Source organism: Somniosus microcephalus, chromosome 11, assembly GCF_052327205.1.
Source record: "Somniosus microcephalus isolate GS21.2 chromosome 11, FLI_Smic_1.0, whole genome shotgun sequence".
NCBI lineage: Eukaryota > Metazoa > Chordata > Chondrichthyes > Squaliformes > Somniosidae > Somniosus > Somniosus microcephalus.
This window is the reverse complement of record NC_140997.1, coordinates 36,342,598-36,486,776: the sequence shown is the minus strand read 5'-3', so window position 1 is coordinate 36,486,776 and position 144,179 is coordinate 36,342,598.

The following is a 144,179-nucleotide window of genomic DNA, read 5'->3' as shown; positions in this document are numbered from 1 at the left end:
CTCCGATGAATCAGAGGCGGTTGCCCACGGTCGACGCCCGTTTCTTCTGTTTGTTTTTTTTTCTTTCTTCCTTCTGGCCTCGACCTCTAACAACTTCGCTTCAGGGATGGATCCCCATGAGGTGCTGCAGAACTGTAGGTAAGTTCGGATCTGCTCGTCGCCAGTATTATGTCCATGTGTAATTGAGACACGGACTGCAGGAGTTGGTTACAACAGGTCTTTACTGAGTGGAGACAAACTGGAACTACTATGCAAAGTTACTACACAGGTTTATATACAGGGGTGGTCACTACTGGTACTGCAGTATACAGTGGCTGCAGAATATAGTTCCTTCTGCAAAGTACACTACAAAAGCCACATGCACGCTTGCCCTGTTTCTCTCTGGTGATGGGGAAGGAAATGTAGTCCCTTCTCCTACTGCAGAGAGCCTCTGTGACCTCCCGGATGCAGCGAAGGATGGCGAACTGCGAGATGTTCGCTATCTCTCCTGTTGCAGACTGGAAGGATCCACTGGCGAAGAAATTGAGGGCGATGGTGACCTTGACTGCCACTGAGAGAGCCATGGTCATCCTGATCTGAGGCTGGAGGTCTGGTTGCAGGAGGTGGCAGAGTTCTGTGATCCCCTCCTTGGTGAAGCAGAGCCTTCTAATACACTGCACTTCGCTTAATTGGAGGTAGCAGAAGTGCTCTCGGAATACCCTCGGAGGGTAAGGCCTCCTGTTAAGAGCCCTGATGGCCCTTCTCCTCCCTCTAGCCATATCTTGCAATCTTTCTCACTGTCTCTGGTCCCTCCGCCTTAAATCCTGGAGGGCCAGGTCGACTGCCAGCATAGCCCCCATTAATGTAAGCCAAGTGTGGCATTTCAAATTTTTAGTGATGACAACACTCCTGATACAAGAGAACCTTTAAATTACTGAATTCAACTGTTGCACAATGTCAAACTGACAAGAAAGCACTGAAACTCCACTAACCTGACAGCTGCGACTCATTACTCATGATCCCTTTAAATAACATCCCTGGAGCCGGCTTCCACCTGTTTGACGCTTCCTTTCCCTGTTGCTGTCTGGTTGAGGCGCTAAGGTAGGTGGCGAAAATCAATTTTGCAGATCGCATGCCCAGTGAGCATTGCACACTCACTGATGTCACAATCTGCCTCGCGTTGAAGTCCCCGGTGGTACCTTGTACTGTCGGCGCAACGGGGGGTCCAGATTTGCCATGTGTCACTGGATTTGCCTCGCCCTGGCGCTATTACATCAGCGCCCCATTTTTGCCAAAGCAGTGGGGTCCCCCAGGGGTTGGTATGTGTACCATTATGTTCCTTGTTTTATATAAATGACCTGGACTTCAGCATAGGGAGTAAATAGGGAAATTTGGCAACATAGTAAATAGTGAAGAGGATAGCAGCAGCCTTCAGAAGGGCACAGACAGACTGGTGACATGGGCAGACATGGGCAGAGTAATGTGAAGTGATGCACTTTGGGAGAAACAACATGGAGAGGTAATATAATCTAAATGCTACTATTTTGAGGAGGGTGCAAGAACAGATGGACCTGGGGGTTCATAGTCACAAATCCTTGAAGGTAGCAGAGCAAGTTGAAAAGGCAGTTAAGAAAGCGTATGGGCTACTTGACTTTGTAATTAGGGACATTGAATACAAAAACAAGGAAGTTGTGGCGGAACAACCAGAGGATTACGGACAATTGTATATAATTCCTTTTACAGCAATGTAGTACAGCTGGGGGCTGCACCTTTAATGTATCTGTTAACTGTACTAGGGCTTCTTTCCTGTACTCCACGTGATGACGTCATGCCATCTGTCACGTGATCTCTCAACGGCGGGACGAACGTGATGAGGCCATGACGTCAGAGCTCGGAACCTTCTAGCAGTAGAGCTCGGAACCTTCTAGCAGTTGAGCTCGGAACCTGCTAGCAGTTGAGCTCGGAACCTGCTAGCAGTTGAGCTCGGAACCTTCTAGCAGTTTCCAGAGAGGCTTTCAAGCAGACCAGACCTATTTGCATTGTATCCTACAGTTTCCTGTACAGCTTCGTTTGTTCATTAAATGTTATTGTTTTTGATTTTCTGAGTTGATCCCAATTCTTCGGCTAGGAACCCCAGTTCCTACATTGGTGACCCCGATTTCTTCGAACAATTTTCGTTGAAGTTACATCATGGACACAAACGCCGTCACCCTCAAACTGCCACAATTTTGGGAGCAACAACCGGCCGCGTGGTTTTTCCAGGCGGAAGCCCAATTTGCAACCCGGGGAGTAGCAGCGGATTTGACCCATTATTATTACGTGGTCTCTGCTCTCGACAGCGCCACGGCCTCGCGGGTCGTCAGCCTCCTCGAGAGTCCACCGAACGATGGCAAGTATGAAGCTTTAAAAGCACGTTTACTGCAGATTTTCGGTCTGTCCAAGTCGGAGCACGCTCGCAGACTTATCTCCATGCCCAGCCTTGGGGAGTCAAAACCCTCAGAGCTCATGAGCCAAATGCTCATGCTTTTGGGCTCGGAATCGCAATGTTTTCTGTTCCGTGAGCTGTTTCTCTGTCAACTACCAGAGCCAGTACAGACGGCCTTGGCCAATTCCGCGATCACGGATTGTGCTGAACTCGCCGCCTCACAACAATCTTGTGCAGCCACGAGGCGCCCATCCCCCACAAGAGCGAATCCAACTCCTCCTCCTGCAGGCTGGTGTGCATACCACGCTCGTTTCGGCGCGAAGGCCAGAAATTGCCGTCCGCCCTGCAGTTTCTCACCAAAAAAAAAAATCCTACCTCAAACCAGCAGTTTCTGAGAAGATCAATAAGGCCTAAGGGACGCGCCGGAGTTGCGATGGCCGTTGGGTCCGCAGGGAAACTCCTATACATTACAGACTCCCTGTCAGGGCGACGTTTTCTCTGTGATACTGGCTCCCAGTGCAGTATCCTACCAGCGTCGAAGCTAGATCTTCAATCTGGTGGTCAAGGTCCCCCCTCGAGGCAGCCAATGGTGCGGCCATTCGCACGTTCGGAAAGCGTAGGGTCCAGTTGAGTTTTGGCGGCCAACGTTTTGTTTGGGAGTTCATCATGGCGAAAGTCTCACAGGCCATCCTGGGGACAGATTTCTTCTGCGCAAACGGGTTTCTCGTCGACGTCCGACACTGCCGGCTAATCAGTGCCTCCACTTTTCACTCAGTCCCCTGCCACCAAAGCACCGCGATGTCTTGGTCAGTTGCCTGTGCAGTCCCATCTCCAAATGAGTTCTCTCGTCTTCTCAGTGAGTTCCCTGAGCTCACCAGGCCCACATTTTCTTCTTCAGTCGTGAGGCACGGTGTGGCGCACCACATTACCACGACAGGATCCCCCATTTATGTGAGTGCTCGAAGGCTGGAACCTGGTAAACTCGCGGCCGCCAAGGCGGAGTTCCATACAATGGAACGCCTGGGTATTATTCAACGTTCGAATAGTCCTTGGTCCTCGCCATTACACATTGCTCCTAAGCTGGGCGGCGGATGGCGACCATGCAGCGACTACAGACACCTGAATGAGGCTACCACACCGGATCGGTACCCAATTCCTCACATTCAGGATTTTTCGGCCCATCTGGCAGGGAATTCCATCTTTTCAAAAGTAGACCTCGTCCGAGGCTATCATCAAGTGCCCGTGCATCCTCAGGATGTCCCCAAAACTGCCGTCATCACACCTTTCGGGCTCTTGAGTTCCTTTGTATGCCATTTGGACTGAAGAATGCAGCACAAGCCTTCCAACGTCTCATGGATTCAGTGTTGCGCGATCTGCCGTTCATCTTCGTCTACCTAGACGACATCCTTATTGCCAGTAACAGCACGAAAGAACACATTACGCACTTGCATACCCTTTTTTCTCATCTCAGCCAACATGGCCTTATTATCAACCCGGCCAAGTGCCAGTTTGGGTTGCACAGCATTGATTTCCTGGGACACAGAATCCACTCAGAAGGCGCCCTCCCGCTGGCCACGAAGGTGGAAGCAGTCACCTCGTTCCCTCTTCCTCAGACCGTCAGGGCCCTCCAGGAATTTCTGGGAACGGTCAGTTTTTATCATCGGTTCGTCCCCAAGGCGGCATTGTTGATGCAACCTTTGTACGAGGCCCTCAGAGGTAAATCGAGCAAAGACCCGATCGATGGGACACCCCAGATGGACCAGGCTTTCCTCGACACTAAGAACGCTTTGGCTGCTGCGACCATGTTGGCACATCCCCTTCCGGGTGCAACCATTGCCCTTACCACCGACGCATCTGATTATGCCATCGGGGCAGTACAGGAGCAGTGGGTCAATGGCACATGGCAACCACTGGCTTTCTTCAGCCGCCAATTGCGGAAGAACGAACGCAAGTATAGTGCTTTTGATAGGGAGTTGTTGGCATTGTTTCTGGCCATCCGCCATTTTCGCTTCCTACTGGAAGGACACCCATTCAAGGCTTTTGTAGACCACAAGCCACTTACTTTTGCGATGGCCAAGACAGCGGAACCATGGTCGACACGGCAACAACGTCATCTTACGTACATATCTGAATTTACAACCGACATACAACATGTCTCGGGCAAAGACAACCTGGTGGCGGATTGTCTCTCCCGCACCCAGCTCCACGCAGTACACCTGGGAGTCGACTATGTTGGTTTGGCAAAAGAACAGAAGGCAGACCCTGAAGTGCAGGCATACCGGACCGCACCTTCCAGCTTACAAGTGGCTGATGTCAGTTTCCAGGCCGCAGGGACCACACTCCTGTGTGACATCTCGATGGGCGCCCCACGTCCAATCGTTCCAGTCGAATGGCGCAAGAGAATTTTTGACACTATCCACGGGTTGTCACACCCTGGCATGAGAGCGTCACAACGACTCATGGCAAAGAAATTAGTCTGGAAGGGCATGCATCTCGACGTCCGTGACTGGACCAATACCTGCGTGAGTTGCCAGAAGTCCAAGATACAACGCCATGTTAAGGCCCCAGTCGCCACTTTTCCGGTTCTGGAGCGTCGATTCGACCATGTGCACGTGGACCTGGTTGGTCCTCTCCCTTCTTCTCGCGGGTACACTCACCTCCTCACCGTGGTAGACCGCACCACCAGGTGGCCAGAGGCAATTCCTTTGGTTGCCACCACAGCGGCAGACGTCTCCAGAGCCTTCATCTCGTCGTGGGTAGCTCGGTTCGGGGTACTGGCTGACATCTCCTCCGACTGGGGGCCTCAATTTACCTCTGAGCTTTAGAACGCCGTAGCTCAAGGTTTGGGCACCAAGCTTCATCGTACCACCGCCTACCATCCACAGGCGAACGGTCTGTGTGAAAGATTCCACAGGTCCCTTAAAGCCGCACTGCGTGCTAGTCTCCGTGGGCCTAGTTGGGTGGACAGGCTCCCTTGGGTGCTGCTAGGTCTTCGCACGGCGCCTAAGGACGACCTGCATTCTTCTTCAGCAGAGCTGGTTTACGGCCAACCACTCAGAGTGCCTGGCGATTTTCTTCCTCCTCACATGGAACCCTGGTCCCCAGCTCAGCAGTTCGTCAGCCACCAGGAAGCGGCTAGGAATTTCATCCCAGTGCCTACGTCGCATCATGACCTGCAGCGCTCCCATGTCCCGGTGGATCTTAAGAGCGCAGAATACGTGTTCATTCGGCAGGATGCTCGCAAAAACCCGCTCAAACCGCCTTACACAGGTCCGTTCCGCGTCATCTCGTCAGGTGACAAGTCCTTCACAGTCGACGTCGGCGGTAAGCCTGACCACATCTCCATCGACCGGTTTAAACCGGTGCATCTGGATCTGAGTGAACCAGACGTCTCCGCTCAGCCGCCTCGTCGTGGTCGTCCGCCGTCGACTGCCGGTCCAGTACAGCCACAGTCATCCGCCGAGTCGCCAGTGCCCGCCTCACCGGGTCGACCACAGCCGGCCTCTTCTTCTCCTCCGCCTGTGGCGTCATCCCAACCACAGCCAACGGCCAGTTCATCTTCTAGCACTCCGTTCCAGCTGCCGTGGTATCGCAGTCGGTCGGACAGACTCGTCAGACCCCCTTCTCGCCTTACCTTCTCTGTTAAAAGCAATTCTGGGGGGGCGCATGTGGCGGAACCACCAGAGGATTACGGACAATTGTATATAATTCCTTTTACAGCAATGTAGTACAGCTGGGGGCTGCACCTTTAATGTATCTGTTAACTGTACTAGGGCTTCTTTCCTGTACTCTGCGTGATGACGTTATGCCGTCCGTCACGTGATCTCTCAACGGCGGGAAGAACGTGATGAGGTCATGACGTCAGAGCTCGGAACCTTCTAGCAGTAGAGCTCAGAACCTTCTAGCAGTTGAGCTCGGAACCTGCTAGCAGTTGAGCTCGGAACCTGCTAGCAGTTGAGCTCGGAACCTTCTAGCAGTTTCCAGAGAGGCTTTCAAGCAAACCAGACCTATTTGCATTGTATCCTACAGTTTCCTGTACAGCTTCGTTTGTTCATTAAATGTTATTGTTTTTGAATTTCTGAGTCGATCTCAATTCTTCGGCTAGGAACCCCAGTTCCTACAAAGTCATGCTAAACCTTTACAAATCACTGATTAGGCCTCAGCTGGAGTATTGTGTACAATTCTGGGGACCACACTGCCGAGATGCTCTTGGCCGACGTCCTCTGGGTTTTGGAGCCCGTGAGCGTCCCGCCAAGTACTACTCCACCTGCACCTGTGCAGTGGCAGACTCAGCCATGAGGCATCATGTGGGCTACTGACTGAAGAGGGGCAACACATGAGAAGTGGAAGCACATTGAATGGAGTTCCCACTTCCATGCCCCTTTCGCCATCATCCCTCTCATGGCCCATCCACAGTTCTACTACCACTCTGCTGGAGAGCACCACTCTGCTGGAGAGCACTTCGGTGCAGAACATATGGCGCAATAAGGCCGAAGCTAAGGTTTCTGCCATCCTACTTAAGGCAGCGGGCATGTGATTGCTGCATTTGATGTTCCACGGAGTTCGCCACTCTTTTCATGCAAGAAGACACCATTGCAATGCGCTGCGACATCAACACCCACAAGCTTGAGGCAGACTCTTCCATTCTTTCTGCAATCGTGGACAGTGTGTGTGGAAGGCACATTCTCTGCTGCTGCTCAATTGTCCTTTTCATCGTCAGCCCCTGGGAAACAGCATCTGTACAGCATCTGTGTCCAGCTGAGCAGAGCTTGGACAGGGCTGCGCCCTTTGACGTGAACTGTCCACCGCTGTCCCTGCCACCACCATCTACTCTTGCTCACTTGTGAAGGGTGAGTCACCAGGTATAACTGGTGCCACCGAAGTGCGAGTGTCTGAGCTGGTGCATGGTAAGCGTGGGTCCTCTGATGGTGCACCCTCAGAATGACTCAGCTCCTCTGAGGACTCATCATCCACCACGTCCACCGACTGTAGCTGCATGCGTGAAGGCCCTGTCGGAGATAAAAGACATGAATTAGTCCTGGCAAGGTGAGAATGTTACAATTTATCATTGTGAAGAGGATCATATTTCACAGAATCACAGAATCACAGAATCTACAGTGCAGATAGAGGCCATTTCGGCCCATCAAGCCTGCACCGACACATATCCCACCTTATCCCCGTAACCCCACGTATTTAATCCCCTAACACTAAGGGTCAATTCATCATAGTCAAATCAACCTAACCTGCACATCTTTGGACTGTGGGAGGAAACCGGAGCACCCGGAGGAAACCACGCAGACACAGGGAGAATGTGCAAACTCCACACAGACAGTCGCCCGAGGCCAGATTGAACCCGGGTCCCTGGTGCTGTGAGGCAACAGTGCTAACCACTATGCCAGGTAGCTGGGAGGTCCCCGTCTCCCCATCTCTAACAACCAGGGAAGTTGAAACTCCACTGATCTCCAGCACCTCCTCCTCTGCAGTTGTGAGCTGCGAGATCTGTAGAGGCCCGCCTCCAGTTCGTTCCCTCTCCCTCTTGTTCTGCACTCTCTTCTGCAATGGGGGAAAGAACAGATCTATGAGTGACTGTAATGGTGTGTGTTCAACTGATGGCTGGAGTGCTTTTGGTGAAGGGGATTATCAGGGAGAGGAATGAAATTGCATATGGATGAGGGTGAGTGGCCGTGGTGGATGTATAGATGGGGATTTGCAGAAGTGCGTAAAAAGAGAAGGATAGTTGCGCTTGCAAGGTAAGTGCATGTGAGGGGTGATGTGATGGAGTAGGCTTGATAAGGCAGAGTGAGGGGTTGGGGTGATGCGTACAGCAGGATGTTGGTGAATGTGCAACTGTACTCACCTTTCCTGACCTGGTAAGGTCATTAAAGCACTTCCTGCACTGAATCCCTGAGCATAGCACGAAGCTCCTGCTGCTGACCTCCTGGGCCGCCTCTAGCCACGCCTTTTCTGTATCAGCAGCAGTTTCCTTCCTCCCAGTGCTGAGGAAGTGTATCTCTTTGTGGCTCCTCACAGCCCCCAGCAGCACATCAAGTGAGGCTTCATTAAAGGGGGGCACAGCCTTTAAGCATCCTGATTCCATACTGAGAGATCCAACTCTGTTGCTTCCAGCTCCAAGCTCCTGCAAATTCCATCTTTGGATTGGCCCTTTAAATGCTGGAGTTCAGATCACGTCATGCGGGTCCTCATCACACCCGCCATAGAGCAATCGACAGCAAACTCGGAAGTAAAATGCTAATAAACTGGCTGAGTTAAAAAGCCACAGCCAGACGTGATGAGCTTACTTCTGAGTTTCCAGCACGATATCGGACTCCTCCACTCCCAATACGTCTCTCAGTTACTTGTCTGTCAGCTACATTTGCAGATTTCTATTTTTATGTTTTTAACTACAGAATAGAATAGAGTCATAGAGTTATACAGCACGGATAGAGGCCCTTCGGCCCATCGTGTCCGCGCCGGCCATCAAGCCCTGTCTAATCTAATCCCATATTCCAGCATTTGGTCCGTAGCCTTGTATGCTGTGGCATTTCAAGTGCTCATCCAAATGCTTCTTAAATGTTGTGAGGGTTCCTGCCTCCACAACCCTTTCAGGCAGTGAGTTCCAGACTCCAACCACCCTCTGGGTGAAAAAGTTCTTTCTCAAATCCCCTCTAAACCTCCCGCCCTTTACCTTGAATCTATGCCCCCTAGTTATTGACCCCTCTACTAAGGGAAAAAGCTCCTCAGCATCCATCCTATCTATGCCCCTCATAATTTTGTACACCTCAATCATGTCCCCCCTCCAAGGAAAACAAACCCAATCTGCCCAGTCTCTCTTCATAGCTGAAGCGCTCCAGCCCTGGTAACATCCTGGTGAACCTCCTCCGCACCCTCTCCAACGCGATCACATCCTTCCTGTAGTGTGGCGACCAGAACTGCACACAGTATTCCAGCTGTGGCCTAACCAGTGTTTTATACAGCTCCATCATAACCTCCTTGCTCTTATATTCAATGCCTCGGCTAATGAAGGCAAGTATCCCATATGCCTTTTTTACCACCTTATCCACCTGTTCCGCCGCCTTCAGGGATCTGTGTACTTGCACACCCAGATCCCTCTGACCCTCCGTCTTGCCTAGGGTCTTACCATTCATTGTGTATTCCCTTGCCTTGTTAGTCCCCCCAAAGTGCATCACCTCGCACTTTTCCAGGTTAAATTCCATTTGCCACTGTTCCGCCCATCTGACCAACCCATCTATATCGTCCTGCAGACTGAGGCTACCCTCCTCGCTATTTACCACCCTACCAATTTTTGTATCATCCGCGAACTTACTGATCATACCTTTTACATTCATATCCAAGTCATTAATGTAGACCACAAACAGCAAGGGACCCAGCACCGATCCCTGTGGTACCCCACTGGCCACAGGCTTCCAGTCACAAAAACAACCTTCGACCATCACCCTCTGCCTTCTGCCACTAAGCCAGTTTTGTATCCAATGTGCCAAGGCACCCTGGATTCCATGGGCTCTTACCTTCTTGACCAGTCTCCTGTGCGGGACTTTATCGAAGGCCTTACTGAAATCCATGTATACCACATCCACTGCGTTACCCTCATCCACACACCTAGTCACCCCCTCAAAAAATTCAATCAAATTAGTCAGACATGATCTTCCCTTGACAAAGCCATGTTGACTATCCCTGATTAATCCTTGCCTCTCCAAGTGGAGACAAATTTTGTCCCTCAGAATTTTTTCCAATAATTTTCCTACCACTGATGTTAGGCTCACTGGCCTGTAGTTCCCCGGTTTTTCCCTACTTCCCTTCTTGAATAATGGTACTACATTAGCGGTTCTCCAGTCCTCTGGCACATCCCCCGTGGCCAGAGAGGTCCTGAATATATGTGTTAGAGCCCCCGCAATCTCTTCCTTTGCCTCACACAGCAGCCTGGGATACATTTCATCCGGGCCTGGGGATTTATCCATTTTTAGGCCAGCTAAAACCGCCAATACCTCCTCCCTCTCGATGTTAATATGTTCGAGCATATCACAGTCCCCCCGCCCTATTTCTATGTCTACATCGTCCTTCTCCATAGTGAAAACAGATGCAAAAAATTCACTTAGAACCCCTCCTACATCTTCCGGCTCCACACACAGATTGCCACTTTTGTCCCTAATGGGCCCTATTATTTCCCTAGTTATCCTCTTACCCTTAATATACTTATAAAACATCTTAGGATTTTCCTTTATTTTGCTCGCCAGTGTTATTTCATGGCCCCTCCTTGATCTCCTAATTTCTTTTTTAAGTATCCCCCTGCACTTTTTGTACTCCTCTAGGGCTTCCTCCATCTTTAGCCTTTTGTATCTGCCAAAAGCCCTCCTTTTTTTCCTAATCCATTCTCGTATATCCCCTGACATCCAAGGTTCCCTGTGGTTTTTGGAACCACCCTTGACCTTTACGGGAACATGTTGCCATTGTATGATCTCAATCTCCCTTCTGAAAGCCTCCCATTGCTCCGATGCGGATTTTCCTACAAGTAGCTGATCCCAGTCCATTTTGGCCAGATCCTGCCTTATCCTATTAAAATCGGCCTTCCCCCAATTTAGAACCTTTATTTCCGGCCCATCCATGTCCTTTTCCATGACCACCTTAAATCTTACCATATTATGGTCACTGTCACCAAAGTGCTCACCTACTAGCACTTTTTCCACTTGGCCAGCCACATTCCCTAGAATTAGGTCCAGTACCGCCCCCTCTCTTGTAGGACTTTCTACATGCTGGCTCAAAAAGCTCTCCTGGATGCACTTTAAGAATTCTACACCCTCTGAGCCTTTCACACTCTGACTATCCCAGTTAATATTGGGAAAGTTGAAATCCCCCATTATTATTGCCCTATTATTTGCACATTTCTCTGAGATTTGCCTACATATCTGTTCCTCTATCTCCCCCTGACTGTTTGGAGGCCTATAGTACACTCCCAGCAAAGTGCTTGCCCCCTTTTTGTTTTTAAGCTCCACCCATATGGCCTCATTAGAGGAACCTGCTAATATATCATCCCTCCTTACTGCAGTAATTGACTCCTTAATTAATATTGCGACACCCCCTCCTCTTATACCTCCCCCTCTGTCTCGCCTGTAGATTCTGTACCCCGGAATATTGAGCTGCCAGTCTTGCCCCTCCCTCAACCATGTCTCCGTGATAGCAACAATATCATACTCCCATGTGTTTAACAACACCTTCAGTTCATCCACCTTATTTGCAAGACTCCTTGCATTAAAATAGATGCCATCCAGCCTTGCCCTTATATGTTTGCCCTGTCTACCAAGCTGACTTGTTTTTTTCTCTATAATTGGCAGCACATCACCCCCTATTTCAGCTCCCCTCTGTATCCCATCCCCCTGCCAAGTTAGTTTAAACCCCCCCCAACAGTGCTAGCAAACCTCCCCGCAAGGATATTTGTCCCGCTCTGGTTCAGGTGCAACCCGTCTGACTTGTACAAGTCCCACCTTTCCCAGAAGCAGGCCCAGTGATCCAGGAAAGTAAAACCCTCCCCCCTACACCAACTCCTTAGCCTCCTTAGTATAAATGATTCCTTTATTGTATCTCCATTTTAATCTCCAACAGGGTGGTGTGTCATGTAACAGGTTAACAGCTTGGTATGGGTAAAAGAGTGTCATGGGTTGACTAATATAATGAGCTACAGAGGAGAGAGAGTACAGCATGTGCCAGCATCATCTATGTGCAGGAAAATCAGCCTGAGCACGATAAGGCAGCTGTATTCCTGTAGAATTGGGTTTAGACAAAAAATTTGTGTTCGTCAGGTAATAGCCGCTGGAAATGGCTGCAGCGCTAACCAAGTGAAATTGTTCTGGGGGGGGGTGCGGCATGGAGATAGGTGGCACAGCGCTCACCTGCCGTGCAACGCCGCCCTGGTGGCATCACTGGAGGGATCCGGGATGAAGTTCCTGTCCAGGTCCGGCATTGCAGCTTCCCACAACCTCTGGGAGCGAAGCTGTGGAGCTCGCAGGGAATTGTGGGCAATGAAGAGGGCTGAGATTTAAAGGGGCCATGCACACAGAACCAACACAAAATAAAATGCAGTGTATCAATACATTTTTCAGCCCTTTCTGCCTTTTAAGAAATATTCAATATTTAAAAGAAGTTCCAAATGTGAATATTCAGCTGTTAAAGCTTAATTACCTTCTGTTACATAGTTATGTTGGGACTACATTGTACAAGTGTACTAACACTCAAATCAAGTGTAGCAGCACTACGATGCTGGGAAAGTAGTGTGCAGGCGCCGCACAGCACTTGGAAATATCACCCCGCACCATGCGGCAGGCAGCCATTACAAATTACAACACAAATAAAACAGTAGTTGTAATTACAAACTACCGAGTCCAGAGTCGTCTTTACAAAGCACTACGAGCGCTAGAAGACATAACATGGTGGCAGCGGTATAAGTGAGTAAAACTTACGCAAATAAAAACGATATCAGATTGAAGAAAGAAATTTAAAAGTAAACTCTGCAGCGTTGTAACCGCAAATCGTACGGGCAGCTAAAATGGCAGCGTCCAATGCACTGACCGCGAATATGCTCCCCATCATGAACTGGGAAGCCGACGATATCGTGAAAGCTTTCCGGAAATTTAAGCAAAAATGCAAGCTTACATTTAAAAGTTTCCTGAAAGGCTCCTCCGATGAGGAAAAAGTCAGCTACATTCTGCTGTGGGCGGGAGAAAAACGCTTAGATCTCTATAACAGCTGGAGTTTATCCGAAGAGGATAAAACAAACCCTACGGAGATTTATGAAAAGTTCAGTAACCATCTCGAGCCTAAATCAAACCACCGCATACACAGGTATAAATTCCAAAGCTTAAGACAGGAACCTGGTGAAACGGCTGACAATTTCCTGACGAGATAAAAAACGAAGCCAGCAAATGCAAGTTTACGGAACTAGAAGAAAGGCTGGTAGACCAATTAATATGGGGATCAGCACATACAGAAGTGCAAAAAGAACTAATAGGAAAAGAAAAGCTTGGAATATCAGAAGCCATAGATACAGCAAGGGCTCACGAAGCCACAAAACAACAGATGAAAACGCTAAATACTCATACGGCTGACGTGCGGACAACTCCTGAACCAGATCACAGAGTAGATGCAGTGCGTGAAAAGCACAGCACACAAAAACAAGTATATGACAGCGGGAAGAATACGTGTAGAAACTGCGGAAGACAACACGACTACACAGACAGAAGAAAATGCCCAGCGTATGGAACAAGCTGCAACACGTGTGGTAAAGCAAACCACTGGCAAAAGATGTGCAGAGCTAAAAGAGAGGGGCTATACACCAAAAGCAGAGGTGGGCAGCAGAACCAACAAAAGAAAAACAAAATCCATACCATGGGTGAGCAAGATGACGAAGACTGCGGGTACGACAAAGCTCTGAACATTGAAACCATAAAGGTTCTCTTACACGAAACGTCCAGAGCGGAAAGCACCCCAAAGAAAGAATGGCACACTATCATCCAGATTAAAAAGAGGATCAAAGGACAGCCCACAACTGTCAATCTAAAAGTAAAGTTGGACACAGGAGCTAAGAGCAACATCCTTCCACTGAGGCTATACCAGAGGATCTTCCCCGAAAACTTGGGCGAAGATAGATACCCGAAAAGAGGATGTTTAAAAGCAAACAACATCACGCTGACAGCATATGGGGGGAGCGAGATCAGACAACTCGGAACAACCTATATAAAAGGAACACACAAAAGCAGAAACATCAACTGCATGTTCTATGTGACCGACTCCGAGGGACCGGCGATCCTGGGATTAAACAGCTGCGAGAAGCTGGGGTTAATCTCGGTAAACCACGAACTAACGGAAACATCACTGAAAGTCGACAGCAACACCCCACTGGAGAATCGTCCACAAATCATGGACACGAAACATTTGATGGACATGTATCCAGAATGTTTTGATGACACTGTAGGATGCTTCGGGGAGTTCAAGTACCATATAACAATAGATCCAGAGGTAAAACCCATCATCCGCGCTCCAAGAAAAATACCCATTGAGCTAAACGAAAAATTATACACCAAACTAAAAGAAATGGAAGAGAAAGAAATAATCGCAAAGGTCACTGAACCCACAGACTGGGTAAACTCGATTGTGGTACGGGAAAAGCCGAACGGGCGGCTCAGAATCTGTCTGGACCCCAAAGACTTAAACCAGGCAATAAAGCGGGATCACTACGCCACACCAACATTAGAAGAAATCACACCAGCACTGGCAGGAGCCAAAGTTTTCTCCAAACTGAATGCCAGAAACGGCTACTGGAACGTAAAACTGGATGAAGAATCAACTAACCTGACGACTTTTAATACACCATTGGGGCGTTATAAATTCCTGCGGCTGCCATTCGGGTTGAAAGTCAGCCAAGACATCTTCCAACAAAAGATCGATGAAACATACAAAGGCTGTGAAGGAGCCATTGGAATCGTTGATGACATCCAAGTTTACGGATCAAATGAAAGAGACCACGACGTGCATTTGCACAAGGCCATGGAGCGCACCAGAACGGCTGGCATCAAACTGAACGCCGAGAAGTGCATCGTTAAAAGTACGAAATGCAATTTTTTTGGCATGATCTACACACCAGAGGGTGTCAAGCCTAATCCTGAAAAGGTCGAGGCGATAGCAGAGATGAAACCTCCAAACGACAAGAAGGAGCCGAGAAGCTACCTCGGCTTGGTCCAGTATATGAGCTCTTTCATCCCGAACATGTCAGACTACACAGCGAACCGAAGAGAATTACTAAAAGAAGACACCGAATACCAATGGTCAGAATCCCATGAGAGGAACTTCAAACACCTAAAGGAATTATTATGTAAAGAAACCAGCCTGTCTTATTACGATAGAAAAAAAACTGTCACCCTACAGGTAGATGCCTCTACCAGGGGGCTAGGGGCAGCCCTCGTGCATGAAGGAAAACCAATAGCTTTCACATCGAAGGCATTGACATCAGCAGAGACAAGATACGCAAACATCGAAAGAGAGCTATTGGCAGTAGTATACAGATGCAAAAAGTTCCACACCTACTTATACAGAAGAAAATTCGAGGTAGAGAGTGACCATCATCCACTCAAACAAATTTACAAGGAAAAACCTAAGCAAGGCCCCAGCAAGACTGCAAAGGTTACTGTTAAGACTCCAAAGTTACGACTTCGAATTAAAATACCGGCCAGGGAAAGAAATGGCACTGGCAGATGCATTGTCTCGATTGTCACCACACGAAAAACACAAGATGAAGGGCCTGACAGTAAAAATACACCACCTTGTAAATGTTACTCCCACAAAGCTTAGCCAAATTCAAGAGGAGACTGGTAAAGAAGAGGAGTTGCTACTACTCATGCAACAGGTAATACAGGGGTGGCCGGAGAAGATCCAGCAGGTCCAAAACCAAATCCAACAGTACTGGACAATCAGAGATGACATCTCGGTGGAGGACGGTGTTCTCCTTGCTGGCTCAAGAATCATAATACCAAAAACGATGCAAACGGAACTTCTCCGCTTAATACACCAAGGCCATATGGGGATGGAGGAATGTAAACTAAGAGCCAGATCAACTGTGTACTGGATAGGCATGCACAAAAGCATAGAACAAATGGTCTCCACATGCGAAAAACTTATTCGCAGAACAGGGCATCCCAGAGAAGGTCACCTGCGACAATGGGACACAATTCACCTCCAGCGAATTCAGAGCACTGGCTGGAAAATATGGATTTAAAATAATTACCTCATCCCCACATTGCCCAAGGGGACACGGATTTATTGAAAGACAGATCCAAACAGTCAAAAGAGCTCTCATTAAAAGCAAGGAGATGGGAGAAGACCAAGACCTCGCCCTTTTGGCAATCAGATCGACACCTTTGAGAGCAGACTCGAAATCACCAGCAGAACTACTAAACGGTAGAAAATACAAAACAACTCTACCAGCAAAGGTATATCCTCCCCAGGACCAAGAGGACGTTCGGCAGAAGCTGATGGAAACACAAGCTACGGGGAGCACACACCATAACAAGCATGCAAAACCACTGCCGGAGCTGTTAAATGGGAAATCAGTGCATATACAAGATCCATTGTTGAGAACATGGAGTCCAACCAAGGTTATTGGAAAAGCTGCTACTCCAAGATCTTACTTGGTAGAGACAGAACCTGGAAACCAATACAGGCGAAACAGGATCCATATCAGACCCTCACCTGAAGAGTGCGAGTCAGCAGAGAGTGCTGTGAGTTTGGGTAAGTGTGTGAGTTATTTCTCTTTAAATCATTCTTGATAAGATTACTTAAGCAGTTTAGTAAAGGGGAAAAGTTGAATATTTGGGATTCTGTTGGTTTAAGAAGAGTAAAACAAGGTTACACTGCAGTAGGAGTAAATTGGCACGGCAGGCAGTGGAAACCAGTTTTCTAACCAATCAGCAGGGGTGACTCATTTGGCTGTAAACAAACAAACAGTATAAAAAGACCAGGCTAGTGCGAGCAAGCACTGAGTGCAAGTCAGCAGAGAGTGCTGTGAGTTTGGGTAAGTGTGAGAGTTAGGGTAAGTGGGGTGTTAGGTGCTCTTTCCAAACTTTAACTCTGTGGGTTGTAGTTAATAAGGCCTTTCTGGTGCAGAGTGACTGTTGGTAAACCATTTAACTGGTGTAATTAGAGGGATTGATTTAAATTAAATCCAATTCATTAAAGGGGATACTAGCATTTATAATTGGGCAGAGGGTGTCCATAACTAACAATAAAAAAATTAATTAATTACATAGAATGCAGCAGGTGATGTGTTACTGTTGCGAGATGTGGGAGCCGGTGAACCCCATTGAGGCTCACGGTGATTACGTCTGTGACAAGTGTCTGCTGCTACAGGAACTCCAGCTCCGTGTTGATGAGCTGGAGTCTGAGCTTCAGACACTGCGACACATCAGGGAGGGGGAGAAGTACCTGGACTCTGTGTATCAGGAGGTGGTCACACCTATGAAGTTAATTAATTCAGATGTAGCCCATGGTCAGGGACAGGACGGTGTGACTACGAGTGAGGCAGGTACGGGGATCCAGGAGGTAGAGCTGGAGGAGCCGCAGCCCTTGCTCTTGTCCAGCAGGTTCGAGGTTCTTACTCCCTGTGGGGACGGGAGCAGGGACTGCAGGGAGGATGAGTAACCTGGCCACAGCACCGTGGAACGGGGGGCCATTCAAGAGGGGGGAGTAACTAGAAATGTTGTAGTGGTAGGGGATAGTATTATTAGGGGGATAGATAGAGTTCTCTGCAGCCGAGAGCGAGAGTCCCGAAGGCTGTGTTGCCTACCCGGTCCAGGGTTAAGGACATCTTCTTCTGGGCTGGAAAGAAACTTGCAGTGGGAGGGGGTGGATCCAGTTGTCGTGGTCCATGTTGGTACAAACGACGTAAATAGGACTAGGAAGCCGGTTCTGTTAAAGGAGTATGAGCAGCTAGGGGTCAAATTAAAAAACAGAACCTCAAGGGTAATAATCTCTGGATTATTACCTGAGCCACGAGCGAATTTGGCTAGGACAAATAAAATTTGAGAGTTAAATGCGTGGCTCAAAGACTGGTGTGGGAGAAATGGGTTTTGCTTCCTGGGACACTGGCACCAGAGCTGGGGCAGGAGGGAGCTGTTCCGTTGGGACAGGCTTCACTTGGCCAGTGCTCGGACTAGAGTCCTGGTGGATCATATAACTAGGGCTGTAGAGAGGGCTTTAAACTAACTAGTTGGGGGGAGGTTCCTAGATAGCAAATAATAAAAATGACAACAGAGAACGTCATAGACTTAGGTAGCAGTGGGGAAATTAAAAACCAGAGCGTGTCAGGAAGGGGCAGAAGGTATGGAGTAAAAGGTAAAGTAATAAAAAGGGCAAAAGCAGGAACTAAGTGTCACAAAACATATTTGAAAGTTCTCTATCTGAATGCACGTAGCATTCGTAACAAAATAGATGAGTTAATGGCACAAATAACTACATATGGGTATGATCTTGTGGCCATTACAGAAACATGGCTGCAGGGTGACAATGCCTGGGAATTAAACATACCAGGTTATTTAATGATCAGGAAGGACAGGCAGGAAGGAAGGGGAGGTGGGGTGGCTATGTTAATTAAGGAAGGAATCACTGTAATACAGAGAAATGATATTGGGTCAAAAGATCAGGATAATGAAACAGTTTGGGTGGAGGTAAGGAATAATAAGGGGAAAAAAACACTAGTGGGCGGAGTCTATAGGCCTCCGAACAGTTGCTACTATGTTGGACGGAGTATCAATCAGGAAATAGTTGAGGCTTGTAATAAGGGAACATCTATAATTATGGGGGATTTTAACTATCATATAAATTGGACAAATCAAATTGGGCAGGGCTGCCTTGAGGATGAGTTCATTGAGTATATTAGGGATGGGTTTCTTGAGCAGTATGTAACTGAACCGACCAGGGGGCAAGCAACCTTAGATCTGGTCCTGTGTAACGAGACAGGATTAATTAAAAATGTCCTAGTAAAGGATCCCCTTGGAATGAATGACCATAACATGGTTGAATTCCATGTTCAATTAGAGGGTGAGAAGGTTGGATCTCAAACAAGCGTGCTAAGCTTGAATAAAGGAGACTATGAAGGTATGAGAGCGGAATTGAGTAGAGTGGATTGGGAAAATAGATTAAAGGGTAAGACGATACATGATCAGTGGTGTACATTTAAGGAGTTATTTTACAACTTCCAAAAAATATATATTCCACTGAGAAGAAAAGGGTGTGAAAGAAAAGACAGACATCCGTGGCTAAGTAAAGAAATTAAGGATAGTATTCGACTAAAAACAAGGGCATATAAGGTAGCCAAATCTAGTGGGAGGATAGAGGATTGGGAAAACTTTAAAAGACAGCAAAAAATAACAAAAATATTGATTAAGAAAGGGAAGATAGATTATGAAAGTAAATTAGCAAAAAATATAAAAACAGATAGTAAGAGTTTTTATAGTTATATAAAAAGAAAAAGGGTGGCTAAAGTAAATGTTGGTCCCTTAGAGGATGAGACCGGGAAATTAATGGTGGGAAATATGGAGATGGCAAAAACACTGAATGAATATTTTGTATCAGTCTTTACAGTAGAAGACACTAAGAATATCCCAACACTGGACAAACAGGGGGCCATAGGGGGGGAGGAGCTAAACACGATCAAAATCACTAAGGAAGTGGTACTCGGTAAAATAATGGGACTCAAGGCGGATAAATCACCTGGACCTGATGGCTTATATCCTAGGGTCTTGATGGAAGTGGTGGTAGGGATTGTGGATGCATTGGTAATAATTTTCCAAAACTCCCTGAACTCAGCAAAGGTCCCGGCAGACTGGAAAACTGCTAATGTAACACCCTTATTTAAAAAGGGCAGTAGACAGAAGGCTGGAAACTATAGACCGGTTAGCCTAACATCTGTGGTAGGTAAAATTTTGGAGTCCATTATTAAGGAGGCAGTAACAGGACATTTGGATAATCATCATTTAATAGGACAAAGTCAGCATGGTTTTATGAAGGGGAAGTCATGTTTGACAAATTTGCTGGAGTTCTTTGAGGAAGTAACATATAGGGTGGATAAAGGGGAACCAGTGGATGTAGTGTATTTAGACTTCCAAAAGGCATTTGACAAGGTGCCACACAAAAGATTATTGCTTAAGATAAAAAAAATCACGGGATTGGGGGTAATATTCTGGCATGGATAGAGGATTGGCTATCTAACAGAAGGCAGAGAGTTGGGATAAATGGTTCATTCTCAGAATGGCAATCAGTAACTAGTGGTGTTCCGCAGGGGTCAGTGCTGGGTCCCCAACTCTTTACAATCTATATTAACGATTTGGAGGAGGGGACCGAGTAACATATCAACGTTTGCAGATGATACTAAGATGGGAGGGAAAGTAGTGAGTGAGGAGGACATAAAAAACCTGCAAGGGGACATAAACAGGCTAAGTAAGTGGGCAGAGATTTGGCAGATGGAATACAATACTGGAAAGTGTGAGGTTATGCACTTTGGCAGGAAAAATCGTAGAGCAAGTTATTATCTTAATGGCAAGAAACTGGAAAGTACTGAAGTACAAAGGGATCTGGGGGTCCTGGTGCACAAAACTCAAAAGGTTAGTATGCAGGTGCAGCAAGTGATTAAGAAGGCCAATGGAATGTTGGCTTTCATTGCTAGGGGGATAGAATATAAAAATAGGGATGTATTGCTTCAGTTGTACAAGGTATTGGTGAGACCGCACCTGGAATACTGCATACAGTTTTGGTGTCCATACTTAAGAAAAGACATACTTGCTCTCGAGTCAGTACAAAGAAGGTTCACTCGGTTAATCCCAGGGATGAGGGGATGGACATATGAGGAGAGGTTGAGTAGAGTGGGACTCTACTCATTGCAGTTCAGAAGAATGAGAGACGATCTTATTGAAACATGTAAGATTGTGAAGGGGTTGGATCGGGTGGATGCGGGGAAGATGTTCCCGATGATGGGTGAAACTAGAACTAGGGGGCATAGTCTTAGAATAAGGGGCTGCTCTTTCAAAACTGAGATGAGGAGGAACTACTTCACTCAGAGGGTGGTAGGTCCATGGAATATGCTGCCCCAAAAAGCTGTAGAAGCTACATCATTACATAAATTTAAAACAGAAATAGACAGTTTCCTAGAAGTAAAGGGAATTAAGGGTTACGGGGAGCGGGCAGGAATTTGGACATGAGTCTAGGTTCGGATCGGACATGGCCCTCTGGGTAGCGGAGCGGGCACAGGGGCCGTGTAGCCTGATCCTGCTCCTATTTCGTGTGTCTAATTCTGTTAGATTCAGGAGATGGTTCTGTGATAGTAGATTGGCGGTTAGGGTCAGATCAGCCATGATTTTATTAAATGGCGGAGCAGGCTCGAGGGGCCGATTGGCCTACTCCTGCTTCTATTTCTTATGTTCTTATGTTCTTATGTTCTTATGACAACAGTAACAGCAGTTAGGGTACCAGACACGGAAAACAATATAACGCCAGAAACAAACACCTCAAATGCAACAACTGCAAACATGCACTCTCCAGAGCCAAACACGACAGCACCGGCAACAAGAAAAGAACACACCAAAACACCGCAGAAAGGAATAGTTACAGCCAAGTACACAAGATGGAGGAGTAACATACAACCACCTGAGCGGTATCGCGAATAATTATAAAGACAATTATAATTCGCACAGAACAGTAAAACAACATGGACAAATATCTGTATATAAATTGAGCAAAGAAAGCTCACGTTCTGCATTTTGTTAGTGTTATTCAACTGGAAACATTGTAAAATAGAAAATTTTTGTAATTAGTTTTGTTGGGAAAGAGGGATGTTACATAGTTATGTTAGGACTACATTGTACAAGTGTACTAACACTCAAATCAAGTGTAGCAGCACTACGATGCTGGGAAAGTAGTGCGCAGGCGCCGCACAGCACTTGGAACTATCACCCCGCACCATGCGGCAGGCAGCCATTACAACACAAATAAAACAGTAGTTATAATTACAAACTACCGAGTCCAGAGTCATCTTTACAAAGCACTATGAGCGCTAGAAGACATAACACCTTCTGAATCTCAACATCTCGGAAAACTGCCTCAGCAATAACACTAATGGCTCAGCAAACCAGGGAAGGGGCACCGAGGTTCTCGCACGCAGCACTCCAGCTTTGTGCAGGGGGTCAGCACTGGAGGATCCAGTTGTCGTGGTCCATGTTGGTACCAATGACATAGATAGGACAAGGAAGGAGGTTCTGCTGAGGGAGTTTGAGCAGCTAGGGGCCAAATTAAAAAGCAGAACCACAAGCCACGAGCGAATTTGGCTAGGACAAATAAAATTAGAGAATTAAATGCGTGGCTCAAAGACTGGTGTGGGAGAAATGGGTTTTGCTTCCTGGGACACTGGCACCAGTACTGGGGCAGGAGGGAGCTGTTCCGTTGGGACGGGCTTCACTTGGCCAGTGCTGGGACTAGAGTCCTGGCGGATCATATAACTAGGGCTGTAGAGAGGGCTTTAAACTAACTAGTGGGGGGGAGGTTCCTAGAGAGCAAATAATAAAAATGACAACAGAGAAGGTAATAGACTTAGGTAGCAGTGGGAAAATTAAAAGCCAGAGCGTGTCAGGAAGGGGCAGAAGGTATGGAGTAAAAGGTAAAGTAATAAAAAGGGCAAAAGCAGGAACTAAGTGTCACAAAACATCTTTGAAAGTTCTCTAACTGAATGCACGTAGCATTCGTAACAAAATAGATGAGTTAATGGCACAAATAACTACATATGGGTATGATCTTGTGGCCATTACAGAAACATGGCTGCAGGGTGACAATGCCTGGGAATTAAACATACCAGGTTATTTAACGATCAGGAAGGACAGGCAGGAAGGAAGGGGAGGTGGGGTGGCTATGTTAATAAAGGAAGGAATCACTGTAATACAGAGAAATGATATTGGGTCAAAACATCAGGATAATGAAACAGTTTGGGTGGAGGTAAGGAATAATAAGGGGAAAAAACATTAGTGGGCATAGTCTATAGGCCTCTGAACAGTGGCAACTCTGTTGGACAGAGTATCAATCAGGAAATAGTTGAGGCTTGTAATAAGGGAACATCTATAATTATGGGGGATTTCAACTATCATATTAATTGGACAAATCAAATTGGGCAGAGCAGCCTTGAGGATGAGTTCATTGAGTGTATTAGGGATGGGTTTCTTGAGCAGTATGTAACTGAACCGACCAGGGAGCAAGCAACCTTAGATCTGGTCCTGTGTAACGAGACGGGATTAATTAAAAATGTCCTAGTAAAGGATCCCCTTGGAATGAGTGACCATAACATGGTTGAATTCCATATTCAATTAGAGGGTGAGAAGGTTGGATCTCAAACAAACGTGCTACGTTTGAATAAAGGAGACTATGAAGTTATGAGAGCGGAATTGAGTAGAGTAGATTGGGAAAATAGATTAAAGGGTAAGACGATACATGATCAGTGGTGTACATTCAAGGAGTTATTTTACAACTTCCAAAAAAAATATATTCCACTGAGAAGAAAAGGGTGTAAAAGAAAAGACAGCCATCCGTGGCTAAGTAAAGAAATTAAGGATAGTATTCGACTAAAAACAAGGGCATATAAGGTAGCCAAATCTAGTGGGAGGATAGAGGATTGGGAAAACTTTAAAAGACAGCAAAAAATAACAAAAAGATTGATTAAGAAAGGGAAGATAGATTATGAAAGTAAATTAGCAAAAAATATAAAAACAGATAGTAAGAGTTTTTATAGTTATATAAAAAGAAAAATGGTGGCTAAAGTAAATGTTGGTCCCTTAGAGGATGAGACCGGGAAATTAATGGTGGGAAATATGGAGATGGCAAAAACACTGAATGAATATTTTACATCAGTCTTTACAGTAGAAGACACTAAGAATATCCCAACACTGGACAAACAGGGGGCTAAAGGGGGGGAGGAGCTAAACACGATCAAAATCACTAAGGAAGTGGTACTCGGTAAAATAATGGGACTCAAGGCGGATAAATCACCTGGACCTGATGGCTTACATCCTAGGGTCTTGAGGGAAGTGGCGGTAGGGATTGTGGATGCATTGGTAATAATTTTCCAAGACTCCCTGGACTCGGCAAAGGTCCCAGCAGACTGGAAAACTGCTAATGTAACACCCTTATTTAAAAAGGGCAGTAGACAGAAGGCTGGAAACTATAGACCGGTTAGCCTAACATCTGTGGTAGGTAAAGTTTTGGAGTCCATTATTAAGGAGGCAGTAACAGGACATTTGGATAATCATCATTTAATAGGACAAAGTCAGCATGGTTTTATGAAGGGGAAGTCATGTTTGACAAATTTGCTGGAGTTCTTTGAGGAAGTAACGTTTTGGGTGGATAAAGGGGAACCAGTGGACGTAGTGTATTTAGACTTCCAAAAGGCATTTGACAAGGTGCCACACAAAAGATTATTGCTTAAGATAAAAAATCACGGGATTGGGGGTAATATTCTGGCATGGATAGAGGATTGGCTATCTAACAGAAGGCAGAGAGTTGGGATAAATGGTTCATTCTCAGACTGGCAATCAGTAACTAGTGGTGTTCCGCAGGGGTCAGTGCTGGGTCCCCAACTCTTTACAATCTATATTAACGATTTGGAGGAGGGGACCGAGTGTAACATATCAAAGTTTGCAGATGATACTAAGATGGGAGGGAAAGTAGTGAGTGAGGAGGACATAAAAAACCTGCAAGGGGACATCGACAGGCTAAGTAAGTGGGCAGAGATTTGGCAGATGGAATACAATACTGGAAAGTGTGAGGTTATGCACTTTGGCAGGAAAAATCATAGAGCAAGTTATTATCTTAATGGCAAGAAACTGGAAAATACTGAAGTACAAAGGGATCTGGGGGTCCTGGTGCACGAAACTCAAAAGGTTAGTATGCAGGTGCAGCAAGTGATTAAGAAGGCCAATGGAATGTTGGCTTTCATTGCTAGGGGGATAGAATATAAAAATAGGGAGGTATTGCTTCAGTTGTACAAGGTATTGGTGAGGCCGCACCTGGAATACTGCGTACAGTTTTGGTGTCCATACTTAAGAAAGGACATACTTGCTCTCGAGTCAGTACAAAGAAGGTTCACTCGGTTAATCCCGGGGATGAGGGGATGGACATATGAGGAGAGGTTGAGTAGATTGGGACTCTACTCATTGGAGGTCAGAAGAATGAGAGGCGATCTTATTGATACATATAAGATTGTGAAGGGGTTGGGTCGGGTGGATGCGGGGAAGATGTTCCCGATGATGGGTGAAACTAGAACTAGGGGGCATAGTCTTAGAATAAGGGGCTGCTCTTTCAAAACTGAGATGAGGAGGAACTACTTCACTCAGAGGGTGGTAGGTCCATGGAATATGCTGCCCCAAAAAGCTGTAGAAGCTACATCATTACATAAATTTAAAACAGAAATAGACAGTTTCCTAGAAGTAAAGGGAATTAAGGGTTACGGGGAGCGGGCAGGAATTTGGACATGAGTCTAGGTTCGGATCGGTCATGGCCCTGTGGGTAGCGGAGCGGGCCCAGGGGCCGTGTAGCCTGATCCTGCTCCTATTTCGTGTGTCTAATTCTGTTAGATTCAGGAGATGGTTCTGTGATAGTGGATTGGCGGTTAGGATCAGATCAGCCATGATCTTATTTAATGGCGGAGCAGGCTCGAGGGGCCGATTGGCCTACTCCTGCTCCTATTTCTTATGTTCTTATGTTAGCAGCTTTCTATCCAGACGGGCCAGGAGGCCCTCCAGAAAGAATGATGTGGGATTACATCACTGAGGCCATCACTGCCAGCTGTGTCAACCCCACCACCTGGCTCCAGTACCCAAAGAAGCTTCATGACCTCAGACCACTGGTCAAGGTCAGTGAATGTATCTTCAAAAGCCATCTCCTACCAACTGCACCACTTGCGTCACACACTGCTCAATGCATGGCCCCCAATCACTCACCTACTAACAATCTGCACCAATGACAAGGCACATCTCCCATTCCTAGCCTCACCTCACCCACTTGGAGGAGATGGTGCAGGCCATTCTTGGCAGGGGCATGGTTCAGCCCTGGACCAGCGACAGGTTTGGAAGGATACAAGATGCTGGTATCCTCGTACGTTATCCTCCTTCTGGCATGCCCCTCATGCTTTCCCGCCCTCCCGTCAGCACAACTCCAAACTTGTGCCTTCCTCATTTCACACACCCAAGAAATGCAGCCTGCCCAGCCAGTGGGACCACAGGCAGATGATTCCATCCCAGATATCCTGGCAACAAAGGGGCTGTCTGGGATGCATCCTTCTATCTGACTTCTCCTCTTCGGCTTCCTCCTCTTCTATGTCTTCCTCTTCTGCGTCTTCCTCTTCCCTCTGCAAGCGGACGCTGTAAATATGAAATGACAGCATATAATGCTGGAAATACTCAGTTGGTCAGGCAGCATGTCAACCTGAGACGTGAACTCTGTTTTTCTCCCATGGATGTTACGTGACCTGCTGAGTATTCGCAGCATGTTCTGTCTTCCCAAAGGCCTTTATTTACCATCCGAGCCCTTGCAAGCATTCAGCAGCAGTCCCTACACACTTAAAAAACTTTTCGCATCTATTGCAGCAAGCCACCACTTCAATAAAATCAAAAAAAGTCTAAACCCTTAAATTCAAACTTAACTGAATGATGTGTGTGTCCCTTTAAGAGTTGCAGACATCACCACTGTCAGCCTGCTTTCACACCCTCTAGGACCTAGCGCTAGGGTCGACGTTCGCGTTGGTGACGTCAAGTCGGTTACCGGCAGCACAAAGGGGAAGAGGAAAATGGCGGTTGCTGCAGGAACCACCACCAGCTGGCAAAAGAGCGGCGGCCGCTATTTTATCGCCATTTCATGGCACTACGGAGTGGCATAAGTACATGAATTTCTAACCCCTCAAGTTTAAAATAGTTAAGTGGAAGGAGGGTTACCATGGAACAGAAGTATAGGGGAAAAGTACTAAGTAAGATGTGCAGGTTAGGTTGATTGGCTATGATAAATTAACCCTTAGTGTTAGGGGGATTAAATACGTGGGGTTACAGGGATAGGGTGGGATATGTATTGGTGTAGGGGTTACGGGGATCGGGTGGGATATGTGTCGGTGCAGGCTCGATGGGCCGAAATGGCCTCTATCTGCACTGTGGGGTTTCTGTGATTCTGTGATAAGAGACAAGAGATGAGGTCACCAGACTAACGATTTTGCCAGACTAGCCAGGTAATATACCGCAGAGCTGAACTAATCTGGTTTGGGTCAGTTTTCAGACAAAGCAATAGCACATGGTATTAGGGTCACATTATACCTTATGACCATAAGTAGGTGTGTTATGATGAAGGTATAAATGTAGAACGTAATATAATTTCAGTGGAACACTTCTGATCAGGAACAGCTGGGATTGGTGATGCTTTTGGTCCCCGATAGGAATTCTGCGTGTAAGTGCTATAGATCATAGAATCATAGAGTGATACAGCACAGAAGGAGGCTATTCGGTCTATCGTGCCTGTACCGGCTCTTTGATAGAGCTATCCAATTGGTACCATAGCCCTGCAATTTTTTCCCTTTCAAGTATTTGCCCAATTGTTACTGTTGAATCTGCCTCCACCACCCTTTCAGGCAGTGCATTCCAGATCATAACAACTTGCTGCATAAAAAAAATGTCTCCTCATCTCTCCTCTGGTTCTTTTGCCAATTATCTTAATTCTGTGTCCACTGGTTACCGACCCTCCTGCCACTGGGAATAGTTTCTCCCTATTTACTCTATCAAGACCCCTCATAATTTTGAACATCTCTATTAAATCTCCCCTTAACCTTCTCTGCTCTAAGGAGAACAATCGCAGCTACTCTAGTCTCTCCACATAACTGAAGTCCCTCATTCCTTTATACGTTCAATAAATCTTGAAAGTTAACGGCCTAGAAATTCACTTGGGCGCGGGCAGCTCGCTCGCGCCCAAAAGTTAGCGCTGGGCAGGGAGGCATTAGCGCACGCCGTATATTCGTCTTCTGCGCCCCAATTCGGAAGCGGGCGCTACACCAGGGTGTGCCCGCCTCCGTTTGGGGCGCTGCAACTGAATATCGGCGCGCTAGTTGCCGCAGCGCCACCCGATGCGGTGCGGCAGGCTGCAGTACTGCAGGCTTCCTCCTTCTCTTAAGGGGGAGGTGCCTGCAACGGCCGGAGCCCCGATCGCGAGTGCCGGCAAAAGAGCCCGGCACAACGGAGAAGTGCCGGGCTCCACGGAAACCAGCCGGCAATGCCGCGGGGGGGGGTGGAGGAGGCCGGGGAAGGAGGTGCGGGCAGGCGGCCGCCGAAAAAGCGGCCGGCCGCACCTTCCGCTTTAAAGCACCCCACTATGGCAGCAGGACGGCCCCGTTTTCTGGTCGCTGTTTGCGCCCGCTTCGGAGGAGGCGGCCGCAAATAAATATGGGGATCGGCGCGGTTTCGGGGCGTTACGGGCCACCGCGCACACCGATGACGTCATCGGTCCCGGCGCAGCGCTAACGGCTACCGCCGCCAATACCGCTGCACTCAATTTCCGCGCTACCACCCCGCCGGCGCAAAAGACCTCTTTAGGCGCTAAGTGGGCGCAAGGCCCACTGAATTTCTAGGCCAACATGTCTCTAGAGTGTTTTTTCGGACTGGAGCGGGCGTAATACGGAATTAGTCCAACAACTACAACATATTTCTTAAGGCTAAAGGGATCAAGGGATATGGGGAGAAAGCAGGGACAGGGTACTGAATTTGGATGATCAGCCATGATCGCATTGAAAGGCGGAGCAGGCTCGAGGGGCCGAATGGCCTACTCCTGCTCCTATCTTCTATGTTTCTATGTTTCTATGTCCCCTTTAATAGCGAGATGTAGTCATTTCAGACCTGTTCCCTTGTTAGATGTTCCAGTTGCAGCCAAATATGCCTCAGGCCATGCTGGTTGGTGAGCTTTTCCTGCACAAGTAGCCTACTCTTGATTAGGGGGAAGAACTCTGACCAGGACATTGAGCCAGGCCAGCCCTCTGCATTGCAGGCTTAGGTGAACTTAACCCCCTGATACTCATCATCAGAAAATTGGGGCTGAAAGGGTGATTTCTGCAAGGACCTCTACCACAGGCGGGGACAGGAAACCGTTTATGCTGTTTCTCCAGATATTCTACAGATCTTCCACTAAACTTATGCCGAACAATCAGGAAAATCGCCATAGAAATTCAACCCGACAGAGCAAGGCTGGTGATTCACAAAGCATTCCAGGGCTTTCTCTCTTGTAAGCTGTGCCCTATCCTGCACTCCTGTGTGAATAAAAAATCCCAGCCCCTACTGCTCCCCAGGGAAACTACTTTTATAGTAATGAAAATAAACTGAATAGTTTTGTACAAAATCTCAGAAACAAGGCAAAGCATGAGCTCCAACGTTTTCTGCAGTAACTTTGAAATCATAGCAGGTACAGTTTCATCAAAGTGGAAGTGCTCAATCCGCACATCACCCCACCCCCGACACCTGAATTTCACAGCCCTCGTTCACCCCTAGTGGTAGTGATCTGTGAGTCAGAAATCTGCCCCTGCTTTGTCTGCAGTGGTATGAGAAATTAGCAATGATAAGAGGGCTGACGACCTGAAAAATTTTGCTCAAGTAAAGTCACTGTATATTTTTTTCCGAAGATGTCAAATTCTACATTTGACTTAATAAGGTTTACAATTATAAATTCAATATGTGTTTATTTAATGAAACTTAATGATTGTCTACTTACTATATTTGTAGTATTTCAGTGCATAGAATCAAACAAGACATTTAATAAAATAAAGAACAATGTTAGTCTCCTGTACAAACCAAATTCTACAACAGAACGTATAAATCTTCTGTTATATGTTTGCTGCAGTACTGAGGATGCAGAATTAAGTCAAGTGTGGAATATATATTGCCAACTTTACTGCTTGGCTGACCTGTATTAACATGCTCTACAGTTATTTTTATGAGCGATTGCTGTGGACGCAAGACAGCTGCTTGTTTACCTGTTTGAACAGAGCTATGACGCTTACATTGAATATTAATTCAAAATCCCTTTTCCAGTAATAGGATCAAGCCACGTGAAATGGGATTCTGTCCTTTTGGTCACAAACCATTAAACATTTAATTCAAAGATTTTAGAAATAATATATTCTGTGAAATATTAGAAAACCATTTTAATCTTATCACAATCAACAACTTCCATTCATATCATGTCTTTGACAAAGTAAAATGCCCCTGCCTGTGGCTGTCAAAGTGAACGTGACCCTTAATGTTTATGGAACAGGCTCCTTCCAGGCTGCAGCAGGTGACATCAGTAAAATCACCTAGTTTGCATTCCACTGCTGTATCAAGGAGGTCACCGAGGCTCTCTATGCCAGGAGGAACACTTACATTACTTTCCCAACACAGCACGAGAGAGCACTAGGCTTTGCCCACATGGAAAGCTTCCCCAAGATCCACGGTGACATAGATTGTACCTGCATTGCCTTACATGCTCCTCATTGCCAGCCTGGCATGTTTATCAATCAAAAGGGATGCCACTCCCTCAACATTCAGCTAGCTTGCGACCACAGGCAACACATCATGCAGGTCTTTGCTCGCTATCCCAGCAGCGGTCATGACTCTTTCATCCTGCGCTAGTCCTCTGTGCCGCCTTTAATCCAACCAGGCTGCCAAATTACAGGCAGGCTATTGGGCGACAAGGGCTATCTCCTTCAGACTTGGCTTATGACTCCTGTCAGGAACCTGAGCACAGCCACAGTGTTGGCCTATATTGAGAGCCATACTGCCACCAGAACCATCACTGAACAGACAATCAGCCTGTTCAAGTAATGCTTCCACTGCCTGGATCGTACTGGAGGAGCTTTGCAGTGCAGCCCTGAACGGGTATCCAGATTTGCGATTATCTCCGGCATGCTCTGTAACTTTGCCATCATGAGGATCCAGCCTTACCACCACCTGGGCAGCAAGAAGTGGAGAAGCTGCATGTCGAGGAAGAAGACCATGAGCGACATCGGCCACCAGTGCCGCTAGCTGCCAGAGAGCTGCTCTCAGAGAGCAGCTCAACATAGAGCACATCACCTACACCATTCCTCCCATGCCCAATCCACCAACAGTTCCATAATCCTTACCACTGACCTTACTGCCACCATCCAACTGCCTTCCTTAAGTCCAGCCTTATGGGTCTTGCCCTCACTTCACTGCAAATATAAACACTAATACTAAATAAATAAAAGGAAACTATTCAAGAAGTTAGTTAAGTTAAAGAAGCACAACGTGCCAAGATCTGCTCTCTGAGAGCTCTGGCAGCTCGGGGCTCTGGTGGATGATGTCACTCCTCGTCTTCCCCCTATTCATGCTGCTCCTCCTCCTGCTCCTGCTGCGCAGGATATATTAAGAATCCTGAGGGAAATGGGGAAGAAACAACAGAGGCCCTAAGAATTATATTAGGGCTTTACTGAGTAGATGTGTGCCTGTGGACTAGAGATTGGCCCATGTAAAACCCATTTTCAAAAAGGGACACGTAGCTAATTGCGAATAATTACAGCCCAGTTAGATTAACATCAGCGGTCGAGAAACTTTTGGAATCATTAATTCAAGCTGAATTTGCTAAGTAGCTTGAACAAGAAAAAATAATTAGAAGCAGGAAACACAGATTTCAGAAAGCAACATCGTATTTGACACACCTGATAGAGTTTTTGAGGAAGTAACAGATAAGGTGGATGGGGGAAATGCAGTGGATGTGGTGTAAATAGACTTTCAGAAAGCCTTTGACAATATTTTTTTCCGAAGATGTCAAAGTCTACATTTGACTTAATAAGGTTTACAATTATAAACTCAATACATGTTTTTTTAATGAAACTTAATGATCGTCTACTTACTGTATTTTCAGTATTTCAGTGCATAGAATCAAACAAGACATTTAATTAAATAAAGAACGTTAGTCTCCTGTACAAACCAAATTCTATAACAGAAAATATAAATCTTCTGTTATATGTTTGCTGCAGTACTGAGGATGCAGAATTAAGTCAAGTGTGGAATATATATTACCAACTTTACTGCTTGGCTGACCTGTATTAACATGCTCTACAGTTATTTTTATGAGCGATTGCTGTGGACTCAAGACAGCTGCTTGTTTACCTGTTTGAACAGGGCTATGACGCTTACTTTGAATATTAATTCAAAATCCCTTTTCCATGGTGTGGAGATGCCGGAGTTGGACTGGGGTGGACAAATGTAAGAAGTCACACAACACCAGGTTATAGTCCAACAGTTTTATTTGAAATCACAAGCTTTCGGAGCACTGCTTCTTCATCAGGTGAAGTGGAGAGATGCCTATAGACACAGATTATATAGTCAGAGAATAATGCCAGATGATTACAGGTAATCTTTCTAACTGCCATTTATCACACCTCGGCAGAGAGATAATCACAGCAATCAAAGGTGTGAATGGTGTCCAAACAGGTCAGTCAGGAAAACATTACATCAAAGAACAATGAGGTGGGGTCACAAGGGGTAAAATGTTGCAGATGCTGGGGTCTGTATGAAAAACAAAAAACAGACAAAAAACATTTTCTTTGCTGGAAATCACAGCAGGTCCGGCCGCATCTCATCGAAACCTATAAAATTCTGTCAGGCCTGGACAGACTAGATGCAGGAAGGATGTTTCTGATGGCTGGGGAATCCAGAACCAGGGGTCATAGTCTAAGGATAAGGGGTAAGCCATTTAGGACTGAAATGAGGAGGAATTTCTTCACCCAGAGAGTGGTGAACCTGTGGAATTCTCTGCCACAGAGGGCGGTGGAGGCCAGTTCATTAAATATATTCAAGAAAGAGTTGGATATATTTCTTAAGGCTAAAGGGATCAAGGGATATGGGGAGAAGGCAGGGACAGGGTACTGAATTTGGATGATCAGCCATGATCTCATTGAATGGCAGAGCAGACTCGAGGGGCCGAATGGCCGACTCCTGCTCCTATCTTCTATGTTTCTATGTTTCTAACAAGCCAACGATGACTCGAGTCTGGATGACCCTACGTCAGGTGGGGTTACATGTAGCGTGACATGAACCCAAGATCCCGGTTGAGGCCGTCCTCATGAGTGCGGAACTTGGCTATCAGTTTCTGCTCTACGATTTTGCGTTGTCATGTGTCTCGAAGGCTGCCTTGGAGAATGCTTACCCGAAGATCGGAGGCTGAATGTCCTTGACTGCTGAAGTGTTCCCCGACTGGGAGGGAACACTCCTGCCTGGCGATTGTTGCGCGGTGTCCGTTCATCCGTTGTCGCAGTGTCTGCATGGTCTCGCCGATGTACCATGCTCCGGGGCATCCTTTCCTGCAACGTATGAGGTAGACAACGTTGGCCGAGTCACATGAGTATGTACCATGTATCTGGTGGGTGGTGTCCTCACGTGTGATGATGGTATCTGTGTTAATGATCTGGCATGTCTTGCAGAGGTGGCAGGGTTGTGTGGTGTCGTGGTCGCTGTTCTCCTGAAAGCTGGGTAATTTGCTGCGAACGATGGTCTGTTTGAAGTTAGGCGGCTGTTTGAAGGCGAGTAGTGGAGGCGTGGGGATGGCCTTAGCGAGGTGTTCGTCGTCATCAATGACATGTTGAAGGCTGCAAAGAACATGGCGTAGTTTCTCCGCTCCAGGGAAGTACTGGTCGACGAAGGGTACTCTGTTGGTTGTGTCCCGTGTTTGTCTTCTGAGGAGGTCTATGCGATTTTTTGCTGTGGCCCGTCGGAACTGTCGATCGACGAGTCGAGCGTCATATCCAGTTCTTACGAGGGCGTCTTTCAGCGTCTGTAGGTGTCCATCGTGTTCCTCCTCGTCTGAGCAGATTTTATTTTTTAAAAATTTTGCCCTGCGAATACACAGGATCTGCTCAGAAATAGGATCAAGCCACGTGAAATGGGATTCTGTCCTTTTGGTCACAAATGATTAAATCAACAAAGATTTTAGAAATGCTATGAAATATTAGAAAACCATTTTAATCTTGTCACAATCAACAACTTCCATTCATATCGTGCCTTTGACAAAGTAAAATGCCCCAAGGTATTTCACAGAGGCATAAGGAAAAATGGATACTAAACCAAAGAAGGTGATGTTAGGAGACAAAACCAAAGCTTGATCAAAGAGATGGATTTTGAGGAGTGGGAGGTGGAAATGCAGAGGGGCTTAGAGAGGGAGTTCCAGGATGTGGTGCCTAGGCAGCTGGAAACACAGCCAGCAAAACTGGGGCAAAGGGAACAGGGGATGCACAAGAGGCTAGTGCAGGGAAACAGAGTTTGCAGGGTGGGATAGTAGGGGCAGATAGATCACGGGGGGAATTAAACACAAGTTGGGGGTACTGTCCATCAGTTCACAGATGACATGAAGATCCGTGCTGGTGTCAGAACAATTGAGAATAAAAAAAGATTACAACCTAACCTAGATGAAACTGTGGAATAATTCCACATTTGGCAGCTGACATTTAATGTAGATAAACATTGTGAAATGCTTGTGGGTATGGCTAATGCCAAGCATACATATACCATGCTGGGCTCTGAATTAGAAAGTCTAGAAATTTGGTGGTGCTGCAATTTTCGAGCACAATATACACACCTCAGCATCCAATATGGCGGGCTTATTATGAGCTGGAAGTGCGCCTCCCACCATATTGGAGCAGGCTGCTCTGCAGGCGTCCATGAACATGCCGGAATTATTAAAATCACTAATTAAAATATTTAAGTAACGGTCCTATGCTTGTTCTGGTACTGGGCTGCCCAAGTGCCTGATTCACCATGTGATAACTTGCCCGGCAACACATGGTGCTAACAGGTAGGAAGGATGCTTCACCAGCATTATTTAAAGGGCTCATCCACTACTTACAGGTTAGTTGCTGGTTTGTCATTTGAGACTGCTGGAAAACTTCTGGGCATTTTTCAGCCTGTTTTCTAAATGTGACAACTTAATTCTGACGGTTGAGAAAAAGATTTTGCTGGTGTTGCGTTATTTGTGGCTGCCTTTACAACAGTTGTACTGCAGTCAATAGTTGGTCTGGTCGGACTGCCTTTGGGGCTGCTGGATGAGGGGGAGCAGCAATGAAGACAAGAGAGAACAGGAGCAGCTGGGACAAGAGGGAGGATGAAGGCACTGCGCAGGAGACCATGTCCATAGTGGGTATTCAGCGAGCAGTTCTCATATCTCAGCTTCTCGGAGGAGCAATGCCTCAGGTGCCTTCGCTTCACAAAGGAGGCTGTCAACCTGTTACAGCCGGAACTTAAGCCTCGTATCAGGCCATAGACAGCACTGCCTGTGGCTTTCAAAGTGAACGTGACCCTTAATGTTTATGGAACAGGCTCCTTCCAACCTGCAGCAGGTGACATCAGTAAAATCACCTAGTTTGCATTCCACTGCTGCATCAAGGAGGTCACCGAGGTTCTCTATGCCAGGAGGAACACTTACATTACTTTCCCAACACAGCACGAGCGAGCACTAGGCTTTGCCCACATGGAAAGCTTCCCCAAGATCCACGGTGACATAGATTGTACCTGCATTGCCTTACATGCTCCTCATTGCCAGCCTGGCATGTTTATCAATCAAAAGGGATGCCACTCCCTCAACATTCAGGTAGCTTGCAATCACAGGCAACACATCATGCAGGTCTTTGCTCGCTATCCCAGCAGCGGTCATGACTCTTTCATCCTGCGCTAGTCCTCTGTACTGCCTTTAATCCAACCAGGCTGCCAAATTACAGGCAGGCTATTGGGCGACAAGGGCTATCTCCTTCAGACTTGGCTTATGACTCCTGTCAGGAACCCGGGCACAGCCACAGCATTGGCCTATATTGAGAGCCATACTGCCACCAGAACCATCACTGAACAGACAATCAGCCTGCTCAAGTAATGCTTCCACTGCCTGGATCGTACTGGAGGAGCTTTGCAGTGCAGCCCTGAACGGGTATCCAGATTTGCGATTATCTCCGGCATGCTCTGTAACTTTGCCATCATGAGGATCCAGCCTTACCACCACCTGGGCAGCAAGAAGTGCAGCAGGAGCAGGTGGAGAAGCTGCATGTCGAGGAAGAAGAGCATGAGTGACATCACCTACACCATTCCTCCCATGCCCAATCCACCAACAGTTCCATAATAAAAACAGAAAATGCTGGAATTACTCAGCAGGTCAGGCAGCAACTGTATAGATAGAAACAGAGGTAATGTTTCAGGTTGATTACCTTTTGTCAGAACTGGAAAAAGTTAGAGATGTAACAGGTTTTAAGCAAGTAGAGGGGCTGGGAAAGCAGGGAGTGTGTAGTGTATGTACCTTTAAGAGAGAACTACTTTTACAGCTCCTGTATACTGTAGTACCGGCAGTGACCACACCTGTATATAAGCCTTGAGCATGCCTCTGTACCCCAGTCTTGAGACTACCCTACTCCAGTAAATAGCTGTTGATTGTTAAGTTACAGCATCCGTGTGGTTATTGAAAAACATCCTACTCTCAGAATCACGGATCTAACAGTGGTGACGAGTGTCGATTCGAATCTACCTGCAACTCTGCATTTCCCTTCGAGGATTCGCTCCGGGAGGGCGGTGGAAGAAAGTTGAGGCCAGAAACACGGGCATTGAACACGAGCAACCGCCTAGTCGTCCGGCAGAGAGTGAACATCGCAGGGGAGGTTGTGGAGAGCCGGGGTTGGTTCCCCAGCCACGACGATCAGCAATAGACTGACGACAGGTACAGCGCAGACCCTTCCCGGACAGCGGCGGCTGGAGCCGACCAACGGCGGAGAGAAAGCCGAGCAGCATTGACGGGGTAAGACAGAGGGTGAAGTGCACAGGGCGCAGCCGGGGGTTGAAAACCGGGCGGTGTCGAGGAAAAACAAAACAGGGAGAGAGAGAGGGTAAAGCAACAGCCGGGTTCAGGACCGAGCGGTGGAAACGGGAAAGGCGCACAGAAAGAAAGAAAAAAAAAAAAACGCGCAGAGCACATCCAGGGCTCAAGGGCTGAACAGAAGCTGCAGCGGAGAAGAAGGGTGAGCGCAGGAAGGAAGGAAAGCACGGGAGACGCCATTTTGTGCCAGCAGAGAAGAAGGGGAAGCGCGGGAGATGCCATTTTTGACAGTTAAATCACACCAAGGGATGCCGAAGAGTGGCAGTATCTCTACGTTCGACAATGAAGTCGAAGATTGGGCGACATATGTGAAACGTATTGAGGTGTACTGCAGGGCGAATGAAGTGCCAGATGCTAGGAAAGCACTGGTTTTGTTAAATTCCATGGGTGCAAAAACTTATGGGTTACTGTGAAACCTAATAACCCCAGAGAAGCCTGTGAACAAGAATTTCGAAAGCATAGTAGAAATCCTACAGGACCACTTAAACCCCACACCGCTGCTGATAGCAGAACAATTTAAGTTCCATAAAAGGAACCAACACAAAGATGAAAGCAATGCTGAGTACTTAACGGAACTGCGCAAGCTATCGAAACACTGCCAGTTTGGAGTGGGACTAGCAGATACGTTAAGGGACAAGTTTGTGTGTGGGCTGCAAAGTGAAGGAACCCAGAAACGGCTTCTATCAGAAAAGGATCTTACGCTGGACAAGGCTTTCAGTATGGCAGTATCACACGAAGCAGCCGCAAGGAGCGCTGCAGAGATACAATGGAGACTGCAAGAATATGGCACCAATGAAATGTCCTATGGAACAGGGAAGTGCTATCGCTGCGGCAGAACAACACATGACTAGAAGGATTGTTGGTTCAAGGACCAAGTGTGCAGACAGTGTGGAAAAGCAGGACACATAGCAAGAGTCTGCAGGTCTGGGAAGAAAACCAACAGTAAGAAATCTCCACAGGAGAAGTACAAAAAGGTACACCAGGTGGTGGACAGTGGTTCAGATGAACAGAAAAGTGACACAGACTCCGGAAGCAAGGAGCTGGGTTGTCTGAAACTACATAAGGTAACCAAAATGGAGGATCACCAGACTATCTGGGTTACACTCAAGATAGACGGAGTCCAAGTGAAAATGGAATTGGACACAGGATCAGCCCTAACAGTCATAAACCAAAGGGACTACAAGCGGCTATTTTCACATATACCCTTGAAAGCTACAGAGATTGTCTTGAAGACATACACGGGGCAAAAAGTCTACCCCAAAGGAAAAATAAGGGTGAAAGTGATATACAAAGGCCAGGAAATACCTAAAATGGACTTATATGTATTGCCAGATGGAGGACCACCACTGCTAGGACGTGAATGGATCCGGAAGATACAATGAGATTGGCATTCCATACAGGCACTGAAGGTTGAGGCCAAAAAGGATGACGACGTCACACCTGGACGACTGTCAAAAATGCTAACTGACGCAAAAGAAGTGTTCCAGGAGGGACTCGGAACACTAAAAGGCATAACAGCAACGATTAAAATAGAGGAAAATGCAAGCCCAAAGAAGGTCCGCATCTGTGGGGATTTTAAAGTGACAGTGAACCCAGTCCTTCACACGGTACAATATCTGCTTCCACGAATTGAGGATATTTTCGCCTCGCTATCTGGAGGTAAACGCTTCACCAAAATTGATCTAGCCCAGGCGTACTTGCAAATGGAGGTAGAAGAAGCCTCAAAACAATACCTTACGATTAACACTCATAAAGGTCTTTATCAATACAACCAGCCGGTGTTCGGGGTAGCATCGGCTCCAGCTCTTTGGCAAAGGGCGATGGATCAAGTCCTGCAAGGGATTCCAGGGACCCAGTGTTATTTGGATGACATCCTGGTCACGGGCGAAAATGACAGTGATCACCTCGCCAACTTGGAGAAGGTGCTCACCAGATTAAAGGAATATGGGCTACGAGCTAATCGCCACAAGTGCGAGTTTTTCCAGAAGCAGATCTCGTATTGTGGCCACGTCATCGATGAAGAGGGGTTACATAAGTCCCCTGAAAAGATTGAGGCAGTAGTCAAGGCACCAGCACCGGAAAATGTGTCACAACTGAGGTCGTTCCTCGGGCTGGTAAACTACTACCATAAGTTCTTACCAAATTTGTCCACGGTATTACACCCACTGAACACCCTACTGCAAACAGGGGTACCATGGAAGTGGAATGATGAACGTAGATGAGCTTTCCAGAAGTGTAAAGAATTGATCACATCAAAAGAGGTGTTGGCCCATTTCAACCCAGCACTACCAATTCGTTTGGCATGTGATGCATCACCCTATGGTATTGGAGCGGTGCTGTCGCACAAATTCCCAGACGGGTTGGAGAGGCCAGTAGCCTTTGCGTCTCGGTCACCAACCTCAGCCGAGCGCAACTATGCCCAGATTGACAGGGAGGCCCTCAGCCTAGTATGGGGAGTAAAAAAATTCAACCACTATTTGCATGGGCAGAAGTTCACCTTGCTGACTGACCACCAACCACTTGTCTCCATCTTTAATCCTAAGAAGGGCGTTCCAGTAATGATGGCACAACGGTTACAAAGATGGTCCGTTTCTAGGGGCGAATCAATATGAAATAGAATATAAAGGCATGAAACAGCATGGAAACGCTGATGGGCTATCGCGCCTGCCACTGCCTACTGTGGAGGAAGCACCAGCAGTGGACCCTATCGAGATATTTTATTCGTCAATAATTGAACGATTGCCAGTAACGAACGCGGATATAGAGAAGGAGACCCGCAATGATCCGACGCTGTCTCGGGTATATGATTTGCCGGTGAGGGGATGGCCAACACATGGCGCCTCACTGTTGCCAGCATTCTCATCCAGAAGAGAACAGCTGTCAGTATGCCAGGGGACAGTGATGTGTGGATCCAGAGTGGTGATTTCACCCAAGTTAAGGGAGAGAGTGCTAAATTAGCTACATGAAGGTCATCTGGGTGGAGTGAAAATGAAAAGCCTTGCTAGGGCTTATGTGTGGTGGCCGGGAATTGATCAACAAATCGAAGACCTAACCAAGAGCTGCTCAGGATGCCGGAAGGTCCAAAATGCACCACCACATGCCCCTCGACACCCATGGGAGTGGCCCTCATCTCCATGGCAACGGGTGCATATTGATTTTGCTGGTCCATTCATGGACTCAATGTTCTTAATAGCAGTGGATGCTCATTCGAAGTGGCCTGAGGTGATAAAAATGTCCTCAACCACTACAGAGAAAACGATTGCAGTCCTACGGACCATATTTGCCAGAAACGGCTTGCCAGAGCAGATTTGCTCTGATAATGGACCACAGTTTGTGTCCGAAGAGTTTCGAAAATTTATGAGAAGGAATGGGGTAAGGCATTACACATCCGCCCGTATCATCCAGCCACAAATGGATTGGCTGAGAGGTTCGTACAAACCTTTAAGAAGGCGATAAAGGCCATGTGCGACGATGAAATTCCACTACAGCATAAGGTGGACAATTTCTTATTAGCCTACCGAAACGCGACACATGCAGTTACCAACCAGACCCCGGCCATGATGTTCTTTAACTGAAGGTTGCGATCTCGTCTGGACTTGCTTAGGCCAAATGTGCGAAGAAATGTTGAGGATAAACAATTCCAGCACATCAATGAGAAGCCGACAAGGAGCTTCAATGTAGGACAACCAGTCTTGGCCCGTGACTACCGAACAGAGAAATGGCAACCCGGAACGATAGGCACACAGCAGGGGTCATTAATGTACACAGTGGATGTCAGGGAGAACATTGTGAGACGCCACGTTGATCAGATCTTAGCGTCACAGGAACGAGTCAACCCCATGTCTTGCGTACCTGGGGATGAACCTGATATACCGGTAGCATCTACCTCCGAACCAGTAGCAGTGGAACCTGATGAACTAACCGATGAAAAGGGGCCAGAATCGCCTCCGCACCAAGAACAAGAACCTCAGGAAAGGAGCTATCCTGAAAGGATCAGGAAGCCGCCCCAAAGACTGAATCTATAAATGGACTATTGTTGTTTAATGTACATGTTAAAGTGTTAATTGTTATTTGAATATTATGGGTACTACTAATCTAAAAGGGGAGGAATTGTAGTGTATGTACCTTTAAGAGAGAACTACTTTTACAGCTCCTGTATACTGTAGTACCGGCAGTGACCACACCTGTATATAAGCCTTGAGCATGCCTCTGTACCCTAGTCTTGAGACTACCCTACTCCAGTAAACACCTGTTGATTGTTAAGTTCCAGCATCCGTGTGGTTATTGAAAAACATCCTACTCTCAGAATCACGGATCTAACAGAGTGGAGGAAAGAACAAAAGGGAAGGTCTGTGTTAGGGTGGAAGGCAGGCGAGATTAAGGGGGAGAAATTCAGTATCGCCCCATTTGGGGCGCAATTATCGGCTGGGCGCAAAAATTAGCGCCTGGTGCTCATTGTCGCCTCCGACTACAAACTTGGCTTCTATCGCTAAATCAAGCGCTACACACCTGTATTAAGGCGCAAAGGCCAAGGAGCGAGGCACTACCTCAGAGCGCTAGCGAGGCTCATGTGATGTCAGTCAGCAATGGAACACAGACACACTGGCGCCAGCCAGTTCTTAAAGTGGAGGGTTGATCTTGCTCTCCATTCACATCCTGCTCATTGCAGCCTTGAATCTCGGCCTGGAGAGACCTGTACATCAAATCTGCTGGAAAGAACAATGGAGAGGCCATGGGAAAGAGCTCAGAGTGCAGCCCCCACAGTCTCTTATAAATTGATACAAGGAAGGGCAAATCAAAATGAACCTGCAAAGTACTGCTCAGTACCCAAAGCTCCTTCACACAGCGTTGAATCTTTCCAGAAGTCTCTCTCTCTCAAAAATGTCACCAACAAAAAAAAGGCAGGAAGCGGTCGCCTTTAAATAGCGCTCCCCCAGTCCCTTCCCGACGGCAAAATGCTCCCCTCAACCTGTCGTTGCTAGCAGCAGGCGGTAAGGCAGGGGGCGCCACTCAATATCTGGTCCGGGGCGCTACCGGGGCGCTGCACACTCGACTGACATTACGATCTGCCGGCGCAGGAGATCGTGGCGGTAGTGTTTAGCGCTGCCGCAAAATGTCTAGTTAATTTCGTGAGCGGCGCAAACATCGCCGCGCCCGGGCGCTAGTTGCTATGTGCCCCATTAGCGCCCTCTTCAGGTGATAACGGGAGGCACAAACCAACTGAATTTTTCCCCCTAAATGACAAAAGAAATTATGGTGTAAGGCAAAAGGAGATGGTAAAGGGACAAGTAAAGAAACAAAAGATGGGTCTAGATGAGGTGTAAATGAAAATAGCAGAATCACTAGCAATAGCTGCCATTGAAAAAAATGGGGACAGAGGTTATGATCTGACATTGTTGAACTCAATGTTGAGTCCAGAAGGCTGTAAAATGCCTATTCGAAAGATGAGGTGCTGTTCCTCGAGCTTACGTTGAACTTCATTGGAACAGTGTAGGAGGTCAAGGATCAAGAGGTCAAAGTGGAAGTGGGGCGGTGAATTAAAATGAAAGGTGACCGGAAGCTTGGTGTCCTGAATGGAGGTGTTCCGCAAAGCGGTCATCCAATCTGCATTTGGTCTGCCCAATGTAGAGGAATTCCATAATCCTTACTGTTATGTTCATTAATAAATAGACATTCTTATTATGAACACATTTAGCTTTTTCTAGTTACTTTTATTGAGCACGTGGACCGGTACAGTATCTGTAGAGGCTTCCATCTTGACTGCTGCCTTGTGGGTAGCCTAGCCTCATGGGTAATGTCGTCTTAATATAATATATAGCTGGGTAGTGTAGTCTTATACATACAGCTATATACAGCTCTACTGCTCCACCTAGTGTCCACCACAGAATGACATGTTATTGATCACTACACTTACCACCGTCCTTACTACCACCATCCAACTGCCTTCCTTAAGTCCAGCCTTATGGGTCTTGCCCTCACTTCACTGCAAATATAAACACCAATACTAAATAAATAAAAGGAAACTATTCGAGAAGTTAGTTAAGTTAAAGAAGCACAAAGTGCCAAGATCTGCTCTCTGAGAGCTCTGGCAGCTCAGGGCTCTGGTGGACAATGTCGCTCCTAGTGTTCCTCCTTTTTATGCTACTCCTCCTCTTGGACCTGCTGCACAGGATATATCCAAAAATCCTGAGGTAAATGGGGAAGATATAACAGGTCCTAAGTATATTAGAGCTTTACTGAATGGATGTGTGCCGGTGGACTAGAAATTGGCCCATGTGATACCCATTTTCAAAAAGGGACACATAGCTAATTGCGTATAAATACCACCCAGTTATATTAACATCAGTGGTAGAGAAACATTTGGAATCATTAATTAAAGATGAACAAGAAAAAATAATTAGAAGCAGGAAACACAGATTTCAGAAAGCAACATCGTATTTGACAAACCTGATAGAGTTCTTTGAGGAAGTAACAGATAAGGTGGATGGCAGAAATGCAGTGGATGTGGTGTAAATGGACTTTCAGAAAGCCTTTGACGAGGTGCCACACAGGAGACTATTGGAGAAGATTATAGAATGAGGGGGAGGTTAGAAAGTTGGATTAAAAAGTAATTAGAAGGGCGAAACAGAAAGTAGGAGCTTAGGGCGGTTTCACAGAGTAGTTGGAATAAGGTAGCAGTGACCCTCATGGTTCTATTGTCGGAATAATTCTGTTCACTGTGTACATCATAGATTTGGATACAGGCCTCGAGAGATTGATGTCCAAATTTGCAGATGATGCTGAAATATGAGGCATAGTAAATAATTCTAAGGACAAAAGGAAACTGCAGGTATATATTGATTAAAATGGTTAAAGAAAGGGGAGGGCCAATTAAGAATAAAAAAGGAAATCTTCCCGTGGAAGCTGAATAAATCACCGTTACTAAATGAGTACTTTACCTCAATTTTCAAAGAAGAGTACAGTAGTGGGAATGAACGTGTACAAGAAGCAGAGGTGGAGCAATTAGACAGGATAACTCTGGATAATTAAACAGTACTGAAAAAAATTGGTGTAACTGAAAGTGGAAGCGGCACTGAGCCCAGATGGTACATATCCTAGCATGCTGAGAGAAGTCAGAGAACAAACAGCAGAGGGTCTAACCACAGTCTTTAAAGCCTCCTTTCCAGAAGATCAGAGGGTTGCCCCTTTAACACCGCTGTTCAGAGAAGAAGAAAGGGATAAAACAGGTAACTATAGACCAGTCAACCTAACATCGGTAATAGGTAAGTTCTAGAGGCCATAAAATGGGATAAAATTAATAGTCAACTAAAAATACATAGGTTACTTAAAGACAGTATACATGGATTTGTAAAAGGCAAGTTGTATCTGACAAATTTGATCGAGCTCTTTGAGGAAATAACAACCTGTATTTATAAATGAAATTCAATTGATGTTGCTTATGTGGATTTTCAAAATGTATTTGATAAGGTGCTACAGAGGAGGTTTACTGATAAAGTGAAGGCACATGGGGGGTTAAATTGGCTAGCCCCTGAAAATGGGCACGGGGATCACGATACGCTATTAAACCATGCTCGTTCAGTGTAATGCAGGCAGTAGGCCAACTCTGTGCTGCCTGCTCACTATAATGATTCCTGCATGCAGCCAGCACTCCTCATGCTGGTCATTGGCCGCACGCATCAGCAGGGGGCCCAATATTGTTCATTACTTGCACTACTTAAAGCTAATCTGCACTACTTAAAGCTAGCCTGCACCTCTTAAAGGGGAGGTGCATTGTGGCTGGAGCAGGTGCTGGAAGTCGTTCTGTAACTGAATCTGACCTTTGAAAGAGTGAAGATTGGCTGTCCATGGGAGAACGCGGGCACCCAGGTTTTCGGACGCTGCACTGGAGGTCTTGGTGGAGGAGGTGGAAAGGAGGAGAGATGTTATATAACCTCAGGGGGGCAGGAGACCCTCCAGACACACTATGAGAAGGCAGTGGGAACAGATAGCCACGGGGTCAATGCCAGGAGTTTAGCCCAAGGACCTGGATGCAGTGCCGCAAGAAGTTTAATGACCTCATACAAGTGGTCAAGGTCAGTGAATGCATCTTCAAAGGCCATATACTACCAACTGCACCACTAACCTCAGCCACTGCTCAATTCACCACACCAAGGCTTCTTCAGCAGCACCTCCCAAACCCACGAACTCTTCCACCTAGAAGGACAAGGGCAGCAGGCGCATGGGAACACCACCACCTCCAAGTTCCCCTCCAAGTCACACACCATCCTGACTTAGAAATATATCACTGATCCTTCCTCGTCGCTGGGTCAAAATCCTGGAACTCCCTACCTAACAGCACTGTGGGAGTACCTTCACCACATGGACTGCAGCGGTTCAAGAAAGCGGCTCACCACCACCTTCACAAGGGCAATTAGGGATGGGCAATAAATGCTGGCTTTGCCAGCAACACCCACATCCCATAAACCAATTAAAAAAAACATCACGCACCTACCAACTATCTCTATCAATCAGGACTCATACCTAACATTCATAAGCTTCACTTCACCCTCACACACTTTGTAGTGTCCGTGTGTAGATAAAGACACTGAAGACAGGAGTTGGTTCATAGGTATTTACTAAGCAAGTCTGGGGGGGGTTTCTAAAGGATATACACAATACACAGGCTTATATAGCCCAAGTGGCAATTACCGGCATTACGCACACCTGGGGCTCTTAAAGGCACATACACCATAATTGCTCTTAAAGGCACATACACCACAATTCCTCCCCTTCTAGCTAACTAGTACATCATATTTTAAGTAATTATTAATTACATGTTATATGCAAAATAATATACATTGCTGCATTAATTAATTAATTATAAGTTAGTCTCTCAGGAGGCTTCCTGACTCGGTCCGGATAACGCCTCGGGGGTGTAGTAGTTTCTGGTGGTGCAGTAGGTTCTTCTGGCAAGGCTGATTCGGCTTGAAGGCCAGTGTCGGGTTCATCGGGCTCCAGTATCACCGGATCGGAGGTAGATATGGGTATCTCTACTTCATCGTTAGATGTATAGAGTGGTGGTGTAGGTTGTCCCTTTTCGGATGACTTGATGATTTGGTCAGCATGGCGCCTTATTATGCTGTCTCCGATGTCCACGGTATACATCAGTGGTCCTAATCGTGTGCAGATAGTTCCAGGCTGCCATTTCTCGGTACGGTAGTCCCGGGCCAAAACCGGTTGGCCTATCTGGAAGACCCTAGTTGGCCTTTCATTCATGCCCTGAAACTGCCGGTTCTCCACGTCCCTTCGGATGTTGGGCTTGACCAAATCCAGCCGGCATCTTAGGTTTCTATTGTAGAACATCATGGCGGGAGTTTGGTTAGTAACCATATGCGTTGCATTCCTATCTGCAAATAAGAAGTTATCCACCTTGTGCTGAAGTTTTATGTCTTCATTACCCATGGCCTTGATGGCCTTCTTGAAGGTCTGGACAAACCTTTCAGCCAATCCATTGGTGGCGGGATGGTATGGGGCGGACGTGTAGTGCTTTACCCCATTGTTCTTTAAGAACTTTCTGAATTCTTCGGACACAAATTGCGGTCCATTATCAGAACATATCTGTTCCGGCAGCCCATTCCTGGCAAATATGGTCCTTAATACTGTGATGGTTTTTTCCGTGGTGGTGGAGGACATCTTTATTACCTCCGGCCATTTGGAGTGTGCATCAACTGCGATTAAGAACATTGAGTCCATAAATGGACCAGCAAAGTCGATGTGCACCCTTTGCCAGGGAGATGAGGGCCACTCCCATGGATGTAGAGGGGCCTGTGGTGGAGCATTTTGGACCTTCTGGCATCCTAGGCAGCTCTTGGTCATGTCTTCGATGTCTCCATCGATACCTGGCCACCATACAAACGCCCTAGCTAGGTTGATAGCAAAATACTGCAGATGTTGGAAATCCGAAATAACAACAGAAAATGCTGGAAAAACTCAGCAAGTCAGGCAACATCCGTGGAGAGTTCTTCATTTTCACTCCACCCAGATGCCCCTCGTGAAGCTCCTTTAGCACTTTATCCTGGAGTTTGGGTGGAATCACCACTCTGGATCCACACATCAAGGTTCCTCGGCACACTGACAGCTGTTCTCTTCTTTGCGAGAATGCTGGCAACAGTGGTTCGCCATGTGCTGGCCATCCCTTCACTGTTAAATCGTAGACCCGTGAGAGAGTAGGGTCATTTCTGGTCTCCCTTTCAATGGCAGAATTTGTCACCGGTAGACATTCCACTATGGTAGAGTGGAATATCTCTACTGGGTCTACTGTAGGTGCCTCTTCTATCGTTGGCAACGGTAGGCGCGATAAACCGTCAGCATTCCCATGCTGTTTTGACCCTTTGTATTCAATGTTGTATTGGTGTGCCCCTAGAAAAAGGGACCACCTCTGTAGTCTTTGTGCCGTCATAATGGGGACACCTTTTTTAGGGTTGAATATGGAGATGAGGGGTTGATGGTCAGTCAGCAAGGTAAATTTTTGTCCGTGTAGGTAATGGTTGAATTTCTTCACTCCCCATACCAGGCTGAGTGCTTCCCTGTCTATCTGGGCATAGCTACGCTCAGCTGAGTTCAATGAGCGTGACGCAAAAGCTATCGGCCGTTCCGAGCCATCAGGGAATCTATGGGACAATACCGCTCCTATGCCATAAGGGGATGCATCGCACGCCAGTCTGATTGGTAGTGATGGGTTGCAATGAGCCAAAACTTTCTCGGATGTGATTAAGTCTTTACATTTATGGAAGGCACGTTTACAGTCTTCGTTCCATTTCCAAATCACTCCTGTCTGTAGAAGATCATTAAGAGGGTGTAGAATAGTTGATAAGTTCGGTAAAAATTTATGATAGTAATTTATTAATCCCAGGAATGACCTTAATTATGAAACATTTTCAGGTGCTGGGGCTTTTATAACTGCTTCCATTTTTTCAGGTGACTTATGCAACCCTTCCTTATTAATTATGTGGCCACAATATGATATCTGATTTTGGAAAAATTCGCACTTGGGGCGATTTGCTCGTAGGCCCCGTTCTTTCAGCCTAGTGAGCACCTGCTCCAAATTGGCAAGGCGCTCGTTGTCGTTTTCTCCTGTTATAAGGATGTCGTCTAGGTAGCATTGAGTCCCCGGAATCCCTTGCAGGACTTGCTCCATAGCTCTTTGCCAGATAGCTGGAGCTGATGCTATTCCAAAAACCAGTCGATTGTACTGGTACAGGCCTTTGGGTGTGTTTATTGTGAGATACTTTTTAGAGGTCTCCTCAACCTCCATCTGTAGATATGCCTGTGCCAAGTCAATTTTTGTGAAACGTTTCCCTCCGGATAGTGAGGCGAAAATATCTTCTATCCTCGGAAGAGGATACTGTACCGTGTGAAGGACTGGGTTTACAGTCACCTTAAAGTCCCCACAGATGCAAATTTTTTTCTGTTCCTCAGAGTTATTTTTCAATGTTTTTTTCATGACTGGAACGATGGGTGTTGCCCATTCGCTCCAATCTATTTTGGATAATACGCCTGCCTTTTCCAAATTCTCCAGCTCTGCCTCGACTGCCGGACGTATTGCGTATGGCACCGGTCTTGCCTTAAAAAATTTTGGAATTGCTGTATCTTCCACTTTTATTGAGGCGGTGATGCCTTTCAAGGTTCCTAGTTTCTCTTGAAACACTTCTTTGGCGTTGGCCAAGATGTCTTTTAATCGTTCAGGTATGATGTCATCATTGTTTTTTTCCTTACTGGTCACCGTCAGTGCCTTAATGCAGTGCCAGTCTAAATGTATCTTCCTTATCCATTCACGTCCCAACAATGGTGGACCACCATCTTGTGGAATGTATAAGTACAACTTTTGTATTTCTTTGCCGTTGTATACCACAGGCACCCTTATTTTTCCTTTGGGGTAGACTTTCTGCCCCGTATATGTTTTTAAGATAATGGATGTGTCTTTTAGAGGTATATGCGAAAATAGCCTCTCGTAATCTCGTCGATTTATTACGGTTAGAGCTGATCCTGTATCTAGCTCCATTTTAACTGGGGACCCTGCTATTGTGAGGGTAACCCAAATGGTTTGGTAATCCTCTTTGGCAAGTACATTATGTAATTTGAGACAGCTTAGTCTCTTGTTTCCGGAGTCGCTATCGCTATTCTGGTCTTCGGAGCTATTGTCCGTCATCATTTGTACCTTCCTGTACTTTTCTTTATTGATTTTTTGTTTTCTGTCAGTGGATTTATTTTGTTCAGATTGGCATACCCGTGCAATGTGTCCAATCTTACCACATTGCCTGCATGCTTTGCCCTTGAACCAGCAGTCCCTCTGGTTATGGGTGGATCTGCCGCAGCGATAACATCTTCCGAACTCCTGTGTCATTTTATGGGTGCCGAAGTCCTGTGTCTCTTCTTGTATCTCTGCAGCTCCTTTTGCTGCTGCTTTGTATGATACGGCCATACTGAAAGCTTTGTCCAATGTTAAATCTTTTTCAGAAAGCAGTCTTTTTTGTGTTCCTTCACTTAAGAGACCGCAAACAAATTTGTCTCGAAGATAATCCGATAGTCCTGCTCCGAATTGGCAGTACTTTGATAGCTTTCTTAATTCGGTTAGGTAATCAGCGTTACTTTCATTCTTGTGTTGATTTCTCTTGAAGAACTTGAATCGTTCCGCTATCAGCAGCGGTGTTGGGTTTAAATGCTCCTGCAGGGTATCAACAATTTCTTTAAAAGTCTTGTCCTTTGGTTTGGCTGGAGTGATTAAATTTCGTAACAGCCCGTATGTCTTCGCGCCCATTAAGTTCAGAAGTACTGAAGCTTTTTTTTCATCTGCTATTCCATTTGCAGTGCAATAAACCTCTACTCTTTCCACGTATGTGGTCCAATCTTCTATTTTGCCATCAAAAGCCTCAATATTACCAGATTTAGGCATTTTAGAAAAGATATGGCGCTTCCCGCGCTTTTTTTTTTCTCTGTAGCAACGATATGGCGCTTCCCGCGCTTTCCCGCCGCTGCTACCGATAACAATGTGGTTTCCGTTTATTCACTGTTGGAGACTCGTTCCCGACGGAGGTCTAAACGCTGACCTGCTTGCCGCGCCGGCCGTCTCTCGAGTGCACCCTCCCAGTCCGTTATTGCTTGCCTCCGATTTCGCTGCCTGTCTCAGCTGTAGAGCCCGCCGCTGGAGCTCCAGCCTGACGCCCAGGAAGGATTAGCGCAGTACCTGTCACCAGCTTGGCCAGCTGGTGAAACCACAGTTTCTCTTACTTCCTTGAGTCTTCTGGACGCTGGAGGAATCGATGTCCTTGAGGTGCTGCCGAATTGCAGGTAAGTCCGTTTCCACTTCGTCGCCACTGTAGTGTCCATGTGTAGGTAAAGACACTGAAGACAGGAGTTGGTTCATAGGTATTTACTAAGCAAGTCTGGGGGGGGTTTCTAAAGGATATACACAATACACAGGCTTATATAGCCCAAGTGGCAATTACCGGCATTACGCAAACCAGGGGCTCTTAAAGGCACATACACCATAATTGCTCTTAAAGGCACATACACCACACACTTAGCACTGTGGCAAGCCTCACACTCACATCTCACACTGCCAGCTATTCAACTGTGACAGCCACCCAAACATATTGCACAAGACTCACTGACACACTTCCCTCTCTTTTGCAGGAGAAGGTGGCGCACAACCAGAGGCAGCAGGAACTAACTGGAGGGGCAGAAGCACGCCTGCATGTCCCAACCCCCATGGGGGAGACAGTGCTAGCCAATATGGGAAGGGCCATTGCTGAGGTCGTAGCCACCAGTGGGGCTGAATCCATTGAAGGTGACAGTATCCTCATACCTAATCCTCCTTCTCACATCCCACTTCCCCCTCATCCCACAATCTCTTCTGACTTACAAGCTGCCGATGGTGTAAGCATGCATTTCTTATATTCTCCTCTCCCCTCACCACAACTCTACCCTTCTCTCTTTTTCCTTTCAGATACCCAAGAACTGCAACCTGCCCAGGTAATGGAGGAAGAGCAAGAAGACAGTGATGAGGCAGATACACCGTCACTCAATTCCACACTCACAGCCACCAGCACAGATACAGCCAGAGGGTGAGGTCGCACACGAGTTCTGCTGCAGAGGACTCAGATGAGGACTTTGATGGGCCAGTCTAAAGGAAAAGGCTGATGGGTGTACACAATGAAATGCTTGGTGCATTGGGAAGCCTGCCAGAAAGCCTACATTCAATGTCATGGAACATGGAGGAGTCCAGCACCAACTTTGCACAGGGCTTTGCGCAGAGCTTGGAGTCCATCCTTTCCAGCAAGGAACTGGTGGCCAACCCAATCAAAACACTTCTGGGACCGACCATGATGAATCATCTGATGGCCGATGTCTCAGCTTCCATTCTTCTTCTTCTTAGGCAGTCCCTCGGAACTGAGGATGACTTGCTTCCACATTAAAAATGAGTTCGCAGGTGACTGATGAGTCCAATGCGGGACCTACAGTCTCTGTCACAGGTGGGGCAGACGGTGGTTGAAGGGGCGGGTGGGTGAGGTGCTTGGGTTGACGTGCGCTCCTTGCGCTGCCTGCGCTTGGCTTCCGCTTGCTCCCGGCGAAGAGACTCGAGGTGTTCGGCGCCTTCCCAGATGCTTCTCCTCCATTTTGTGCGGTCTTGGGCCAGGGATTCCCAGGTGTCGGTGGGGATGTTACACTTTTTCAAGGAGGCTTTGAGGTTGTCCTTGAAGCGTTTCCTCTGCCCACCTGGGCAAGCACAAGCAGCAACCACAGACGTCTGAGTACTGCAGTGGAAACTCAGACTGCTGTCATCATGTCTCTAAATACCAGGATACCAGTGTTGAAAGGGGCTTCCAGGGTGTCACAGCAGTCCAGCAATCTTTCCTCCAACAGATTACTAGGATTGCTGAGGCACCGCCCCAGGGAAGTGGCAGTGGTTCCGTGGAAAAAAAACCTGCTGTCCTCTCTCAGGATGACAGCATTTGTCCTCCCACCCCTGCCACTCCGCCAGTGCCCTTGCTATTGCCTGTCAGACAGCCAGCCCAGACTGCTGCCTCCATGCCAAGATGGTGCAGGCCACAACAGGGCTTTCTAGGCCCAGAGCTGCTTGAAGTCGTCCTCAAAGGCCATCTGCAGTCTCCTCCACTGAAAGTCAGCAGCCTTCAACCAGCCATGCTGCAGCCACTGGGGTAGCACTGCATAGGAGCACGAAGACAGGCAAAGGCACACGGAAGACAGGCACTAAAGGAATGAACAAGGATGATTAGTTTAATTTTGTATGCAATATGGCATCATTTCATTTATAAATTTGGATTGGAATGTGTATTTTGTGGTGGCTTTTAAGTTTGCATTATGCCCAAGAGGGAAGGTAAGGAGTGTGGGAATGTTGGTAAATGGGGAATTGGGGGTTGAGGTTACTGGTATCACAGTTAAATTAGTTCTTCATGTACACCCAGGACAGAAAGGGGCTGTCTAGATTGCAGCTTCCCTTCCTATTCCTCCTCTTTCAAGGTCGCCTCCTCCTATTCCTCTTCCTCGTGCTCCTGCTCCTCAGCTTCTCACCTGATAGGTGGTGGCAAGGACTGTTCCCTCATGATGGCCAGGCTGTGCAGCATGCAGCATACTACCACAAATCTTGAGACACACTCAACCGAGTACTGCAGGGCTCCTCCAGAGCAATCCAGAGCAGCGGAATCTTTGTTTCAACATGCCAATGGTCTGCTCTGTCAGGTTTCTTGAGGCAGTATGGCTCTCATTGTATGCATGCTGCGCACGTGTGCGTGGGTTGCGAACCTGAGTCATGAGCCATGTCGTTAGCAGATAGCCCTCGTCGCCCAGTAGCCAATCTTTGGTTTGCTGTGGTGGTTGAAATACAGCTGGCACAGAGGACTGCTGGAGAATGAGCACATCGCGACTGCTGGCAGAATGCTGCCCTTGACCTGGGTGATGCGCTGCCACACACCAGCTGCACATTCAGGGAGTGGAATCTGTAATGTATATACCTTTAAGGGGGGGAACTGCTTTTTACAGCTCATGTATACTATAGTACCGGCAGTGACCACACCTGTATATAGCACTGAGTAGTAATCTGTACAGTCAGTTCAACTGTGAGCCACGTTGAGTAAACACCTGTTGTACCGTTTCTGCTGCAGTCTGTATCTTATTATACCCAGACACAACATTGACGACGAGGCAAGTTCGAACCTACCTGCAACTCTGCATCACCTCCCGGGGATTCGTTCCTGGAGATCAGTGGATTGGAGGTCAAGGCCAGAGACTCGGGCGTCGACCACGGGCAACCGCCCAGTCATCCAGCAGAGACTCGAGAATTGCGGGGGAGGCTGTCGAGAGCCAGGCTTGGCTTTCCAGTCGAGGTGGTCCAGCGAAACGGGCTGGCAACAGGTAGTGCGCAGACCCTTCCTGGACAGCGGCGGGCTAGAGCCCGACCGAGCGGCACAGCAAAGGGCCGATCAGCGTCGACGGGGGAGAGAGAGAGAAAGGGCAGAGCGCACAGGGCGCAGCCGGTGTTCAGGGGCCGAGCAGCGTCGGAGAGAGGGAGAGAGAGACGCGCAGAAACACGCGAGGCGCCGCCATTGCCACGAGGACTGTCGAGTGCGGCGTTGGCAGCAGCAGGGGAGGAAGGAAAGCGCGGCAGACGCCATTTTAAGCCATTGGGAGACGTAATTTTAAACCACACCCAAAATGCCGAAGAGTGGCAGTATCATTGCATTTGACAATGAAGTCGAAGATTGGACTACATATGTCGAGCGAATAGAGATGTACTGCAAGGCAAATGAGGTGTCAGATGACAAGAAAGCGTCGGTATTGTTAAATTTAATGGGTGCAAAGACGTATGGGTTATTACGAAATCTAGTAACCCCAACGAAGCCAATGGAAAAGAGTTTTGAAGACATAGTAACGATACTACAGGAACATTTAAACCCCACACCGCTGCTGATAGCAGAAAGATTCAAGTTTCACAAACGGAACGAGCATAAGGATGAAAGCAATGCTGATTATTTAACAGAACTGTGCAAACTATCGAAACACTGCCAGTTTGGAGTGGGACTGGCAGATACCTTAAGGGACAAGTTTGTGTGTGGGCTTCAAAGTGAAGGAACCCAGAAACGGCTTTTATCTGAAAAGGACCTTACGCTGGAAAAGGCTTTCAGCATTGCGGTATCATATGAAGCAGCAGCACGGGGCGCTGCAGAGATACAACAGAGACCGCAAGAATATGGCACAAACGAAATGTCACATGGAACAGAGAAGTGCTATCGCTGCGGCAGAACAACACACGACCAGAATGATTGCTGGTTCAAAGACAAAGTGTGCAGACAGTGTGGAAAAGTAGGACACATAGCACGAGTCTGCAGGTCGGGAAAGAAAACCAGCAATAAGAAACCTATCAAAGGAAAGTACAAGAAGGTACATAAGAAGACGGAGAATAGTTCAGACGAACAAAAGAGTGATAACGACTCCGAAAGCAGGGAACTGAGTTGTCTGAAACTACATAATGTGATCACAACGGAGGATCACCAAACCATTTGGGTCACTCTCAAGATAGCAGGAGTCCAGGTAAAGATGGAATTGGATACAGGATCAGCTCTAACAGTCATAAACCGACGGGACTATGAGCGGCTATTCTCACACATACCCTTGAGAGACACAAAAATTATTTTGAAGACGTACACGGGGCAAAAAGTCTACCCCAAAGGAAAAGTAAGGGTGACCATTATATAGAACGGTAAGGAAACACCAAAACTAGACCTGTATGTATTGCAAGATGGAGGACCACCATTACTGGGACGTGAATGGATCGAGAAAATACAACTGGATTGGCATTCCATACAGGCACTGACTGTGGCTGACAAAAAGGATGACAACGTCACACCTGGGCGACTGTCAAAGATCCTAACTGACGCGAAAGAAGTGTTCCAGCAAGGACTCGGAACACTAAAAGGCATGACAGCGACGATTAAAATTGAAGAAAACGCAAGCCCAAAATTTTTTAAGGCCAGACCGGTACCTTATGCGATCCACCCAGCCGTCGAAGCAGAGCTGGAGAGTCTGGAACATTCAGGTGTACTGTCCAAGGTAGACTGGAGCGAGTGGGCTACACCCATCGTCCCTGTGATGAAAAAGTCGTTGAGCAGCACGCCTGGGGAACCAAGGAAGGTTCGCATCTGTGGGGACTTTAAGGTAACAGTGAACCCGATCCTTCACACCGTACAATATCCACTTCCGTGGATTGAAGATATTTTCGCCTCGCTATCTGGAGGGAAACGCTTCACTAAGATTGATCTGGCCCAGGCGTATCTGCAAATGGAGGTAGAAGAAGCATCAAAAAAATACCTCACAATCAACACCCATAAAGGTCTCTACCAATACAACCAGCTGGTATTCGGGGTAGCATCAGCTCCGGCTATTTGGCAGAGGGCAATGGAACAAGTCCTGCAAGGGATCCCAGGGACCCAGTGTTATTTGGACGACATCCTGGTCACGGGCGAAAATGACAGTGATCACCTTGCCAACCTGGAGCAGGTGCTCACTAGATTGCAGGAATATGGGCTCCGAGCTAACCGCCCCAAATGCGTGTTTTTTAGAAAACAGATCTCGTATTGTGGCCACGTTATCGATAAAGAGGGGTTACATAAGTCCCCAGAGAAGATTGAGGCAGTAGTCAAGGCTCCAGCACCAGAAAATGTGTCACAACTGAGGTCGTTCCTCGGGCTGGTAAACTACTACCATAAGTTCTTGCCAAATTTGTCTACAATACTACACCCACTGAACACCCTACTGCAAACTGGGGTGCCATGGAAGTGGAGTGACGAATGTAGACGAGCTTTCCAGAAGAGCAAAACACTAATCACATCGCAAGAGGTATTGGCCCATTACAACCCGGCATTACCAATTCGGTTGGCATGGGATGCGTCACCCTATGGCATTGGAGCGGTGCTGTCGCACAAATTCTCAGACGGCTCAGAGAGGCCAATAGCCTTTGCGTCACGATCACTAACCTCAGCCGAGCGTAACTACGCCCCGATTGACAGGGAGGCCCTCAGCCTAGTGTGGAGAGTGAAAAAGTTCAATCACTATCTGCACGGGCAGAAATTCACCTTGCTGACGGATCACCAGCCTCTTGTCTCCATTTTTAATCCGAAGAAGGGCGTTCCGGTGATGACTGCGCAACGACTACAAAGATGGTCAATTTTTCTAGGGGCGCACCACTATGAGATTGAATATAAGGGCACGAAACAGCATGGAAACGCTGATGGGCTATCATGCCTGCCACTGCCTACTGCGGAGGAAGCACCAGCAGTGGATCCTGTCGAAATATTCCATTCGACTATAGTTGAATACCTACCGGTAACTAACGCTTGTATCGAAAAGGAAACCTGAAATGACCCGACAGTGTCTCGGGTATATGATTTGACAGTGAAGGGATGGCCAGCACATGGCGACTCACTGTTGCCAGCATTCTCGACAAGGAGAGAACAGCTGTCAGTGTGCCGGGGGACCTTGATGTGTGGATCCTGAGTGGTAATTCCACCCAAGTTAAGGGATAGAGTGCTCAATGAGCTTCATGAGGGTCATCTGGGAGGGGTAAAAATGAAAAGCCTAGCCAGGGCTTATGTGTGGTGGCCGGGAATCGATAAACAAATCGAGGACCTGACCAAGAGCTGCTCAGGATGCCAGAAAGTCCAAAATGCACCACCACAGGCCCCTCTACACCCATGGGAGTGGCCCTCATCTCCATGGCAATGGGTGCATATTGATTTTGCTGGTCCATTCATGGACTCAATGTTTTTAATAGCCGTGGATGCGCACTTGAAATGGCCTGAGGTCATCAAAATGTCCTCCACCACCACGGAGAAAACTATTGCAGTCCTACGGACCATTTTTGCTAGGAATGGCTTGCCAGAACAGATTTGCTCTGACAATGGACCACAGTTTGTGTCCGAAGAGTTTTGGAGGTTCTTGAAAAAGAATGGGGTAAGGCATTACACATCCGCCCCGTATCGTCCAGCCACAAATGGATTGGCTGAGAGGTTCGTACAAACCTTTAAGGCGGCAATAAAGGCTATGTACAATGACAACATTCTGCTGCAGCACAAGGTGGACAATTTCCTGTTCGCCTACCGGAATGCGACACATGCAGTCACCAACCAGGCCCCAGCCATGATGTTCTTTAACCGAAGGTTAAGATCGCGCCTGGATTTGCTCAGACCAAACGTACGAAGAGATGTTGAGAGTAAGCAATTCCAGCACATCCATGAGAAGCCAACAAGGAGCTTCAATGTAGGGCAACCAGTCTTGGCCCGCGACTACCGAACAGAAAAATGGCAGCCAGGAACGATATGCACACGGCAGGGCCCACTAATGTACACAGTGGACGTTGGGGAGAGCATCATGAGACGCCATGCTGACCAGATCCTAGAGTCACAGGAACAAGTCAACCCCATGCCTCGCCCATACGCACCTGGTGATGAACCCGACGTACAGGTCGCATCTACCCCAGAAACAGTAGCATCGGAAGCTGATGAACCAACCGACGACAGGGGGCCAGAATCGCCTCTGCACCAAGAGCAAGACACTTGGGAAAGGCACTATCCAGAAAGGATCAGGAGGCCTCCCCAAAGACTGAATATATAAATAGACTATTTTCAGCTAATGGTGTTAAGTGTTCATTGTAATTAGTTGATATTTAATTGTTAAATGAGTGTTATGGTACTGTTAATCTAAAAGGGGAGGAATTGTAATGTATATACCTTTAAGGGGGGGAACTACTTTTTACAGCTCATGTATACTGTAGTACCGGCAGTGACCACACCTGTATATAGCACTGAGTAGTAATCTGTACAGTCAGTTCAACTGTGAGCCATGTTGAGTAAACACCTGTTGTACCGTTTCTGCTGCAGTCTGTATCTGATTATACCCAGACACAACAGAATCTCTTTCGGTTCAGGTACACGACAGAGTTCACATGAGGTGCAAGCAAAGCTATATGCATGCAGTCAGTGGCACCCTGCACCATGGGGAAGTCTGCAATCTTTGCAAACCCTCATGCTCGCTCTCTCTGCCTGCTTCTCTCTGGCAAGAGGGAATTAAATTAAATTATCTCCCTTTGGATAGACAGCCTCAGTGACCTCCCTTATGCAACAGTGCACTGCACACTGCGAGATGTTGCTTATATCACCAGCAGCAGCCTGGAAGGAGCCAGATGCATAAACGCTCATCATGGTCACCTTCACAGCCACAGTGTTGCCAGGCTCTGAGGCTGTGGCTGCAGCAGTTGGCAGATTCCAGTGACGCCCTCCTTAGTGAAGCGCAAACATCTCAAACATTGGTCGTCACTGAAGTTCAGATTTGTTCCCTGAACAACCTGAGCATCTATGACCGGAGGAATTTCTTCTCTCAGAGGGTCTTAAATCTGTGGAATTCTCTGCCCCAGAGAGCCATGGAGGCTGGGTCATTAAATACATTTAAGGTGGAGATAGACAGATTTTTGCAAGATAAGGGAGTGAAGGGTTATGGGGAGCGGGCGGAGAAGTGGCTTTGAGCCCAAGATCAGCCATGACCTTATTGAATGGTGGAGCAGGCTCGAGGGGCCAAGTGGCCTGTTCCTGCTCCTATTACTTATGTTCTTATGTTCTCCTGCTGCGAGCCCGTCTCCCCTCCCTCCTCCTCCCTCTTCCAGCAGCTAGTCCTGCTCTGCAGGGCCTCTGCTCATTCTCCCAGCCATGCTCGATTCCAAGAGGAAGGCCTACTGGTGCACCCATGTCTGGGAGCATCTGATTTGTGCAGAAGCTTTGGAGTCAACAAAAGGTACTTCGGCACCCGCCACACCACCCTCTGTAGACTTTTGAAACAACCATGGAAAGCATCAAAAACGTGTAGATTTGTATCAACAGCCAGAAGAAATAAACCAGCAACTAACCTGGAAGTAGTTGATGATCCCTTTAAATAGTGCTGTTGGGGGGTCCTTCATGCTGCTTAATGTTGTGTTCAGCTGTGCAAGGTTAAGAAAGGGTGTCGGCTAAAGCGTGGAACTCCAAACTGGCAGCACTGGCGTCAAATCAGCATTGCACATGATCGACATCACGATCTGCCTGCTCTGCATACTTCCGGTGGATGTTAAATGCGTGCATTAACTCCTTTACCAATATGGCGTCCGGCACGCTTCATGTCATGGGTGCCATTTTGGCATCCTGAGGGGCCTTGTAGCATCCAGAAAAGGGCACCACTGAGCCCAATTTTGCCCCATCGTAGTGACGCGAGCGTGGCAGCAAAGAGAGCAAAAAGTAGTGTTATTTTGAATTGGAGGGATGTAAATAGTGGTGTGCCCCATGGATTAGAGTTGGGACTATTGCTATTCTCAATATATATAAATGATCTGGACTTGGGTACATAGGGCATAATATCAAAATTTAAAGATGACACAAAAATAGAGAGCATAGTTAACTGTGAAGACTGTAAAATACTTCAGGATGACATAGACAAGTTAGTGAATTGGTTAGTCAGATGTCAGCCAACTCCACCCAAACATTTCAAACACTGCTCCTGATAAGAGGATGCTCCTCAGCTCTGGAAAGGGAAACTCTCATGGAGCAACACCCTGACTGCAGCAGTTGTAAATGGGCAGTTCTGCTCTTTAGCAATCTGCCCTCCTTTCTTCTTTGACATCAAAACCCTTTTCCAAGTCTTCAATACGGCTCTCCTTTAAAGATTAAGCAGTGGCCATTTGAATGCTTCTGGTTCACTATGTATCCCATCCACACATGGAGACTATCCCTGTGCCTAGGGCTATGCGTTCAGGGATCGTGTACAAATGACCATACTACATTGACCTCATTAAACCTCACAAGGTCAGCTTCATTGACAAAATGTGTGCAGTCTGCTTTCTGTGACCTGATCATGCTGGCACTGCATGAGACTGGATAAACGGCCTCATGCAGTGCCAGTTTTACACCTTAACTTCGACAGGGAATTCGTGGAACCCCTGGTGAAATGGTATGAATGACTTAAAATGGTTGTTCATACCATTTCTTTGGGGATGCTGCTGGTCTCTCACTGAAATCACAGCAGTAGATTGTGAGAATGCCTACAGTTTCAGGGCCCAGATTTTTAGGAATACACGATTCAATCATATTAGTTTCATCATCTGTGCCAATGCAAGCATTGTGTATGACAGTTCAACTAACAGTCATTATCCATAATGGCTATTGTTTCAAAGTATAGTAAACACTAGCCAATGGAAACCATGTTTGTTTGAAGGCTTGGGGTTTTTACTTGCTGGTATGATTCTTAACCAATCTTGTAACTGATCTATTATTTGATTAGCAGATGCAAGTGCTAAATCAAAACTAATATTAAGGATTTAATCTGCATGTTATAGAATCATAAAAGGATACAGCACAGAAGGAGGCCATTCAGCCCATTGTGCCTTTGAAAGAGCTATCCAATTAGTCCCATTCCCCTGCCCTTTCCACATAGCCATGCAAATATTTCTCTTTCAAGTATTTATCCAATTTCCTTTTGAAAGTTTATGGCCACGATTTTATGCACGCACAATTTTATTTGACAGTTGATTTTTCAGCATTGAGGTGCTGCAAACACTGACAATCACTGTACAAAGGTAAGCTCTTGCACCCAGGCTCTCCAGTGACTCCCTCCTTAGGCTCGAACAGATGGCAGCTGCAGGTGAGGTTACAGAAGCAATCTGACACTGGTGAGAGAGGTTCTCCAATTGAGGTGGGACTACACATACAATTCAAAACTTGTTACCTACAGAAAAGTGTAAATGCATTATAAATGAATTTCCCAACATTTCCTTACCTCTGAAACTCACCAGTTCACCACTGGATCCGTCACCCCACTTCAGCAGCTGTCTTCAATGCATAAACATTACAGCAGATTCACAACACACCACACTTACCTGGCGTGGTATCCAGACGTCGGGAAGCCCATAGTAGATGTCTCAAAATTGGAAAAAGCCCGTTAACTGCCTGTTAACAACCTGTTAACAAGCAGTTAAGAGGCTTTAATCTTTTTCCCGCCAATACGTGTCGAGTCCATTCGCAAATCGGGGACCCGACACTTAGGAAGATTGATTGGAGACGGGTTGACAGTGGGTTTCCAACCCACTGTCAATCTTTGCGATTTTGCCGGATGTCCCGTCTCCAAACCCGCCCTCTGAGTGCCAGCAAAATTCAGGCCATTATCTCAGGCCATTTCAGGGAGTGCATTCCAGACCATAACAACTCGCTGCGTAAAAAAATTCTCCTCACCTTGTGATGGAATAAGCCATATTCCAAGAGATACACCATCCTATGAACAGATTTCTGATATTATTAATACATAATGCAACCAATTGAGATAGCTAGAAATGCATGAAACACCCTGGTTGAAGTGTCTTTAATTTACATGTTGTAAATATGATGCCAACAGAACACTTTGAAGATATGACTTCAATAGATGACACCAAGCAATCACATTGTTTTTGTATTGAATTTGGAACACCACGGAGACACAACGTCTGCTAATAACCAGTTAAGCCAATATTAAGAATTGATTGGAAGTCCTTCGATAAGAATGACATCAAAGAGATAAATCTGTTGTAGCCATTTTTTGATAAGTTTTTGAAACACCTAAAGGTGGACACATAAGTATGCATGCAGCAGCTAAATTGACAGTAAGAATAGAAAAAAGCCAACACAAAGATGACTTGAGATAATTAGCTTACATCAGCAGAAAACTTCAAAGGATAAACCACTAAAAAAGGTATAATATAGAACTTTTTCAGACAGACAGTCAGAAGTTGCTGGAAACGGGCAAGCGATTCTCGGCTTCAGAACCACTCTGTAAGCCTACAACTCTGAGTCTCGGGTAATCAAGGTATTTGATTTTGGTGGATATACTGGATTAGAAGAATAAGAAATGTAAAAATGTACAAAGTTAAGATTTGAGATTAACAATCTTTGAGAATAAAGAAATGTAAGCTATTTGTTTTTGAACTGTTAATGTTGCGATTGACTCAAAAGCTGTTAACTGTATGTCGGCTCTTAAATAAATCTATATATTTTTAGAATTGTCTCAAGTAGTATTTCTGTATCAATCTCGCGAACTCAATTTCTGTACACTCTTCTGTAAGGAGTTGCAGAATTCTGGGGGGTATTCCGGACCCTCATAATATCCGGAAGGTTACAGTCTAGTTAAACTTATTAAAAGTGCTATCCGGAGGACGGTAACATCTTCAAGTCACTTCTTTTCTTTAGGGAGAGATAGTCTGAACCTTTAGACCCAATTAAACGTCTTATAGAATTCGACTATCTCTAACTTTAGTTGAAGGTGAATGTCTGGGGAATACGCCTGATCTGGGGTAGCCCGAAAAGGGCTAGGACTAGTAATTATCCCTTCAACCTCACCTCTGGTTCTTTTGTCAATCACCTTAAATCTGTATCCTCTGGTTACCGATCCTTCTGCTACTGGAAACACTTTCTCCTTATTTACTCTATCAAACTCCTTCATGATTTTGAACAACTCTATAAAATCCCCCTTTAAACTTCTCTGCTCTAAGTAGAACAACCCCAGCTTATCTAGTCTTGCCACCTAACTGAAGCCCCGCATTGCTGGTATCATTCTAGTAAATCTCCTTTGCACCCTCTCTAAGGCCTTGACATCCTTCCTAAAGTGTGATGCCCAGAATTGGACACAATGGCCGGAATTTTAATTTGGAGACGGATAGGGAGCAGGGGGCGGTGGGGGGTCCTGCAATGCGGTCGGGAAACCCGTGAGAACAGTTTCCCTCAGGCCCTGCCGAATTTAACAGCAAGGCCTGATTAACGTTTTCTGTTTCTCACCTGCAGCCAGCCACCTTGGTAAAGGGGTTAGTGCGCATGGCTATTACTTGCCGGCAACATACAGAGGAGCAATATCATCAGGTGGATCAGTGTGCAACGCTGAACTGGTGCGATTTTAATTCCAGTATTTAAAGGGACACTCCAAACGTCGAAGTTGAAGGAGTTTGCATGGAGAGCCACAGGCCTGTTGCTATGGAGTTGAAATGGACAAAAGCTGCGTCCCGCTTCAGCGACGCCTCCCCAGATATGTTGTTGGGGGTTGTAAGGGCCCGGAAGGAAATACTCTTCCCTAGTGATGGGAGGGAGAAGCCTGCAGGTGACACAAAGAAGACGTGGCTGGTGGTTACCCAGGACATCAGCAGCAGGAGCGTGGTGTCACACTCCTGGATTCAATGCAGAAAGCGGTTTAATAACCTAAGCAGGGCAGGAAAGGTGAGGCTGCCATTACCATTTTGGAAGGCCCCAGTCAATTGGATGCCCTGTGCTTAACTCACTCAGCAGAACATGATGAAGGCCTCGTCATTACCGGTATTTAAAGGGACTATGCAGTACTTGGAGTTAAATTGCTGGATTATTACTTTTTTACTGAGTTCTAGGACTGTTGAAAGTTTCAGTAATCTACAGAAAGCGGTCTGGCTGCTCATATAGTCTTGCTGTTATCCACTGCACAAATTATATGCCTCCAGACATGGGTGGCCTAGTGGGGCTACTTCTCGCATGACTGGGCGCCTGAAGGGAGACACCACAGAGCAGGACAAGCTGCCAGAAGAGGGAGGAGGAGAAGGAGGGCACTCAGCATGAGGCCCTACCTATAGAGGGCCTTCAAGGAGCAATTCTCCTACCTCAACTTCAGTGAGGAGCAATGTCTGAGGTGCCTTTGATTCACCAAGGAGGTTGTTGCTAAGATATGTCAGCTGCTGCAGCCACAACTGCAGTCTCAAGACAGGGCATGGGCAGCACTCCCATCCTAGACAGCCTCTTTCCACCAGGGCTCTAAAAGATCAGTTCATTGAGAAGCAATTCCACTAACCTCAACTGCACCTCCACATTCACCAGGTCTCCGTCACCTTCAACTTTTATTGACTTCATTGACTGCACGCACATTGCCTTGCACGCTCCGCATGACAACCCTGCAATCTTTATCAATTGAAAAGTTTTCCACTCCTTCAATGTGCAGATGGTTTGCGACCACAGGCATCACATCATGCAGGTCTGTGCCCATTATCCTGGCAGCAGTCATGACTCCTTCATTCTGCGGCAGTCATCTGTGCCTCCTGTTTTCCAATGAGCCCTTCAAGTTAAAGGCTGGCTATTGGGTGACAAGTGTTATCCCCTCCTGACATGGCTGATGACTCCGGCGAGGAACCTACGCATACCTGCACACCAGGAGTACAATGAGAGCCATGCTGCCACAAGGAACATCATCGAGCAGACAATCCAATGCTCTCAAACAATGCTTCCGCTGCCTGGACCATTCAGGAGAAGCCCTGCAGTACTCAGCTGAGCGGATATCCAGATGTGTAGTCATCTGCTGCATGCTCCACAACCTGCATAACCCTTACCACCACCTGCCAGCCAACAAATTTAGGAGGAGGAGCAGGAAGAGGAAAAAGAGGATGAGGAGGAAGAAAGAAAGTATCCTAGACAGCCTCTTTCCGCCAGAGCTCTAAAAGATCAGTTCATTGAGAAGCAATTCTGTGGTGTATGTAACCTGTTCCACCTTAAGAGAACTTAAGCCTGTTCCACCTTAACAGATGTACTACTTTCTCTGGCTGCTGTATACGTAATACCGGTGGTGACCACCGGTATATAAGTACTGTGTAGTGATATTGTATTTAGTATAGTCCTGACCTCCAACTAGTAAAGACCTGTTGAAACTTTATTCTTGTAGTCTGTGTCAGTAATTAATCTTAATACAACTGGAACACACAGACTTAACAGTGGCGACGAGTCCGATTCTTACCCTGCGGCAGTTTATATCCACGGCGGCTTCGTCCACAGAACGGGCGTCGAAGAGAGGCATCCACCCTCATCACCCTGCTGGAAGACACGTCGCGCGGCAGGCATCGAGAACCCGGAGTGCAGAAGACATCCTGAACTCGAAGCCTCCATCAGCGGCAGTCAGCTATCTTCTTTCTACCTCGGTGGTGGGTAAGCCGGTCAGCGACGCGAGCAGAAAGTCGGCCGCGTTGGCTGTACAGACGGGGGGAGGAAGACGGAGGAATAAGGGCGGTGAGATCGATCGCAACCGGAGATAAGGGCCGGGCCGCATTCGGGCCGAAAGGCACAGCGCGGGGACATCGATCGCGGCTGGTGATAAGGGCCGGGCCGCTTTCGGGCCAAAAAGGCGCAGCGTCTGGGGCAACTGAAGGCGCGAGAGCCGTGGTGAAGGCGAACGCAGCCGGTGCTAATACCCGGGCTGCAAGAAGGGCTGCGAGGCGCGACATCAGGGAAGTGCGAATGCCCGAGGGAGCCGCGGTGAAGCGGAGACAGCGTCGGGGGAGTTACTAACCGCTGGGAAAGGGGAGCAGCAGCGGCACGCCAAACGCCATTGCAGCCAGTGGGTGAAGACCGCCAAGCGCGGGAAAACCGCCATTTTGTTGGTGGAGGACGAAGACAAGAGCGGGAAGCCGCCATCTTGGGATAAAATTTAAAAAAAATTAAATAAAAATTGCAACGATGCCTAAACATGGGAACATTAATACCTTTGATAGCGACATCGAAGATTGGGCCATGTATGTAGAACGCATACAAAATTATTGTAAAGTAAATAAAATCCCAGATGCAGAGAAAGCACTAACTTTATTGAACTTAATGGGTGCAAAGACATACGGGCAATTGAAACACCTTTTATCACCAGATGAATCGGCGGATAAGACGTTCGAGGAGATTGTTACTGTCCTGAAAAATCATCTAAACCCCACGCCGCTGATGCTAGCGGAACGATTTAAATTTTACAGCAGAAGGCAGCTGAAGGATGAAAGCAATGCTGAATATTTAATGGAATTGCGTAAGCTGGCGAGGTACTGTCAGTTTGGAACGGGACTGACAGACGCGCTAAGGGATAAATTTGTGTGTGTATTATTAAAAGAAGATACACAAAAGCGACTGCTCGAGGAGAATGAGCTGACGCTTGAGAAAGCGGTCACTATGGCAGCAGCACACGAAGCCGCAGCGAGAGGCACGGCAGTAATGCAGCTACGGTCACCGGAACTCAGTACAAATAAATTGGGTTTGAGTACTGTAAAATGTTATCGTTGTGGAAAGACAACACACGATCAGAACCAGTGTTGGTTTAAAAACCAAGAATGCAGAACGTGTGGCAGGCTTGGCCACATAGCTAAAGTATGCCGGTCAGGAAAGAAGACCAGCAACAAAAAGTCACCGCAAGGAAAATACATGAAGGTGCACAAGGTGACAAAGACCAGTTCGAACGAACAGAAGTCAGATTCAGACGCTAGCAGTAATGAACTGGGTAGCTTAAGAGTACACAACGTTGGTAAGGACGCAGATCTCCAGACAATTTGGGTCACTCTTCAGATAGCAGGCGTCCAAGTAAAGATGGAATTGAACACTGGATCGGCATTGGCGGTCATGAATAAGAAAGATTACAAAAGGTTATTCCAACATATTCCCCTACGGGATACGGAGATTATATTGAAAACATACACGGGGCAAAGAGTGTACCCCATCGGAAAGATAGAGGTAAAAGTGGTCCACAAGGGTGAAGAAAGCCAAGTAATGGACTTATATGTGCTACCTGAAGGAGGTCCACTACTACTGGGACGGGAGTGGATTAGGAAAATGAATATGGACTGGCACTCCTTAAAAGCACTAACGGTAGATGCTGGGGAAACAGATGTCAAACCTAAGCGATTGTCCAAAATATTGGATGATGCTAAAGAGGTGTTCCAGCAAGGACTGGGAACACTGAAAGGAATTACGGCAAACATCAAGATTGATGAACAAGCACAACCAAAATTTTTCAAAGCCAGACCGGTACCCTATGCAATACGACCTACTGTAGAAGCGGAACTGGAAGCGCTAGAACGTTCAGGTGTACTGTCTAAGGTAGATTGGAGTGAGTGGGCTACGCCCATTGTTCCCGTTATGAAACGTCCTTCGAGCAACAAGCCAGGAGAACCAGGGAAGGTTCGCATCTGTGGAGATTTCAAGATCACCGTTAATCCGGTGCTTCACACGGTGCAGTATCCGCTTCCGCGGATTGAGGATATTTTTGCTTCGTTGTCTGGCGGGAAACACTTCACCAAGATAGACCTGGCGCAGGCGTACTTGCAGATGGAGGTTGAAGAAGAGTCACGCCAGTACCTCACGATCAACACGCATAGAGGTTTGTACCGGTATAATAGGCTGGTTTTTGGAGTGGCATCGGCTCCGGCAATTTGGCAGAGGGCCATGGAGCAGGTATTACAGGGAATTCCAGGCACACAATGTTACCTGGGCGATATTCTGATTACAGGTGATGGTGATGAAGAACACCTCGCAAACTTGGAACTGGTGCTCAACAGACTGAAAGAGTATGGACTTAGAGTTAATCGGCAGAAATGTGAGTTCTTTCAGAAGCGGATCTCGTACTGTGGTCATGTCATTGACCGGGAGGGGCTTCATAAGTCTCCTGACAAGATAGAGGCAGTTGTAAAGGCTCCCGCTCCGGATAATGTCTCTCAGTTGAGGTTGTTTCTGGGATTGATTAACTATTACCATAAGTTTCTACCGAATCTATCCACGGTACTGCACCCGCTGAACGCTCTTTTACAGAAGGGGGTACCATGGGAATGGAGCGAAAACTGTAAGAAGGCATTTCGCAAAAGCAAAGAATTGATCACCTCAGAGGAAGTGTTGGCTCACTTCAACCCGACACTGCCTATTCGGTTGGCTTGTGATGCTTCTCCATATGGTATTGGGGCAGTACTCTCACACAAGTTGCCAAATGGCACGGAAAGGCCAGTCGCGTTTGCATCCAGATCATTGACCTCCGCTGAGCGCAACTATGCGCAGATCGATAGGGAGGCTCTCAGCCTTGTATGGGGAGTGAAGAAGTTTAATCATTACCTGCAGGGCCAAAAATTCACACTTCTGACAGACCATCAGCCGTTGGTATCCATTTTTAACCCTAAGAAGGGTGTTTCAGTGATGACAGCACAGCGACTCCAGAGATGGTCCCTTTTCCTAGGGGCACATCAATATCAAATAGAATTCAAAGGTACAAAGCAGCATGGCAATGCTGATGGGCTGTCGCGCCTGCCACTACCTGAAGCGGAAGAGACGACGAAAGTTGACCCTGTTGAGTTATTTCATTCGACCATCATCGAGTGTTTACCAGTCACCAATGCAAGTATTGAAAGAGAAACCAGGAACGACCCGACACTGTCCCGAGTTTATGAGGTGACAGTGAAGGGATGGCCAACACATGGTGATCCTCTGTTACCGGCATTCTCGGCAAGGCGAGACCAGCTGTCCGTCTGCCATGGTACTTTGATGTACGGGACAAGAGTGATTATTCCTCCCAAGTTACGGGAAAGAGTTCTAAAGGAACTGCATGAAGGTCATCTGGGGGGAGTTAAGATGAAAAGTCTTGCTAGGGCTTATGTATGGTGGCCGGGCATTGACCAACAGATAGAGGAGTTGACAAAAAGCTGCGCTGGGTGCCAAAAAGTGCAAAATGCACCTCCGATCGCACCGCTACACCCATGGGAATGGCCTTCAGCCCCATGGCAACGCGTACATATTGACTTTGCTGGTCCATTCATGGACTCCATGTTCCTAATTGCGGTGGACGCACATTCCAAATGGCCAGAAGTGATCAAGATGAATACCACTACTTCAGAAAAGACAATTGCGGTGTTAAGAACAATATTCGCAAGGAACGGATTGCCAGAACAGATATGTTCGGACAACGGACCACAGTTCGTGTCGGAAGAATTCCAAAAATTCTTAAAGAAGAATGGGGTGAAACATTATACCTCTGCCCCATATCATCCGGCGACAAACGGGTTGGCCGAGAGATTTGTCCAAACATTCAAAAAGGCAATAAAGGCCATGAACGATGATCAGATTCCGTTACAACACAAGGTGGACAATTTCCTAATGGCATATCGAAATGCCGCTCATGCAGTGACTAACCAAAGTCCTGCCATGATGTTTTATAACAGGAGGTTGCGGTCCAGGTTGGACTTGTTAAAACCAAATGTGCGGAGGGAAGTGGAAAACAAACAGTTCCGGCATATTAATAACAAGTCCACTCGAAGTTTTGATGTAGGACAACCAGTGTTGGCAAGGGGCTATGGAAACGAAAAATGGCAGTCCGGAACAATCCGGGCCAGACAAGGACCTCTGATGTACACAGTAGATATTGGTAACAATGTGATAAGGCGTCATGCGGATCAACTGGTAGAATCAAGAGCAAGGGTCGAACCCATGGTTGCGACAGAGACAACTGTGGAAGACGTTAATGAACCTGAAGCATCTACCTCGGCAGGGACTGTACCTGATGATGACGTCCAATACATAGGAAACCAACAAGAAGAGTCACCTCAGCAACAAGAATCAGAGACCACTGAAAGGCGTTATCCAAACCGAATCAGAAGGCCTCCTGAGAGACTGAACCTTTGAACTGTTTATACCTGAAGTTATATATGTATATATGTTATTATGTTATGTTAAATGGGGATATGACTGTTAAGCTAAAAAGGGAGGTTTGTGGTGTATGTAACCTGTTCCACCTTAAGAGAACTTAAGCCTGTTCCACCTTAAGAGATGTACTACTTTCTCTGGCTGCTGTATACGTAATACCGGTGGTGACCACCGGTATATAAGTACTGTGTAGTGATATTGTATTTAGTATAGTCCTGACCTCCAACCAGTAAAGACCTGTTGAAACTTTATTCTTGTAGTCTGTGTCAGTAATTAATCTTAATACAACTGGAACACACAGACTTAACAAATTCCACTAACCTCAACTGCACCTCCACATTCACCAGCAGTCCCACACTCCTTACCTTTCCTCTTTCATTAACCATCACATCGTCCTCTTTCTCACAACACTTATTGGTATCTCGCTCACTTGGCTGCAGATATAAAAATCAACACCAAGTGCACATTCAAATCAAAATTTATCAAAGCAATACTGGCACTCTGCACACAAAATGAAACTAATCACCCTTGTGCATTCCCTTAGTACCTGTCTTTCATGTAACTTTCCCTATCCTGGTGCTTCTATGAGGTGCTTCCCAACTGGCTGCAGCATGGCAGGAGGAAGGCTACTGAGATTCCACAGAGGAAACTGCAGATGCTCTTGGAGGATGACTTCGAGCAGCTGTGGGCCAAGAGAGCTTGGCTTCAGACTTCAGCTTCACAGCCTGGGCTGCAGCCATCTGGGCCGGCTAGCTAACAGACAAAAGCGAGGGTACTGGTGAAGTGGCGGAGCTGGGAGCTGGAATGCTGTCATCCTGAGAGAGGACAGCAGGTTCCTCTTCCATGGTGCTAATGCCACTCTCCCAGGCAGCACCTCAACAATCCTAGTAATCTGTTGGCGAATAGATTGCTGGACTGCTGTGATGCCCTGGAAACCCGTTTCAACAGTGGTATCCAGAGCCACGATGGCAGCAGTCTGAGCTTCCATGGCAACATTTTGTGCTGCGTTGGATGCTGTCAGGTCAGTCATCAGATGTTCCATCATGGTGGGTTCCACAGCGCTGATGATCAAGATGATGACCCGTTCCATGTTGGAAAGGATTGTGTGATAAATCCATGTAGTGAGACAAGGACTCGAAGAGGCGATATCATAGAATTAGCACGAGTACTTTAGTAACAGAGTAACAAACATCATGCCTGCATCCTGGCATTTCACCTTTGCTGACCTTGACAGGAAGCAAACCTCTGACCTTAGCAGCAGCATTGACTACAGCACCACCTGGCGGATAACCTTAATCATAACATCCCAGATTACTATATCCCTCCCCCTTAAGATTTCAGTATGAATTTCTTAACAAACAACCATTCCTGAGGGTCACATAAGGAGTCTCCATTCATCATGTTCCATACTTGCCGAATCTAACAGTTCAGTATTAATCTCTCTGGTGGCTTGTGAGTCTTGTGAACGTCTAACAGTAAAGTCCCTGCTTGTTTGTGGTGAAGCCACCAGCTGCTCCTGAGCAGTGCTCAGAGTATCTGACTCTGCAATGATGGTTTCCTCTTGAAAAATAGGTTCCTGTGGAATTGTCTCTGTGTCTGGTGGTGGCACCACAGATGCACTTGGATAACTGGGGGCAACCCTGTCTTCAGTCAATGCATCTGGAACCTTCATTTCAATTTCTCCTTGTCTGTGAAGTATCTGATCTACATGTCTGCGTACTACCCTACCATCTCCCAACATGACCTTGTATGATACTGGACCTGTCATTGAGTCGATGAAGCCAGGAATCCACTTTGGTCCATAACTGAAATTCCTGGTAAGGACCGCATCTCCTTCTCCAAAACTTCGGCTCTTTGTTCTTTTGTCATGGTTCTCTTTTTGTTTGTTTTGTCTGTTTTCCATTTTCCTTTTTAGGTCTGGGTGGACAAGGTCAAGAGTGGAGCGTAGTCTATGGCCTAATAACATCTCAGCAGGAGAGAGTCCTGTGGTGGATTGAGGTGTTATTCTGTAGCTGAACAGAACCCGTGACACTTTGGCTGCTAAACTCCCTTCTGCACTTTTTTTCATCATCTCCTTAAATGTTTGTACGGCTCTCTCCGCAAGTCCATTCGAGGATGGATGATATGGAGCCGAGGTCACCTGCACTATGCCATTTTTTCTCAAGAACTCTTTTGTCTCTGTACTCACAAAACAAGTGGCATTGTCACTCACCACGATCTCCGGTAGCCCTTGATTACTGAAGCTCCGACGCAGGCAGTCTATAGTAGTAGTGGCGGAAGCAGAATTTACAGGGTAAACATCCATCTATTTGGAATGTGCATCAATGATTATGAGGAACATCTTCCCCATGAATGGACCCGCATAATCTAAGTGCAATCTTCTCCATGGTTTATCCGGCCACTCCCAGAGGTGGAGAGGAGCCGCTGCTGGTGCCTTCCGGTGTTCCTGACAAGTGCTGCATGTCTTGACTAGATTTTCTATCTCCTCATCTAGCTTTGGCCACCACAAGTAACTCCTAGCCAAGGCTTTCATACGCGAGACCCCAGGATGACACTGATGTAGTTGCTCTAGGATAGACTGTCGTGCTGGCTGTGGAATAATCACTCGTGCTCCCCACAACACGCAATCATCCTGCACACTCAGCTCTGTTTTCCTGACACTGTAGGGTGTGAAGTCAGCCCCTTCCGGATGCTGTGGCCATCCCCTCACCACATATTCTCAAACTCTAGACAGTACTGGATCTTTACCTGTCCATGTTCTTACTTGCTCTGCAGTCACAAGTGCCGTGTCAGTGTCCTTCAACATCAAAACTCTGTCCTCTGGAGCTGCACGGATAGGTGTGCCTGGCAGTGGAAGACGGCTCAAGGCATCTGCGTTCCCATGGTACTTGCCCGCCTTGTAGACGATGACATACTCATATGCCCACCTCTGGATCTGGGGTAACACCATCTGTGGAACTGCTTTCATTTCATTGAAAAGAGAGAGAAGAGGTTTATGATCGGTGCATATGGTGAACTTCCTGCCATATATGTATTTGTGGAACCTCTGTAACCCAAACATTACTGCTAACCCCTCTTTGTCTAACTGGGAATAGTTTTTTTCCACTGGTGTTAGAGTTCGGGACATAAACCCTATTGATCTTTCAGTTCCATCTTCCATGCAGTGTGAAAGAACTGCCCCTACCCCATAAGGTGAAGCATCACAAGAGAGAATGATGTCTTTCTCTGCATTGTAGTGAACCAGCACATCCGACGACAGCATCAGTTTCTTGGACTGTTCAAATGAAATCCCCTGCTCCTCTCCCCACTGCCACTGTGTCTCCTTGTGCAGTAGTTTGTGAAGAGGTGCTAACACAGTTGACAAGTTTGGTAAAAACCTGTTATCATAGTTCAGCAGTCCCAGGTAAGCTTTTAACTCAGCCACATTTGTAGGAGCAGGGGCGTCCTGCAGTGCTTGTACCTTCTCCTTGAGTGGATGGAGCCCGGTGGCATCCACTCTGTGTCCCAGGAACACTGCCTCATTCCCCAGGAAAGTGCACTTACTCCTCTTGAGCCGGAACCCTGCCCTCTCCAATCTCTGTAGTACCTCTCTCAGAGTGCTCAGATGCTCCTGGTCGGTTCTTCCCATCACCAGAATGTCATCCAGATAGATGGAAACATGTGGAATCCCTTGCAGTACACCTTCGATTGTCCTCTGGAAGATAGCTGGACTAGATGAGACACCAAATGGTAAGCGGTTATATGTAAACAAGCCCTTGTGTGTATTTATGGTGACATACTTCTTTGATTCGTCATCCAGTGTAATCTGCAAGTAGGCATGACTCATATCCAACTTTGTGAATTCCTTTCCTCCAGCCAGGTTTGCAAAGAGATCCTCTGTTTTGGGAATCGGATACTGCTCTAGTTTGGACACCCAATTGACTGTCAATTTATAGTCTCCACAGAGTCTTACCGAATTGTCCAGTTTTAAAACAGGTACTATGGGAGCTGCCCATTCCGAACATTTCACTGGCTCCAGTATGTTCTCTCTCAATAGATGGTCAAGCTCAGCCTATACCATTAGCTTCATGGCATAAGGCACAGGTCGTTGTTTAAAAAACCTTGTCGGTGCCTCCTTTTCTACATAAATCTTAGCTGGGGGGCCATTACATGTGCCAAGTTCCTCCTTGAACACATTCTCATGTTCACTCAACACTTCTTGCAAAGTCAACTGTTTGCCCGCATCTATTTGATGTACTGCTCCCCAGTCTAATTTAAGTTCTTTTATCCAGCCCCAACCTAACAGGTTTGGTCCGGTACCCGATACTATAACTACAGGTAGCTGTTCCACTGTGTCCCTGTGTTGCACAGTTACATTAGCTGTATCTAATGTCACTACTCGTTCACCTGTATATGTTTTAAGATGCAGGGAGCAAGGCTTTAACTCTGGAACTTTTGCACGGTTCTACAATTTTGAGTACTCTGCTTTGTTCATTATGGTCATGCCGCACCCTGTATCCACTTCAAAGTTCACCTTAGAGTCATTTACTGTCAGTTGCAATGTGATAGGAGCCACTTTTGGAATGTTCTCTAACATGCTATACATTATGAACATGTCCTCTTCTTCCTCAGCTTCCCCGCTGATGTGGTGTGCTCCATGTTTTTTCACTTCTCTCCCTTGGTTTTGCTGTCCTCCCCCTTTTGGTTTGGATTCCTCCACAGGTGATTTTGCCCTGCAAGCTCGTTTTATGTGTCCTTGTTTCCCACACTTGTAGCACCTTTCCTCCAGAAACTGGCATTCACTCGCCAGGTGATCGCCCTTGCATCTATAACATGCCTTCACATGCTCACGTTGTGGTTTCTGACGCATGTTCAACTTGTGCACAACAACCTGACCTGCAACTTGCGTAGCATTAGCCCTGTCTGAACCCTGTATTTCTTTTACATCTCGGTTCACTGTCGCTATGGCTTGAGCAAGTTCCAACGCTTTTTCATAAGTAAGCCCAGTCTTGGATAATAATCTACGCTGCATTCGGTCATCCATAATTCCGCAAACTAGCCTATCTCGCAGCATTTCCTTCAGGTTGTTCCCAAAATTGCAATCTTGTACTAATTTACGCAACACTGCTACATAGTCCATTACGCTCTCTTCCTCTTTCCTGTTCCTTGAATTAAACTTGAACCGCTGTACAATCTCACTAGGCTTAGGGTTGAAATGTTCTTTTAGCAAAGCTGCTAATTCAACAAATGATTTGTCTCCAGGCTTTTCAGGACTGAGCAGATTCTTCATCAAACTGTAGGTTTGGCTTCCCACTGAACTAAGCAGAATGGCTTTCCTTTTTCCGGCATCATTTATTTCATTTGCTTCGAAAAAATAACCCAACACTTCACAGTATTCCTCCCAGGTTTGTGCTTGACTATCAAAAGCGGAAACTGTTCCTACCATGGCAGCCATGCTCTCTTCCAACTGGTAGCTAACTGCAGCTCATGATTTTGTTGTTTAAACGTCCTGGCAGACTTCTCTTCTTTATCCAGGGTCCTGTTTTACCTCGTCGCCAAATGTGATAAATCCATGTAGTGAGACAAGGACTCGAAGAGGCGATATCGTAGAATTAGCACGAGTACTTTATTAACAAACAGAGTAACAAACATCATGCCTGCATCCTGGCATTTCACCTTTGCTGACCTTGACAGGAAGCAAACCTCTGACCTTAGCAGCAGCATTGGCTACAGCACCACCTGGTGGATAACCTTAATCATAACATCCCAGATTACTATAGATGGGCTCCGAGCTTTGCGCAAAGCCCTGTGCCAAGTTGGAGGTGGATTCAGCCATGCTCCTTGACATTGTGCGCAAGCTTTGTGGCAGTTTTCCCAGTGCAGCAAGCATTTGGTTGTCTATAACCACGAGCCTTCTTCTGTAGCCTGGGCAATCGGAGTCCGCATATGAGTCTTCTGCGTCAGAACTAGTGTGAGACCTTGCCCTCCGGGGAGCTGGCACCTGTGGCATCCTTTCGCTCTGGTTCCTGCGCACTTGTGCCCGGTGACTCAACATGTGCAGATCCTGTCCTCTATCCTAGCCACTAAAGTCTGCGCAGTGTCAGTCTCTGAGCTGATGGCTACGAGAGTAAGATTAAGTGGCATCTATCTTCATTATCACTGTCTTCTTCTTCCTCCACTGGCTGAGGAGCTTTAACTTCTTGGGGATCTGAAACAAAAAAGGGTAGCTGGAGTTAAGATACAGATCAGCCATGATCTAATTGAATGGCAGGAAATGCTTGAGGGGCTGAATGGCCTACACCTGTTCCTATGTTCCTATGACAAGGGTTAGGTTGCATTTTTGGGAGAAGAGAGGAAGAAGTGTGTGCTTACACCAGCTGCAGCTTCTGATTCAGAGTGTGTGTGGGGTGAGGGGGAAGTGAGAAGAAAGAGGATTAGGTAAGCAGAAACCCTGATCAGCGATCCCTCCTGCATTGCCAGTGGCCATGGCCTCCACTCTGCCCCTTCCCATGAAGGCCAGAACTATCTCCTCCAGGGAAGTTAGAATGTGAATGCACCAGTTGCAGTCTGCTGCTTCTAATTATGTGCCACCTTCTCCTGCAAGAAAACGAGAAGTGCTTCAGTGAGTGTCCTGCAATACAGCTGGGCGATGTGGCTGTCATGGTTGAATAGCTGTCAGTGTATGTGAGCTGTGAGCTGTGAGTGTCAGGCTTGAAATAGTGCTGAGTGTGTGAGGGTGTGGTTAAACATATTAATTGAAGTGGTCAGTACTGATTGATAAAAGTTGTAGGTAGGTGGGAGGTGGAGGTGGTATGAATGTAACAGTTGATGAGGCTAGTGGTGCAGCTGTTATGAAATGCCATTTGAAAATTGATCTTACCTTGATAACTCTTGTCAGATCATTGAACTTCTTTCTTCACTGCATCCAGGTATGAGGAGCCATGCTCCATCTCATTGCCTCCTCATCAGGTGCCTGGAAGGCTTCCTGCCTCCCAGCAGATAGAGGATGTCCCTCCTCCTTTCCAGCTCCTACACCAAGGCCTCCAGCACAGCATTTGAGAAACTTGGTGTACGTTCTCTGCCACCTTCTGCCATTTTTCAAGATATAACTGCAGATTGCTTTCAAATCCACTTGCGGCCACAATACACCTCCCCTTTAAGAGGGGCTGGCTGCCTTTAAATAACATTGTGCATCCCCCATATTGACCATATCCTGATGCGTGCAGCCAATCATCAGCACCGGTAGCACTGGCTACACGCAGTATTCATTAAAACCAGCAGGTAGCACGGATTTAACATTAAATCCATGCTGCCTGCATTACAATGAACGGGTGTGGGCTAATCACATACAGTGACCCCGCACCCGTTTTCACACGCTATGGAATTTAGCCTATAGGTCCAAAGTCTCCTTATTCCTCCCAAGTATAGTACGCTTATCACGTCATGTTTCAAATTATTCACATACTGTTTCCCAAACTGTTATTTTCTGAAAGATATCTATCTCATTTGCATTTGAATGAATCAGTACCAACTGCTTCCAGCATCTCCCTAAGGAGCCTGTTCCATAGATTGACCACCGCTCACTGAAATAATGGCCTCAATATTTATGGGGAAGCGGGGAGGGAGCCTGGGGTGGGCAGTTTTGCATTTGGGAAACCCAGAAGAACGGTTTCCCACAGGATCTGATTAACACTTTTCGTCTCTTTTTCCCGGCCACAGCCAGCCAGATTGAACGGCTGGCTGGCTGGCTATCGGGCGGGTAGGCCTCGGGCACCAAGGTGCAGGTGGAGAGCAGAGAGGAAGGAGGGAGGGATCAGAAAGGCTGGTTGGTGGGGGGAGGGGAGTGGGGGAGATCAGAGGGCAGGGGGGGGGGGAGAGCGGAGGCCGGTGTCAGGGGAGATCAGAGGCCGGGGGGTGGGCAGGGGGTGGGAGATTGGAAGGGTTCTGGGGGGAGATCGGAAGGGGATATCAGAAGGGGGAGATTGGAGGCTGCAGCCGGGGAGTGCAGAGGAGGGAGGGAGGGATCGGAAAGACTGGTGGGGAGGCAGTGATCAAAAATGCCGGGTCGGGGGAGAGATCGGATCATGGGGTGGGGGGTTCCAATCACGGAGGGGGTGGGAAAAGCAGGTTAGCTGGTGGGCAGGGGGAAAGTACTCCTTCTCCTCTTGGCCCATAAGCAGTGCTGAAAAGGCACTTATCTGTTGGACCGAGCAATCCTCGCCTCCCTTCAGCTGCCGGGTTTGGTGAGGCCCAAGAAATCTGGCCGGCCAGTGTTAAATTTAAAATGGAGGTAAGATCTGTGGCCTGCAGCCTCACTAAAATATTTAAATGAGCGACACGCCTCCTGGGAGCGGGTTGGTTGCCTGCCCCATGTCCCGCCTCCGTTAAAACCGGAAGTGGGCAGGTTCGAGGCGGATTGGGTTCGGGTTTGAGATTTTTAACATTATAACATCGCGCCCAACCCAAACCCACCTGTTTTTGGAGGTTAAAATTCCCCCCAAATGCTTTCGCAGATTAGCTGTGTTCTCTGTTTCTACTGTTCTGGATAAGATGAAATAGCTTGTCACAGTCTACATTATCTAGTCGCTTTAGAATTCTACAAACAGCAATCATACCACCTTTCAACCTACTCTTTTCCAGTGAGAACATGCCCAATTTATATAATCGCTCCTCATAATCCAATCTCACCATCCCCTCAATCATAGCTATATAAATAGGATGATGCGGCAGCATTTTACATTGCCTCCTGTTGCTGCCAAAATTTTGCATAACCTGCTATTATTATCATGCAACTAATGGCATGGTATAAGTCAGATTTTAAAATTTTGTCTTTCATGTCTCTGTATGTAAACTGGCTGTTACAGATGGATGAATAGCTTTAGTACTTACAGAGCATGTAAATTGTAATTTGAATCACTACAAGTATTTGTAATAATATTTTGATTAGGCAGATGTGATTACTCCTAGGATTTATAATGTGTATAATATTCATGAATTCCCTTAGAAAATATATTGAAATTAAGATGTCTGCCGTTTACAAATGACACTAAGTTATATGGAAAAGCAGAATGCTGTGAGAAAACAGTATCATTCAAAAATACAGTACAAAAAATAGGAATGGGTTAGATCTTGATTTTGTGCGTTAGTGTAAAATGGGTGATAGCGAGTCGGCAGCCCATTTTACGTCTCTCCCCATTTCCATTTCCATTGAATTCAATCGGAAGAGATGTAAAATGGGCTGCCGACTTGCTGTCACCCGTTTTACTTCATCACACAAAGTTAAGCTCTACTCCTATCTATTTTTACTTCCTCTCACATTAGCAGTGGCCTCAGATTTCTACACTGCACGGCTTGTGAATAGGCAGGTTCAGAAAAATGACCATTCCAAGTGTTGTAAATGCTAAACCTTTATAAATCACTGGTCATGCCTCAGCTAGAGTATTGGAACCAGAAATTCGGCTCTCCCCGGGTGAGTACGCACGGGGTACTCACCCGTAGGCCGAATGGAATTCCCGGTTTCCTGCATGCACTGCGCATGCGCGGGAAACCGGCACTTCCGAGCCTCTGAACGAAGGGGTTCAGAGGTCGAACGCACGCGCAGGGGAGGCTGTGCGTGCGCTTTGAACTTAGGTTTTTTTTACAAGTTTTCCCGGGAGGGTAAGCCTGCAGGATTTACACATTTAAAAAGCAGGCGTAAGGCCTGCTTTTTGCAAGGTAAGTGGTCAATTAATTAAAATTAAAACATTTTTTCCACAGGTTTATTATTTTTAAATAATTTAAAGCAAGGTAAGTTTATTTTTAACCCCGTTATAATATAAAATTATTTTTTTCAAAAATTTAAATTATTGTTTAAAATAGTTATTTAATGTAATTTATAGTTTATTTAAAAGGTGTGATTTTAAAAAAAATGTATTTGAAAGTTTACTGCTATTTTGGGCCTGTAGTATTTATAAGTTTTGACAGGTCTACCTGTCAATCTTATGAATAGGCTTTTCCCTCCTCCGATTGGCTGCCCATGGCTCACGTGATCCCAGGGATGCATCGCACTAACTACGCCCCTGGGACACACAAGCACAGCGCGCCGGCAGCTGGGCCAGGCCCCGGAGCGGAATTCCACGAGGCCCTACAGCTTAACTGCCGGCGCGCAAGGTAAGTGCAGGTCGGGGGCTTACACCCGCGGGAAGCCCCCGACCCGAATTTCTGGGCCAGTGTCCAAATCTGCACACCACACTTTAGGAAGGATGTCAAGGCCTTGGAGAGAGTGCAGAGGAGATTTACCAGAATTATACCAGGGATGAGGGACTTTATTTATGTGGAAAGACTAGAGAAACTGGGATTGTTCCGCTTAGGGCAGAGAAGGTTGAGGGGAAATATAGAGGTGTTGAAAATTATGAGGGGTTTTGGTAGAGTAAATAAGAAGAAAATATTTCCACTGGTGGTTGGGTCTGTAACTGGAGGACACAGATTTAAGGTAACTGGCAAAATAATCAGAGGGCAAATGAGGAGAATATTTTTTATGCATCGAGTTGTTGTGGTCTGAAAGGGTGGGGCAAGCAGATTCAATAGTAACATTCAAAAGACAATTGGATATATACTTTAAAAGGAAAAAATTGCAGGGCTATGGGGAAAGAGCAGGGGAGTGGGAATAATTGGATAGCTCCTTCAAAGAGCCAGCACCGGCACAATGAGCCGAATGGCCTCCTTCTGTGCTGTAAGATTCTATTGCCCCGAATTTAACTGACCCCACCTGGCAGAAACTTGGCAGGGGGGCAGTTAAAATAATGTGTGCCAGTTAGCCCCACCGATCCCACTTCCTTTCCGCCGTGACCCCATGTTAACTTGCTCTTTTGAGCAGGCGAGCCAGACACCCGCAGGAAAGAAGCGAGGTCCTGTTTAAAATATGCACATCGGGTGCGAAGATGTCATCAGGATCTGATCTACAATTACAAGCTGAGGCCTGAGTAGGCGGAGGGCAGTGTCGTGGTCTGAGCGGGTAGAGGGGCAGTGTTGGGTCCCCTGTCAGGCAAAACCTGCGGGAGTCGGATCCTGGGCCAGAGGAGGCCGAGGCGGTAAGTTTAATATTTATTTTCCAGGTTTCCTCCGGAGCCCTGGGCGTCCCTGGAACTAGGCTACCATTGCTCCCGCCCCCCCGATCATGGTAAGACCCGCCCGAGCCTCCGATCACGGCTCCATTCACAGCACCCCCCACTCCCCTCCTGATTGCAGCCCTGACCTCTCAGCCTCCACCCCACCACACCCCCCCACCCCCCAATCAAAGCCCTGAGCTTTGAAACACTCACCCCATGTAGACATACAAAGACCCTTAATTCTTCATTTTTAATTTCAATATATATTGAAATGCTTTGCCAGGCCAAAAGGTTTTTGTCAAAGTGAAATATAAAGTTGTCACTTTTTATTTTGCTTTGATAAGACAACAGAGATAAACAAACCCCTTTAGTTTTGCAGACTAGGGGGGTGATTTTCTGAATGGGAAGCTTTTGGAGGCGGGATTCCCACTTGTCGGGTTTCAGTCCCGCCTCCATCAGCTTCTGGCCAACCAGCGGGACTTTCCCCTGATTGACCTTCTTAAGCCCGCCCAGTGGGCTCAGCAGGTCAATTAGGGCGAAGGCAGTTGCAGAGCACGTCAACGTACGACGTCTCATCTGTCAAGAATTTTTGAAAGAAGAAATGTCATTGTTTGACAGCTCTGTGAAGCTGTCAGTGACATTCTGCGCAGTTTGATGAGCCCTTGTGTTCAGGACTCAACAAACCTTTCTACTTTGCAGAAATCAGCTGGCTGTTGGATCGGAGGTTGCAGCAGCCAGTCTGCAAACTCTACAATGGAGATTGGTAAAGTCAAGCGTAGGTCCCTTGCAGTCAGAATCAGGGGAATTTATAATGGGGAACAAAGAAATGGCAGACCAATTAAATATATACTTTGGTTCTGTCTTCACAAAGGAACACACAAATAAACTCCCAGAGATGTCGGGGAACATAGCGTCTAATGAGAGGGAGGAACTGAATGAAATCAGTATTTGTAGAGAAATGGTGTTAGGGAAATTGATGGCATTGAATGCCGATAAATCCCTAGGGCCTGATAATCTACATCCTAGGGTACTTAAGGAAGTGGCCCTAGAAATAGTAGATGCATTGCTGGTCATCTTCCAAAATCCTATAGACTCTGGAACAGTTCCCATGGATTGGAGGGTAGCTAATGTTACCCCACTATTTAAAAAAGGTGGTAGAGAAAAAACGGGGAATTATAGACCGGTAAGCCTGACATCGGTGGTGGGGAAAATGCTAGGGTCCATTATAAAAGATGTAATAGCAGAGCACTTGGAAAACAGTGATAGGATCAGACAAAGTCAACATGGATTTACAAAAGGTAAATCATGCTTGACTAATCTACTGGGATTTTTTGAGGATGTAACTGGTAGAATAGATAAGGGAGAACCAGTGGATGTGGTGTATTTGGGCTTTCAGAAGGCTTTCGATAAGGTCCCGCTTAAGAGACTAGTGTGCAAAGTTAAAGCACATGGGATTGGGGGTAAGGTACTGAATTGGATAGAAAACTGGTTGACAGACAGGAAGCAAAGAGTTGGAATAAACAGGTCTTTTTCCGAGTGGAAGGCAGTGACTAGTGGGGTACCGCAGAGGTCGGTGCTAGGACCCCAGTTATTCACAATATATATTAATGATATAGACGAGGGAACTAGATGTAATATCTCCAAGTTTGCAGACGACACAAAGCTGGTTGGGCGTGTGTGCTGTGAGGCGGATGCAGAGAAACTCCAGTACGATTTGGACAGGTTGGGCGATTGGGCAGATGCATGGCAGATGCAGTATAATATGGATAAATGCAAGGTTATCCACTTTGGTGGCAAAAACAGGAAGGCAGATTATTATCTGAAAGTAATAGATTGGGAAAAGGGGAAGTGCAATGAGACCTGGGTGTCCTTGTGCACCAGTCGCTGAAGGTAAGCATGCACGTGCAGCAGGCGGTTAAGAAGGCAAATGGTATGCTGGCCTTCATAGCGAGAGGATTCGAGTACAGGAGCAAGGATGTCTTGCTACAGTTGTACAGGGCCTTGGTGAGACCACTCCTTGAGTATTGTGTGCAGTTTTGGTCACCTTATCTGAGAAAGGATGTTCTTGCCATGGAGGGAGTGCAGCAAAGATTCACCAGACTGATACCTGGGACGGCAGGAATGACGTATGAAGAGACACTGGATCGATTAGGCTTATATTCACTAGAGTTTAGAAGAATGAGAGGGGATCTCATTGAAACTTATAAAATTCTAACAGGACTAGACAGACTAGATGCAGGAAGGCTGTTCCCGATGGTGGGGGAGTCCAGAACCAGGGGTCACAGTCTAAAGATAAGTTGTAAGCCATTTAGGACTGGGATGAGTTGGAATTTCTTCACCCAGAGAGTAGTGAACCTGTGGAATTCTCTACCACTAGCAGTTGAGGTCAATTCATTAAATATATTCAAGAAGGAGTTAGATATATTTCTTAAGGCTAAGGGGATCAAGAGAAATGGAGAGAAAGCAGGGATGACCAGCCATGATCGCATTGAATGGCGGAGCAGGCTCGAGGGGCTGAATGGCCTACTCCTGCTCCTATCTTCTATGTTTCTATGTCGGGGACTCCAGCTCCACAGCGGCTGAAGGCTGTAGGTAGAAACAAAGATAAGTTAACAAGGAGAGCAAACTGCTCGGAACACATGCACAATAAACTTCTTCTATATTTGAAAGTCAGATGTGAGGGTTAAGAAATGCTGTGATTTCATGAAAATACATCTTAGCCATTCACACTCTGCTAAGGATGCTTAGAAGAACCTTGACCTCTTGTTAGGCAGGGGAAAAATTGGGTTGCTTTGTGCCTCCCGTTAGTGCCCTAAGAGGGCGCTAACGGAGCGCAAAGCAACTAGCGCCCGTGCCTCCCGCGAAATTCAGTGGGAGGCTAGCGGCGGCACTAACCGGTAGTGCCCCGTGACGCTGCGCACCCAGCGATGATGTCATTGCCGTGTGCAGCACCCCGGCCGCAATCTTTGGGAGTGCCCCCTGACTTACCGTTGGATGCTATGTCCAACGGAGTCAGGGGGGCCTACCTGCAGTCAGGGTGTCACAATTTAAAGGCGAGGTGCAGGGCCACCATTTTTGTTGCTGGCCGCCTGCCAGCACCTGCCTGCGCTCCCGTCCCCGGCCTCCTGAACGCCACCCCCGCAAAGTGCCGGCTGCGCTCCAAGAGCCCGACACTTCTCTTGAGTGCCGGGCTCCTTTACCGGCACTCCCGATCCCCAGGGGCTGCGCTGCGCAAGGCCCCTCCCCTTTAAGAAGGGGAGGAAGGCCTGCAATACCATGGCGCGATATTGACTCGCAGCGTCTCAAGAGGGATGCAGGGCGCTTCCAGTAACGTCCCGCTTCCCTCTTGGGGCACAACCACTTAATTTCCGGCACGGGAGCGCTAATTTTTCCGGGGCACTTCTTTTACTGCCCCAGCGAAGGTAGCCCCCCGTATAGGGCGCTACTAGAAACATAGAAACATGGAAGATAAGGAGCAGGAGTAGGCCATTCAATGAGATCATAGCTGATCATCCAAACTCAGTACCGTCCCTGCCTTCTCCCCATATCCCTTGATCCCTTTAGCCTTAAGAAATATATCTAACTCCTTCTTGAATATATTCAATGAATTGGCCTCAACTGTCTTCTGTGGTAGAGAATTCCACAGGTTCACCACTCTCTGGGTGAAGAAATTCTTCCTCATCTCTGTCCTAAATGGCTTACCCCTTATCCTTAGACTGTGACCACTGGTTCTGGACTCCCCCGCCATCAGGAACATTCTTCCTGCATCTAGTCTGTCTAGTCCTGTTAGAATTTTATAAGTTTCAATGAGATCCCCTCTCATTCTTCTAAACTCCAGCGAGTATAAGCCCAATTGACCCAATCTCTCCTCATACGTCATTCCTGCCATCCTAGGTATCAGTCTGGTGAATCTTCGCTGCACTCTCTCCATGGCAAGAACATCCTTCCTCAATTTTTAGCCCTACGGATTTTTCCAACCTCAGCGGGTACAGGGCAGGCGACATCCGCGGTGTGTGGGGACCTAGCATCTGTCTCGATCCCGCCCCGCAACAAGATTTTACGATGATTGGGTTTGTTAAGCTCGCCCTGCAAGGTTCCCGACCAATTAATAGGAAGCGGGTCTGATGACGTCATTTCATGATGCGTCATCAGCTGGTTTCCTTAAAGGGGCCATGTCCAAATTGATTTTGACAGTTTTGCTGTCTGCTCTACAGTATTGAGGTGTTGTAAACACTGACAAGCAGTGCACAAAGGTGCACGGCTGCACCCAGGCTCTCCCATGACTCGCTCCGTATGCTTATGGAGGGAGTCACAGCACGCAGGGAGGTCCTCTTCCCTTCCGATGGGCGGAAGACACCTCCCCAGCCTGGTTGCACATTGCACAGGAAGACACAAGCCAGGATATTGCCAGGAGGACCAGGCTGCAGTGGCACAAATCTTTCAATAATCTCAGTAGATCACAAAACGTTACTGCAAAGCCACACTCAACCTCATCCTGCTGTGCCACTCATCACATCCCCATCACTCTGCCTTCTCTACCCTACTCCTACACATCCTTACTCACACCAACTTACCTTGCACCTCCACCCATCCCTCTCTATCTATATTATCACTTCTCCCTCTCACTAGCTACCCCTCACACTCACCCTCATCCTAGTCCAATCATACCAACTAACAACACACCATGTTTTAGCCAATGTTTGTGTAAACTTTCTGTGAATGTGTTGTCAAGCATTGAAATCCTTATTTTCACCACTTTGCCTTCTTGGACAGATTTGTGTGCACCTTTGAAAGTGTCTTAGTGTGTTGTAGTCAATGGTGAGACATAACATCCCCTGTCCCCCCAATGGTGATGAGTGAGAAAGGAATGGCTTGGACATTGTAGGGATGCTTTATGGTGCTGGTGTGGTGGTGCCAACCTGGTGCATCATGTGGCAGCCAGGGTGTAGAGTGTTATGTGAAGCAAATCTGGACATGGTGAGGTCATAGCTGGCGTCCCGGGCAGCAATATGCACGGGTGATGATGCCCTGTGTCCAGTGCAGCATCAGTTGATTGCGGAGAAGGCTGGTGTGAATGTTGGTGCTGCTGGTGTGCCCGGTGATGCTGGTGTTGGGGCTGATTGTGGTAGGATACTGAGGACCAAGGTGAGAATTTTTCAAGGGCACTGATGCTGATGGAATAGATGGCAGGTGAGGTTGAGATGACAGAAGTAATCTGTCAATGTTGAGATAGGTTGTTCCAAGGAGGTGACAGTGAATAGAGAGATTACTCCAAACACTTCAAAAGTGCATAAAGCTCAAAAGTGGGTTCCAAGTACTGAAGGCTGAAGCTTCTGAGATTGAAAAGTGACCAGCTGGAAAATGGTAGCTTTTATACTGCTTTTGCAGCTGTCACCTAATTAAAGAAATGGAGAGTTGTTCAGAACCCTACATACTTACCTGGCATGATTGCCAAGCAACAGGAACCTTGTGGAAAATTTGGGAAAATGCTTTGTACCTGATAAAATGGTGGTTAAATTGCTTTAAACACCCTCTTAGCATGCACAATTGCAGAACCCACCGCATAGTGCCGTGTCTGCAAAGCGCAGGCAAAGCCGGCACTAGGGAAACTCACAAGAAGGCGGGTTTAAAGCAGGGTACCGCCCCACTGTCAATCTTTTGGATTTTGACAGCGGACCCGCCTCCGAACCCCCCCCCCCCCCTCTGAGCGCCGGCAAAATTCAGCCCTTATAAGTGATGTTTCTGTTTTGGGAGTACAGGGAAGGAAGCTCAAGATAATTAAGAATATATACATGGACTATTTCCTCTTAGTAGAAGAACCTTGTTCCTTTTATGTTGAATATAAATTCTTAGGACTAAGCTCTTTAAATGTTTCTACGTTAAGAATGTTTGGCAAAGCATGCATGTTTTAGGAGGATCTTGACTTCAAAACCTTCATCATAACATAAAAAGGACACATTTCCTACTTTGCCAGAAAACCGTAAGTTCTTCAACAGTAAAATGAATTCAATCACTCGTCATACTCAATAACAATGGAAGGATGAGATGAATACTTCCTTCTCCAGGTGGAATCCATTCCCTTGGTTCCATTCCCTTGGAGGATAATCTAGCTAGATGCCTACTCTGCATCTTGAGGTTCCAGGCCGAGATGAATTTATATATTTATATTTTTGCCCTCAGCAGCAGCTACACAAAATAGAAAACTCTCTCAATGTCAATCACTGAAGATATAAGCATTTTAGTTGGAATCTTCTCCATTTGATATGTAACCATTCTACAACCTCCTTACTCTACAAATAATTCCTGGCAGTGTTAACCCAGTGAGCAGATGTTCCGTCCCCACTTATTCCAGAATTCCGTCTGTTACAATTGATGAGTGACCACAATTGATGACAAACAAGAATGCTTGAGGGGGTGGGGGTGAATTTCTCATCTCTGTATCTTAGGATGCATTCAGACTACACAAGCTTAGGGTCAGTGTACTCCTGCTCCTCCAGAGAGTCTCACTCAGCTTTATTCGGCTGGGCCCTGATGCCAGATATAGGTTGCATTTACTGGTCCGTATTTTCCGATCGGAGGCTTCCTGCGTGCGGAAGCCCCCGATCTGGAAAAAAATCTACAGACTTACCTGAGAGCTCCGGACATTTCCGCTCCTGGGCCTCTGCTCTACGAAATGCGCAGAGGCCCAGTTATCCCAGGAGCGCAGGCAGTTCGCAAGCGTCCCTGGGATCACGTGGGCCATGGGGACCCAATGAAAGAAGGGAATCCCCTTCATACTTTTGACAGGTCTCTCAGCTTAGACCCGTCAAAAGTATGAATGTGGATCCACTCAAAAAACGCATCAGAACATTAAATAATTTTTTTTAAATCACGTTTTTAAAATTAGTTAAAATTACATTAAATTTAATATTTTAAACAAAAATTTAATTTTTTGAAAAAAAATTTAAAGTTTTTTACGGGGCTAAAAATAATCTTGCCTTTTTAAAAGTATTTTAAAATTATAATTGAGTGAAAAAAATTTTTTTTTTTTTACTTTTTTAAACATTTATGCTGGTAAAAACAGGCCTTACACTTGCTTTTACCAGGCGTAAGATTTTTAAGGGTTTTGAGTGGGCTGAAGTTCTGCAGAAAGTGGAACACTCCCCCCGCAGAGGCCCTTCTCCCGGGCAAGAGGATTCTTGACAGATCGGAAGTGCCGGTTTTCAGCGCATGCCTGAAACCGGCACGTGCGAGTTCCCTCCGGTTCTGTACGCAGCTCGTACACACCCGTAGGGATCGGAAAATACGGGCCACTGTCATTGCAGAGTCAGTGTGAAGCCAAACCACCCAACGCTGTACTTGGAGTGTGACTACACACTAAAAGTCAAATATCAACAGTCCTGCTTTAAACAACACTAATTGAATGTAACGCTATTAACCTGAGCAACCAGCATACAGATGAGTGAATTAAATCACTTCTCTCAAAAGGTAAGGGTTTCAAATGCTTAATGGAAAGCTAGGGAATATAGATGACAGCTCATTTTGAATTAACATTACTTTTCTTGAGCTGTACAGCTGGGCTATCCTGGATAATTGTATTAATTTTGTGATGCTTGCTTGAATCTTATGAAGCAAATTATTTTGCAGATGTTAGAAACAATCCAATAATCATTTGCCAGGAATTGGATTAAAAGGATTTTATTCCAATTAATTCAGGGTTCTAAATGAAATAGCGAATGGGAGTCCTCAAATATTTATAATATTCAGGGAATTTTGATAGAGCCTTAAAAAAGTGAAATGAAAGATTTTGAGTGTGTATTTATATATATATTTATAGAATACTAGTCGTTGGATGTGATTTTTTTCCCTATCTCTGCTGTCTTCATGTCCTTGGCTTTCTCTGTCACTCCTCCTCTGTGTCTCTTCCATTAAATCTTCTTTTGGTCTCTACACTCTTTTGCTTTTCTCTTTGTCTTCTTTTCATCATTCCTTTCGAGTGTGAGGTGTTAGATGGTATGCTGTGCTGTGGCAGGGAAAGAGCCACAAATGGCTGCAGGCTGTATTTGAGGTGATGCTTGCAGGGACAATGTGGAGCTCAGTGGCTCCCTTCCCATCCTTCCCAAATCACTCATAAGAACATAAGAAATAGGAGCAGGAGTCGGCCATTCAGCCCTTCAAGCCTGCTCCACCATTCAATAAGATCATGGCTGGTTTTATACATTAACTCTACTTTCCCACCTTACCCCATTCCCCTTGATTTCCTTTGTATCCAAAAACCTATCGATCTCTGTCTTGAATATACTCAACCACTGAGCATCCACAGGCCTTTGGGGTAGAGAATTCCAAAGATTCACAACCCTTTGAGTGAAGAAATTTCTCCTCATCTCAGTCCTAAATGGCTGAACCCTTATTCTGAGACTGTGACCCCTGGTTCTAGACTCTCCAGCCAGGGGAAACATCCTCGCAGCATCTGCCCTGTCAAGCCCCTTAAAAATTTTATATGTTTCAATGAGATCACCTCTCATTCTTCTAAACTTTAGGGAACATAGGCCTAGTCTACTCAATCTCTCCTCATAGGACAATCCCCTCATCCCAGGAATCAGTCTAGTGAACCTTCATTGCACTCCCTCTATGGCATGTATATCCTTCCTTAGGTAAGGAGACCAAAACTGTACACAATACTTCAGCTGTGGTCTCACCAAGGCCCTGTATAATTGCAGTAAGACTTCTTTACTCTTATACTCCAATCCCTTTGTAATAAAGGCTAACGTACCATTTGCTTTCTGTGATTTGTGTACAAGGACACCCAGGTCCCTCTGAACACTAACATCTCTCAGTCTTTCACCATTTAAAAAATACTCTGCTTTTCTATTTTTCCTACCAAAGTGGATAACTTCACATTTCTCCACATTGTATTCCATCTGCCATGTTCCTGCCCACTCACTTAACCTGTCTATGTCCCTTTGTAGCCTCTTTGTATCCTCCTCATAGCTTATTTCCCTACTCGTGCTCTCCCATGCTGTCATGTCTTCTACCCCTTCCCCTTCCTACCATCCCCTCACTCCTATCACTAACGTTTTCAAGATATTAAGGGGAACAGATAGGTTAGATAGAGTGAAACTATTTCCGCTGGTTGGGGATTCTAGGACTAGGGGGCATAGTCTAAAAATTAGACCTTTCAGGAGTGAAATTAGGAAACACTTCTACACACAAAGGGTGATAGAAGTTTGGAACTCTCTTCTGCAAATGGCTATTGATGCTAGATCAGTTGTTTATTTTAAATCAGATTGATAAGATTTTTGTTAACCAAAGGTATTAAGGGATATGGGGCAAAGGCGGGTATATGGAGTTAGGTCACAGATCAGCCATGTTCTCATTGAATGGCGGAACAGGCTCAAGGGGCTAAATGGCCTACACCTGTTCCTATGTTCCTACCCTACCTCTTCCTATTGGAATAATCCATTTAACACCTATATCCTCCCATCCCACTTGCTCAAGTGTTAATATCAACCATGTCCCTCCATCTGCTCTCCCCACTCCCACTTTCTCTCCCCAAGGGCAAGGGATAAGAAGCCAGAGGCCCCGATCCCTCAAAATATTTCGCTCCTTCCCTCACTTTCTATCTGCTTCCTGCAAAATTGAATCTGTGTTATTTTAAACCAAATTATAATAAATAAATGACTGCACAGGGGGGCACAGCAAAATACAGAAATGCAGTTGTCATAGGGGATTTGATATTCAGGGGGATAGACAGGCGTTTCTTCAACCACTGACATGTTGCTCTTCTGGTGCCATGGTAGAGGACATCACAGAATGGGTGCAAAGCATTCTGCATTCCCCCTGAATGGGAACAGCCGGAAGTGTCCATGTTGGAGCAAATGACATAGGAAAGAAAAGGGTTGAGGTCCGACATACAGAGTTTCAGGAGCTAGGGAGGAAACTAAAGAGCAGAATTTCAAAGGTGGTAAACTCTGGATTCCTCCCAGTGCCCGTGCTGGTGAATAGAGGAACAGCAATATAAAGCAGTTTAATGTATGGCTGGAGAAATGGTGCAGCAGAGTGGGCTTCAGATTCCTGGGGCATTGGGACTAGTTTTGGGGCAGAAGGGACTTTTCCAGGGAGGATGGGTTACACCTGAACAGGGATAGGACCAATGTCTGTGCGGGGAGGTTAACTATTGCTGTGGGGCAGGATTTAAACTAATTTGGCTGGGGGAGGGGAACCAGTAGGAAGCATTAGAGAGCAGAAACAAGGTGCATAGAGGATTGGGAGAGACATAGGGCATTAGGAAGTATATCAAGGCCTTGGAGAGGGTGCAAAGGCGATTTACCAGACTGGTACCAGGGATGAGGGACTTCAGTTACGTGCAGAGACTAGAGAAGCTGGGATTGTTCTCCTTGGAGCAGAGAAGGTTAAGTGGAGATTTAATAGAAGTGTTTGAAACTATGAGGGTTTTTGATAGAGTAAATAGCAAGAAACTGTTTTCACTGGCAGGAGGATCAGATGGACACAAATTTAATTGAATTGGTAAAAAATCTAGGGGTGAAATGAGGGAAAACTTTTTTATGCAGCGAGCGGTTAGGATCTGGAATGCACTGCCTGAGAGGGTGGTGGAGACAGACTCAATCATGGCTTTCAAAAGGGAGTTGGATAAGTACCTGAAGGAAAAAAATGTGCAGGCCTACAGGGAAAGGGCAGGGGAGTGGGACTAGCTGAAGTGCTCTCGCAGAGAGCCGGCATGGGCATGATGGGCCGAATGGCCTTCTTCTGTGCTGTAACCATTCTATGAATCTATGACATGATTGCCAGAGATGGAGAGCCTTTTTTGGATATGCAGGTGCCAGCCAGCACACAATGCAAACGGGGTCTCCAGTGAAAATAAGCACCAGAACAGCTAGATGGCCACATTGTTCACCAGCTAATACAATAGCAAAATACCGCGGATGCTGGAAATCTGAAATAACAACAGAAAATGCTGGAAATACTGACAAAGGGTCCCAGACCTGAAACGTTAACTCTGTTTCTCTCTCCACGGATGCTGCCTGGCCTGCTGAGTATTTCCAGCATTTTCTGTTGTTCACCAGCTAGTATGGAGGAAGCCCCGCGCGGTGCCAAGAAATAGGTTCAGAGACAATTTGAAAAAAAAAATCACAATAAATCTTTTTTCTCACAGCAGTTGAGTGTGGAGGAAGACATTCTTAGGTGGATTTGCTGAAGAGGCAGCAGAGAAGATGCGAGGTGTTTCAAGGAGATCAGTTTTTTTTTATTCGTTCACGGCTGCGTTCAGGGAAACCCAATTTGGTAAAGCGGGTATCAAACCGGGTTCAAGCCTCTTTTATGTATACCCCGACTGGAGACTGTAACTGCAAACTTCTCCCACAGTATGAATTCAGATATTTAAGATTACCCAGCTCCAAACAGGAAACAGAAATCTTTCGTAACAAAATCAGCAACACATTGCCACTACTCCCCGAACAATCGCATGCACTTTCCCTGGGACTATGCTGCTGGAATGCTGCCTTGAGAAAGCCTTCACTTTATGGGTGGGCCGAGCTCCTGGCCTGCGAGCAGCAGGACAGTTTGTCGCAGGCAGGAGTGACAACAGATAACCCCTATTTACGTGACATTTAAATGGCTGCACTTATCTCAAGCACTCCTTATCGTGTGTGAAGTGGAGTCAGGCAGTAAAATTAATTGCAGTTCCAGCATCATGAGTCAGCACTGACATTACCTGCATTCGGCGTTCCTAAAATAGGCTCGGTGTCAGTTCAAGACCCTCTGAAATTGCCCTGTTATCTTTCAAATGAGAGAAATCAATGGTTGATTTTGACCAAATGGAGGGAGAAGCATAGGGGTAAAACAAAGCATAACAGAACCTGAGTTCTGATGAAGAGTATACACCTGAAATGTTAACTTACCTTTTCTCTTTACGGGTGCTGGCTGACCTATGGTGTATTCACTGCAGCTTTGATTTTTATAGCTGAACTGCAGGTATCACTTATATCCCTATATAAACACGCGCATATACACAACTGTGCAACATGTCAGATAATTTGTCTGCTTTGTTCCCAATCACATGTTATACACACCAAATGCAAATTTTTAACAAGTTACATGTGAACAAGAAAACAATACTGAGAATCAATGTAAAAGCGTCCTTAATCTTATTAGTGTGAATCCAGAACTAATTAAATATGATGTAGTGATCACGATGAGATGTGTGATTCTGGAGCATTCTGTTACTCTTACGGTACTGTGTGTGCTCTCCCTGCTTGCTGAGCACTGAAAAGTGAACAATCTTCACATTTTCACATTTCTCTTTATCTGGAAATGCTTCCTAAAGTACCTTCAGATGATGTGCTTGTGGTGTATGTGCCTTTAAGAGCAATTATGGTGTATGTGCCTTTAAGAGCCCCAGGTGTGCGTAATGCCGGTAATTGCCACTTGGGCTATATAAGCCTGTGTATTGTGTATATCCTTTAGAAACCCCCCCACCAGACTTGCTTAGTAAATACCTATGAACCAACTCCTGTCTTCAGTGTCTTTATCTACACACGGACACTACAGTGGCGACGAAGTGGAAACGGACTTACCTGCAATTCGGCAGCACCTCAAGGACATCGATTCCTCCAGCGTCCAGAAGACTCAAGGAAGTAAGAGAAACTGTGGTTTCACCAGCTGGCCAAGCTGGTGACAGGTACTGCGCTAATCCTTCCTGGGCGTCAGGCTGGAGCTCCAGCGGCGGGCTCTACAGCTGAGACAGGCAGCGAAATCGGAGGCAAGCAATAACGGACTGGGAGGGTGCACTCGAGAGACGGCCGGCGCGGCAAGCAGGTCAGCGTTTAGACCTCCGTCGGGAACGAGTCTCCAACAGTGAATAAACGGAAACCACAGTAAAACAGCGTTGTTATCGGTAGCAGCGGCGGGAAAGCGCGGGAAGCGCCATATCGTTGCTACAGAGAGAAAAAAAAAACGCGGGAAGCGCCATATCTTTTCTGAAATGCCTAAATCTGGTAATATTGAGGCTTTTGATGGCGAAATAGAAGATTGGACCACATACGTGGAAAGAGTAGAGGTTTATTGCACTGCAAATGGAATAACAGATGAAAAAAAAGCTTCAGTACTTCTGAACTTAATGGGCGCGAAGACATACGGGCTGTTACGAAATTTAATCACTCCAGCCAAACCAAAGGACAAGACTTTTAAAGAAATTGTTGATACCCTGCAGGAGCATTTAAACCCAACACCGCTGCTGATAGCGGAACGATTCAAGTTCTTCAAGAGAAATCAACACAAGAATGAAAGTAACGCTGATTACCTAACCGAATTAAGAAAGCTATCAAAGTACTGCCAATTCGGAGCAGGACTATCGGATTATCTTCGAGACAAATTTGTTTGCGGTCTCTTAAGTGAAGGAACACAAAAAAGACTGCTTTCTGAAAAAGATTTAACATTGGACAAAGCTTTCAGTATGGCTGTATCATACGAAGCAGCAGCAAAAGGAGCTGCAGAGATACAACAAGAGACACAGGACTTCGGCACCCATAAAATGACACAGGAGTTCGGAAGATGTTATCGCTGCAGCAGATCCACCCATAACCAGAGGGACTGCTGGTTCAAGGGCAAAGCATGCAGGCAATGTGGTAAGATTGGACACATTGCATGGGTATGCCAATCTGGACAAAATAAATCCACTGACAGAAAACAAAAAATCAATAAAGAAAAGTACAGGAAGGTACAAATGATGACGGACAATAGCTCCGAAGACCAGAATAGCGATAGCGACTCCGGAAACAAGAGACTAAGCTGTCTCAAATTACATAATGTACTTGCCAAAGAGGATTACCAAACCATTTGGGTTACCCTCACAATAGCAGGGTCCCCAGTTAAAATGGAGCTAGATACAGGATCAGCTCTAACCGTAATAAATCAACGAGATTACGAGAGGCTATTTTCGCATATACCTCTAAAAGACACATCCATTATCTTAAAAACATATACGGGGCAGAAAGTCTACCCCAAAGGAAAAATAAGGGTGCCTGTGGTATACAACGGCAAAGAAATGCAAAAGTTGTATTTATACATTCTACAAGATGGTGGTCCACCGTTGTTGGGACGTGAATGGATAAGGAAGATACGTTTAGACTGGCACTCCATTCAGGCACTGACGGTGACCAGTAAGGAAAAAAACAATGATGACATCATACCTGAACGATTAAAAGACATCTTGGCCAACGCCAAAGAAGTGTTTCAAGAGAAACTAGGAACCTTGAAAGGCATCACCGCCTCAATAAAAGTGGAAGATACAGCAATTCCAAAATTTTTTAAGGCAAGACCGGTGCCATACGCAATACGTCCGGCAGTCGAGGCAGAGCTGAAGAATTTGGAAAAGGCAGGCGTATTATCCAAAATAGATTGGAGCGAATGGGCAACACCCATCGTTCCAGTCATGAAAAAAACATTGAAAAATAACTCTGAGGAACAGAAAAAAATTCACATCTGTGGGGACTTTAAGGTGACTGTAAACCCAGTCCTTCACACGGTACAGTATCCTCTTCCGAGGATAGAAGATATTTTCGCCTCACTATCCGGAGGGAAACGTTTCACAAAAATTGACTTGGCACAGGCATATCTACAGATGGAGGTTGAGGAGACCTCTAAAAAGTATCTCACAATAAACACACCCAAAGGCCTGTACCAGTACAATCGACTGTTTTTTGGAATAGCATCAGCTCCAGCTATCTGGCAAAGAGCTATGGAGCAAGTCCTGCAAGGGATTCCGGGGACTCAATGCTACCTAGATGACATCCTTATAACAGGAGAAAACGACAACGAGCACCTTGCCAATTTGGAGCAGGTGCTCACTAGGCTGAAAGAACGGGGCCTACGAGCAAATCGCCCCAAGTGCGAATTTTTCCAAAATCAGATATCATATTGTGGCCACATAATTAATAAGGAAGGGTTGCATAAGTCACCTGAAAAAATTGAAGCAGTTATAAAAGCCCCAGCACCTGAAAATGTTTCACAATTAAGGTCATTCCTGGGATTAATAAATTACTATCATAAATTTTTACCGAACTTATCAACTATTCTACACCCTCTTAATGATCTTCTACAGACAGGAGTGATTTGGAAATGGAACGAAGACTGTAAACGTGCCTTTCCATAAATGTAAAGACTTAATCACATCCGAGAAAATTTTGGCTCATTACAACCCATCACTACCAATCAGACTGGCATGCGATGCATCCCCTTACGGCATAGGAGCGATATTGTCCCATAGATTCCCTGATGGCTCAGAACGGCCAATAGCTTTTGCGTCACGCTCATTGAACTCAGCTGAGCGTAACTATGCCCAGATAGACAGGGAAGCACTCAGCCTGGTATGGGGAGTGAAGAAATTCAACCATTACCTACACGGACAAAAATTTACCTTGCTGACTGACCATCAACCCCTCATCTCCATATTCAACCCTAAAAAAGGTGTCCCCATTATGACGGCACAAAGACTACAGAGGTGGTCCCTTTTTCTAGGGGCACACCAATACAACATTGAATACAAAGGGTCAAAACAGCATGGGAATGCTGACGGTTTATCGCGCCTACCGTTGCCAACGATAGAAGAGGCACCTACAGTAGACGCAGTAGAGATATTCCACTCTACCATAGTGGAATGTCTACCGGTGACAAATTCTGCCATTGAAAGGGAGACCAGAAATGACCCTACTCTCTCACGGGTCTACGATTTAACAGTGAAGGGATGGCCAGCACATGGCGAACCACTGTTGCCAGCATTCTCGCAAAGAAGAGAACAGCTGTCAGTGTGCCGAGGAACCTTGATGTGTGGATCCAGAGTGGTGATTCCACCCAAACTCCAGGATAAAGTGCTAAAGGAGCTTCACGAGGGGCATCTGGGTGGAGTGAAAATGAAGAACCTAGCTAGGGCGTTTGTATGGTGGCCAGGTATCGATGGAGACATCGAAGACATGACAAAGAGCTGCCTAGGATGCCAGAAGGTCCAAAATGCTCCGCCACAGGCCCCTCTACATCCATGGGAGTGGCCCTCATCTCCCTGGCAAAGGGTGCACATCGACTTTGCTGGTCCATTTATGGACTCAATGTTCTTAATCGCAGTTGATGCACACTCCAAGTAGCCGGAGGTAATAAAGATGTCCTCCACCACCACGGAAAAAACCATCACAGTATTAAGGACCATATTTGCCAGGAATGGGCTGCCGGAACAGATATGTTCTGATAATGGACCGCAATTTGTGTCTGAAGAATTCAGAAAGTTCTTAAAGAACAATGGGGTAAAGCACTACACGTCCGCCCCATACCATCCCGCCACCAATGGATTGGCTGAAAGGTTTGTCCAGACCTTCAAGAAGGCCATCAAGGCCATGGGTAATGAAGACATAAAACTTCAGCACAAGGTGGATAACTTCTTATTTGCATATAGGAATGCAACGCATATGGTTACTAACCAAACTCCCGCCATGATGTTCTACAATAGAAACCTAAGATGCCGGCTGGATTTGGTCAAGCCCAACATCCGAAGGGATGTGGAGAACCGGCAGTTTCAGGGCATGAATGAAAGGCCAACTAGGGCCTTCCAGATAGGCCAACCGGTTTTGGCCCGGGACTACCGTACCGAGAAATGGCAGCCTGGAACTATCTGCACACGATTAGGACCACTGATGTATACCGTGGACATCGGAAACAGCATAATAAGGCGCCATGCTGACCGAATCATCAAGTCATCCGCAAAGGGACAACCTACACCACCACTCTATACATCTAACGATGAAGTAGAGATACCCATATCTACCTCCGATCCGGTGATACTGGAGCCCGATGAACCCGACACTGGCCTTCAAGCCGAATCAGCCTTGCCAGAAGAACCTACTACACCACCAGAAACTACTACACCCCCGAGGCGTTATCCGGACCGAGTCAGGAAGCCTCCTGAGAGACTAACTTATAATTAATTAATACAGCAATGTATATTATTTTGCATATAACATGTAATTAATAATTACTTAAAATATGATGTACTAGTTAGCTAGAAGGGGAGGAATTGTGGTGTATGTGCCTTTAAGAGCAATTATGGTGTATGTGCCTTTAAGAGCCCCAGGTGTGCGTAATGCCGGTAATTGCCACTTGGGCTATATAAGCCTGTGTATTGTGTATATCCTTTAGAAACCGCAACCCCCCCCCAGACTTGTTTAGTAAATACCTATGAACCAACTCCTGTCTTCAGTGTCTTTATCTACACATGGACACTACAGTGCTGGTTACAGTAAATAAATTGCTTTGCTGTGATACAAAAAGTACCTTCAGATGGATGTGCTTCCTACAGTAAATAAATTGCTATGCTGTGATACAAAAAGTCTCAGAAGGGTCAGATCTAATGGATTTTAAGATGTTATTTTGAAGTGAATATATGGATTGGAGGAAACAAAAAGTGATGTTCTTGGATGTTATTATGCCATTTTGTGTGTGTTTTTTTTAGCATTTTTACAAACATGTTTTGCATGCTCCACATGAAACGTTTCTTCAGAAAAATGATGGATATTGATTTTTCTGCAGTGTATTACAGTCATGTTTTTAAGCCATTTTACTGAAGGATCTTTGAACTGGTTATGCAGCTTCATCATTGTTATATATTAACGATTTGTTCTTCATGAAACACAAGCCAGGGCCACAATGTCAAATAGATTGCTAAGGGGCCATTAGTGGTCTGTACTGGAAAGGCATTATTTCCTTTTACACACACAGAATCACACAGAAGCCCCACAGTGCAGATAGAGGCCATTTCGGCCCATCGAGCCTGCACCGACACATATCCCACCCGATCCCCGTAACCCCTTCACCAACACATATCCCACCCTATCTCCGTAACCCCACACGTTTTAATCCCCCTAACACTAAAGGTCAATTTATCATAGCCAATCAACCTAACCCGCACATCTTTGGACTGTGGGAGGAAACCGGAGCACCCGGAGGAAACCCACGCAAACACGGGGAGAATGTGCAAACTCCACACAGACAGTCACCCGAGGCTGGATTTGAACCCGGGTCCCTGGCGCTGTGAGGCAACAGTGCTAACCACTATGCTACCGTGCTGCCACTTAGAGACTAATTTAATGTTTCTACTATTTTAAAATACTGTTATGGTATTCCTTATGTAGTCGAGGGTCTGGAGCTCATTGTGATGTTTAGCTCCTATCCTGGCTTGTTCCTTTAAGTCCACTGCTCAATTGCACAGTTAGAATGGGGTTTGCCTATATAAATTTATGTGCAATCTGGCATCTAGCTTCTCAGAAACCTCTCAATGCTTTCAGAAAATTTTCCTCATCCACCATGTTTTTCTCAGTAACTGAAATTTTTATTCAGCCTGTCGTGCTTGATCCAGCTCTTTGAAAGAGCTATCCAATTAGTCCCACTCCCCTGCTCTTTCCCCGTACAACTGCACATTTTTCCTTTTCAAGTATTTATCTAATTCCTTTTTTAAAGTTAGTGTTGGATCTGCTTCCACCACCCATTCAAGCAATGCATTCCAGATTGTAACAACTCACTGTGTAAAAAAAAAAAACCTCCTCATCTTCCCCTGGTTGTTTTGCCAATTATTTTAAATTTGTGTCCTCTGTTTATTGACCCTTCTGCCAGTGGAAACAGTTTCTCCCTATCTACTCTATCAAAACCCGTCACAATTTTGATAACCTCTATTAAATCTCCCCCGAATCTTCTCTGCTCTAAGGAGGACAATCCCAGCTTCTATAGTTTGTCTACATAACTAAAGTTACATCCTCAAAAAACTCTAATAAATTTGTTAAACCCCCTTGGAGGAGACAGTGCTGGCCATTCTTGGCAGGGGCCTGGCTGTGCCCTTGGCCAGCGGCGGGCTGAAAGGATATAAGATGCCGGTATCCTCATATGTTTTCCTCCTTCTGACATCCCACTTCCCCCTCATCCCACAGTATCTTCTGATTTACAAGAGGCGCATGGTGTAAGCACGCACCTCTTGGTTTCCCACCCTCCCCTCACCACAACTCTACCCTTGTGCCTTCCTCATTTCACATACCCAGGAAATGCAGCCTGCCCAGCCCAGTGGTTGACCAAGAAGAGGGAGAGGACGGTGAAGAAGAAGAAGAAGAAACACCATCACTTGATTTGGAGTCGTTTTCCGAGTGGCAGGCAGTGACTAGTGGGGTACCGCAAGGATCGGTCCTAGGACCCCAGCTGTTCACAATATATATTAATGATCTGGACGAGGGAATTGGATGTAATATCTCCAAATTTGCAGATGACACAAAGCTGGGTGGGAGGGTATGCTGTGAGGAGGATGTCATGAAACTCCAGTACGATTTGGACAGGTTGGGTGATTGGGCAGAAACATGGCAAACGCACTATAATGTGGATAAATGTGAGGTTACCCACTTTGGTGGCAAAAACAGGAAGGCAGATTATTATTTGAATGGCAATAGATTGGGAGAAGAGGAAGTGCAAAGAGACCTGGTTGTTCTTGTGCACCAGTCGCTGAAGGTAAGCATGCAGGTGCAGCAGGCGGTTAAGAAGGCAAATGGTATGTTGGCCTTCATAGCAAGAGGGTTCGAGTACAAGAACAAGGATGTCTTGCTGCAGTTGTACAGGGCCTTGGTGAGACTGCACCTTGAGTATTGTGTGCAGTTTTGGTCACCTTACCTGAGGAAGGACGTTCTTGCCATGGAGGGAGTGCAGTGACGATTCACCAGGCTGATACCTGGGATGGCAGGAATGACGTACAAGGAGAGATTGTGTCAATTGGGCTTATACTCACTGGAGTTTAGAAGATTGAGAGGGGATCTCATCGAAACCTATAAAATTCTGTCAGGTCTGGACAGGCTAGATGCAGAAAGGATGTTTCTGATGGCCGGGGAGTCCAGAACCAAGGGTCATAGTCTAAGGATAAGGGGTAGGACATTTAGGACTGAAATGAGGAGGAATTTCTTCACCCAGAGAGTGGTGAACCTGTGGAATTCTCTGCCACAGAGGGCAGTGGAGGCCAGTTCATTAAATATATTCAAGAAAGAGTTGGATATATTTCTTGAGGCTAAAGGGATCAAGGGATATGGGGAGAAGGCAGGGACAGGGTACTGAATTTGGATGATCAGCCATGATCTCATTGAATGGCGGAGCAGGCTCAAAGGGCCGAATGGCCTACTCCTGCTCCTATCTTCTATGTTTCTATGACACTCCCAGCCGCCAGCTCCTCGAGGTCATCCTGCAAGGCCATCTGCAGTCTCCCCCACTGAAAGTCAGCAGCTTTCCGCCAGCCATGCTGGTAATATATCAGTAGGATAGACAAATGCACACACAAGACAGTCACTAAGGGAATGCATATGGGTGATTAGTTGATTTCTTGATGTCATATTGGATGGATAGATGTATAAAGTTGGATTGGAAAGTTTGTTTAGTGATGGATTTTATTTCAGCATCGTGGCCAAGAGGTCGCTGTGATGGTCAGTAACAGAGGGAAGGTAAGATGTGGGACAAATGTTGAAAGGGGAATTGGGGTTGTGGTCACTGGTACTGCAGACGGATGGTTTGATCCCGCATATCCCAGCCAGAAAGGGGCTGTCTGGGTTGCATCCTTCCTTCCGCTTCCTCCTCTTCTGCATCTTCCTTTTCTGCATCTTCCTCTTTTGCGCCTTCCTCTTCATGTCTTCCTCTTCCCAGTTACACTTCTTCTAGACCCATCTGTTGTTTCTTTATTTGTCCCAGTACCATCACCTTTTGCCTTGTACAATCATACATTTTGTCATTTAATCTCTCCTGCCTTCTATCCTATCACAGACCTTCCCGTTTGCTCTTTCCTCCCCTCCCCGCTTTCCCTGCCTCTGCATTTGCTTAAAATCTGGAAACAGAGAGATATAAATAGCAGTAGAATTAGAAGCATCCCAAAAATTGCAGAAAACAGATTGAGGAAAAAAGCAAAAGTGATGAAGGAAGTAGTAAACTGTGTGTAATAAAAACAGAAAATGCTGGAAAGGCTCAGCAGGTCAGGCAGTATCTGTAGAGATAGAAACAGAGTTAATGTTTCAGGTCGATGACCTTGTGTCAGAACTGGAAAAAGTTAGAGATATTGGCAGGAACTTTCCAGGGGGGTCAGTGGGCGGGATCAGTGGCAGGTCGGGTGGGAAATTTGATTTTTTTGACAGCGGGTCGGGACGCTGCAACGTGCCTTTCCCAATGTTGGGTCTGTCAGCGCTGTGCAGACCCGACAGAGAGCAGTGAGTGACCCAATTAAACTCATTAGCATCTAGTTGACAGATGATTAACAGGCTTTTTTTACTTAATTTTTGACTTTAACTTCATGGCCACGGGAATCACACTGTTCGGGGACCACGGCTGTCAACCTGAGGTGGGAGTTCAGTGGCCATTGCTCCAGCTAATTACTTGACAGCTTGAAATGTACAGTAAAAGCTCCCACCTGACAGATCATCACTTTCCTCTGCCACAAGCTGTTTCTCAGACAAATCCAGCACAGGTTCTGCAGGGTTTCCACTTTCCACTCTCAATCCGCTCTTACCTCATTGGAAGAATTCTCTCACCATTGACAGAATGGTTCTGTCATTCCTACTTCACCTGCCATCTATTCCATCAACATGGGTGCCCTTTATACTGTCTCACCTTGATCCTCAGAATCTGACCACAATGAACCCCAACACCAGCAGTACCAGGCACACCAGCAGCACCAACAACAACACCAGCCTTCTCCACAATCACAGATGTTGCATAGGACAGACGGCATCAGCACCCGACCACATTGCTGCCTGGGAGGCCAGGGATGACCTCATCTTGGCCAGATTTACTTCACTTGACGCTGTACACACTGGCTGCCACATGATGCACCAGGTTGGTACCACCCCACGCCAACACCATAAAGCATCCCTACAATGTCCAAGCCATTCCTTTCAATTTCACACTCACCACCATTGTGGAGGGTACCATTATGTCTTACCATTTACTGCAACTCACTTAACCACTTCCAAAGGCGCACACAAATCTGTCCAAAAATGCAAAGTGTTCAAAATAAAGGTTTCAATGTTTGACACCACATTAACAGAAACTTTACATGAACATTGGATAAAACACCCAAGTGGCGACCCTTGTATGTTGTTAGTTGGTATGATTGCACTAGGATGAGGGTGAGTGTGAGGGGTGGCTAGTGAGATGGGGAAGTGATAATGTAGATAGAGAGGGATGGGTGGAGGTGCAAGGTAAGTTGGTGTGAGTAAAGATGTGCAGGAGTAGGGTAGGGAAGGCAGAGTGATGGGGATGTGATGAGAGACACAGCAGGATGAGGTTGAGTGTGGCTTTGCAGTAACATTTTGTGATCTACTGTGATCATTGAAAGGTTTGTGCCACTGCAGCCAGGTCCTCCTGACCACATCCCTGCTTGTGTCCTCCTGTGAAATGTGCAACCAGGCTATATTGGTCTCCTGGGGAGGTGTCTTCCACCCATTGGAAGGGAAGAGGACCTCCCTGCGTGCTGTGACTCCCTCTGTAAGCATATGGAGGGAGTCATGGGAGAACCTGGGTGCAGCCTTGCACCTCTGTGCAGTCATTGTCAGTGTTTGCTACACCTCAATTCTGTAGAACACTGACAGCACAAATGTCAAAATAAAGGTGGCCATGGTCCCTTTAAGGAAACCGGCTGATGATGCATCATCAAATGACATCACCGGACCTGCTTCCTCTAATTGGACCGGGAAACACGCTGGGAGGTCTTAACAAGCCCTCTCAAAGGAAAATCATTTTCCAGAGCGGGATGGAGCCAACAACAGGGTCGCGATCCGCTACCGACCCCGGTCGCACTGGACCCACCGAGGTAAGGAAAATCTCGGCCATTAGGATTTAAGCAAGTGCAGGGAAGGGGGGAGAGGAGGAAAGAACAAAAAGTAAAGTGCCTAATCGAAAGATGAGGTGCTGTTCCTTGAGCTTACGTTGAGCTTCGTTGGAGCAGTGTAAGAGGCCGAGGACAGAGAGGTCAGAGTGGGAGTGGAGCGGAGAATTAAATTGACAGGGAACCGGAAGCTCGGGGGTTCAACCCTTCAAGGGTTTAACATGCTACTTTATTAAGTAGACTAAGTAACAAGATTCAAATCACATTGTATTTCTAATGAGGACTGTGCAGGTTAAAACCAGACCTGTGTCAACAATCACTGAATAAAAGTATGCAAGACGACTTCTCTGTTGTATATAGCGTCACAGTGCTTAAAGTGCTTCTGTTATTACTGAAAATCTTATAAAAATAGAAACAAAACAAGTGATGCCTTTTATTCATATTTATACATTAGTCCATTGAACACATTTGTGTTTCCTGATACAGAGTGAACACCGAATTAGGTCTATATGTACAAAATGACTCTTACAGTTTAAATCAGAAATTTATAGCCTGAAAATTCAGTTGCGAGGGGTGTGAAATTAAAATCACAGGCAGATGCAGTTTTAATTCCATAATTCCATGGCTCAATACAAAAATAAAACATAAACAGTTCCAATAGATAAAAAAGACAACTCAACCAGTGTATAGGAGCGCTGTTTGTGATTACCACTGCTTCGTTGAGCATCATTTTGTAATATTCCATGACTTATGTCCCAAAGCATTTGATTTTGCTCAATACATGAATTACAAACATCAAAAGACTTATTAAGTCGCTATTCCGTAGAGAGTTAAGTTCTGGAGAAAATTGAGAGGCCGCTCATGAGACCTAGTGAAGTGTATTAAACAATGTAATAGTCCTCATTAGAAACAGATTATCACTTATAGAAACAGAAAGAAGAACTATCAGTCATGGATGATTGGCTCTTCATCCATCTTGAAATAAGTTCTATATCTGACAGTTCTCCTTTAAGCATTTCCCTCATCTATTGTTACTTATTTTTTTCCATTGTTCTCTACAGCCTCAGTTATTTTCAAAACATTTCCCTATTCATATTAACCTGATAATGTCAATTTCCAGTTATTGTCACAGCTTTAAAAAGCTTTCCATATGTAAATTCACTATGCATATGAAGACTCAAAGATATACTTGAATGGGAGTTTTTCCATGTTTTATGTTGGTCTTTGGTTAGGAATTAACCCATATAATTGATGGTTTTGAAATCCAGGGTTTATAAGGGAATAAAACTACATATTAAGTAGTTAATAGAGCACATAGATAAAGCAATACAAATCACATAACTGTGCATCAATTTTGTGTTTTTTACTGGTAATTCACGGTTATTGTGTAACGTATTCCTATGTAGGTCTCAATGCTTTTTATTATTCATCTTCATGCAGTCTAATCAATTCGCTACACGAGTTTACAGCTCCCTCTAAGCAGGCAACAGAAACAAATTGAACTAGACAATAAATTATACTAGTGGACCTGAACCACAAAACTGTTGAGTTATTGGGTAATACGCACACAGAAGAACAGAGTCCATTCTACATCTTTATCTTGAGGAATAAAGAGACGTGTTACAACTTTTTCAGATGAGAGGCCAAAGCCTGCTTTTTTCTACAACCATCTGTAATCCCTCATGTGAAACTACAGAAGCTGGTTTTTTTATTCGTTTATGGGATGTGGGTGTCGCTGGCAAGGCCAGCATTTCTTGCCCATCCCTAATTGCCCTTGAGAAGGTGGTGGTGAGCCGCCTTCTTGAACCGCTGCAGTCCGTGTGGTGAAGGTACTCCCACAGTGCTGTTAGGGAGGCAGTTCCAGGATTTTGACCCAGCGACGATGAAGGATCGACGATATACTTCTAAGTCAGGATGGTGTGTGAATTGGAGGGGAACTTAGAGGTGATGGTGTTCCCATGCGCCTTGTCTTTCTAGGTAGTAGAGGTCACGGGTTTGGGAAGTGCTGCTGAAGAAGCCTTGGCGAGCTGCTGCACTGCATCTTGTAGATGGTGCACATTGCAGCCACGGTGCGCCGGTGGTGGAGGGAGTGAATGTTTAAGTTGGTGGATGGGGTACCAATCACGCGGGTTGCTTTGTCCTGGATGTTGTCGAGCTTCTTGAGTGTTGTTGGAGCTGCACTCATCCAGGCAAGTGGAGAGTATTCCATCAAACTCCTTACTTGTGTCTTGTAGATGGTGGAAAGGCTTTGGGGAGTAAGGAGGTGAGACGCTCGCTGCAGAATACCTAGCCTCTGACATGCTCTTGTTGCCACAGTGTTTATGTGTCTGGTCCAGTTAAGTTTCTGGTCAATGGTCAGGATGTTGATGGTGGGAGTTTCGGCGATGGTAATGCAGTTGAATGTCAAGGGGCGGTGGTTAGACTCTTGCTTGTTGGAAATAGTCATTGCCTGGCAATTCTGTGGCATAAATGTTATCTGAGGTGTTGTGAATGGCACTGAACACTGTGCAGTCATCAGCGAACATCCCCATTTCTGATCTTATGTTGGAGGGAAGTTCATTGATGAAGCAGCTGAAGATGGTTGGGCCTAGGACACTGCCCTGAGGAACTCCTGCAGTGATGTCCTGGGGCTGTAATGATTGATCTTCAACCAGCACAACCATCTTCCTTTGTGCTAGACATGACTCCAGCCAGTGGAGAGTTTTCCCCCCGATTCCCATTGACTTCAGTTTTCCTAGGGCTCCTTGATGCCACACTCAGTCAAATGCTTCCTTGATGTCAAGGGCAGTCACTCTCACATCACCTCTGGAATTCAGCTCTTTTGTCCATGTTTGGACCAAGGCTGTAATGAGGTCGGGAGCCAAGTGGTCTTGGAGGAACCCAAACTAGGCATCAGTGAGCAGGTTATTGGTGAGTAAGTGCCGCTTGATAGCACTGTCGATGACACCTTCCAACACTTTGCTGATGATTGAGAGTAGACTGATGGGGCGGTAATTGGCCGGATTGGATTTGTCCTGCTTTTTGTGGACAGGACATACCTGGGCAGTTTTCCACATTGCCGGATAGATGCCAGTGTTGTAGCTGCACTGGAACAGCTTGGCTAAAGGCGTGGCTAGTTCTGGAGCACAAGTCTTCAGTACGACAGCCGGGATGTTATCGGGGCCCAGGGCCTTTGGTGTATCCAGTGCGCTCAGCTGTTTCTTGATATCACATGGAATGAATCAAATTGGCTGAAGACTGGCTTCTGTGATGGTGGTGACCTCAGGAGTAGGCCAATATGGATCATCCACTCGACACTTCTGGCTGAAGATGTTTGCAAATGCTTCAGCCTTGTCTTTTGCACGTGCTGGGCTCCACTATCATTGAGGATGGGGATATTCATGGAGCCTCCTCCTCCCATTAGTTGTTTAATAGTCCACGACCATTCACAACTGGATGTGGCAGGGCTGCAGAGCTTTCATCTGATCCGTTGATTGTGGGATCGCTTAGCCCTGTCTATAGCATGCTGTGTTGCAGCTTCCCCAGGTTGGCACCTAATTTTTAGGTATGCCTGGTGCTGCTCCTAGCATGCTCTTCTACACTCCTTATTGAACTAGTGTTGATCCTCTGACTTGATGGTAATGATAGAGTGAGGGATATGCCGGGCCATGAGGTTACAGATTGTGGTGGAATACAATTCTGCTGCTGCTGATGGCCCACAGCGCCTCATGGATGCCCAGTTTTGAGCTGCTAGATCTGTTCTGAATCTATCCCATTTAGCACAGTGGTAGTGCCACACAACACGATGGAGGGTGTCCTCAGTGTGAAGACGGGACTTTGTCTCCACAATGACTGTGCGATGGTCACTGCTACCAATACTGTCATGGACAGATGCATCTGCGACAGGTAGATTGGTGAGGACGAGGTCAAGTAGTTTTTTTCCCCGTGTTAGCTCTTTCACCACCTGTCGCAAGCCCAGACTGGCAGCTATGTCCTTCAGGACTCAGCCAGTTCAGTCAGTAGTGGTGCTACCGAGCCACTCTTGGTGATGGACATACAAGTCCCTCACCCAGAGTACATTCTGTGCCCTTGCTACTCTCAGTGCTTCTTCCAAGTGGTGTTCAACATGGAGGAGTACTGATTCGTCAGCTGAGGGAGGGCGGTAGGTGGTAATCAGCAGGCGGTTTCCTTGCCCATGCTTGAGACTTCATGGGGCCCGGAGTCAATGTTGAGGACTCCCAGGGTCATTCCTTCCTGACTGTATACCGTGATGCCACCACCCCTGTTGGGTCTGTCCTGCTGGTAGGACAGGACATACCCAGGGATGGTGATGGAAAAATTTGGCTGAAAGGTATGTGATTCTGTGAGTATGACTATGTCAGGCTGTTGCTTGACTAGTCTTGTGCGACAGCTCTCCCAATTCTGGCACAGGTCCCCAGATGTTGGTGAGGAGGACTTTGCAGGGTCAACTGGGCTGGGTGTGCCGTTGCCGTATCCATAGCCGGTGCCGGGTGGTCCGTCCGGTTTCATTCTTATTATTGTGTGTCGCAGCGGTTTGTTACAACTGAGTGGCTTGCTTGGCCATTTCAGAGGGCAGTTAAGAGTCAACCAAATTGCTATGGGTCTGGAGTCACATATAGACCAGACCAGACCAGGTAAGAACGGCAGATTTCCTTCCCTTAAGGACATTAGTGAACCAGATGGGTTTTTATGAAAATCCTATAGTTTCATTACTGATACTAGCTTTTTATTCCAGATTTTGCTTTAATTATTTAATTAACTGAATTTAAATTCCCCAGCTGCCGTGGTGGGATTTGAACTCACGTTTCTGGATGATTAGCCCAGGGCTCTGGATTACTAGCCTACTGACATTCCCACTATGCCACTGTACAACCAGCTGTAATTCCTCATGTGGAACTGCAGAAGCAGGGTGCAAATAAGTATGCACCCCATTGATCATATATTTCAGTCTTGTCAACATAATAAGGGAAAGGCACTGTTACATATGCCTGCATTCACTCTGTAATCTTGTATGAGTGTATTGTAATTCTGGTTGCCATCGTTTGGTGCAGCCTTCCCCTACTGTGGGAGCAGGACCTCGTCACTGATAAGACCTTAACCTCAGGCAAGGAAAGGAACATTTTAGATTATCTTCAGCGTTTTTTTTGACTTACTAGTTCCCTAGATACAAGAGGGATGCCTGCCTCCTGGAAATTGGAGACAGAATAATCTACTGCACTATCTATTGCCTGTGACAACATCATACATTATCTAAACTTCTCAACCTGCCCTACCATCATGTGTCCATTATTCTTTTAAATCCTGCACATATGGGAAACATAAGTTATGGATACTGCGGGCAGGGCAGCTTAGACAGCCAATTATCATAACAATCATGGCATTTATTTATTTTTTTGAATGGGCTCAATTGAATTGGTTGCTACCTGTCAGGGCAGCTGCATGGCAAAACCTTGCGGGGGAGGGGGGAGAGTCCTCTGTTCACCATTTGTAGTGAAATTATAAAAATATTTACAAAGGACAGGATTAGAAGAACCCATGCTGCAAATCTTTTTCTGAAGGCACAAGGTAAAGCCCGACAAGACATCTTCTGTGTGCCTAATGCGATTGTGTGGGTTTAGACAGCAGCTCTATTGCCCCTGAATCAGAGCTGTGGGTGACTGGAACTCATATATAATAGCAGCACCTCAATACAGCAAAAAGGAGGCATTGTAGTGTCTGAGGTAATGTCGTAAAATGAGACATTGAACCAAGGTCATGTCTTAGCGGATAATAAAGAATCAATGTAACTAATTACAAAGAGTGGAGCCCATTCTGCTGGCCAATATTGCTCCAAGGAAACTAAGATATGAAATATTACTGATTTGCTTTAATTATGTTTATGGTTTTAAAAAATCAACTGACAAAAGAAGTAATCAATTCAAATTTGAACCAATTTTTTTTATTTTCAATATAATAAAATAACACGAGAGGGTTTCTCATTCAAAGATTGACCCCAAAGATGGCATACTGCTGAGCTTGTATGAAGAAAACATTGAACATGTCATAATGGAATGCAACCACAGCTGGCGAGGGAAGACTACAAATCAGTAATAAAAAAGAAGCATGCAAGCATATTTAAGTTTTCATTAAACAGTAAGAATGGGTGGCACTCAATCAGAAGATTGAACAAATTTTGCCTTTGACTTTTCATTTCAGGCAATCTCAGTCAGCAAAATAGAAAATAGCAATTTACTGTAGTTAATTAATGATTTTGTTCAAATTTGCATTGATCACACTTACACATTTCTAACATTTTCGTAGCAGCATCTAAACAATAGAATCATAGAATGATAGAATGGTTACAACACAGAAGGAGGCCATTCGGCCCATCGAGCCCGTGCCAGCTCTCTGCAAGAGCACTTCAGCTAGCCCCACTCCCCCACCCTTTCCCCGTAACCCTGCAAATTTTTTTCCTTCAGGTGCTTATCCAATTCCCTTTTGAAAGCCACGATTGAGTCTGCCTCCACCACCCTTTTCAGGCAGTGAGTTCCAGATCCTAACCACTCGCTGCGTAAAAAAGCTTTCCCTCATGTCGCCTTTGGTTCTTTTGCCAATCACCTTAAATCTGTGTCCTCTGGTTCTCGACCCTTCTGCCAATGGAAACAGTTTGTCTCTATCTACTCTGTCTAGACCCCCATGATTTTGAACACCTCTATCAAGTCTTCTCTCAACTTTCTCTAAGGAGAACAACCCCAGCCTCTCTAGTCTATCCATGTAACTGAAGTCCTTCATCCCTGGATTCATTCTCGTAAATTTTTTCTGCATCCTCTCTAAGGCCTTCACACCCTTCCTAAAGTGCGGTGCCCAGAATTGGACACAATACTCCAGTTGAGACCAAACCAGTGTTTTATAAAGGTTCATCATAAATTCCTTGCTTTTGTACTCTATGCCTCGATTTATGAAGCCCAGGATCCCGTATGCTTTTTTAACCACTTTCTCAACCTGCCCTGCCACCTTCAACAATTTGTGCACCCCAGGTCTCTCTGTTCATGCACCCCTTTTAGGATTGTACCCTTTAGTTTATATTGCCTTTCCTCGTACTTCCTACCAAAATGTATCACTTCACACTTTTCTGCGTTAAATTTCATCTGCCACATGTCTGCCCATTCCGTCAGCTTGTCTATGTCTTCTTGAAGTCTATCACTAACCTCCTCACTGTTCACTATACTTCCAAGTTTTGTTTCATCTGCAAATTTTGAAATTATGCCCTGTACACCCAAGTCCAAATCCAAATATATATCAAGAAAAGCAGTGGTCCTAGTACGGACTCCTGGGGAACATCACTGTGTACCTTCCTCCAGTCCGAAAAACATCCGTTCGCGACTACTCTCTGTTTCCTGTCACTTAGCCAATTTCGTATCCATGCTACCACTGTCCCTTTTATTCCATGGGCTTCAACTTTGCTGACAAGCCTATTATGTGACACTTTATCAAATGCCTTTTGGAAGTTCAAGTACACCACATCAACCACATTGCCCTCATCAACCCTCTCTGTTACCTCATCAAAAAACTCAATCAAGTTAGTTAAACACGATTTGCCTTTAACAAATTCATGCTGGCATTCCTTAATTAATCCGCACTTGTCCAAGTGACTGTTAACTTTGTCCCTGATTATCATTTCTAAAAGTATCACCACTACCAAGGTTAAACTGACTGGCCCGTAGTTGCTGGGTTTATGCTTACACCCTTTTTTGAACAAAGCTGTAACATTTGCAATTCTCCAGTCCTCTGGCACTACCCCTATATCTAAGGAGGATTGGAAGATTATGGCCAGTACCTCCGTGCTTTCCTCCTTAATTTCCCTCAGCATCCTAAGATGTTTCTCATCCGGGCCTGGTCACTTATCAACTTTAAGTTCAGACAGCCTTTCTAGTACCTCCTCTTTAACAATTTTTATCTCTTCCAGTATCTCCACTACCTCCTCTTTCACTGTGACTTTGGCAGCATCTTCTTACTTGGTGAAGACAGACGCAAAGTACTCATTTAGTACCTCAGCTATGCCCTCTGTCTCCATGCGTAGGTCTCCTTTTTGGTCCCTAATCAGCCCCACCCCACCTCTTACCACCCTATTACTATTTATATGCCTATAGAAGACTTTTGAATTCCCTTTTATGTTAGCTGCCAATCTATTCTCCTACTCTCTCTTTGCCCCTCTTGTTTCCTTTTTCACTTCCCCTCTGAACTTTCTATATTCAGCCTGATTCTCACTTGTATTCTCAACCTGGCATCTGTCTACGCGCTTGTTTTCTGCTTCATCTTACTCTCTATCTCTTTTGTCATCCAGGGAGCTCTGGCTTTAGTTGCCCTACCTGTCCCCCTTGTGAGAATGTACCTCAAATATACCCGAACCATCTCCTCTTTAAAGGCAGTCCATTGTTCGATTACAGTTTTGCCTTTCAATCTTTGATTCCAATTTACCCAGGCCAGATCTGTTCTCAACCCACTGAAATTTGCCTTCTTCTAATGCTGAATAGTTTTGCATTACACCTAGCAGCAACTTTGAAATGGTTGTGTGCTAGTTGCTAATTCAAAATCTAGAGGAATGTCATATAAATAGTGTTCACTCCAAATTAGTAACCAAAGTAACATAATTGTGGATGGGTAAACTGTGATTAGTATTATTTGCTGTCATGGACGGTAAACGTCGACATGGACTGGTTGGGCAAAGTGGTCTGTTTCCATGTTGTAACTTCTATGTATTTCTATGTAGGTATGTCACCTAAATTAAATAATAAAGTTTGCCCAAGAGTTTCCTCCTCCCACAAGCTCTACAATGCCTGAGATCTTCCTAATGGAATTTGTATGCAGATGATTTCATCATTCAGCAAGTGGGTATAATCATTTGGAATGAATTTCTATTTCTGCAAAGATGCATGAAGCAGAAATATGAAATTGAAACTGAAAGGCAGAAATGTATTTTCTTTAAACAATATGGAATTGCTATAAGGGAAATGAAAACTGTAATGAATTGTCAGAACATTTTTATGCATCTTAATTTTAAGACAAATGTATTTTGTCTACTCGCTGTTGTAATAATGAATCGCCAATTCAAAACCATTTCAAGTCATGTCTATTAAAGCATGCCATCTCATAATCACAGGGTAATTTTGTTATGTTGCTATACTTCATTAAGATAATGGGGGTTAAATTAGACAACATCCAAAAACGGGTTTGGGGATCGTGGTACGGGATTAAGCCGTGCTCATTCATTGCATTGAATTGTTAAATGTATGTTAAATTGATGCTGCCTGCAGTTTTAAATGATTGCTGCTTGCAGCCAGTACTCTCCACGCTGTTCAATGGCTGCACACATCAGCAGGAGGCCCAATATTGCGAATGGCTAGCTCTACTTAAAGGCAGCCTGCACCTCTTATAGGGGAGGTGCATTGTGGCTGCAAGAAGTGGTGGGAGTTTTTTCGAAAGTCAATCTGGGCTGTGATACTTTGATCAATGGCTGAACATGCGAGTGATTGTGAATCAGAAGAGATTGTGGGATGATGGTGGAGAGAATGAGAGACATCCTGTATTCACGGGGGGGGGGCGGCAGGAGGCCCTCCAGACATATGCTCAGGAGGCAGTGGGAAGAAGTAACGGCGGAGGTCAATGCCAGTGGTGTTGCTCCAAGATCATGGGTGCAGTGCAGGAAGAAGTTTAATGATCTCACACGAGTTGTGAGTGAGTTCATCTTCAAATGACATATCATACCAACTGCATCACTAGCCTCATCCACTGCTCAATTCTCTACACCCCCCATCATCCACCTACCAACAATCCCTATCAATCAGTACTCAACTCTAAAATTCATATGCTATGGCTCATCCTCACACACTTAGCACCGTTGCAAGCCTCGCAGTCACAACACACAGCTCGCACACACTGGCAGCTGTTAATCCATGATAGCCACTGTCTTGTTTTGCACACTTTGTACAAAAATAATACATTGCAGGACAACGGAGTATTACAGTTTAAACTCTTTTAATGAAGCATCAGGTCTGTAAGCTTTCTCAATCAATACAGCACCGTGTGGACAAGATGGAGTCCAGACCCTCTGGGTCTTCCAAACAATAGCAGTCCTTACAGATGCCTGCAGGCCAATGACAACTCAGCATGTGATCACGTGAATATAATAGGTATTCCTTACAGATGCCTGCGGGCCAATGATAATTCGATATGCAAATGTTACATCCCCTTTCTTTTAAAAGAAAAATGTTATGCATTGCTTTTGAACCTTTCTTCTACATAATGTTCTCAGTAGCATCAACATACAATTAACTCAACATTTAACTAGCACTGAAAACATCTCAACGTTTGAATAACGATGTACAGTTTTTTTTAGGGCAGTGATCCGCCTACACCCTTTGACAGTTTACAAGTCAAGGATAACTCTAGGCTTGACCTCTTGTCCCGACCTTGTGTGGTATGGAACTGAGCATGCTCCTGAATTGGTCAACAAATCAGGTTCAGGTTTAGGTTCAGGTAAGTATGATGTGTTTTGTGTATTGCTCTGTTCATCGCACTCTGTTGAACTGATCCTCTCGTCGGAATGACGGTGTTGTTCCTTGGTGTTCAGGAGGTGCCTGCGATTGCGGCGGTACACCTGTCCTTCTGGGGTGCGGACGTGATATGATTGCTCAGTGTCAGCTGGCTGGATGATGACTGCTGGCTTCCAGTAGTCATGCTCCTGGATTCTGACGGATTCTCCATTGTGCAGCGGCAGCAGTAGTCTAGCTGACCTGTCATAGTATCTCTTTTGGTGTTGCTGTCTCTGTACATGTTTTGCATGCACTTGCTTGCAGCTGACGACCTGCCAGGGCCTGTCTGGGATACGGTGAGGTATCATGGGCTCTTTGACATTTGATGGGCGGCGCTCTAGGCAAATGAAACATTTTCCGACAATGTCCTCAATGTGTTTGCACATTCCGGGCCAAAATAACTTTTCAGTACCTTTGCTTCATCCGTGGTGAGAGACCATGTGTTAAAAATGTCTCTCCCTTTTTCTTCGATCCACAGGAGTAGGTAGCTGCATCTTTCTTCCTCCCCTTTGCTTTTCAGTGGACCTGAAAACATCAACTCCACATGTTGCTTGAACTTGCTCCATTCTCTAGGTAAATTCAAAGATTCCCAATTCATTCGGGGTAAGGGAGCTCCAACGATGTCCATTTCAAATCCCACTTCTGACACCATGTCTTGTTTTGCACACTTTGTACAAAAATAATACATTGCAGGACAACGGAGTATTACAGTTTAAACTCTTTTAATGAAGCATCAGGTCTGTAAGCTTTCTCAATCAATACAGCACCGTGTGGACAAGATGGAGTCCGGACTCTCTGGGTCTTCCAAACAATAGCAGTCCTTACAGATGCCTGCAGGCCAATGACAACTCAGCATGTGATCATGTGAATATAATAGGTATTCCTTACAGATGCCTGCGGGCCAATGATAATTCGATATGCAAATGTTACAGCCACAGCACCCAAATATATTGCAGGACACTCATTGACACACTTCCCTGTTTTTTGCAGGAGCAGGTGGCACATAACAACAGGCACCAGGAAAGAACTGGAGGAGGAGAAGCACACCTGCATGTTTTAACCCCCATGGAGACAGTGCTGGCCTCATGGGAACGGGCATCGCTGAGGCTGTGGCCACTGGCAGGGCTAGAGGGATCAACAATGAGAGTACAGGTAGACTATCCTTTATCCGAAAACCTTGGGACCAGCTGTGTTTCGGTTTTCGGAATTTTTCGGATTTCAGAAGGTTTTCATCTCTGTATCTGACAACAAACACTGTTGCTTAGCAACAGCTTGTAAACACTCGGGCCCTGCCTTGGAAGCGTCTCTGAAGCTGTTGCTAAGCTACAGAGACTCTTTCCACAGCCTGACTGTTTAAAAAAAATGCTAGGGGAAGAAAAAAAATGCTAGGGGAAGAAAAAAAAACTAACAAAACGGCTGCTGATTTCTGCCATTAGACCGAGGTTTCCGGCTCCCCCTGCTCCGTATCTGAATTCCTTGACTTAGCGGGGGTCTGGGGCTCGACTGCCGCCGCCAGTTGTGGGAAAGCCGGATATCGGCTGACTCCTACACTAAGCTGGCCCGCAAATCAGGTCGGGGCGGGGGGGGAAGAAAAGACTATCGGGCGGGCCGCTGCAGCTATCGGACGGGCCGCTGTATTGTTGGGTTCACTCTCCCGGTACCTCCTTCACACTGCCCGGCTCGGCCTGCAATCTCCTACCCAGGAGGGAACTCTGTGACCCTCTGCCCTGCTCACAGGGAAAAGCAGAGCTCCCGGACCACTCCTGTCATGTTTGGCGCCACTCGGGTCATGTCGTGCGCACGACTTACGCTCCACGAAAAACTTTCGTTTTTTAGAGGTTTTCGGTTTTCGGAAGTGCGGATAAAGGATAGTCTACCTGTATCTGCATACCTAATCCTACTTCTCTCTGCCCACTCCACCATCATCCCACAATCTCTTCTGATTCACAAGCTGCAGACAGTGTAAGCACGCCCTTCTTACTTTCTCCTCTCCCCTCATCCCAATCCAACCCTGGTCGCTTTTCATTTCAAATACCCAAGAATCAGAACCATCCCAGTCAGTGGAGGAAGAGGAAAAAGACAGTGAACTTAAAGAGACACTGTCACTCAATCTTACACTCACAGTCACCAGCTCAGGGGCTGACACTGCATGTATTTTAGAGACTAGGATAGAGGAGGGATCTGCATGTAGGGAGACACTGGACACAAGTGCGCAGGAGCCAAGGCGGGAGGAATGGAAAGCGCAGCTGCCAGCTCATTGGAGGGCGAGGTCACATACTAGTTCTGCTGGCAGAAGAGTTAGATGAGGATTTCGATGGGCTGTGCTACAGAAGAAGGCTGATGGGTGGACATAGCCAAATGCTTGATGCACTAGAAAGCCTGCCAGAAAGCCTGTGTTCAATGTCAAGGAGCATCAAAGAGTCCAGCATCAACTTCACACAAGGGTTTGCGCAGAACTTGGAGTTCATCCTTTCCACATGGAATGGGTGGTCACCTCCATCAGTACACCTGCGGAACCTGCCATGATGCAACTTCTGATGGCCGATGTCACAGCTTCCATTGCAGCACAAACAGCTTCCACCAAAGTTTTGGGTGCTGCAGTGGAAGCTCAGACTGCCTTGCAAGCTCAGGCTGCTGCCATCATGGCTCTGGGTACCACTGTTCAAAGGGGCTTCCAGGGCATCACAGCAGTCCATCAATCTGTTCTTCGCCAACAGATCAGTAGGATTACTGAGGCGTCACCCCGGGAGAGTGGTAGTGGCTCCATGGAGCACGAACCTGCTGTCCTCTCTCAGGATGACAGCATTCCCATTCCAACCCCACAGCCAGACAGCCCAGACTCTAGCCCTCTGGGCCCAAAGCTGCTCGAGATCATCCTCCAAGGTCATCTGCAGTCTCCTCAATTGAAGGTCAGCAGACTTCCACCTCACAAGCTCCAGCCACTGGGGAAGCACCTCGTAGGAGCACTAGCTTAGGCAAAGGCACACGGAAGACACGCACTAAGGGAATGCACAAGGGTGATTAGTTTATTTTTGTATGCATTATGTCATGACTGAATTTATAAAATTAGATAAGAATGTGCATTTTCTGGTGGTTTTTATTTTTGTGTTGTCGGGAAAAGGATGATGTGATGGTCAGTGATAGAGGAAAGGTTAGGAGTGTGGGACTGTTGGTGAATGGGGAGATGTGGTTGAGGTTGCTGGTATCACTCTTGAATTATTTGATCACTTAGAGCCCGGGCAGAAAGGGGCTGTCTATCTTGTAGCCTTCTTTCCTCTTCCTGCTCCTCCACTTCCTGTTGCACTTCCTCCTCCTCCACTTCACCCACGTCCTCCTCCTCCCCCTCCTCCTCCTCTTCCTCGTGCTCCTGTTCCTCAGCTTCTTGCCTGACAGGTAGTGGCATGGGCTGTTTCTTAATAATGGCCAGGTTGTGCAGAAGGCAGCATACTACCACAATCTCAATACTGCTCCGCTGAGTACTGCAGGGCTCCTCCAGAGCGGTCCAGGCAGTGGAAGCATTGCTTGAGGATGCCAATGGTGTGCTCTATAATGTTCCTTGTGGCAGCATGACTCTCATTGTAGGCCTTGTTGTGCACATGTGCATGTGTTCCAGATCGGAGTCATGAGCCATGTCATGAGCAGATAACCCTTGCCGCCCAGTAGCTTGCCATGGTGGGTCAAATACAGGTGGCACAGAGTACTGCCGCAGAATTAAGGAATCGTGACTACTGCCAGGATAACGGGCATTCACCTGCTTGGTGAGCTGTCTGTGGCTGCACACCAGCTGGACACTGAGGGACTGAAATCTCTTTCAGTTCATAATAATGGCCGAGTTCATGTGAGGTGCATGCAAGCCATGGGGAAGCCTGCAATCCATTCAAACCCTCCTGCTCAATCAGCCTGCTTGTATCAGGCAAAGGGGAATGAGATGAAGCTGTCTCTCTGTGCATAGAGAGCCTCAGTGACCTCCTTATGCAGTAGTGTACAGAAAACTACAAGATGTTTCTTATATCTCCAGCAGCAGCCTGGAAGGAGCCAGATGCAAAAGGTTAAGAGCCACGGTCACCTTGACAGCCAGAGGCGATGTGGTCCTTGCCCTGCTTTGAGTTTGCAGTTGTGGCTGCAGCAGTTGCCAGGTTTCAGTCACAGCCTCTTTAGTGAAGCAAAGACATCTCAAGCATTGGTCATCGCTGAAGTTGAGGAAAGAGAATTGCTCCCTAAAGACCCTCGGCGGATATGGCCTCCTGCTGAGAGCCCCTCTCCCCTTCCTCCTCCTCCTCCCTCTTCTAGCAGCTTGTCCTGCTCTGCATGGCCTCTCTTCATTCTCCCAGTCATGCTCAATTCCCAGAGAAAGCCCCACCAGGCCACCCATGTCTGGAAGCAATTTGTTTCAGCACAAGCTTTTTAACCAACAAAAAGTACTTCAGCACCAGCCACACCACCCCCTGTAAACTATTCAAACTTTAGCCAAGTATAGGAAAGCTCCAAAAATGGGTACAATTGCCCCAGCAGTCAGAAGAAATTATCCAACTAACCTGTAAGTAGTTCATGCTCCCTTTAAGTAGCGCTGGTGGGGGATCCTTCCTTTCGTTTAACATCGTGTTCAGCTGTGCGAGGTTAAGACAGGGCGTTGGCTAGTGCGTGGCGTTCAAAAATGGCAGCACTGGCACAAATCAGCGTCGCACACTGATTGATGTCATAATCTGCCTGGTCTACATGCTGCCGGCGGTCATTAGGTACGCACACACAAAACGCTTTTCCAAACGACGCCAATGCACTTCCCATCGGAAGTATGCACACACATCTCGGATCACATTTCCAAGTGTTAGGAGACCAGGTAATGCCGAAAAAACGGGCGCTGCACAGCCAAATTTTGCATTATGGTGTTCAGGAGCAAGGATTCTATTACGTGACTCTCACCAAAGACTATTTGTGCTTCTGATCATGCAGTAAATTGTGGCACCATGATGGGTATATGTAATAGATTTTTCTCTGTGTGTTATCTACCAAGCCCACTAGTTCACAATCGCTAACTGCAGGACCTAGATTATAATGTAACAGAGCTGTGCAATCACAGATCTAGATTACAGTAATTTAAACATTGTGTACTTGAGTTACTGCACAAAATTAGGTGGGTGAATGATGATGTCACTGGGATATTTATGAATCATGGTGTTGCTCGATTTAATTATTGATGATGGTATTGTCCTGAAAGAAATGAACAAAGTGGATAACATTGGGGTGTCCTTGTAAAGAAAATCTATACTATACAGTTAAGTCATTTAACAAGAGGAAAAGGGTTGATAAGTTTCATCCACTTCGTAAATATTTCATTACCAAGATTGGCACAGCATGCAGTCATGCTATCTGTTCAACCTTTTGCCCTCAAAAACTTCCAATTGAAATAATTGCCAATGAAACATGTAACCTGTTGAATGGAAGCACATGGACTGAAAGGGGAGATTTTGCAATCCTGCGCTTCCAATAGGGAGCCATATTCACATAGTCATAAGTTGGAGAATCAGGGCTACAATGCTGTCTCTGACCCATTCTCCCAGAAACACAGCTCAATGTGAGACCACAGGATTGTGGAATCACCACTAAAAGCTTATTCTTGATTCTTTGATGAATAAAGCAGCACTTACATTTATACTCGCTTTGTTGAAACATTTCAAAACATTCCATTAGAGTAAATTTCTTTGAAAAGTAGTAACTGTTATGTAAATAAATGTGGCAGGCATATTTCACACAGCAAGAACCCACAAATAGCACTGAGCTAAATGGCAAGTTAATCTGTTTTTATGGTATTGGTTGAGAAGGTGTGCCAAGACACTAGAACTACCTACTCTGAGCCACCAGGGAGACAGGGTTTCAGTTCAACCTATCATCCGAAGAACATTACCTCTTCATTATAATTGCAGTTTTAGTACGAATTTTTCGCTCAGCTCCTGAAGTGAGCCTTGAGACCACAGCCTTATCGGCAAGAGTGCTACAAAGTGAGTCAAGCTGACATGATATGCGAAACCATATTTTAATGTGTGTTTCTGTATAAAGTTTTCTACCGTTTCTTTGAGATCTCAAGTATAATATTCTGAATGTTAGCTAAGTTTTTCAATCCCAGTGTTTTATTTGAAACACATTTTAAAATCGTAACTGTATTAATAACTCACACCTTTAATCAATCCAAATAAATACGGTATTATGCTTGCAGAATTTCCCAGTAAAGTTTAAATGAAGGTCAAGTTAATATCAAAGCACCAAATTCATTGTATTCCCATGTACTCGACCTGAATATAAATTGTATGCATTAGCAACACTGGCACATGGAAAATAAAATGCCTTCCTTTTCAAAAGGTATTTTCCAAGTACAAAAGGATACAAAAGGATAGTACACACAATCAGAATTCAAATGTACAAGAGCATATTTTTTTCATTTAAAAAATGTTGTTGAAATTACATTTTTGGCTTAAATAAACAAAGCAAGCACATGTGGAATGATTCTGATGCTACTTAGTATAGCTGGCTGAATATTGAGTAGTTTGGTAAATGCTATTGAGAGAACGACTAGTTTTTTCTGAATTTGGGCCAGATGATGTTCCATATGATTTTCATCCCAAGCATCTGAGCTGAATGCAAACTCAAATTCCAGAGTTGAAATATCACCGAACTAGCCCAATGCACCATCCAATCCCCCACAGTCAACTATCGTCAGACTTTAAATACCACAGCCTGTGCAGAATGTTGATATTGTATATCATTAGCATTCTGAATCACATAACATCTTTGCACAATGCATTCTGGGAACGATCTTGTTCACTGAACTCTAAACTTGGACACCTTTGTCTAATTACAACAAATGGTGTTGTTCTTTTTTTATATTTGCTATGCGTAAGTTGATAATACTACAGAATATTTTAAACAGCATTTCCTTTAAAAAAAATCACCCCAAGAGCCTTATCTTTCCGGCGTTTGGAGCTACGTTGGTCAGAACGCTGATTTGTCGCTGTGGCTTTTGATCGACCGGCAGTGATAGCCGGGGAATTAATCTTCAATCATGCAACTTACTGGCCTTTAAAATGAATAGGAAACAATCAAACTAGTTTCACTAAAACGATTCGATTCTCAGTTTGACGGTTGGAGAAATGGCGGCCGGAGGGGTGCTTTGTTGTGCACATTTTGGCCGTCGCTCCGGACCCAAGCCCATCACTTCTTTTTCCCCTTTTCTCTCCCTTTTTTCTTCTTTTCCCTTTACCCCTCCCGCCATCATGCCTCCTTTAGTTTCTCTGCCCTCGAGTACTCTACCCTCACAAACTACAATCCTTCAGCACTTGTCATCTTTCCTACTCTCCTGCCGCCCTCCAAGGCTTGACTCCCTCTTAAATAATCCTACAACTTCCCTTTGTGTCTCTCTTGGCATCCTTTGAAGGGCCCACCGAGGCACTCGTCACTGCCTCCTAACAAGCAGCAACCCCAATTGCCCCATCCTACTCTCTCCCCACCCAGCTCGCCTGCTGGAGCTAATCTTGCCAACTTCCTTCCCAATCCCACTCACCACTCCCTGAGCTGACTCATTGAACTTTGCCAGTGGATCGGCTATCACCGCCCCTCTCCCCATCTCGCTCCAGAATGTACGCTCACTTGTGAACAAGGTTTTTGCCATCCATGAACTTATTGTGGGTGATCACATCAACATCATGGCCTTGACAGAGACATGGCTGAGGGGTGATGACACCTTTCCCCTTAATGAAGTTTCCCCACCTGCCTATACCTTCCACCACTTGCCCCGTGCAAACCACCGATATGGTGGTGCAGCCCTTTTCTCTAAATCACACCTTGGTCTGTATCTCTACTCCTTTGGCAACTTCTCCTCCTTTAAGCATTTCATCATGTTTCATCCCTCATGCCTCTCATTTAAAATCCTTGTTCCACCCAAGTATCAAACCTTCTCTGCTTTCCTCCTTCAGCCTCTGCACAGAACAACTTCTCATCCTCGATGATTTCAACCTCCATCTCAACTCTTCCTGCTCTCTCTCCTGTGAGTTCACTGGCCCCGATTTTTGGCTTGTGTGGGAAATGGTCGGGTTTCCCCGAATGTGGGGTTTCTGACACACATAAAAAAGTGTCAGCCAGCTCCATGCAATTTTCCCTCAGGTGGCCAATTAATTCCCAGCATGTGGGAAGCCTTGCTAATTGTCCAATTCGAGTCAGAAATCCCCACAGTATGATGTCATCATTCGTGGTGCTTTCAAGGTCCATAGCAAGCACTGCATCCTCTGAAGGCTTCCAAACAAACCATACAGGATGGCAGAGGAGCCTGCAGCAGCTGTGGCCAGTGCCAGATCCCGAGCTGCCTCCAAATTCGACGAGGCTTCACTGCAGGCATTATTGGATGGGGTTAGGGCCCTCAGGGACGTCCTCTTCCCTAGGTCAGGGAGGAAGAGGCCTCCCACTGAGACCAATGCTGCATGGATGCAGATGTCAGCAGATGCCAACTCGCTGTGAGTCACCAGAAGAACCGTGGCATTACATCTCTAACTCCTTCCTTTACTCCCCCACAGTACCATCCAGAGCCCCCGTCCTCACTGTGGAGGAGGAAGAGGCTGTGCAGCCAGACTCCTCAGAGGAAGCTCCAACCTCTGAGGGCGCAGCGTCAGCAGAAGTAAGCGCACCCAGCACCAGCGCAGACACTCACACCTCGGGGGAACCTTCGGGACATAGAGTAGTGTTGTCACCTGGTGTTTCACAGTTCACAAGTGAGCCTCAGCAGATTCTGGAGACAGGGACAGCAGTGGCGAGTCCTCGTCGGAGGGCGCAGGACTCTGCCAGCTCAGCTCAGCTGCGCTGCATGTCGACCCTTTGCCTCTGGGTCCATCCGCAAGAGAAGAGGTGATGAATCTCCATGCACAGATGCAGGAGTCTCTGGCAGGTTTTGTCTCCAGGGCCGCTGTGAGTGTGGAGCGAATGGAGGAGTCCATAGCGACCATGAGCAGAGCCTTTGTGGACTCATTGGCGCATGAATGCATCACCATGGAAAGGTTGGCAACCTCCATGGAGGAGATAACTCGCCAGGGTACAGAAAACATGGTGAGTGCTCATAAGAGAATGACATCTCTTGAGGAGCGTTGGCCATCTGTTGAACAGAGAAACCAGATCTTCATGGAAGTCCTTCTGAGTAGGACTGCCAGTGCAGAAACAGGTCCCCATGGCCCCCTAAAGCACAGCAAGGTGCTCTCAAGCCACTTCCAAGCACTGGCCCCTTCTGGCCTGTGCAGCTTCAGGTGAGTGAGCAGCAGCCTGGTGCTCCTGGTGCTCATCCTGCTGTTCCTGGTTCTGCGGCTGCCGCCTCTGCTGCTGGAGATCCTCTAATGGCAAGAAGGGAAGGAAAAAAAGGCGTTCCATGCTTCTCGTAGATGCCTCCGCTGAGGAAGCGCTGAGTGAGGGTGGTGAGAGGGGCTTCCCAGGAGATCGCATTGGAGAAGTGTGTGAGGCTCCAACCTTCCACAGCTGTGCCTAAGCCTTGAAGAAGTAGCCCCAAACCTGCAACAACAAGATCCTTCAACATACAAGTGCTGTCCCTTTAAATCGCAGCTTCTCCGATTGACCTGCAGCTGACAGCAAGCAAGCCGGCAAGCTTCACGCCAGGTCTCAGCAGCGGGGTTCCCCGCAGGCGGGTTTGATGTGGGAAAAGCCCCAAAGTTGCAACGGCCCCGGAATAACTACCTCAACAAGCTGATAATTGGTAATTAGTGTGCCGATGACCAGCCCCGCCAGCGGCGGCCGGGACTGAAGCGGGTCGCGGGGAAACGGCGGTCCGAAAGTCGGACGGGGCGGGGAATCAGGCGGGGGGGTCCCGACCCGCTTTTTCGCCAATTTTCGGCCCCCGGCCGCATGAAAAGCTGCCTGACGGCGGCCAGAAAATTGACCCCACTGTCTTCCTTTCCTTTCCTCCCTAAATATCATCCTCCATATAAACTCTCCTACCCATATTCACAGCCACCCCCTTGATCTCGCCATCTCACGTGGCCTCGCTACTCCCATCCTGACTATCACAGATAAGGTACTCTCTGATCATTTCCTTGTATTGCTCTCCACCCACAACACCTTCCCCCTCCCAACACCACTTCTTTCTGTGTCCGCCCCTGGAAAAAACTCTCCCTCAAGTCACTTACAACTGCACCTTCAAATTCCCAACTATCTAAAAGAAAGTAAAACTTGCATTTATATTTACAACCTCAGGATGTCCCAAAGCACTTTACAGCCAATGAAGTACTTTTTGAAGTGTAGTCACTGTTGTAACCGCAGACAGCAAGCTCCCACAAACAGCAGTGTGATAATGACCAGATAATCTAACTTTGTGATGCTGATTCAGGAATGAATATTGGCCAGGGCACCAGGGATAACTCCCCTGCTCCTCTGCAAATAGTGCCATGTGATCTTTTACATCCACCTGAGAGAGCAGGCAGGGCCTCAGTTTAATGCCTCATCTGAAAGAAAACACTTCCAACAGTGCAGCACTCCCTCAGTACTGCACTGGAGTGTCAGCCTAGATTTTTGTGCTCAAGTCTCTGGAGTGGGACTATGAATGCACAACCTTCTGACTCAGAAGCAAGAGTGTTACCAACTGAGCCACAGCTGACACTAGTCTTTGGCCCAGTGATTAGTCTTTGGACCAGTGGTTTTATCCTATCTAACTTTTATTAGTTTATCAATTATCTCCCTCCTTTCTACCTTAAATGTCTTTATACCTTTTTTGATCTCTTCTAATGTTATGTTTGCCCTGTTAGTCTCCCTGGTAAATATGGAGGCAAAGTAATTATTTAATATTTCTGCCATTTCGCTGTCATTACCTGTGAGACTATCCTGTGCATCTGGATGCTGTGTACATTGCTGTACAGGCAGTTTAATTTGTCTTTAATAGTTGTCCCTTTTACTTTATATTTAGCAGTCCTTTTATATTTTTGTTTTATTACTGTTTTTGTTCCTTGCTTGTTTATGTTATCCTTGTTCCTTACCTCGGTTTGATCTTTACTCTCATCTCCTAGTTTTTTTATTCTCAGACTTACGTTATTGTCACCATAGCCCTCCCCCCATCTTATTAGTTCAAAGTCCTATCAATAGCCCTATTTATCCTTTCTGCTAGGACACTGGTCCCACTGCAATTAAGGTGGAGCCCATCCCAGCTCCTTCCTGTCCCTGTACTGGTGATAGTGTCCCATGAAATGGAACCCTCCTTCCTACACCAGCCTTTCAGGCATTCATTCACCATCCTAATCTGCCAACCCTATGCCAATTAGCATGTGGCTCAGGTAGTCTTCCTTCTCTTAGGCAGTCCCTCGGAACTGAGGATGACTTGCTTCCACATTAAAAATGAGTTCTCAGGTGACTGATGAGTCCAAAGCGGGACCTACAGTCTCTGTCACAGGTGGGGCAGACGGTGGTTGAAGGGGCGGGCGGGTGGGGTGCGTGGGTTGACGTGCGCTCCTTGCACTGCTTGCGCTTGGCTTCCGCTTGCTCCCGGCGAAGAGACTCGAGATGTTTGGCGCCTTCCCGGATGCTTCTCCTAAGATTACCACCCATGAGGTCCTGGTTTTTAAGTTGGTTCCTAACTTCTGATATTCTCTTAGCAGGACCTCCTCCCTTTTTCTTCCCTATGTCATTGGTCCCAACGTGGACCACGACAAATGGATCATCCCTCTCCTTTTCCAAGTTATTCTCCAGTTGCTCCGATATATCCTTTACCTTTGCAGCAGGTAGGCAACACACCCTTCTAAACTCTCGGTCGTAACTGCAGAGGACACTAATTATCGAATCCCCTATGACTATAACTTTCTATTCTGCTCTTCTCTCCCCCCCACATTGGACTGCCTCCTGTTCCATGGTGCCATTAGCATTCTGGCTGTCCACCCCGCAGCCTGCATTCTTATCCTCACAGGTAGCAAGTACATTGTACCTATTGGACATTGCCACCTCTACCCACTCATGTCGAGCAGCTTGCCTTAATATCTTCCTGCCACCTTATGGATATAAGATGGCACTCCTGCTGATCCCTTCTCGCAATAACTGCAATGCAATGTCAGAAAAACATGGGTTGGGTTGGTGGGGGTGGGGTGGGTGGCCCTTTGCAGCTTTGCCTGTGCCTGCCATTGTCCACAATCCTCAGTTTATTGTTGCGTGCAGCCAAAGTTCGCCTCCCCTTTAAGAGGTGCAGGATGCCTTTCAATGGCATCAGCAATACGTAATATTGACACCCCCCACCCCCCACCACCCCGCCCCATTAGGTGAGCTGCCAATGAACAGTGGGAGTAGCACTGGCAGCCTGCCTATTTTATTTTAATTAATCAGGGGGCCAATTTCAGGCCTTAGTTGCATCCACTTGACTGGGTGCACAGTCCAAGCGTGGCGCCAATTATGCACCCTAAATAGTGCTTAACTCAATTTCTACCCCTTGGAATTGATTTACACTAGTAAAGGAACTGGTCCCATGATCGCTGCATGGACATAGACTTTGCTTGATATTTTTTGGGAGGTGGGCAGGGGATGGGGGGCGTTTGAGTCAGTCTTAATTTACCTCTTTTCATGAACTGAAGACAAGATAGTACAATTTTATTTGCTTTCACAACTTTGTCCCTATGGATGATGGGAAAGGAAAACACTGTTAATTTAAAACACTTTCAGAATAATGGCATATATTAAGAGAAAACTAGAACTGAATATTTGTTGGAATATTAGCCTTTCTTATTGCATGATTTATGTTAAGATGTTGATCCTCAGACAATGTGCTTTTTTGGACATGCTTCAAGGAAACAGGAATAATTTAAAAACTATATTTGCTCAATTAAATTACTTAAGTCCTAAGATACTTCATTAATTTTTGACCCTGGACATTGCTGAAATAATTTCACAAGTTGAATGTAAGCAAGGGCAAGGGTGGAGGAGCGGAACTTTCCGAGGCCCCATGCTTTGTAGGCAGCAGGGGAATTACTGGCAAATATCAATGGGCAGAAAATCGCAAAGTACTCACGGTTTTCCAATAAGTAGTCCCTGCATACAAGGTGGTGCAGGGCCTCAGAAAAGTCGACCCTATATGTTTATGTAATGAGAGAGAAAGAGTGAGTGAGCAACAAAGAAAATAGATTTGAAAGAGAGAGAATGACTATGTAAAAGAAAGAGAGACTTACATTTATATAGCACTGTTCACAACCTCAGGATTTCCCAAAGTGCTTTACAGCCGATGCAGTACTTTTGAAATGCAGAACTGCCTCAGTACTGCACTGGAGTGTCAGCTCAAGTCTCTGGAGTGGGCTCTAGAACCCACAATGTTCTTAGTCAGAGGTGAGATTGCTACCAACTGAGCCACAGCTGACACCGAAGAGGTACACATGTAGAAAGAAGGGAGTGGATAGACATGCGCAAAACTGCATGGAGACAAAGATAGCATGTACAAGGTGAGGAGAGAAGGTACAATGTGGATAAATGACAAAACAGAAATACCTTTGAGTAGCATTTTATTTCTGTGAAACTAGAATTTGAACCATAGATGTATACAGCACAGAAGGAGGCCAATTGGCTTATTAAATCTTTGCTAGAGCAATCCTAAACTAATCACACTGCTCTCTCCTCATAGACCTGCTTCCTTTGCTTCAAATATTTACCTATCTCTCATAAAAGATACAGCAGTCTCTACCTTATCTATAACCTGTAGCAAAGCACTCCATGCTCCAAGATTACTCTCTGTGCTTGAAGTAATTTCTCCTTCCCTCTGGCCTAGAAATTAAATCGTGCCGCACCTATTTTTCACAGAAGCCTTGAATATGGCGGGCAAGTAGTGCAAGCCCATTTTGAGCCGGAAGTGCACTGCCTGCCATATTGAATCAGGCATCCAGAGCGCACACCAGAACTGTTTAATCAAATGAATAACTCATTTAAATAAGGGTCCTATGCTTGTTGGAGGACCCTTTTCCAATTTTGGTATGCCCCCGCATCTTGTTCGCCATGTGCTAAACCCACCCAGCAACTCATGCTCAAGCAACAGGCCGAAAGGAACCTTCACCAGTACTAGTTAAAGGGATCATGCAGGTCTATGCCCAGTATCCTCGCAGCAGTTATGACTCTTTCCTCCTGCACCATCTTTATTCCAGTCAGGCTGTTAGGTTACAGGCTTGCTGCTGGGAGACAAGGGCTATCCACGCCAGACATGGCTCTGACTCCTGTCAGGAACTGAGGCACAACTGCAGAGCTGGACTACAATGAGAGCCATACCGCCACAAGAAACATGATCAAACAAACAATTGGCTTGCTCAAACAACGCATCTGCTGCATGGACCATTCTGGAGGAGCTTTGCAGTATACTCCTGAATTGGTATTGAGACCTGTGGTCATCTGCTGCATGCTGCAATAATGAGGGACCAGCCCTTACCACCACCTGGGCAACTAGAAGTGCACCAGGAGGAGAAGATGGAGCAGGAGCATGAAGAAGAGGAAGAGGAGCGGGAGAAGGAGGAAGAAGAGGTGGAAGATGAACTCGCCCCCTAATTTGAATAGAATACAAGAAAAGCTTGCCCTGGTAGCTTGGCCTATAACACACTTGGCTGGGGATGGCAAATTCCAGTGAGATAGTAACTCTTAAATGGCTGCAGCACATCATACAAGGGGAAGTTGTGGTAAAGGCACAATAGTTGAGAAAAACAAGGCAATAATAGTGGGTGATAGACTGGATTACTCACAAGCGCAAGCTGCGAGAGGCCAGTGGAGTGTGAAAGGCCGGAAGGCTGTAGAATTAGCCTCAACAAAAGCTTAGCACCAAGATGTAGTTGGACAGTTTCTTTTTTGCTATAATTGATACTTGTGTGAAATGAGTAAGTTGTAGGAACGGAGGTTCCTATCGAAAAGACTGAGTTCGACTCAGGCAATTAAAACAATGAACTTTAATGGAACAAAACAGGTTTTAACTAGAAACTGCTGGAATACATCAACTACAGGTCTGCTCTCCTTGAGGGCTCCACGAGGACTGATCCCCTGGTCAGAAGGCTGACGTCATGACGTCATCACGTTCTTCCCGCCATTGGGGAATCACGTAACTAACGGCATGATGTCATCACGTTGAAACCGCGCTGTAAAGGTAACTAGACATTGTACAGTCAAACAGCGTAATTAAAGGTACAGGCACGGACAGTAACTACATTGCTGTTAAAGGAATTATGTACAACTGCTCTGAGTCCTTTGGTGGCTCCGCCACATGCGCCCCCCGAGAATTGTCTTTAACAGAAAAAGTAAGACGAGGAGGAGGTCTGACAAGTCTGTCCGATCGACTTCGATACCCTGGTAGAGGAAGTTGATGACCGGTGGTCGAGTTGACCGTCGGTTGTGGTTGAGCAGGCGCAGCGAGCGTGGTCGAGTTGGTGGGCGGCTTTGGTTGATCTGGTGCGGCGGCTGCGGGCGGTCGGTCACGTTTGGGTGGTTGAGCGACTACGACAGGGTGGTCCAGGTCCAGGTGAGCCGGCTTCAATCAGTCCACCGAGACGTGATCCGGCTTTCCTCCGACTTCGACCGAAAAGGATTTGTCGCCTGGTTCGATGACGCGGAAAGGACCAGTGTAAGGGGGCTTGAGCGGATCCCAGTGAGCGTCATGGCGGATGAATACATACTCCGCATTCTTCAGTCCCGGTGGCACGTGGGAGTTCTGCAAGCCGTGATTTGATGTAGGCACCGGAGCGAAGCATCTGGCCGCTTCCTGGTGGCTAACGATTTGCTGGGAGGCAGGCCATGGCTCTGTGGGGGAAGGGAGGAAATCTCCTGGTACACGGAGAGGCTGGCCATAGACGAGTTCAGCTGAGGGCGATTGCAGGTCTTCTTTAGGTGCCGTACGAAGACCCAAAAGGACCCATGGAAGTCTGTCCACCCATCCTGCACCTTGAAGACTGGCCCGAAGAGTGGCTTTAAGTGACCTGTGGAATCGCTCGCAAAGGCTGTTCGCCTGTGGATGATAGGCAGTGGTGCGATGAAGTTTGGTGCCGATCTCCTGAGCTACAGCGTTCCAAAGCTCCGAGGAAAATTGTGGCCCACGGTCAGAAGAGATGTCCGCCGGTACCCCGAAACGGGCAACCCAACAGGAGATGAAAGCTCTAGCGACGTCTGCCGAAGTGGTGGAAACCAAAGGAATTGCCTCCTGCCACCTAGTGGTGCGGTCCACCATGGTGAGGAGATGAGTATAACCCTGAGAAGGCGGAAGCGACCCCACAAGATCCACATGCACGTGGTCGAAATGACGCTCTGGAACCACGAACGCAGCCACTGGAGCTTTAACATGACGCTGGACTTTGGCCTTCTGGCAGACGACGCAGGTATTAGCTCAGTCACGGACATCGAGGTGCATACCTTTCCAGCCGAACTTCGCCGACATAAGCCGTTGTGAAGCCTTCATCACAGGGTGCAACAACCCGAGTATGGCATCAAACACCTTCCGGCGCCATGCGAGTGGCACGATAGGTCGGGGAAAGCCCATGGAGACGTCGCAAAGGAGCGTGGCGCCTGCGGCCTGGAAAGTGACGTCGGTCGCTTGGAAGCTAGAGGGAACGGTTCTATATGATTGGACCTCAGAGTCCGAGGCCTGATCTGCAGCCATGAGGGCGTAGTCGATCCCCAGGAGCACTACGTGGACCGTCGCACGGGAGAGGCAATCCGCCACCAGGTTGTCCTTACCAGACACATGTTGAATGTCCGTGGTAAATTCGGAAATAAACGTCAAGTGACGTTGTTGACAAGCGGACCACGGTTCGGCGGTCTTGGCCATGGCGAACGTAAGAGGTTTGTGGTCGACAAAAGCCGTGAAGAGACGTCCTTCCAATAAGAACCGGAAATGGCGAATGGCGAGGAAAAGGGCCAGTAGCTCCCGATCGAAGGTGCTGTATTTTTTTTCATTTTTCCGTAGTTGACGGCTGAAAAACGCCAGCGGTTGACACGTGCTGTTGACCCACTGCTCTTGCACTGCACCGATGATGTAGTCTGACGCGTCCGTGGTAAGGGCGATGGTGGCACCTGGAAGTGGGTGCGCTAGCATGGTTGCGTTGGCCAAAGTGCTCTTGGTGTTGACGAACGCCTGGTCCATCTTGGCTGTCAAGCTGATTGGATCCTTACCGGACTTGCCCTTGAGGGCCCCGAACAAGGGTTGCATAAGCTGAGCCGCCTTAGGGACAAAACGGTGGTAGAAGTTGACCATCCCCAGGAACTCTTGCAAGGCCTTGACTGTTGGCGGCCGCGGGAAAGAGGTAACCGCTTCCACCTTCGTCATTAAGGGGACGGCGCCGTCCAATGTTATGCGGTGTCCCAAGAAATCGATCTGCTGCAGGCCGAACTGGCACTTGGCCGGGTTGATGATTAAACCGTGCTGGCTGAGGCACGTAAAGAGGGAATGCAAATGGGAGATGTGCTCCTCCTTGCTGGCACTGGCGATGAGAATGTTGTCAAGGTAGACGAAGATGAAGCGTAGGTCTCGAAGAACGGAGTCCATTAAACGCTGGAACGCCTGTGCTGCGTTCTTCAAGCCAAACGGCATCTGCAGGAACTCAGAGGCCAAAAGGGGTGATGACTGCGGTTTTCGGGACATCTTGCGGGTGCATGGGAACCTGGTGATATCCACGGACGAGGTCAACTTTAGAGAAGATAGAATTTCCTGCCAAATGGGCCGAGAAATCCTGAATATGCGGAATCGGGTACCGATCTGGAGTGGTGGCGTCGTTCAGGCGTCAGTAGTCACCGCATGGCCGCCAGCTGCCGCCTAGTTTCGGAACAATGTGGAGAGGCGAGGACCAGGGACTATTGGATCGTCGAATGATCCCGAGCCGCTCCATCGTGTCGAACTCCGCTTTCGCAGCTGCAAGCTTGCCGGGTTCGAGCCTTCCAGCCCGCGCATAAACCGGGGAGCCAGTGGTGGTGATATGATGTTCAACACCATGCTTCGTTGCCGAAGAGGAGAAAGTGGGCCTTGTCAGCTCCGGAAACTCTCCAAGGAGCCGAGTGAAGTCATCTGGAGGAGGGAAGGCGCAGGCAATAGAGCGCGCCACGGAGGTACCGTGGTAGCATGGAATCGAGTGGAAGGTGGCCGCGTTGATCAACCGGCGGTGCCGGATATCGACGAGGAGGCTGTTGGCACACAGAAAATCCGCCCCTAGGATGGCCTGTGAGACTGTGGCCGTGACGAATTCCCAAAAGAAGCGAACTGGGCTTCAGCCTGGATAAACCAGGCGTCTGGTTGTTGCTCCCAGAACTGTGGCAGTTTCAGTGTGACAGCGTTCGTGTCCATGATGAATCTTCCACGAAAATTGTTCGTAGAATTCGGGGCCACCAATGTAGGAACAGAGGTTCCTATTGAAAAGATTGAGTTCGACTCAGGCAATTAAAACAATGAACTTTAATGGAACAAAACAGGTTTTAACTAGAAACTGCTGGAATACATCAACTACAGGTCTGCTCTCCTTGAGGGCTCCACGAGGACTGATCCCCTGGTCAGAAGACTGACGTCATGACGTCATCACGTTCTTCCCGCCATTGGGGAATCACGTGACTAATGGCATGACGTCATCACGTTGAAACCGCGCTGTAAAGGTAACTAGACATTGTACAGTCAAACAGTGTAATTAAAGGTACAGGCACGGACAGTAACTACATTGCTGTTAAAGGAATTATGTACAACCGCTCTGAGTCCTTTGGTGGCCCTGCCACAAAGTGATATTTAATTCTTGCAAGTGTATGGTGTTAGTGGAAGTGGTGTTAACACTATTTACATTTTTAAGTGAGATACAGAGAGATGGCAGTACAGGGAACCCTTTGTTACGCTCAGAGTGTAATATGTGGACCATCAGAAAATTGAGTTTCTGGAGCAAAGGATTCTGAGCTCAAGCAGCAATTGGCCAAACTCCGCAGCAAGGGTAAGGGATTTCTGAAGGTTGTGGGTTCAAGTCCCACTCAGGAGACTTGAGCACAATATCTATACTGACACTGGAGTGCAGTACTGAGGGAGTGATCCACTGTAGGACATGTCGTCTTTTGGATGAGACGTTAAACCAAGGCCTCAGGTGGACATAAAACTGCGCTCTCAGGTGGACATAAAACATCCCATGGTACTATTTGGAGAAGAGCGAAGGAGTTTTCCCAGTTTCCAGGACAATAGTTTAAATAAGGGTCCTATGCTTGTTGGAGGACCCTTTTCCAATTTTGGTATGCCCCAGCATCTCATTCGCCCTGTGCTAAACCCACCCAGCAACTCATGTCGCTAACAGGAAGGAACCTTCACCAGTACAAGTTAAAGGGATCATGCAAGTCTATGCCCAGAACCCTCAACCAACATCATTAAAACAGATGATCTGGTCATTATCTTTGCTTTTGCCGGAGCTTGCTGTGCACAATTTGGCTGCTGTGGCAGAGACCACATAAGGACAAGAACACAATGTATAGCCAATGCTGTTATATGTACCTAAACACAATTCACTATGTATATAGCAATGTTGTGATATGTACATGCTGGGTTGGGTTATCGGTGCAGGGTCCCTTTAAGAGCGTCGGTAGCGTGATGACATCATAACGTCGGTTGCGTGATGACGTCATAGCCCCTGCACGGGGCTGAGCCCTTCAGACCTCATGGAGAGTGATTAAAGAAAGACACGTTTTGCCTTTGCTTAAACAAAAGCCTCTGCCTGTTGATTTCTATCGATCCCAGCATTGGTGACCCCGCTGCTCTTTTGGACAATTCCAAAGACCTCATCTGAAATGGCGACGAACGCCGTTTCCATCAAATTACCCGAGTTTTGGGAACGACAGGCTGCCGCTTGGTTCGCCCAGGCCGAGGCTCAATTTGCACTCCGGGACATCACCGCGGACGGCACAAGGTACTACTACGTCGTCTCTGCTCTTGGCAGCTCCACCGCGGCCAGAGTCGTGAACCTGCTCGAAAACCCCCCGGAGCTCAACAAATACGGTATGCTGAAAGCGCACCTCTTACAAACTTTTGGACTCACCGAAGCCGAGCGCGCACGCCGGCTTCTCTCTCTACTCGGGCTTGGCGACTCCAAGCCCTCGGAGCTGATGGACCACATGCTGGCCCTCCTGGGCACACACACGCCGTGCTTCCTCTTCAAGGAACTGTTCCTTCAACAGCTACCAGGTCAGGTACGGTCGGCTTTAGCCAACTCTTCCATTACCGATTTCCGCGACCTGGCCAAGGAGGCCAACAAATTTTTTTCTGCTGGGCAAAAGTACTGCGCGGCCACGCGGAGCCCTGCCCCCACTGATACAGCCCAACGGCGGCAACCCTCAAGCCTCTGCTTCTACCATGCGCAGTTCGGCCCCAAAGCCAGGGAGTGCCGGCCCCCGTGCAGTTTTCCAGGGTCGAAACAAACTAAAGACCACTCGTCAGCTGCTATGGCTGTTGGCCGTTCAGGCAGTTTGTTGTTTATTACAGACATCGACTCCGGACGTCGTTTCCTTTACGACATGGGTGCCCAGGTGAGCGTCCTGCCCGCGTCAACCATAGACATTCAAGGGGGGAACCACGGCCCCGTCCTCGAAGCCGCCAATGGCAGTTCCATCCGCACCTTCGGAAAACGGAACTTGGCGCTTTGTTTTGGCGGGCAGCGGTTCACCTGCGACTTTGTCACTGCAAAAGTGTCCACCCCCCTTCTCGGCGCTGACTTCCTCTGCGCCAATGGCCTTTTGGTGGACATCAAGAACCGACGTCTCATCAATGCGGAAACCTTCAGCTCGCTCCCATGTTCCCTCAGCGGGTCCAGCACGACGTAGTTGTCCAGCGTACTCTCGGCCTCCGACGAGTTTTCCCGCCTCCTCGCCCAGTTCCCGGACCTCACAAAGCCCATGTTCTCGTCCGCCACCACCAAACACGGGGTAGAACACCACATCTCGACCACCGGTCTGATCGTCTAGGCCCGCGCTCGGCGCCTCGACCCGGGGAAGCTCGCCATCGCCAAAGCCGAGTTCGACACCATGGAGCGCCTCGGCATCATCCGCCGGTCGAACAGTCCGTGGGCTTCGCCCCTCCACATCGCCCCGAAACCAGGCGGCAGGTGGCGCCCATGCGGAGATTACCTCAACGACGCGACAACCCCCGACCGCTATCCGATTCCACACATCCAGGACTTTTCCGCCCGCCTGGCCGGGAAAGTGGTATTCTCGAAAGTGGACCTCGTCCGGGGTTACCACCAGGTCCCTGTCCGGCCGCAGGATGTCCCGAAAACCGCGGTGATCACCCCGTTCGGGCTGTTCGAATTTCTCCGCATGCCATTCGGCCTCAAAAACGCCGCACAGGCTTTTCAATGCCTAATGGACACCGTGTTACGGGACCTGACATTCCTGTTCGTATACCTGGACGACATCCTCATCGCCAGCGCCTCCAGGGCAGAGCATGTGTCGCACCTTCGGACACTCTTCCAACGACTCAGCCAACACGGCCTAATCGTCAACCTGGCCAAGTGCCAGTTTGGGCTGTCCTCAATCGACTTTCTCGTGCACCGCATCACGAAGGACGGGGCGGTGCCACTGCCATCGAAAGTGGAGGCCGTGATGGACTTCCCGCGACCCCTCACCGTGAAGGCCCTACAGGAGTTTTTGGGCATGGTGAACTTTTACCATCGTTTCGTCCCCCGAGCACCTCAGCTTATGCGGCCCCTTTACGAGGCCCTCAAAGGCTAGCCCGACAAACTCGCTGTCGACTGGTCTGATGAGATGGCCAATTCTTTCACGGACACGAAAAGGGCCCTGGCTAACGCGACCATGCTGGCGCATCCGTTACCTGATGCGCCGATCGCTCTCACCACCGACGCCTCAGACTATGCGGTCGGCGCTGTCCACGAACAGTGGGTCAACGGCACCTGGCAGCCACTTGCCTTCTTCAGCCGGCAGCTCCGCCCCTATGAGCGGAAGTACAGCACCTTTGATCGCAAGCTTCTCGGCCTCTACCTCGCCGTCCGACACTTCCGTTTCCTGCTGGAGGCTCGCCCGTTCACGGCGTTCGTGGGCCACAAGCCATTGACCTTCGCCATGGCCAAAACCTCCGAGCCTTGGTCCGCCCATCAGCAACGCCAGTTGGCCTTCATCTCGGAGTTTACAACGGACATCCAGCATGTGGCTGGGAAAGACAACCCCGTCGCCGACTGTCTCTCCCGAGCCATCGCCAGCGCTGTACACCTCGGCATCGACTACGCCCGCATGGCAGCCGACCAGGCCTCCGACCCGGATGTCCAGGCCTATAGGACGGCGGTCACAGGCCTTCAACTAGCGGACGTCGCGTTCGACGCTGCCTGCACCACACTCCTGTGTGACGTCTCCGTTGGGCAGCCACGTCCCGTCGTGCCCGAAGAGTGGAGACGGCAAGTTTTCGACGCCATCCATAATCTTTCCCACCCGGGCAGGAAGCCGTCACAGAAGCTGGTGGCAGCTAAGTTCATCTGGCACGGGCTCAGGAAAGACGTTCGCGACTGGGCCAGCACCTGCGTGGTATGCTAATGCTCGAAATTACATTGCCATACTAAGGCCCCGTTGGCGCCTTTCGCGGTGCCCGAGAGGCGGTTCGACCACGTAAACGTGGACCTGGTGGGGCCCCTGCCGCCCTCCCGCAGGTTCACCCACCTCTTCACAATGGTCGACAGAACCACCCGATGGCCGGAAGCCATCCCGCTGTCTTCAACGACGTCCGCCGATGTGGCTCGGGCATTCATCCGCACTTGGGTCGCCCGGTTCGGCGCCCCATCTGACATTTCCTCCGACCGGGGGCCCCAGTTCACGTCGGAGCTCTGGAACGCTGTCACCCGAGGCCTCGGGTTGAGACTCCACCGCACCACAGCATACCACCTTCAGGCTAACGGTTGTGCGAACAGTTTCATCGCTCCATGAAGGCCGCGCTCCGGGCCAGCCTCCGGGACGACAGCTGGATCGACAGACTCCCGTGGGTCATGCTGGGACTCAGGACCGCTCCCAAGGAGGACCTCCAGTCCTCGTCTGCCGAGCTCGTCTACGGACAGCCGCTACGGGTTCCCGGGGATTTCGTACCCAACGCAACGGAACCTTGGTCTGCAGCCCGTCAGCGGTCCGACCTTCTGGACAACGCCGAGGTTTTCGCGCCAGTGCCCACATCGCAGCACGGCCTCCCGCAGTCTCACGTTCTGTTCGACCTTCGTGAGGCGGAGTATGTTTTCGTCCGCCACGACGCCCACCGGGGACCTCTTCAGCCACCCTACGAGGGACCATTCCGCGTCCTGGAAACCGGGGACAAGACCTTCCTAGTGGATGTCGGCGGTAAGCCGGACTGCATTTCCGTGGACCGTCTTAAGCCGGCCCACCTGGATCTGGACCGACCCGTTGAGTTGGCACCGCCCCTGAGGCGGGGCCGACCTTCGGTTTCCGCACCCTCAGTCCACCACCGAGCGCCCGAGGTCCCTCCGACGAACCCCCCGGTCCCCGCCCTGGAACTGAGGAGCCGTTCCGGCCTTGTGATCCGGCCCCCCAACGACTGACATTGCCAGTGCTAGTGAATTCTGGGGGACGTATGTGGCGGAGACCACATAGGGACAATAACACAATGTATAGCCAATGCTGTTATATGTACCTAAACACAATTCACTATGTATAGCAATGTTGTGATATGTACATGCTGGGTTGGGTTATCGGTGCAGGGTCCCTTTAACAGCGTCGGTAGCGTGATGACGTCGTGACGTCGGTTGCGTGATGACATCATAGCCCCTGCAAGGGGCTGAGCCCTTCAGACCTCGTGGAGAGTGATTAAAGAAAGACACGTTTTGCCTTTGCTTAAACAAAAGCCTCTGCCTGTTGTTTTCTATCGATCCCAACACAATTTGGCTGCCACGTTTCCCACATTACAACAGTGACTGCACTTCAAAAGTATTTCATCGGCTGTGAAGCGCTTTGGGATGTCCTGAGGTCATGAAAGGCACTCTATAAACATAAGTTCTTTCTTGCTTTCTTTACTGTCAAGAATGTAGTCACTCATGAGCAGTGCTAGATAGTTCAGGACACAAGGTTAGAAAGAGAGAAGTGGGTGACCATCTGCAAGGGCAGCTGAGGGACATCAGAGTTACAGCTGAGTGAGTTACTGGAACTGTCCAATAGTTACATAGGCCATGATTTCACCAGCCGTAGCGAGTCCGGTGCAGCTGGAGCAGACAGCGGCCTCAAACTCTGCTCCGGTCTTCATCCTGCCTCCTCCAAGTGACTTTGCCCTGATTGGGCTGGTTAAGCCTGCCCTGCGAGGTTCCCGGCCAATTAAAAGGAAGCGGGTCTGATGATGTCATCTGATGAAGCATCATCAGTTGGTTTCCTTAAAGGGACCATGTCCACATTCATTTTGACAGTTGTGCTGTCAGTGTTCTACAGCATTGAGGTGCTGCAAACACTGACAAACACTGCACAAAGGTGCACCCAGGCTCTCCCATATGCTTATGGATGGAGTCACAGCATGCAGGGAGGTTCTCTTCCCTTCCAAAGGGCGGTAGAGACCTCCCCAGGACACCATCGCTGCCTGGTTGTGTTAAGTCTGTGTGTTACAGTGAGAATTACTACACAGACCACAAGAGTAAATTCAACAGGTCTTTACTGGTTGGAGGTCGGACTATACTGAATACAATATTATTACACTGTGCTTATATACCGGTGTGGTCACCACCGGTATTACGTATACAGCAGCCAAAGAAAGTAGTACCTTTCTTAAGGTGGACCAGGCTTAAGTTCTCTTAAGGTGGAACAGGTTACATACACCACAATCCTCCCTTTTTAGCTTAACAGTCATATCCCCAAATAAACATAACATATATACATATATAACTTCAGGTATAACAGTTCAAAGGTTCAGTCTCTCAGGAGGCTTTCTGATTCGGCTTGGATAACGCCTTTCAGTGGTCTCTGATTCTTGTTGTTGAGGTGCCTCCTCTAGTTGGTTGCCAATGTATTGGGTGTCATCATCATCAAATACATTCTCGGCCGAGGTAGATGCTTCAGGTTCACGAACGTCTTCCACAGCTGTCTCTGTCACAACCATGGGTTCGACCCTTGCTCTCGACTCTACCAGTTGATCCACATGACGCCTTATCACATTATGACCAATATCTACGGTGTACATCAGAGGTCCTTGTCTGGCCCAGATTGTTCCGGACTGCCATTTGTCGTTTCCATAGCCCCTTGCCATCACTGGTTGTCCTACGTCGAAAGTTCGAGTGGTCTTGCTGTTAATATGCCGAAACTGTTTGTTTTCCACTTCCCTCCGCACATTTGGTTTTAACAAGTCCAACTTGGACCGCAACCTCCTGTTATAAAACATCATAGCAGGACTTTGGTTAGTCACGGCATGATCGGCGTTTCTATATGACATCAGGAACTTATCGACCTTGTGTTGCAGCGGAATCTGATCATCATTCATGGCCTTAATAGCCTTTTTGAATGTCTGGACAAATCTTTCAGCCAACCCGTTTGTCGCCGGATGATATGGGGCAGAGGTATAATGTTTAACTCCATTCTTCTTTAAGAATTGTTGGAATTCTTCCGATACAAACTGTGGTCCGTTGTCCGAACAGATCTGTTCTGGCAATCCGTTCCTTGCGAATATTGTTCTTAACACCGCAATTGTCTTTTCTGAAGTAGTGGTATTCATCTTGATGACTTCTGGCCATTTGGAATGTGTATCCACCGCGATTAGGAACATGGAGTCCATGAATGGACCAGCAAAGTCAATGTGTACGCGTTGCCATGGGGCTGAAGGCCATTCCCATGGGTGTAGCGGTGCTATCGGAGGTGCATTTTGCACTTTTTGACACCCAGCGCAGCTTTTCGTTAACTCCTCAATCTGTTGGTCAATACCCGGCCACCATACGTAAGCCCTAGCAAGACTTTTCATTTTAACTCCCCCCAGATGACCTTCATGTAGTTCTTTTAAAACTCTTTCCCTTAACTTGGGAGGAATAATCACTCTTGTCCCGTACATCAAAGTACCATGGCAGACGGACAGCTGGTCTCGCCTTGCCGAGAATGCCGGTAACAGAGGATCACCCCGTGTTGGCCATCCTTTCACTGTCACCTCGTAGACTCTGGACAGTGTCAGGTAATTCCTGGTTTCTCTTTCAATACTTGCGTTGGTGACAGGTAAACACTCGATAATGGTCGAATGAAATAACTCAACAGGGTCAACTTCCGTCGTGTCTTCATCTTCAGGTAGTGGCAGGCGCGACAGGCCATCAGCATTGCCATGCTGTTTCGTACCTTTGAATTCTATCTGATATTGATGTGCCCCTAAGAAAAGAGACCATCTCTGGAGACGCTGTGCTGTCATCACCGAAACACCCTTCTTAGGGTTAAAAATGGACACCAACGGTTGATGGTCCGTCAGAAGTGTGAATTTTTGGCCCTGTAGGTAATGATTAAACTTCTTCACTCCCCATACAAGGCTAAGGGCCTCCCTATCGATCTGCGCATAGTTGCGCTCAGCGGAGGTCAATGATCTGGATGCAAACGCGACTGGCCTTTCCGTGCCATTTGGCAATTTATGTGAGAGTACTGCCCCAATACCATATGGAGAAGCATCACAAGCCAACCGAATAGGCAGTGTCGGGTTGAAGTGAGCCAACACTTCCTCTGAGGTGATCAATTCTTTGCTTTTGCGAAATGCCTTCTTACAGTTTTCGCCCCAGTCCCATGGTACCCCTTTCTGTAAAAGAGCGTTCAACAGATGCAGCACCGTGGATAGATTTGGCAGAAATTTATGGTAATAGTTAATTAATCCTAGAAACGACCTCAACTGAGAGACATTCTCCGGAGCGGGAGCCTTTACAACTGCCGCTATCTTGTCAGGAGACTTATGAAGCCCCTCCCGGTCAATGACATGACCACAGTACGAGATCCACTTCTGGAAGAACTCACATTTCTGCCGATTTACTCTAAGTCCATACTCTTTCAGTCTGTTGAGCACCAGTTCCAAGTTAGCGAGATGCTGTTCATCACCATCACCTGTGATCAGAATGTCGTCCAGGTAACATTGTGTGCCTGGAATTCCCTGTAATACCTGCTCCATGGCCCTCTGCCAAATTGCTGGAGCCGATGCCACACCAAAAACCAGCCTATTGTACCGGTACAACCCTCGATGCGTGTTGATCGGGAGGTATTGGCGTGACTCTTCTTCAACCTCCATCTGCAAGTACGCCTGCGCCAGGTCTATCTTGGTGAAGTGTTTCCCGCCAGACAGTGAAGCGACCATATCCTCAATCCGTGGAAGCGGATACTGCACCGTGTGAAGCACTGGATTAACGGTGATCGTGAAATCTCCACAGATGCGAACCTTCCCTGGATCTCCTGGCTTATTGTTCGCAGGACGTTTCATAACTGGAACAATGGGGGTAGCCCACTCACTCCAATCTACTTTAGACAGTACCCCTGAACGTTCTAGTGCTTCCAGCTCCGCTTCAACCGCAGGTCGTATTGCATAGGGTACCGGTCTGGCTTTAAAAAATTTTGGTTGTGCATGTTCATCAATCTTGATGTTTGCCGTAATTCCTCTCAGTGTTCCCAGTCCCGGCTGGAACACCTCTTTAGCCTCATCCAATATTCTGGACAATCGTTTAGGTTTGACAGCTGTTTCCCCGGAATCTACCGTTAGTGCTTTCAAGGAGTGCCAGTCCATATTCATTTTCCTAATCCACTCCCATCCTAGTAGTGGTGGACCTCCTTCAGGTAGCACATATAAGTCCATTACTTGGCTTCCTTCGCCCTTGTGGACCACTTCTACCTCTATTTTTCCAATGGGGTACACTCTTTGCCCCGTGTACGTTTTCAATATAATCTCCGTATCCTGTAAGGGAATATGTTGGAATAACCTTCTGTAATCTTTCTTATTCATGACCGTCAATGCCGATCCAGTGTCCAATTCCATTTTTACTTGGACTCCTGCTATCTTAAGAGAGACCCAAATTGTCTGGAGGTCTGTATCCTTACCAATGTTGTGTATTCTTAAGCTATCCAGTTCATTACTGCTAGCGTCTGAATCTGACTTCTGTTCAGTCAAACTGTTCTTTGTCACCTTGTGTACCTTTGCATATTTTCCTTGCGGTGACTTTTTATTGCTGGTCTTCTTTCCTGACCGGCATACTTTAGCTATGTGGCCAAACCTGCCACACGTTCTGCATTCTTGGTTTTTAAACCAACACTGGTTCTGATCGTGCGTTGTCTTTCCACAACGATAACATTTGACAGAACTCAAACCCAATTTGTTTGTACCGAGTTCCGGTGGCCGTAGCTGCATTACTGCCGTGCCTCTCGCTGCGGCCTCGTGTGCTGCTGCCATAGTGACCGCCTTCTCGAGAGACAGCTCATTCTCCTCGAGCAGTCGCCTTTGTGTATCCTGTTTAAATAAACCACACACAAATCTATCTCGAAGTGCCTCTGTCAGTCCCGTTCCAAACTGACAATATTTTGCTAGCTTACGTAATTCCATCAAATATTCAGCATTGCTTTCATTTTGCCGCTGTCTTCTATCGTAAAATTTAAATCGTTCCGCTAGCATCAGCGGCGTGGGGCTAAGATGATTTTTTAGGACAGTAACAATCTGTTCGAACGTCTTATCCGCCGGTTCATCTGGTGATAACAGGTGTTTCAATTGCCCGTATGTCTTCGCACCCATTAAGTTTAGTAATGTTAGTGCTTTATCTGTCTCAGGAATTTTATTTGCCTTACAATAGTTTTGTATGCGTTCTACATACATAGCCCAGTCTTCTATATCACTGTCGAAGGCATTAATGTTCCCATGTTTAGGCATCGTAGCAATTTATCGTATTTTTAATGTTATCTAAGATGGCGGCTTCCCGCTCTTGCCGTCGTCCTCCGCCCACAAAATGGCGTTTTTTCCGCGCTTGGCGGTCTTCACCCGTCCCCCGACGCTGTCTCCGCTTCACCGCGGCTCTCGCGCCTTCAGTTTCCCCAGACGTTGCGCCTTTAGCCCGAATGCGGCCCTTATCTCCGGTCGCGATCGATGTCCCACGCTGCGCCTCTCGCTCGAAAGCGGCCCGGCCCTTATCTCTGGTCGCGATCGACCTCACCGCCCTTATTCCTCCGTCTTCCCAGCCCCGTCTGTACAGCCAACGCGGTTGACTTTCTGTCACGTCGCTGCCCGGCTTACCCACCATGAGGTAGTAGCAGAAGCTGACAGTCGCTGATGGAGGCTTCGAGGTCAGGATGTCTTCTGCACTCCGGTTGCTCGATGCCTGCCGCTCGACGTGTCTTCCCGTAGGTGATGAGGGTGGAAACCTCTCTTCGTCCTGTCTGTGGACGAAGTCGCCGTGGAAATTACTGCAGCAGGGTAAGAATCAGACTCGTCGCCACTGTTAAGTCTGTGTGTTATAGTGAGAATTACTACACAGACCACAAGAGTAAATTCAACAGGTCTTTACTGGTTGGAGGTCGGACTATACTGAATACAATATTATTACACTGTGCTTATATACCGGTGTGGTCACCACCGGTATTACGTATACAGCAGCCAAAGAAAGTAGTACCTTTCTTAAGGTGGACCAGGCTTAAGTTCTCTTAAGGTGGAACAGGTTACATACACCACAGGTTGCACATTGCACAGGAGGACACAAGCAGGGATGTGGTCAGGAGGACCTGGCTGCAGTGGCACAAACCTTTCAATGATCTCAGTAGATCACAAAACGTTACTGCAAAGCCACACTCAACCTCATCCTGCTGTGTCACTCATCACGTCCCCATCACTCTGCCTTCCCTACCCTACTCCTGCACATCATTACTCACACTAACTTACCTTGCACTTCCACCCATCTCTCTCTATCTACATTATCACTTCCCCATCTCACTAGCTACCCCTCACACTCACCCTCATCCTTGTGCAATCATACCAACTAACAACACACAAGGGTAGGCACTTGGGTGGTTTAGCTAATGGTTGTGTAAACTTTCTGTGAATGTATTGTCAAGCATTGAAATTCTTATTGTCACCACTTTGCCTTCTTGGACAGGTTTGTTGCACCTGTGAAAGTGTCTTAGTGAGTTCCAGTGAATGGTGAGACATAATGCCCCGTCCCCCCCAGTGGTGATGAGTGTGAAAGGAATGGCTTGCACATTGTAGGGATGTTTTATTGCTGTTGTGGGGTGGTGCCAACCTGGTGTATCATGTGGCAGCCAGGGTGTACAGTAGTAAGTGAAGCAAACCTGGACATGGTGAGGCCATCGCTGGCGTCCCGGGCAGCAATGTGCATGGGTGATGATGCCCTGTGTCCAGTG